Here is a 144,179-nt window from a genome sequence, read left to right as displayed (position 1 = left end):
ATCACGAAGAATTGGGATCTTATAAAATCGGATCCTAACCTCAACCGTCTCTTTCCAGTCCCCCCAATGCTAGCATACAAAAGAGGACAGAATTTCAGAGATATGCTAATCAAAGCTGAAAGACCTAAAAAATCTACCCAAAGGACTTTGAAGCCATCAAGTAATGGCACTTTTCCTTGCCTTAATTGTCAACACTGCTCGAACATCATCAAAGGTAATTACATCAGACATCCGAACAATGGTAAAAAGATTTCCCTAAAAAACTTCGCTACCTGTGACTCCAAAAATGTCATCTACACCATTAGATGCCCCTGTGGGAAATACTATGTTGGGAAAACCAGTAGAAAAGCTAAAGAAAGATGGACTGAACATAAGTCTCAGATTCGCACAAAAAATGTGAAGTCACCTGTATTCCGGCATTTTAGAGACAATAAGCATAATATCTCGCAAATGAGATTTGCCATACTAGAGGTATTACACCCCCTCCAACGAGGAGGTGACCTACCCAAACTCTTGGCACAAAAAGAACTATACTGGATTCATAGACTAGATGCAATGACCCCACTTGGTCTAAATGAAGAGTACTATTTAGGTCCATTCATTTGAATAAATTTTCCCTTTCCATGCATCTCCAACAATGTCTCTTTAAAACACTTGCTATGATTGTTGGTTAGAATTTTCATAACCACATTATAAGATTGTGAACCAACCAACTTGGACAGCTAAATAGAAATGTTAAAATGTTTTCAAAGTTTATTCATATCCAAACACTTTGTTGACTCCATACTGGTCTTATTCAATCTGTACAATTGATATTCCCCTTACTAGACTGTGAATCAAACTGGTGGGCAGGATGGCATTGGTTGGTAGCATTATAAGAATGTACCTAACCATTAGTATCAACTATTTTTTACTATATCTACAACTACAGCTCCAGTTTTCTAATTGTAGTTTATTCATGACACTTTAAATGCGTGGATGTTGATCGATATGATTTTTATAAGCTTAGCCATCTGGAGTCCAGACCCTTGCACGAACTATATTAATTTCAACTATCAAGGATTATGCACATTTTGGGCATTGTCATAAACTTTAAGAACACATGATATCATTTCCTTCACCCCGTCACTAGGTTTGTTTACATGTTGCATCATGCACGCTTTTGCGTAATGACGTCACATTGTAAACACGCCGCGGTCTGTTTTTCTCTTCTCTCTCAACTGATTAAGTTCTTACAGCCGTACTTGCCCCTGTAAAGCATCCCTCCAGATGAGACTAATTAGACTTAATTGAGGCTAACTTTCATCTATCTAAGCCTAGAGCTCAGCGCACAGTATGACGCATTACACGCAAGCACGTGATTACGTCACACTACTAACTATTTGATAAACAGTGGCGGCACTTCCCATGGAGTCGGGCAACCCTTCGGCAGCTGGTCTCCATGTGTGCCACACTGGTTTACACTAGGTAAGAATTTTTAGCTTCCAATACTGGCTCACCCCGTTCTTTTACAACAAAGCTTCCGAATACCCTGTTCACTTCTTATGTCCATTACTGAGACCCTACTTACTTTTTCTCAGCGCTCCAGCCCTGAACAACTTCCATACCTTTTGTGGTCATTGCCTACCACTTCCCCTCAGCGTTCGTTGATATTGGTCAACCGCGTTACCGCTGTAAGTGACTCATTACTGGCTTAACTTATTCTATTGCAACTATGTCATACACAATGGTCTAAATAGACGCTTTTTGATATTCATCTCTACAGATAAGGACTTACCATCTAAGACCCGCTGTCTTGTTTAGACGAAGGCCTGGTTTTCCCGCCCCAGACCACCTCCGTCCTCTTGAAGCACCTCTCCCATTTTTTAAAAAAAACATAAGGTTAGACTCTTTAAATAAATTCCACAGTTGCTCACTCTATCTTATTTAAACTCCAATGTATTGACTTTCAGAAGTTATTCTCTATATATTTTTTCTATATATTTCCTCATTCGATCTTAGCAGTGAAGATACTATTTACCTAGTGAATTGTCCATTAGTTTCTACAGTTATTAATGAAGGATAGGTTGTCCCCTTGAGGGTTAGTATATACTCAGTATATCCAAAAATGTCAAACGTCCTGTTACATAGGTAATCCCTGCATGCCATGGGTTATTGTGATACATATCCTGATCTATAATGAGTTATTTGGAAATGTTGTTTAAAAATTTTGTCAGTGTAAATATATTCCTAATGTACATATTATATATATATTTTTTCCTAGAAACCCTTGTTATTGCCCCTGATGAAGAGTGTTGTAGCACTCGAAACGCTTTGGGCCTTCCACAGCTTCAACATCAAGAATAAACAATCAAGAATGTTTCTTGTAACCTTACCTGATTCAAAGTCATTGTTTTGAACAAATTACCGCTTTTTATGCATTACCATTTACAGACTTTCTTGAATTTATTAAGAAAAATCAATTGTTAAATATATCGACTTGTTGGTCTGGTATTCCAGATATTAGATAGTGTGCAGGGGACGTAAGTTCCCGGTTTGGGAACTTAAATTCTCTTCGGAGTTTCTTTGTTAACAGAGCAGGGTTTTGCTAGAGTGGTAGGTTTTAAAAGTTTTAGTTGCTCTTCTAGCAGGGACAGCTTTAAGTCCTGAGAGTCTCTGTAGTTATTTTCTCTTTGGTCCAGAGCAGTGATGAATCCCTCAATGAAAAGCAACTTAGTATGCATTATTGCTGTTACTGTGATGCTGTCTTTTAGAGCGTCACTGATGTTTTCATATAGCTTCCCAAAAGGCGATAGGGCTATTGTTATAGCCGACATGATAGTTGTGAGGTCTGTTTTTTTTACCGGTAGGTCCTTTGTGCTTGGGGAGGCAATTTCACTTAGCCTCCTATTTTTTGGGGGAGATCAACCTCTTGGTGTAAGAGGCATCACTGGCACTTTCAGTGTGGAAGTTTCATCAGTTTGGGTAAGTTCTTTGGTTGGGGTAAAGTGTAGTCTGGTTCGAGTTGACTCCTAGACAAGCCACCTTCGGTAGAATGACGTCTAGAAGATGGTACAGGAAATAGTTTGATTCTGGTAGGCGACTTTTCTTTAAGGATAGTTTCAAAGTCGCGTGAGTGTGCACACCAATTTAGGTCATGGTCGTTAGATGATGTGATTTTGTTGTTTTTTTCCGTATGTGCTGTATTTACAGGGAGGCTCATTTGGAGCGGCGTTGTTTAAAAAGTTGTGTTTTGTTGGCACGCTGAGGGGGTTTGCAATGGTCACGTTTTGTTCTTCCATGAAGGATGGAGCATCTGTGGACGCAATATTTTTTTCCGATGTTGCTTTGCCCAAGGATGGCAGCAGAGGTGTTCTCTTTGACGTTGGTGCCACTGTCCTTGCTTTACACACTGGGGTTGAGTCTTTGATAGCCTCTAGGATTTCAGCGTCCGAGAGTTCTTGGTCTTGATCCAGTTTTTTTTTACATTGTTTTTTGAAGAAGTCTTTAAGAGCACAGGATATGAGTGGACGGGGCAAGGATTTTTTTACTGTGGCTCTTTTTCTGTCTTTCAACGTTTGGATGTTTCGTCCAAAAGGTCTGGATTCCTTCGTTGGTTTTTGCAAAGGTGTTTTTTTGCTTTTTTCGAGGTGTATTGCTCTTTTTGAGTTTTGCTTTTTAGTAGTAAGGGTGTTCTGTTTGATGTTGTTTTTTTCTAGAGCAGAAAGCTCCATTAGTGTAGAGTCTGAAAAGACTTGTCCTGCTGGGCGTTGGTTAAGCGAAGAAGCACCAATGTTAGTTGTGGTAGCTGGAAGGGGGCCTTTAGGTGATAACTGACTTGCAGCATTTGTTTCTGCACTTCTTAGGAAATAAGGCTCAGAGGGTTGAGGTTTCCCCATAGGCGTGCTGCTATTTTTCTTTTTTTAAGAACTAGGGTTTTTCGAGCCAGCATTGCTCTGTAGTTGAAGTTTCGTTTGTTGTTCCATTGGCGCATGAATTTGGGCCGCTACTAGCGTGGGCACTAGGTTCTGTTTTGGTATGGTTTCTGCAGTACCCCCTTGCCGAGGCCCCAGCAAGCCTGCAGTCTGATTGAGAGATGACAGCGGCTGATGGAAGGGGCGGACCTCAATCGCAAGGGGGCAGCGCTCCTCCAGCGTTTCTCTGGCAGGGACCCGGTCTCCTGCACATGGCTTTTTGCTTGTCGCCGTGGTGACCGTAGTGGCCAGGGTGCCTCCCCTCCCCAGTCAGCAATGCCGGCATAGGAGTGGAGGCCAGCCGTCCTCTGACAGTCTAAACCTCCGCTCCACACGCCACCACGAGGGCCCGGCGGGAAGGCTCAGCAGGCTGAGCATGGAGCGGGGAGGAGGACAGAATCACCGACATGCAAGCGGGTCCAGGCGAGGTGAGCAGAGAAGGAGGAAAGCATTCCTCCAAGTCAGAGACCCACGCCACAGGTGAGATGGGGAAGGCGGGAGGCATATTTAAGCCATTTGTTCAGGTTTCGGTGACTGGTGAAATGATTAGATTTGTAAAAGGTGCCGATGTAGCAGTGTTTTGAACTGCAGAATTGCAAAGTTCTTTGACGTTGGCAGTCTCCAAGAGAGGGTTTATAGGATAGAGGAAAGAAGAACGCTGACAAAAGGATTTTCGAAATCAAACAGCGTTTTGACTGTTTTGTTTGTAGAGCTGTTTGAGGTAGATGGCGTAGTTGCACAAGGCCGTACCTCTTTCGTTTTTCTTGATGAAGGCTTATGTGATTGCGCTTCTGTTGGCTTATGATTGCTCCTTAGTCTCCGAGCCTCAAGGAGCTGCTCAAAGGGGGTTTTAGTGAGTCGGGTGGGGGCAGTATCGATTTCGACGGTCTCCATCCGGGACCAGCCGCAGACTGCCGTAGAATGCACAACCTCTGCACAAGCTCTGCTCACCGCTCCGCGGTAGATGCTGGGTATATGTGGGTCCTCCCACAAAAGAAATGGTAAAGAGACTGCCGTAGCCGTAAACTGCACAACCTCTGCACTAGCTCCGCTCACCGCTCTACGGTAGATGCTGGGTATATGTGGGTCCTCCAACAAAAGAAACAGTAAAGAGACTGCCGTAGCCGTAGACTGCACAACCTCTGCACAAGCTCCGCATAACATATTTTTCTTGTTGCAGATCAGTGCTAACAGAGGTAGGATTCTTCGTTTCTTACTTAGCAAGTAGTTCTTTTGCATACAAATACACCAAGGGAGTCAGGTCATGTGACAGCCCTGGAGTTCCTCTCAGTCTACTCCACCAGGTGCATTGTGCATTGTGCAGGTGCATTGTGTGCATTGGATCGCACAACAGTCTCACAATGGTCAACTTGATCTTGTTTCAGGATTGCTTTCACCCTTCTCCTGAATGTGTTGGGTCTCCCTGGTCTACATGCAGTTAACAAGCCTACCCGTTACAGGTCACACAACCAGTAATCCTTGCCTGGATTTTAATATACTGTGGTTGCTTTCCTGTAAAGCCTTCACTCTGCTTGTTAAACATAGTTTTGCCCTTTCAGTATGTTGCTCGCACTTCGCTGGCTCCCCTCGGCTGCTCATTCACAGCCTTCAGACTTTTATTCACAGCAATCCATTTTGTGGTACTTTCTTAATGTTCTATTTCAATCAGAGGTTTTCAAGAACGTGCTGACTGCTTGCGACTTCTCTGATACAATATGTTTCCTTTACTTTCATACATGCACTGTGTTTCCCCTTATTCCTCTGAAGCTCACCGGTTGCAGCATTTCTTTCCTCAGTTTCTTCGCTCAGCTACCTTCTGGCACTTGAGGTCAGAGTCTCACCACCTGCCCTTCAGATAGCCCTGGAAAGACTGGAATCCGCAAGCCATGACTAATCCCTCATCTGCTCCCTATTGTTCAACCTGGATGTTAAAAGTTAAAATTCCCTTGCATGCCCCTTTCCTGGATCCAATGAAATGACACTCGCAGTTGGCAGAGAGTCTCACCTATAGAGTTGGAGGTTCTTTCATGAAATGATAACATCTCAAATCCAAGCGCTCGTACCGATTGAGCTTCATTCAGAATAGAATCTCGGATCATCTTGGAACTTATGTATGTTACTTCCGGGTGAGTCCGATAAAGATCAAAGAAGTCATCCGGATCCAGATCTCTAGAGGCAATGCGTCTTATCTAGAATACGCAAGATGTTGGCTCTATTCAGGACCAAATGCTTGTTATCCGGAAGGACACTTTTGATCAGAACCTTTCATTCTGACTCCTTGCTGATTTGTTGGAGCGAGCGGTATCCATTTAAAGTCACCAAATTGCATATCGCTTCCGGGCCAACAGGAGCATAAAATGAATCAACCTCCTTAGAGCCTTTTAAGGCACTGTAAATCTGGTTCTGTTGTTTTCAAGGTCCACCTTTCCCCTCTTGTCGTACAAAGTCAGTGTTTTGCCAGGAGAAAATTGATGGATTGCTTACACGAGAAGTTTTATTGCCCATTGTTGATACTTTTGAGATGCAAACGCAAGCCTGTTGGAGCCAGGAAGCGAGGAAATTCTCCTGGAATTGAAAGCCACACTCAGCGAACCCAATGCAATCTCAGTTATCCCTGGCTGGATTAAAGCAGGACAGGACTGCTCAACTCTTGACGGAGCGAATCATTTGATGCTGAGCTGGGGTAAGCTGAGTGTCTACTGATGGCCTACGGATCACATCAATGATTATACAATCTGAAGTCGAAGACTTAAATTCCGGTGCCTTGACCACATTGGCCCCCACCACAACGATCACCTCTGCCACTTTTTCCAAGATTGCTTTTACCGAGGGTTGCTTTAACTAGGAGTTAACAAACTTCCTGGCAGCCTGTTTGTTTGAGTTCCGTGAGGGCTTGTTCTTTGTTTTCTTGGCCTGTTTACAAGGTTTTCCTTAAGTTATTTGTCATTGGGTGACCAGTAGACGCGTTAGAGGCAAGATAGACAGAAGGTGAATCATCTGATCCACTAGCGGCAGTGGAAAAATGGACCTGGAAGGGAGAAGAGTGAATTAACGTATTCCCATCCTCCACAAAAACAACTTCAGTAGATGGTAGTACCCGTAGCATGTACCTACTGCTGCTACACTTCCGACTTAATCTTCAAGTGCTCGTGTTAGCCCCTGGAGGGGGACCCCATTCTTGTATTGTAGCAGGCTTGATCCAAGGAATTCTACTGTTCGTCCCTCAGAAGCCCTTCATGCCAGAGAGGGGTGACACAGACCTCCATTTTATCTGGCACCTCACAGATAAGATTCTGTGCTGCGGTATTCCACTGATTAAAACAAAAGTCTCTCGCATTTGCGTGAACCTTGATGTTTTCAAATTTAAACAATATGGACTCCAACGAGGTGGATTGAATTTTGGTTTCAGTTTTAATTCCTTCATACAGTGATACCAGGATGAAAAACACCTGATTATTTTTTGTGAGTATGTCCTCCTGACCACTTATCCCTTGTCCATCTGCCTGAGATGAGCAGATAATCTCCTCTGGGGGACTTGGGTCGGGGTCGACATAAAAGAAGAGAACAAAGAGTCAGACTCCAAAGGGGCTATCAACAATGTCAGTGTTAGGGATAATTCTCCAGAATGGCTAATTTCTCTTTCCTACTGAGTACCTCAACAGCTTTGCTGGATTTCTAGGATTTCTCTTTTTCATCTGGTAAGAGTGTGAGCCTTTTCTCCCACTCTTACATGTGTTTTGCTGTGTTTTTTACATTTTTGTGTTCATAGACTGTGGAAACTCACCTACTCCATAGGCATCATCTTTTTACTGTGTGTCACACATCACCTTTAGTGCAGTGACCCAGGGTTGTCTTTTTCAGACTCCCCACTTTAAACTCCATATTCTGGGTCTAACTACTGTCTCCCAGAACATGTAAAGTTGCCATTGACTGTATTAGTATTTTAAATTCACAGACCCAGTATAAACTATCTTACATAGAGTAATGGAAAGGATTAATAGTTATCCCTTTTTGTCTTTCTCTCATGGAACATTATTTCGTTCCCCTTTCTTTAAGATTTGGCTGGTGGCAGTGGTATCTACCATATTTTTCCTACCACGGTCTATGAAAATAGTCTTGGCACTGTTTTAGGCTATGTTAGTAGCCTCGAACTTTAACCCGCTGGACCCCATTTACTTTTATTTGGTTCCGGCTGTCTTTATTCACCATTTCTTTTTGTAAAGGTGTTTTTCGTGTTTTACTCTGAGCGTCAAACTTGGGTTGGTTCCTTTGTTCGCCGTCCTTTGGCGGGCTTCTGCACAGAAGCCATCCTTAGATGCCTAAGAGTCTGATTGGACAGGATGTGAGGGAGGGCTTTTAGGCCCCCCGCACAGGGTCTCCTTGGAAACCCAAGTCGCCCTCTTGTTTGATTGGCTAGGTGACTGTCCTGCCAGGACAGCCACCCAGCTGTGTGATTGAGAGCCAGGCTGTGTGAATGAGGGAAAACTGCATAAAAAGGAGGTCTCTGGGACTTGGAAGGCATAGTCACTACTGGATCGAGAGAACCGAAGAGAAGCTGAAGGAAGAGGACTGCTGCAACTACTGAACCTCCTGGCGAAGCCCTGCTGCGGGTCCGAATCTTCTTAACTTCGATGACAGAGAAGATCTGCAAGGAATCTTCTTCCCTTGAGCTGGTGGGACCGACCAGTTCGCCAAACACCAAGCAAGGCCTCCCTCCCATGGTCGAATTTTCTGTGCACTGCTGCAGTGAACCGGATAGCCAGGAGGACCGGACCCTGTTTGGGTTTTAAGGAGCGCACCTTTTATTCGTTGCTTTGCTCTGCTGCTGGTTTCTTCCCTGGGCAGTGCAGGACCCTCCAGTCTTCCTTCTTTTTGTCAGTCTGACAGTCGCTTCAGGAACCGTGATCCTGCAAGACCTGCCAGGAACGTATGCCTCAGCTGCAGCCTTCTTCTTCTTCTAATGTACTGTTCAAGCCCGGTTGTTCACTTTGTCTGACCGCGGTGAAAATGTTTTAAAACTTTCGCCAATCCAAGGGCTTGTCCTTCTCTACTCTTTTATATAGCTTTTCCTCCGACCAACTTCGTTTCAAACTCTTGGCAAAGACTTAACCGTGAACTACTCTGAACTGTGTGATTCTGTGCAAAGACTCTGAACCATTAACATTGTCCCAGGCCTATTGATTTGAATCCCAGTTATAGTAAGCCCTTTCTAGATTGCCCTGCCTACTTACTTGTTTGATTTTGAATAACTGTCTTTCCCTCCCTTTTTAAATTGCTGGAGTGCCATTTTGCTCACACTTCATTTTGAGCTTAACTTGTCCAGAATTGATTGGGTGTTGTGTAGTACATTAAGATTGTGATTTTCTGCTGCTTTATAATAGTGACTTGTTTTATAACTGATGGTGTAAATAAATGTATATTCTTTTACTCAGACCCCTTGAGTCAATGTTTTTTTGAACCATAGCAATTGCTGTCCTTTGTGTAACTTCTGATACTGCTCACTTTACTCTTGAGATAAGTCTGGCTGCTCAGCCATCGTTACTACTTTACTGTGTAGTACAGGCTTGTACCAAAGGCAAATTTGTACTTGCACTTGTAACCTTAATTGTGTGTGGTGTTCCCAAAGGGTACTGCATATGATTCTGCCTAACAGACAGGAGGGGTGTCGGGCATGCATAAGTTATGTCCTGAATCCACTGAAGTGTTTGGAGGCCATGACACAGACCACTCACTGGGTTCAATTGAAAAAAAGTGTCCTTAAAAAAATTATGACTCACTGAGCCATCAATAGGCAATGTCGTTGCTACCAACTGTGAAGAAGTAGATTCCAGTAGCGCCGTTGTGATATTTGCTGAAAGTGAAGACCCCCACCAGTAGTAAGAAAAAAGGCTGTTATTTTTCCTAGTTGGAAAGTATGCACCTATGTCTTGCTTTTAATGTTACTGCACGTGGCCTTTTTGGGAGCAGAAATCATGGGAAAATCAAGTGCTGAAGGTTCATCACAAGCACTGCACACAATCCCCGGCCGTTCTAAAACGGAGGACCCTTCCCCTGGAGATGGAGGTAGTGGAGAGTAACGGCAAATAACATTTCTTGGTCGGAACTTGGTCCATAAAATGATGCCTAATCTGGCATGTCTACACTCCTTGAGTTGCTCCTGAGAAAGTACGTATACAGAATTCTGATGAAATGGTCTCGCAAAGGATATTTGTCCACTAATTACATGCAGTCATATTGGGAAAACACAAACAGAAGACCTTTAATTGGAGCCTTGAACACTTACCACCACTGTTATATATTCACCAGTAACAAATCTCTCCCCAAAGTTGCACAAGCTATTCCGCTGTCTCACCACGTACCATTTACTTGTGCGCAAATGGGTCAATATACGAAACATCTCGGAAATAGCCTTAGGAGGCTGCCCTTGCTCCTACATTTACTTATCCTCCCTCTCCCAGCCTCCCAGCCCACTTGAATACCACTGAGGCAGGGGCCAAGCAGAGGCAAAATAATAGCTTTGAGCAGGTAAGAAGGCAAGGTTGTGGAAGGCAGGTACTGATAGGTGCAAGTCAAGCAGTAAGCAGCGGGTATGAAAATGAAAATAAAAAACAGGAACATGTACAGCCACAGCCACTGCTCTCAAAGTTAATCCCAGTATAGTGTAGTTTCAGTCCCAAGCAATTCGATGTCGCACCGGGATGTGGCTCTGCCCTGTTCGACTCTTTTCTCACGCTCTGTGCACTCCATACGAAGTGCTAGGCGAAATAACCATTATGCGTGAAAGAGCGGCAAGTCACACTCTGCCGTGTGACGGCATACCGCACAGGCCGCTTCCGACAGTCCTCACTCATTGAGTGCTTTTTGGAACCCGTCAGTATGATTAGATGACATGTTTCCCGAATAATGAAGTTTCATGTTTGGTTAATGGTAATGTTCTTCAGTGAGCTGCAGCAAGTATGCCACTCTCCCGATGATCCTCAACAGAGCACCGCCCTGCAAGGGATAAAGCACTGATGGTGTTGGGAGAGGACACATGTATGTGGGATTGCATTTCAAAGCTACTATGACCAGCCTGGGAGCAGGCTTCATTGCAACCTGTACTCTGTGCCATGTGCCTTTTTATCAGTTGTGGAAAACTGGTGCAGATTCACTTTGGATCCCCATGGTAAACATGCTGTGCTTGAAGCCCCACAGTGTAGAATTGTGTTTTTATCCTTCCCCCACTACTGTCTCAGAAGCTTTGGCTGTCAGTATTCATGATGGCTCTCAACACTTCGGTGAACCTTGCTGATATCATGTCATCACAGTGCGTGGCACACACACGCCCCTAGAGCATCTGTTTGACACACATGTGCCATAGAGCCTAACATGGTAAGAAATCTACTGAATAATTGTGCAGCAAAGTGGTTGCCATAGCCATAATCAAATACTTCCCGGCCATATCTGGTGCTAAAAATCACTTCAGCAACGCATTGCATGAGCTTTCATTACATCAAAGTTATTCCCACATGTACAGGGACACTCCTCCAGTCTCCTAAAAATGTAAAGCAACAAGAAAGCCAAATACCACAAAACCAGTTCCTCTCTGTTCCAGCTGGACTTATGAAATCTGAGCGAGACAGCAGGAGTTACTGGTCAGCTGTGCATCCTGGCTGCTCTGCTCTAGGGGTGTAAGGGTATTACTGTATACCGTTATAGATACTGTGAACAGCTTAATTGAACTATAATAACCATCACGTTGTTTACACCGGTATACTGTTTTAGGGCCTGCAGCTATTAAGTGAGCTTTTCAACCTGTTTTGGAAAGGCTTCAGTAAGCAACTGCCGGCATTCTGGATCTTGCACTGTGGGATGTGGCGTTTGGCAGACAAGAGCATAGGGAAAGTGAGGCCACATTAGTAAATGCAGCTTTGATGCTGTGACCGCTCTTTCTCTGTGATCAGTAGCGTTGGGTTAAAGATCAGCCAATTTGTAGTTTTCCCACCAATTTTAAAGATGGGGAACTACACATCCCAGAATTCAAAGGGGAGAATTAACTGGATGCTCTTCTGATGCATGTCCTTAAAACACGTTAGCTCTGTAGACTGAATGAACACTCGGCCTATCAGTGCTTTGTGCTAGTATATAAACTGCCCCCCACTGTCCTCTTTGTAGATTTACACATTGGCACTAGAGCTGTTGCTTCGCTTGATCCTTCATCTGCCTTCTGCACATGGCACTGGACTCAAGCAGGCAAGACAGATTCTGCATTCAATTTGAAATACCCAGAGCAATGGTCTCAGGTCTTTCCTTGATTTTTGACACCACCCATGAAGGCATTCCTCTGTCTGAACTCACATGACAAGGGTCCTAATGTGCTCAGACCTGGGGAAAATGGTAATGATGGGGATGTGGTGATGTGGTGGTCTAGGCCATATTTGTGCCGATATGTATTTTAACTTTGTCATTTTCAAAATGTTTTTGTTCTACTATCTTTAAGAAGGTAAATGAGCATGTATTGCAAGAATCAAGAAAGAAATCAACAGCACCAACTGAACACTGTCCTGTTAAGATTACATGACTCCAACATCAGACCTTTATAATACACCAGGCAGATGGTAAACAAGCTATAGTGATTTGATCATTATGCAACCTTTCGGTGAGTGTGTGTTGGCTATTTGACAAAAGAAAGACAATGACATGGGCTTTCGGACCTCACATGAGTGACCTTTCTACCTTTAATGGGATAAAGCGTTATCAAAACAAACTTTTATGACTGATCTCAGCAAGGGGTCATGATGCCCATGCCACGTGGTTCCAAAATAATGCAGGTCGAGGCCAATTTTCAAAGCGATGACCTGTGACTCATCCGCAAGCTCATTGCTCAAAATGTGCATTACAACACTTCCACTAGTCACTCTTTCATTCAAGGCGATCAACGAGTGAGCGCCATGAAAGACCAACTCTTAGATTCCTGGGGATCAGCTAAAAATGTGCAAGGACAAGTTTCAATATGCTGACAATTTATGACCATTAAGAAAATATTTGTTAAGATTAGTTAACTCCACCTGCTATATCGCGATAACCATGAGATACCGTCATTTGGCAAGAAGGCTATCATACCGCCATAAAACCAATACTGCGACACCCCTACTCTGCTCCAGCTACCCCCATCCTACATTCCCCAGTGGACAATCCTGCAGCTTGATGAAAGAGAAACCTGTCTTTCTAGACTTCAGTTCAGGTTGCCATTATGCGTTCATCCTCTACAACAGTATGTGGAAACAAACTGAAACAGGAGAAGTGTTTGCCATTTCATGTCAAACATACTTTCGCAAACTGTGTGGGGTGTTTGCATTGATGATGATTTGTAGTATAATGGAAGATGCATGGTTCGATTTCAGAATCATTGGTGTCTATGCTGAAGCGGTGGCAGCAGCTTGCACAGTTAGCAATTCATAGATTAGCTTTTAGTTTTCAGATAGAACATTGGGAGGATTTATCTGCATGAAAGGTAGAAACTTGAAGTAGAATCGGCCCTTTCCTGACACTTTCACCTTTGTCGCATGACATAAAGGCACACACCTTTGCTTTTTGGATTGAGGCAAAGAGCATTGCAGAATTGTTAAGATAAAGTGAACATCAGTAGATTTCATTTTCTGGCGAAACCACATATTTGTGTCTTGCACAGAAACGCCTTATGATTGTTTGGAGGCAGGAGAAGGTTGTATACAACGGTTGTAATTCAGTGCACCACATGTTTGTGGCCACACCAAGTTCGAAGTTTTTTTATGGAGTCTTGCCATTTGCTTGAGGTAGGAGGAAATTATATTAATCTTTCTAAAATCCAATGCACAATCTTTTTTCATCTAGAGCAAATAATTGTTAATTGAGACAAACATTCTTATGATGCTTTGCCAGCTGGAGAAGATTATTGTTTGTAACTCAGTGCACCATCATTTTCTGCCCAGATCATTATGTTTTGGGATTGCTCATAAAGGAGTCCAAGAAGAATCTATATGAAAAAGTAGTTTTAGAAAGAATTTCCTTTTATGCCTGTAACTGAGTGAGTCCTATATTTGTGACCATACCAAATATATTTTGCTTGCACAATAATGTCATAGAATTATTTGGCAGTAGGAGGTGATTACATTCAGTGGCAGTATCTTAGTGTGCCATCTTTATGTGGCCAGATCAAACACTTGTTCCTTGCAATGATCTAAATATAAAGTCTACATTTTACAAATTAAAAATGTAATCTTTTATTTTGGGCATGAAAGTGCATTCACTTTCTATACCTTAGTATGCCAGTTTTTGTCGGCATACTATCTACATTAAAAGTCTTATCAAGATGCCTGTTAGTCTTGCAACAAAATAGGGGTCTAATTATCTGTGCAATTTATGCAAATTGTGCAATTAGTGCAAACCCTACAAATAATGTATGATTATGCTTCATACTGAATACTGTATGATAAGAATGTGAGATAAGATTGTAACCCTCACTTCCGTACTGTATCCTGCCTGCGTAACCTTTCATTGATTACGCTGAAATTCATGTCTGTAACCAATCTCGTAAGATTTAGATTAATAAATAAACTCCTTAGTTGTAAGAAGAGATTAAATTCAATGGCTAAAATTGAACATTCCATTTCTTTGGGCCAGATCAAATACGTGTTGCTTGTGAAGATGCCTGTAAATTGTCTTGGAATTCTTTAGAGGGTGATTTGGAAGCTAACAGCTCATGGTTAATGATGCTTGGTATCTCTATAGAGGCCTGACTTAGGATAAAGAATTCTAAGATGGCTAAAATGTGGCTTCCACTTATTTCTTGATAACAGTCAGTTCTTAAAGCTAAAGCTTTATGTCAATGGTTTTCAACATCAAACCGAATTACCACTGTTTGAATGAAGATTGCAAAAACTGTTGCATAGTCCTGCATAAAAAGTAACAGAGATTGGGAACTGCCCAGCTGTGATTGACTTATAAACTGATAGCCTCAACAACATGATATGGTAAGCATTTAACAGACAACAATACTTGTGACTTTTTATTTTCCTCTGTATATTAGTGATTTGCTAAAAGAAATACGGGATGCAGTTTAACTTTTCTATTAAGCACATCAAAGGCAATGTAACGTGAATTCCTAGTCAGCATCCAGCTCAAGTTGCACCGTTGTTGTAATAGTTCTCACACTCTCTCTTTCTCCCTCTCTCTCGCTCTTTCATTCTCCAGGATTTAGCACCCCTCTAGACTGTGGTAATCCTATTATAAAGATACAGCGCTCAGCTCGCTTTATGTCCAGTGTTCCATGATTCATGTGTTATATCTCACTTGTGCTATACTGCTTGGTGGTTCATGTTTCTTTGAAATATAGCTCCTTACTCATTGAGAGACCAGTCCTTCGTGGGATATATTACCTTGCTCTCTCTGGCCAGTGTATCAAGCCCCCTAGGGTTGCAGCTCACTGCTCTGTCTGAAAGATGAATCCAGCACTCTAGGGTGAAAGGTACTTGTTCACTCCTCCAGGTGGATCTGGTCTTGTACGGATATAGCACTCTGCTTGCTTCACCAAGGGGATCGCCTGCTCAGGGATGTAGCACCATTTTCTCTGCAGGTGGAACAGACTTTCTATGAATATAGTGGCTATGTCTCTCTGCTGGGTGGGGCAGTTTCTGCAGAGACTGACACCCTGCTAGGTCTACTAACAGGGGCATCAGGCCCTCTAGGGATATAGCACCCTATCTGGTATGCTAACAAGATCAGGCCCTGTAGTGATATATCATTCTGCTTGATCTGTCAGGTAGATTAGGCACTCGACGAATTGAGTACCCTGCTCACTCTGCCAGTGGTTTTAGGCCACTTATATATATATAGCGCTCATTTCACTGTGCAAGGTGGATGAGGCCCTTATGGGATATAGTGCCTGGCTCACGCCGCCTGATGAGTGCATCCCTCTTGGGATATAGCAGCCTGCGTACTCTGACAGGTGGATCAGGACAGCTTTTGAAGTAGCTTCCTGCTCTCTCTGAAAGGTGGATCAGGACCTCTTGGTGTCAAGAATAGCGGCTACCATCTATGTCGAGACCTGGCAATTTTTCTCCCTTCATCCTATTCTTCATCGCTGAGAGGATGGCCATTTTCCTGGCACCTGGGTACCAGGAACACATCTCCCAAGATTCTCTACAGTCCTCACCTGTGGCCTTGGAGGAAACAGAATATTGAATCACAACCTGCAAGTCTCACAATCACATGGCCACTCAGCTCAGAGTTCAGTGGCCATTGATGCTCCCACAAAAGATGATTGTCTTACAAGTAACTTGCAGGATGAAATTCGAGACTCAGTTGAGGCTTATCTGACACGAAATTCCAGTACCAATTTACAGACAAAGCATGTCCATCCACTTCAGGCTTCCGCTCCTGCCTCTGCTTCTAACCTGGCTCAAGTTTCCTGACAAGATCTACGGGAAGAAATCAAAGCCTCTATTGAAGCCTTTATTCACCAGTCAAATGAGACTAATCTGCAGAAAATGACAGAAAAAGGGTTTCCCTCACTTAAGCCACTACTGCATGCAGGGGCCTCAAGCAACTGTTGCCACTTATCAAGATAGGAGGGCTCGTTCCCCAGTAAGGTTACCGATCCTGCCAAGAGATCGAGTTGCTCAGACTAAGGCAAAACAAGAGCTATCTCATCATCGTTTCATAATCAAATGTCAAGATACAACATTTAAGTCCTATGATCTGAATCGGTCCAGTGTTCTTAACATCTGTGCAGAAATTCCTGCTCTATCAGCCATTTCATCATTGGATATTGAGCAAATTGAGTTTATAAATCATACTGATCTATCAGTAGCACGTTTGTATATTCGATCATCATTGGTAGCTGCGATCCTGTGGCAGGCCCGAATGGTGTTATTTGACTTAGGGTTTAGTCTAACACAAGAATCTCTGCCCTGTTCCACCACACCACAGGGCCATATGTCACGTATATTCACATCAGCTTGTAATACTGCCTCCTACCAAGAACTAACGGATCAGACCAGGTCTGCATAACTATGCCCTGATGTCAAAGTCTTGAGTATGATTTCTTGGAACACACAAGGGCACAACCACCTCAATTCTATAACAGTTGGGGATTTGGTTGACATTGATGTTGTTGCCGTCCAGGAAACCTGGCTCGTGCTGCCACCGATTTGGGACTCACACACTATACTGTTTACACCAGCAGAAAAAGGTGTCCTTGGTAGACCCAAAGGTGGGCTCTTGGTAGCAGTAAAAAAGAACTGTGGCCCGGAAACGACCATTTGTAAGTCTCCCTCCCTATCATTTCAAGTGGTAAAACTATTTAACATCCATCAAAAAATAGCTAATGTCAATGTTTATTGGTGTATTAACACATTGAAATCAGAAGATTTTTTCAAGCAATTTGTAGAAATATTAGATGCATTGGCCCTCGAGGTTGGTCTAACATATATTCTAATATTGGGCGATCTTAACTTGCATCTTATTTCAAAGGGGGACTCGGCCCTAACAGGAGATGAAATGAAATGGTCTTCAATTATGGCTGAGCGCAACTTCCTGATGTTAAATGGAAATGTGAGGGGCGATTGCCCCGCCCAGGCCACCTGGCGAAGAGGTGCCCAACATGCCATAATTGATTATATCTATATTAATGCTAGAGCTTTTAATTCTGTCCAAAAGTTAGAGGTCATTCACACAGATTTAACCGATCATCATAAATTAAAATTGTCATTACAGATTGGTCACACCAATATGATACAATGGTCGAACACAAATGTAACTGATACTGTTGTGAATAATGGGAGAAACAGATTGTCTTGGGATAGAGAGAAATTAAGAAACCTACATAACAATCTAAAGAACATGTATCAGAGCCATAATCTTTTGGCTAAAGATTATACAACTGCCTTAAAGATGTTTTCTCGAGTTGTTAGTGGTAATGGGCTAATTAAACAACGCCATACTCATGCCTGTGATTCGGAAATAAAATATCAAAAATATGATCTGAGACAAGAAATTCGACAATTGCGGAAGTAAAAAGAAATTGACATGGCTGAAAAAATTAAATCGGCAAAGCTACAAAAAATGGCTCAGAATAAGAAGAGCCAAGCTGTGTGAACTGGAGGGGACCTCCATGCTTAAACAACTGATATCGAAATCTACAGCTGGCATATGGGCATTGCTTAATCATACATCGGAGACTCCCCAAATTGTAGCCCAGATAAACTCGATATCAGCCCAGACATGGCAGATGTATTTTCATAAACTATATCTCTTTCCCTTCTCTGACATGCGATTATGTCTCCATTCACTCACAGCATCAAGAGAATTTTCATTTGACATTGACGACATCAAACTCTGCATTATTAAATTGAGTTCCTCTCGTGCAGTAGGTCCGGATGGTCTGCATAATGTTATGTTAAAAATGCACGTTGATGAATGGGCAGGCATTCTCCATCGTATCCTTAATCAGGTGTTGAAGTCCGGCATTATTCCCGAGACCTGGAGAAAATCCATCATTCTCCCAATCTTCAAAAAAGGCAATCGAGAGAATCCCAGATCTTATAGGCCAATAGCGCTCTTGGACTGCCCAGGTAAACTATTTGCCAGGCTGCTCCTACAAAAGTTAAATACTTGGTTGCAGGATAGCAACCTGCGAGATCCATTTCAAACAGGTTTTTTGCAAGGGATAGGCACTGGTGTAAATATCATTACTTTATCAAGCCTTATTCGGAAAGCCTATCAACGAAAACAGCCCCTATATCTCGCTTTTATTGATTTTCAAATGGCATTTGATGCTGTGCCAAGAGAGCTTTTATACAAGAAATTGGCTGATGCTAATTGTCCATGGCAGATCTTAAAATGGATAATTCAATTACACACTAATACTGTTACGCTCACCTGGACCCCACAGCGGTGTCGATCGGACCCGGACATCTGCGGTCTCCGTCAACGTGATGCGTAGTGCAGAGATGACTGTCTGGACTGGCCCACCTAGTCTTGTCTGCTGGACCCGAAGAAGTATTTTCCTGCAAGTGGAGACAGGGATTAACCACCTGTGGGTTTTAGTGATGGCCTCCCAACTGTTCTCGCTTTCCCCCACTAATCACCTCCGATATCCCCTTAGTAACCTCACCTTATGTTTGTAAAAGATGAGCTCTCCATCCTGCGTGTCTTGCAGGGGCACGTAGATACCAGTTACTTCACTGGTTTGAAGGCTTTGGGAGAGTTCCGGTAAGCACTGACTCTGAAGTCCCAGGCGGGATTGGTAAGTATCAAGTTCAAAGAGTTCAATGTGCCCGATGTTCACTCTTGTCCCCTTCCTTCCTTAAGTTGCAACTGAGTTCGTGAGAAGAAGGTCTTGTAGCTGCTGCTGGCGTTCAGGTAAGAGTCTGTCTTACCCAACGCTGTCCGGTAACTATTGCATGCATTAACGTGTTGTTTTTCTCCCTCTTTACAGATGCGGCATATGAAGATATGGAGAATAATACCGCCGGTGGTAAATCAGGTAAGTCTATGGTGGTAAGTGGTATTTGTTGATTCCCTTGGCTCACCTTGTTATTCTTGTGCCCCTAGGTGCCGGAGTACGGCGAAGAAATGATGGAGACAGTGCCGGATGGAAAGATGCTGTGAGAACTGGTGAGTATGGTGCCGTGCTGGAGCTGGCGAAGCGACCCGTGCAGGACTGATGTACTTTCCAGGTCGGGAGATGAAATGGATCCGGAATCAGGTGAGGAATTTGAAATAAGTTTATTTTCTAACCTTGTCCTTTTCTTCCTCTTTATTCTAGGAGCTCCGGATTCGAGGCGGGCATGGCAGAAGACTGGATGCTGGCTGCAGGCACGGTGAGAGTCACGCTGCTGGATGCAGAATAACACAAAGCATGTGCTGCTGTTCGGGCGTGATTTAAATAGCCTCCAAAGTAGTCCCAGGAAAGAGGTTCCCCAGGACCACACCCGAGTAAAGAATAGTCCCTGTAGTAAAATAGTCCCATCCAGGCCTCACGTTGGCTTGAATTTATTTGCAGCATGGTCTGCATGAGGTAAGTAATGTCTATGAGCCTGGCGCCTATGGCGCCAGGACTGATTTTTATTATGAGCCTGGTGCCTACAGCGCCAGGACTGAACCCAGACAGCCCCTCGCTGGGGCTGCTGGGGTTTTTGTAAATGTCTGGATGCGTGTTCCCGGGGCTGATGGGCTTGATCCGGATGCCCGGGGGTAGGTATCATGACAAATACCTCAATCCAGGTTAGACTCACTAACGGCGGTTTACTAACCTCTGCAATTCCAACTGCCAGAGGCCAAAAACAAGGCTGTTTATTAGCCTCAGCCATATTCAACTTCTTTGTCTCCGACATTCATCAAAGCTTTATCAAACTGATTTCTGACTCTCCGAAAATCATGGGAGTTCAGATACAATGGTTATTGTATGCCGATGACATGGTACTAATGTCGCATACCCCAAACGGTCTGCAACATTTATTAGGTGCCCTGGACGTATATACCAAAGCAAATGGCATATCAATTAACATTGCAAAGACAAAAGTCATTCAATTTGGTACTAGAAAACAAAGCCTTGCCCAGCTATATTGGCATCTTCAAAATTGTAAGATTACTGTCACCAACACCTATGTGTACCTGGGTATGGTCATTTCCAACCTGTGCGCTCCTGACCAGTACAACAAACAAGGACTCCATAAACTTCAAATGTGCATTTCGCAGGCCCGGATCATTAAAGCGAGATACTGTAAATTCTCTCTTTTACCGATTCTCACCTATTTTAAATTAAAAGTAGTGCCTGTTATTCCTTACGGTGCAGAGACCCGGTTTATTATGCCATACTCGTACTGGGCCATTAGGGAAGGTCGGTTTTGAACACAAGTTCTGAATTCACCAACCTCACAACCTCTACCACTCTTAAGATATGAGCTGGGCTTAATTTCTCTTTACGCAGTTTACAAATGGCACTTGTGGGCCTTGTATCGCAAATACCTTCTGAATGAAGCTACATCAGGGATACCTAACATCATATCCACATACCTAATGAGTTCTATGGATATTTTCCCGAAAGCTTGGCGTCAACACATCCAATCAATTCTAGAAAAAGCCCAGATAGATCCAACCTTGCTAATGGAAAATCCAAACAAAGCAAGATCAAAAGTCTGGGAAGTTGACAGGATATATACACGTCTTACGTGTGCCAACTATAAAAACTTTGAGGTCTTTCCATTTGAACTGAAGCGTTACAACACAGTGGCTGACTACATGGTGAGGTCCCCTAATTCTAACCATAGAAATGGCTTTATGAGATTTAGGCTAAATCTGTGGTTAACTAACGATGTGTTGAACAGACGGGGTATTGTTGAAAAATCCCTCTTCCTTGCCGGTTTTGCAAACAACAAGCAGAAACCCTTAAGCACCTGTGTACAGAATGCGATAAATTGTCGTCAATACGTTGTGTCCACTTCAAGCCTTTATTCATGGACCAACAGGTCTTGACCCCAAAAGTTGTATGAGTCTTATTATTCCATACTAATAGAAAGGCTGTAAAATATGCAATTGTGAATTATTTGCATCAGTTGAAAATACCATTGTATGCAGTGCCAAAATGTTGATTCCTTTACAGGTGTTATAATCTGTGTTGTAATTATTGCTGAATTATTTAAATGAGTGATGTTTTATTTTTATATGTAAAGATCTAATTATTTTATCTTTATTTTTGTAAATCTTTGTAATCTGGCATGTGTTTTAAATTGAAAGGTCTCAAATTTTTGTGCGTGACCAAAACAACTATAATAAAATAAAAAAATAAAAAATATTGAATCATTTGCCCGGCAAAAAGACGCCTTCAATATTAAATGTGTGCCTGCTTACTCTTGAGGTACACATTGTAGTAGGGGTATTGTATCTCTTTTGCCTTTTTTGTAAGCAGTATAATTACAAATCACACACAGTTGGGTTTAGTGGCTGTTGTATCACACGAATAGCATATGTCATCATACGTCATCATGCACAACGCAGAAAAAAGAGGCCGGCTTTGTACTCTTTTGGTCAGAGCGCAGCCAAGCCTTGTGAAGTGAATACAACCATGTCTGTCATTCTTTTTGCGCAGTGTGGCGCTTGCAAGGCCCATACTCAGAGCTCCATAACACTGGCGACGAGGAATCCGGGGCACCCACCCGCCAGTCGGTCAGGTTATCGGCACCTGGATTATCAATCCACACAGCATGCTGTCCCTCAGCCCGCCATGGGGTTGCCACGTGCTCAGTGCATGCCGGTAAGAAACCCTGTGCTCCCTGGCCATCAAATTGCTCCTCATATCATTAGACATCGGCTACTACTGAAACTTTTGTAAAAACCGAGGTGTCGCCTGACACCACATCTCACGTGGAGACGCCACTGTCAAGGGGCAAGCGCGGCTCTCACCTGAGAGTGCTTGTGCGCATGTACACCCCCACTAAATGCGGCGGGCTGAGGCTCCCCACACCGGGAGTGCCTGTGCACCCGCTGTGCCCTTGTGGGCATCCCATCACCCAGAATTGGGGTAGCGGCATCTCCTGCAGTGCCTGTGCGCCCCTAGCCTGTGCCCATGATGGACCCCTCATCCATGCACGGAAATGCTGGCTGAAGACGTTGCTGCACATTCGCAACCACAGCCACAAAGGGTAACATCGCAGCAGCGAGGGTCGTTTGCACCTCTGTGTGAATTTGATGTTAACAGGCCCCCGCCAACCTGGGACCACAATGGAAACTATGGCAAGAACACCTGGACATGTACTTTAATGCCACATGGGAGAAGGATGAACTAACAAAGAAATGTAGGCTGATATATTCAGCAGGGCCAGCGGTCCACAAGCTCTTCAAGACCCTGCTCCTCACCGACAATTCATACAATGCAGCTGTCAAATCGCTGTTGGATTGCTTTGCTCCACTGGTGAATACAGACTACGAAAAATGTGTCATGCGCACAGCCATGCAGACGAATGAGGAAGGCCTGCACAAATATCACAGTTGCCTGAGACAGCTGGCTGCAACCTGTCCTTGGGAAAATGAGGAGGAAGAGGTGAGATTCTGAACCATTATTGGCCGCCACACTGTCAAACTACGGAGGCAAATCCTTGGTGAACCAAGAATCACGCTTCCCAGAATCCTTGAGTTGGGACGCTCTCACAATCTGGCTGACTTTCAGGGTATCAGAGATGGAGTCCGCGCTGAAGCCAGTCAAACTTGAGGAAGTGTACTCAATGGCGAAACAACCTTCAAAAGCCCAAGGAACTAGATTCACAACACATGTCGGCTTCTACAGATATAAGAGGCTGAACTTTGGCATCTCGTCGCTACCAGGGTCTTTCAGAACGTTATACGTGGAGCTCTGGAGGCGCTGCGTGGAATTCTGAATTTATGTGATGATATCTTGATGCACATCAAGTCGGAGAGCGAGCAGCTGGAGTATCTAGAGAGGGTAAAGTCAAGGATACAGACACTAGAGCTAACTCTTCATTGGGAAAATACAAATTTCTCAAGAACAAGATCGAGTTCTTGAGCTTCATCTTTGAAGAAGGAGGGTTGTCCACCGATCCAGCTAAGGTCAGAGACATCCAAGAGGCCAAAGCCCTGCAATCCGTGTCAGAAGTCAGGAGTTTTCTGGGGATGGTCACCTACTGTGGCCGATTTGTCGAGAACCTGGCCACCCCATCCTAGCCCCTGAGAATCCTCACAAAGCAATCCACAGTGGAGATGTACAGCCTTGGAAAAAACCTTGTTTGAAAACCTCAAAAAGGCACTGTCAGATGAAAGCATCCTGGCATTCTTTGACCGACCAAAAGACACAGAGATCATTGTTGACGCAAGCCCATTTGGCCTTGGTGCCATCCTTACATAGATGAACAAGGACAGCACTCCGTGAACTGTTGCATATGCCAGCCGAGTCCTCTTTCCAACCGAGCAGAGGTATTCCCAGATTGAGCACGAAGCTCTTGCCATGCTGTGGGGATGTCATCATTTCCATGTGTATATTTATGGGAAGCCTGTGAAAGTGGTCACGGACCACAAACCCCTTTTGCCTATAATGATGGGTGGTTCAGCCAAGCCACCACCACGTATCAAAAAGTGGTTATTTGTGCTCCAAGAATATGATGTCGACCTTAAGTACAGGCCCAGACAAAATAATGCTGCGGATTACGTGTCCCACCACCCGAAAGAGACAAACACAGGCCCCCCTCCCAATGAAGTTGCTGAAGCAGATGAGTACCTAAGACTAATTGTGGAAAGCTCAGTTCCCAAATCAATGGACGTTGCAGAGCCCAAAGCTGCACCACGACATGACATGGGCTTCCAAATCCTGCATGACGCAGTGGAGTCAGGGCAGTGGAAATCAGCTCTTGAGAATTTAGGAACCAGAACCCAAGAAGCGAAATAAACCCTATAACAGCTATGGAAAGTTAGAGGATCCCACATGGTGATCCCACCTGAGTTGACAGACAGAGTGATTGCCCTTTCACATCACGGACACCAGGGCGCTGCAAAAACAAATAGTCACCTCAGGCTCAAGGTCAGGTTCCCGCACTCAAATCGAAGGTGGATGAATTCATTTGTGCTGCAAATGGTGCCAACCTGCTGCTCCGAAAGGCAAAGAACCGTCCATCCAGTGCATGCCTCACAGCGGAGAGCCGTGGGAAACCATTCACATGGATTTTTGTTCCATGCGAAGGGACTCACATTTCCTGGTCATGATAGACCATTGGTCCTGGTACCCTGAAGTAGAGTTTATCCCGTCCCTATCTGTACAAGAAGTACTACAAGAAGTAATACCTGTGATAGAGAAAATATTTGCTACCCACGGATTCCCAAAGACAGTTTGTTCGGACAATGGTTCCCCGTTCTAAAGCACTAGCCGCGAAGAATTTCTAACCAAGAGAAGAATTAAACACTGGAAAATCACACCTCTATTGCCATGCGCAAATTGTGAAGCAGGGCGATTCATGCACACACACAACAAATGTTTGCGTATAGCGCATGGTCAGGGATCATGTGAAAATAGAGTTCAGTTTCACTTCCTACTTGAATATAGAACCACCCCACACTGCTCCACAGTATATAGGTGCCCACTCACGTTTCTCCCCAAACTGGACAGGAGGACTCCAGGAACAATAGCCATTGAAAGCGTGCGTGCCAGGAGGGAAATAGCTATCCACAAGGAGAATGTGAGGCCACGAGAGCATGACATAGCAGTAGGTGACATGGTATTAGTGAGAGCTCACCACCGAGCAGGAACATCTCCTCTCCCCCATGAGCCATCACCCCTCAAAGTGGTGGGAGTACAAGGGTCGCAAGTAACAGCTGCAGATGATCGCAGACTGGTGACAAGGAATTCCACTTTCTTTCGGAGGCTCTCAGGTCCATCCCAACTGCAAGATGACTGGTACGAGCAGAGTGTGGACAATGCAAACCTCTCCCCCCCCCCAATGTGAGTGACACTGAGGATGACAACCTGAGGGAGCTACACTCGTGAACTAAGGTCGGCCCCTGGTGCGACTGAGGGACTATGATCTGGGTACCTGAACTTGAACACTTAAGGAATATAAAGCCCCAGTGAATTGCCCCAGCCCAGGGTAACCGTGAGTCTTCAGCATGTTGCTTTTTGTGCCCCTTTCAATAGGCTTCTTACTATTGGTTGTGACACATTTTACAAGTGAAAGTTTTCTGTTATAAAATGGGGAGGAGTGCTGTATCACATGAACAGCGTGATGACGCCATACGTCATCATGCGCGCGGCAGAATAAAGAGGCCGGCTTCATTCTCTTTTGGTCAGAGTGGAGCCGGGCCTTGTGAAGTGAACACAGTCATGTTTGTCATTGTTTGTGCGCATCATCGCGCTCGCGAGGCCCATGCTCAGAGCTCCATAACAGTGGCTAGGAGTGCACTCTTCTTTGAGAGACAGTAAAGAAGGACACTTCAAGCCCTTGTTGGTGGGTCTCCATGTGGTGCTGTCAATGACTGTCACCCATCCACCGCAGTAGTCCCTGGCACATTTCCAAAAAAGTCTCAACTCGGCAGGAGCCACGATGCCACTATTAACACAGGGGCATCTACTTAACTCACTGAAAGAATTTCAGGCTCAGCAGGTGTTCTCCCCAAACATTGAGAGGTGTGCCTGTGTGCTGCTAATGCACCTGAGACACCTGTGCTGTTCTCAAATGGGGAACATGGCCAGTGTTCACCCAACGCAACATCTGTGCTCAATGCCTGTAATACACCATGGTCAGTAATTATCCAGGTGTACAGGATATTCAAAACTCTGATCTGTCTTATAGTGGCTTTATCCATTTAACCTGTTGTGATCCCCTTCCCTGATGTATTGTCTTTTTTTGCCAAGATGGATGTAACAGGTCTGAAACAGCGCCTTGATGCTCTCGAGCCTGGCGCCTTACAAATCGAAATAAATAAATAAAATATGTTTTCATTATTTTTTTTCAAGATATAGTTACAGTGAAAAGAGATATGTGCATGTTAAGCACCATATTCAATGATTTACGCTGTGTATGATTTAGAAATATAAGACCTGCTTTCGGAGTGGAAAATGGCAGGCACTTAAATTTGCATCAGTCAAATGAGTGCTTTCCTCAAGATAAAATATAAATTCTGGCAGAACACAGACACTTCAGGAGAGGCAGAAACACAGGCAACCTCTGTCGAAAGCAATTGCACACTTGTTATTAAAAGAAGAAGCCGTGATGTCAGCTCCTGCGACCTCATCCTCTCCAGCCTTGTGCTCACCAACCCTGGTCAAATAGGTTTTTCCGTTGCCTTTAACACTGGCACACTCTCTCTGAAACATACGTACACCAGAAGTTTGCCTTTGCATGTCTTTTTTTCTTGCGCTGCTCCAACCTCTGGTGCGCCACCTGGTTCTGCTCTTACTGTTGCATGAAGATTGTGACTTTTACTCATCCATTCCTAATCCGATCGAGGACCGTATTCATGGAGAAGGTTCCCTGGCTGCTTCTGGGATCTGCGCTGCTTTCCCTGGCAACATCCCTTCCTGGAACTTCTAATAGTGGGATCCAAATACAAGGCAACATTCTATCTAATTTTTCTAATAGCTCAACCTCCAATGTCACAGTCAATGGGACAATAACTGGTTATACGGGTTGGAGGATTCCAAGGATGCGCAACCTTCCATATCTGCTTCATATGCATATAATCATGGCAGTATTCATCGTCTCCGCTGTGGCAATCCTCATCACCATCTGTAGACACATGAAGCGGATGGGACAGAATGCAGAGAACTTCAGGAACCCACGCCAGGAGGCTCATTGGGGTGCTGTGAAGACTGTGGCTTCCCTCCTCATCTTGTATGCCTTCGTCTGTCTGGGGCACAACATCAACGTATTTCATGATGTGTCACCAATAAGCCCAGGGCATTGTGCCTGGGAGCTCTGGATGGGGTACTTTCCAACCCTAACCTCCATCATTGTAATCCTGCGGATCAGCAATCTGAAGAAGGCACTGGTCGGCATCTTTTCTCCTGCTGCCTGTGCTGGGAGAGGTGGAGCCTGAGGAATCCTGCGGATCAGCAATCTGAAGAAGGCACTGGTCGGCATCTTTTCTCCTGCTGCCTGTGCTGGGAGAGGTGGAGCCTGAGGAATCCTGCGGATCAGCAATCTGAAGAAGGCTCTGGTCGGCATCTTTTCTCCTGCTGCCTGTGCTGGGAGAGGTGGAGCCTGAGGAATCCTGCGGATCAGCAATCTGAAGAAGGCTCTGGTCAGCATCTTTTCTCCTGCTGCCTGTGCTGGGAGAGGTGGAGCCTGAGGAATCCTGCGTATCAGTAATCTGAAGAAGGCTCTGGTCGGCATCTTTTCTCCTGCTGCCTGTGCTGGGAGAGGTGGAGCCTGAGGAATCCTGCGGATCAGTAATCTGAAGAAGGCTCTGGTCGGCATCTTTTCTCCTGCTGCCTGTGATGGGAGAGGTGGAGCCTGAGGAATCCTGCGGACTAGCAATCTGAAGAAGGCTCTGGTCAGCATCTTTTCTCCTGCTGCCTGTGCTGGGAGATGTGGAACCTGAGGAATCCTGCGGATCAGCAATCTGAAGAAGTCTCTGGTCGGCATCTTTTCTCCTGCTGCCTGTGCTGGGAGAGGTGGAGCCTGAGGAATCCTGCGGATCAGCAATCTGAAGAAGGCACTGGTCGGCATCTTTTCTCCTGCTGCCTTTGGTGGGAGAGTTGGAGCCTGAGGAATCCTGCGGAGCAGCAATCTGAAGAAGGCACTGGTCGGTATCTTTTCTCCTGCTGCCTGTGATGGGAGAGGTGGAGCCTGAGGAATCCTGGGGATCAGCAATCTGAAGAAGGCTCTGGTCGGTATCTTTTCTCCTGCTGCCTGTGCTAGGAGAGGTGGAGCCTGAGGAATCCTGCGGATCAGCAATCTGAAGAAGGCAATGGTCGGCATCTTTTCTCCTGCTGCCTGTGCTGGGAGAGGTGGTGCCAGAGGATCCTGCAGATCAGCAATCTGAAGAAGGCTCTGGTCAGCATCTTTTCTCCTGCTGCCTGTGCTGGGAGATGTGGAGCCTGAGGAATCCTGCGGATCAGCAATCTGAAGAAGGCTCTGGTCGGTATCTTTTCTCCTGCTGCCTGTGATGGGAGAGGTGGAGCCTGAGGAATCCTGCGGATCAGCAATCTGAAGAAGGCTCTGGTCGGCATCTTTTCTCCTGCTGCCTGTGCTGGGAGAGGTGGAGCCTGAGGAATCCTGCGGATCAGCAATCTGAAGAAGGCTCTGGTCGGTATCTTTTCTCCTGCTGCCTGTGCTGGGAGAGCTGGAGCCTGAGGAATCCTGCGCATCAGCAATCTGAAGAAGGCACTGGTCGGTATCTTTTCTCCTGCTGCCTGTGCTGGGAGAGGTGGAGCCTGAGGAATCCTGCGAATCAGCAATCTGAAGAAGGCACTGGTCGGTATCTGTTCTCCTGCTGCCTGTGCTGGGAGAGGTGGAGCCTGAGGAATCCTGCGGATCAGTAATCTGAAGAAGGCACTGGTCGGCATCTTTTCTCCTGCTGCCTGTGATGGGAGAGTTGGAGCCTGAGGAATCCTGCGGATCAGCAATCTGAAGAAGGCTTTGGTCGGCATCTTTTCTCCTGCTGCCTTTGGTGGGAGAGGTGGAGCCTGAGGAATCCTGCGGATCAGCAATCTGAAGAAGGCTCTGGTCGGCATCTTTTCTCCTGCTGCCTGTGCTGGGAGAGGTGGAGCCTGAGGAATCCTGCGGATCAGCAATCTGAAGAAGGCACTGGTCGGCATCTTTTCTCCTGCTGCCTGTGCTGGGAGAGGTGGAGCCTGAGGAATCCTGCGGATCAGCAATCTGAAGAAGGCTCTGGTGGGCATCTTTTCTCCTGCTGCCTGTGCTGGGAGAGGTGGAGCCTGAGGAATCCTGCGGATCAGCAATCTGAAGAAGGCTCTGGTGGGCATCTTTTCTCCTGCTGCCTGTGCTGGGAGAGGTGGAGCCTGAGGAATCCTGCGGATCAGCGTTCTGAAGAAGGCACTGGTGGGCATCTTTTCTCCTGCTGCCTGTGCTGGGAGATGTGGAGCCTGAGGAATCCTGCGGATCAGCAATCTGAAGAAGGCACTGGTCGGTATCTTTTCTCCTGCTGCCTGTGCTGGGAGAGGTGGAGCCTGAGGAATCCTGCAGATCAGCAATCTGAAGAAGGCACTGGTCGGTATCTTTTCTCCTGCTGCCTGTGCTGGGAGAGGTGGAGCCTGAGGATCCTGCAGAACAGCAATCTGAAGAAGGCAATGGTCGGCATCTTTTCTCCTGCTGCCTGTGATGGGAGAGGTGGAGCCTGAGGATCCTGCAGAACAGCAATCTGAAGAAGGCAATGGTCGGCATCTTTTCTCCTGCTGCCTGTGATGGGAGAGGTGGAGCCTGAGGAATCCTGCAGATCAGCAATCTGAAGAAGGCACTGGTCGGTATCTTTTCTCCTGCTGCCTGTGCTGGGAGAGGTGGAGCCTGAGGATCCTGCAGAACAGCAATCTGAAGAAGGCTCTGGTCGGTGTCTTTTCTCCTGCTGCCTGTGCTGGGAGAGGTGGAGCCTGAGGAATCCTGCGGATCAGCAATCTGAAGAAGGCAGTGGTCGGCGTCTTTTCTCCTGCTGCCTGTGCTGGGAGAGGTGGAGCCTGAGGATCCTGCAGAACAGCAATCTGAAGAAGGCTCTGGTCGGCGTCTTTTCTCCTGCTGCCTGTGCTGGGAGAGGTGGAGCCTGAGGAATCCTGCGTATCAGCAATCTGAAGAAGGCTCTGGTCGGCATCTTTTCTCCTGCTGCCTGTGGTGGGAGAGGTGGAGCCTGAGGAATCCTGCGGATCAGCAATCTGAAGAAGGCTCTGGTCGGCATCTTTTCTCCTGCTGCCTGTGCTGGGAGAGGTGGAGCCTGAGGAATCCTGCGGATCAGCAATCTGAAGAAGGCTCTGGTCGGCATCTTTTCTCCTGCTGCCTGTGCTGGGAGAGGTGGAGCCTGAGGAATCCTGCGGATCAGCAATCTGATGAAGGCTCTGGTCGGCATCTTTTCTCCTGCTGCCTGTGCTGGGAGAGGTGGAGCCTGAGGATCCTGCAGAACAGCAATCTGAAGAAGGCTCTGGTCGGTGTCTTTTCTCCTGCTGCCTGTGCTGGGAGAGGTGGAGCCTGAGGATCCTGCAGAACAGCAATCTGAAGAAGGCTCTGGTCTGTGTCTTTTCTCCTGCTGCCTGTGCTGGGAGAGCTGGTGCCTGAGGCCATTGTTACTCTGCAGCCTCCTGTTCATGAGATACCTGTATTACTGGCATTAGTACAGGGCAAACTGAATGTTTTGAGATGTCACTTTCATAAGGAGGATGATGCCTCTTCCATGCGTGCAGAGCAGGGGCGTTGCTAGGGGGGGCTAAGTGGGCTATAGCCCCTGATCTTTTGGTTGTAGCCCCGGATAGAATCTCAGGAGCTACAGCCAAAAGACTAGCTAGCCCCCAGTCCCAACAGTTCCGACATCAGCTTAGCCCCGGGTCTTTTCCAGACCTAGCAACACCCCTGGTGCAGAGCCTGCTATATGTATGTGGGTAGGCAATCAAACATGCATTCATCAGCTTTTTCGATGGCTTATTATGTAAAGATTGTAATTATTCCAGAATATGGCACTTTGCATTTTGTGAAGTTGTGAAGTTGTGTGTACAATCACCATTACAAATTAAACATTTCCTACAACGTGTGTTACAGTGAACTTTGCATTTGGCAAACGCGTAGAGAAATAGCATTGTTTGGATCATGGGGAGCAGTTCTCACTAAGCTAGGCTTGTGTATTACTTATGCTGCAGGTAATTGTGCTCACACAAAAAGCACACAGAGATATAGGTCCAGCGGTAGCCCTAGGGTTCCTCTCAGGGTACTTCACCGGGTGCATTGTGGGATTTTTGAAATATGATGAGGCGACTTGTTTTCTGACTAATGAAGTTTAATGCCAAATATCCTCTGTGAGCTGCAATCAGAATGCCACATTCCCATCATCCTACAGAAAGCAGAGCCCAGGCAGGACATCAGCACTGATGGTGTTGGGGGAGGGCTCGATTCTGTGTGATTGCATTTCAAAGCTACTCTGACTAGCCTGGATGCAGACTACATTAAATGCTGTGCTCCTTGCCATATGCCTCTTCGTCAGCTGTGGAGAATGAGTCCTCCTTCAGCTTTGATCTCTGTGGTAAACATTCCATGCCCCATGCCCCTCTGTGTGGTGCGGTATATTTATGCTGTCTCTGCACTACTGTTTTAGGAGCACTCACTCTCCATGTTCATGATGGCACTTGGCACTTCGGTAAACCCTCTATATATACCGTCTTCACAGAGTACGTGCCCTCAGACCCATTAGAGGATCGATTTAACACGTGTGGCATTGTGGCATGTGTCCTTATAATTCAGCACCTACATAATGAGGAAACTTCCTGATAGAGGAAGCTGGACTCACTGGTCAGATTTTCATCCTGGCTGCACTGCTGCTGCAATAGCTCTCCTGCGCCCCCCAGTGGACACTCTCTGCATGTTTGATGAAAGAGAAGTGCTTTTTCTAAACTTCAGCACAGGTTGGCACACTGTCGTTAATCCTCTACAAATGCATATGGACACAAACCGAACCACCAGAATTCTAACCACTTCACATCAAATGGACTGTTATTACTCCACATTATAAATGGGATATACATGGCTTGGTTTCAGAATCGTGTGTGTGTGCTGCTTAGTTGGAAAGTCAATATTATTCGTTCTTTACCGCAGGTTTTCAGGGCAGGCCCCCCTCTGCATGCGCATAGAAATCCTCTCTGTCTCTCAGCTTCCATGTACATCAAAGCACCCCGGGTGTAGACTATGTTCATGTTACATTTTGCGGTTTTTATATTGTATCTTTCTACGTGTGTGTAAAATTAATATGTGTCAATTCTAGACAAACATAACTCTAAAAGTAACATGTCCCGTCCATAATTAACTACACTTGATACATATGACATTGCAACATTGCACCCAGTTCACTGCCACCCCAGTCATCAATATGGTGTGTGCAACATGCACCTATCCCCCAGGGTTCTATCCTATCACTGCTCCTGCGGAACTTAACCATACCACGCTACATGGAGCGACAAGCCGGACTACGTTAGTGGCTACTTGGTGAGTAGCAGGGCAAGCACATGGTAGTGTGATTGGTGGGGGGGGGATATACATACTCCAACTGCGTGTGATTGCGGGGGGGAGAAATACATACTCCAACTGCGTGTGATTGGGGGGGAGAGATAGATACTCCAACTGGGTGTGATTGGGGGGGAGAGATACATACTCCAACTGGGTGTGATTGGGGGGGAGAGATGCATACTCCAACTGGGTGTGATTGGGGGGGGAGAGATACATACTCCAACTGGGTGTGATTGGGGGGAAGAGAAACATACTCCGACTGGGTGTGATAGGGGGGGAGAGATACAAACTCCAACTGGGTGTGATTGGGGGGGAGAGATACATACTCCAACTGGGTGTGATTGGGGGGAGATACATACTCCAACTGGGTGTGATTGGGGGGGGGAGATACATACTCCAACTGGGTATGATTGGGGGGGGAGAGATACATACTCCAACTGGGTGTGATTGGGGGGGAAAGATACATACTCCAACTGGGTGTGATTGGGGGGGAAAGATACATACTCCAACTGGGTGTGATTGGGGGTGAGAGATACATACTCTAACTGGGTGTAGCCTGTCGTCCGTAGGACAAATGGACATACAGATGTACACCAATGTCCATCAGGGAAGGCCGCAATGTACTTGAGAAGAACCCGCATGCAATTATAAGCTACACAACATAGAGAACAATCCAGGTCTACGAATATTACACATCCATCCACATCCACATTGCACATTATGCCACACCACATAATACACGATTCAGCAACATGGCGTCAAGATGGTAATACAGTATCAGCGCAGCACACCATCAATACATAAATGTGCCCTTGAATGCATGCAAAGGGATCACCCCTAGCATAGCATTGAACCACACACCTATAGCACCAGTGAAGTGATGCTACACAGCATGGCAACATCAATGTCGGAATGGCAGTACACTAGCAGTGTGGTACCAAATATGCCTGGGCTCAGGGACACCTAAAACCTGGCCTCACCCAGGACATGTCAATTGCTGTTGGAAGCATGATTCGGGCATGTCCACTTGCAGGGTCAAGTATCCCTTTGCACATTGCAGTCACACAGATCGTCTGCATGCATGTTGGTAGTCGTGGATCACAATCAGTATGCATAGTTGATTTGTGTGACATGTACATGCCACTCCATAGTTGAACAGTAACAGGTCCCCATTCTTCCCCCCATACAGACGATGCCGGCTATCCCATGAAGAGGTGGCTCCTTACCCCTGTACGGAACCCACATAACTGGCACGAAGAGGACTACAATCGTGCACATATCCGTACCCGTGTCGTGATTGAGCAGCCATTTGGCCTTTTGAAGACACGGTTTAAAGTACACATACACAATGAAGAAGTCCAAGCCTGTATTTTGATTAATCACCAGTGTATTAAGGAATTTAAAGATGTATAAGTGCATGTCCCCAACCATCTCACCACCCTTCCCCCCTCCCCCCACAAGAGTCACGAAACACCCTTCCCTCCTCCCCCCACAACAGTCCCGAAACACCCTTCCCCCCACAACAGTCCCAAAACACCCTTCCCCCCTCCCTCCACAACAGTCCTGAAACACCCTTCCCCCCTCCCCCCACAACAGTCCCTTATGTGTCTGGCACAATGTAGTTGTCCGGATGCACGCATGGAAGGTTCACCCTGAAGTCCCTATTCCCCATTGCCACCACTAGCATTAGGAGGCTGGGTTGACGTGCGCCTGGTGGTGCGCGTGGAGCGGCTGAGGGGGCTTGTCTGCCGCGTACTAGCGGATGATGATGTGGCTGTCTGTCCGGGTGGTGGTGGTGGGAACTGGCGGTCCATCGCGTCCGCTATCCGCGTGAGGACCTGCCTGAGTTGGCCAATCTCCACACACAGCCTGTTGGTACAGGCCTCATTCGCCTCCCTTGAGTGCCTGGCAGTCTCCGTTATCTCCCCCCTGAGACGGGCAGCCTCCTCCACATGCTGCCCAACCAGCACAGTTATGTCCTCTTGGCGCTGCCTGATGCTGGCCAGGTCAAGGGCACTGTGGCATTGTGGTGGTGTGGCTGCTGCTCCTACCTCTACTACGAGGACATCTGGTGAAGCCACTGGTGGGCTACTGAACCCTCCCATGTTGTCCTCGCCAGACTGGCCATGGACACTGGACCCAGGTGTTTTCTGTGGAGTTGCCTCTGGGATTCCTGGGGGGGTTGGGGTGTGAATTTCCATGGGGAACTCCATTGGGTCCTCCACATCTGAGAGCGGCGCTGTGGCTGCCGCCTTTCCTGTGGAACTTGTTGCAGCAGAGGGTGGGCCCTCCGTGGCTGGAATCTGTGATGGGGGGGTTCACTTCAGAAGGTGGGGCAGTTGTTGCTGGTGTGGACAATTGTATGTTAGCAGTGGCGCTCCGCCGATGTTTGGCACTCTGCATGGGGACTCTTCTCCCTTTGTCCCTTGATGTCGTGGGGGTGTCCCCAGTGTCCTGTGGCCTTGGTTATTTTGTGGCAGGGGGTGCCTGAGTTGCAGTGCCAGGATCTTCACTGTCTGTATGTGAGCCTGTCGGTGACAAAGAGGGGGATGGCATTGGTAACGGTTCTATGTACTTCATGCAGAATACGTCAATCATGCTGTTGTGAGCATTTGGACTTCATTGGTAGGGCTGCAGGTGATGTGTCAGTTGAGTGGCTCATCCATGCATGGTTGTGTGTGGCACTTGTCTCTGGTGATGTGTGCATGTGTGTGTGTTTGGGTTTGACACTGACATGGCCAGGGTTGTATGCATGTATGGATGTTTGCGCATCCATGAGGTGATTCTGGGCTCATGTGTACACTCACCTCCATCTGATGTTGTTGCCACACCATGCTCCATGGACCCGACTCCCTCAATCGATTCTACTCCAATCATGTTGGCGCAGGTCTCTTCCCACTCCTTTAATTTTATCGGCGAATCAGATCCACCTGCTGTGGCTCGCAGACAGGATGCTTCTGACCCGGAGGCGGAGATCATCCCACCGCTTTCTGCACTCCTGCACAGTGCGGGTGGTGGTGACCACTGCACTCACTTTCAGGGCAACCTCTGCCAAGATTGCCTTCTTGCGGATAAGGCTCTCCCGACGCATGTCGCTCGCAAATACCACGTCGGCATTCGCTGCAAGGGTCTCTGAGCATTGTTAGCTCCTCGGTGGTAAACTTCTCCTTGCGCTGGGGGTCGGTTGTTTTTTTAATAGCCTCAGGCATGGCAAGGGTGTCCTTGTGGCTTTCCAATAGCAAAGTACTCAAAACAGGTCCAGAGGGCAGAGGATGGCAATGGATTGTGTTTTTAAAGATGGCCGCCGTGCTCCTTCCCATTCCTGTGCAAAGACGCTATTTCCAGTTCTGATATTTAACGGTGACCGCTAATTGCGATGGCCGTTATTAGCGGTGACCACTATTTGCATGTTGCGGGAGGTCAGAAGTGCTATCAGCGCTTTCATTGGTGCCGCTAAGGGTATTTTTGGGGTCTTTAGCGGCATGGCGGTAGGGTCATTACCGGCATGGCGCTTGCTCGTGTCCGCGTACTCGTAATGATATGCTATTAGCGGCCTCTTGCCAAGGCGGACACGTTAATAGCGCCGGTAAATTGCGATTTTTACCGCACCACGTGTAATGAGGCCCATAGTCTTACATCCTACGTGGACATTGTGCATAACCTTGCAAACACTAGCTAATCCCTGCAGCACCGTGGCAGTCAGGTGAGTGGAACAATGCCGGCGTCGGTTCGAGGATTTAACTAGTTGGCAAGCCCCATTGGAAAGCTGTTTAACCTAAGGTGCAGCGGCCAGCACACTAACCTAGCAATGCAAGTTCCACCCATCACCCTATCTCGTGCTCACCCAGCGTGTAGCCAAATACCATCAGACCAGTAACATCGCTGCACCTAACCAGCAGGGACCCCTTCCATAAAACTCAAAAAATGCACTGTTGCACCCCTATAAAAAATCCCACGCAACTCAATGCAAACGCTTTGGGCGTTGCTAACCAGCAACACTATATAGGGGTAGCTTCTGCTACCCCCAACTTCCACTTTGGTGCCACTGGCATTTCACCAATGTGTTTATATTTCCATATAAATATATTTATAACGCGCCTTGAAACACTTGTGTATAGGCGTTTTATAAATGCCATATCATATCATACATTTTTGAAGCATTTGTGTGCATGTGGCTGTAAAACGCAAGAACCTCCAATTGTATTGGATGAGACAACCTTGCATCAGTTCACATATTGATTTAATAGTATTAAAAGATAACGTGCGTACTTACCGAAGCACTGCAAGTTAATGATGCCTGCTGCAGCATGCCGTGTGTCCTCGCTCTGCCTGGAAGTTATGTGCACATGTAATAGGAATGGAAAGGAAATTCATTGCAAGTCAGTCCCATCCGTGCTTGATTAAATGGCTCTTTTGTGAATATCTAACTTGCTACATGCTCAGAGGAGTTTAATGAGCCGCGCACCTCCCCTCTCAGGAGTTTTAATTGTTGCAGGGTCACGGAAGGGCAGGTGTTTACTCAATCAGTGGCACCAGCTCGGCAGCCGCAGTCCGACACTTTCAGACACAGCTTTTGTGAAATTGGAAAAACGAGAACGACCACGCGGGATTATAGGCATTTTCTTCCTTTTTCCTCGTGATGATGAAGAAAGGGCAGCCTGCAGTGCCTTCGCCGTATCACGGAAATATCCGAGTGAAGGCGGCAACTGGCACTTCCAGCCAGCAGTGAAAAGGAGTTGGAGCTTCCGTCCGTAGCAACCTCTGGCGACCCCCAAATGCCGTCCCTGGGGGTTATCCCGCCAGGATAACCACTCCGCTGTGTGAGTGACAGCTAGGTTGTATGAATGGGTTTTTTTCTGCATAAAAGCAGGGATCTGAGGACTGGAGGACAAGACGTCGCCACTGGACCTGAGAAATCCGAAGAGGAGAGAAGCCGAAGACATCTGTAATGACTGAACCACCGGTGAAGCCCTGCTGCAGATCCTCACCACTTTTCTCCAATGACAAGAGAAGATCTTCACCTGCAAGAGCCTTTTTCCCTTGAGCTGGTGGGGCCAACCAGTTCCTCAAATCGCCTTCCAGGACCTGCCTTGGTCGAATCGCCACTGCCAAGCACTAGGAGACCGGATAGCCAGGCACCCATCCACCACGACCGCAGTTTAAAGGAGCGTACCTTTTATTCCGTTTTAGAATCACCGCGGCCGGCTTCTTCCCTGGGCAGTGCAGTGACTCAAACCTTCCTCCACAACGAGAGCCTCTCTTCCTCTGCTGGATCTCCCAAACTGCAGGAACTGCAAGGAACTACCGCCACTGCAGGAGCCTCATCCACTTTTAAGGTACATTGTTCCGCCAGGCCTCCCTTTTAGTTGGGTACTGCTAAAGGTGTTTTAAGTCCTTTACTTACCTTCTGGGCTAGCTGCCCCTATCGTCTAACATTGTCTTTTGACTTTCTGCACCCTCCTTTTTGAACCGTTAAACAAAAACTTGACTTCAGCTACTAGAACCGTTTGAACCTGAGCACTTTGCCTTGAACCACTGACACTTGCACAGGCCTATTGACTCTGGCTAATTCTTTTACAACTACCTTCTCTTGATTGCTTTTCATCCAGAAATGTGTTGGTGTACCTAAACTCTTATAACTACCTTTCCTTCCCCTTTATATACTGTTGAATTGCCATTTTGCTCCGTTTTCACCTAAGTATTTCTTATGCTAAAGTACTACCTTGCCTAACTTGTTCACAATCCAATTGGGAGGTGTTGCTGGTGTGTTTAGGAGTCTAACCCTGTATAACTTGACCTTTCCCTCCGTCTGAAGAAATTGTTAGAGTGCCATTTCTGCTTGGTTTACACTGTGCCATTTTGCTCAGTTTTCACTCTTGCTCAAACTTGTCTACAATTTAAATAGGGAGTGTGTACACTTTTCTTGACTGTTTTAACTTGATTTAATGTTAGTGATTTGTGTGTTGAGTTAACAGTGTGAAAAATAAATATATATTATTTTTGATGAAAAGCTTTGACTAGTATTTCCTTATTCCATAGTATTGTAGTCCTATTGTGTAAACCCTGAATACTGCTCATCTCCCTCTTGAGATAAGTCTGACTGCTCAGCCACAGCTACCAACTAAATCTGTGTGGTACTGTGGGATGTTTTTACCCATGCATCCAAGCCCTACCATAAAACTGTGCAGTACTGGCATGGAAAACATCATGATGGCCAGAACTTCCCAGAGAGTGCACAGGGAAATCATGAAGAATAGGCTGCCACCCATTTTTGCCTATGTTGTGAGCACAGGAGGGCACCGCCTAAAACCACCATTGGGCTACACACACAGTAGCCTGAAACCATTGGGAATGGCAATGCTGATTGCCAAAAGCAACCCAGAACTGTGGGGAATTAATTTTCTTAATAACAAAAATGGATGCAGTACCGGTGCTCACCACTATCAGAAAGCCAGCGTTTTAAAACCACCAGACTTTTGTGTAAAACTGAACAAATGAACCGAAACCAGGCCAAGGAAAGACTTGCTAAGAGGTGGATATAATGTAAAACTATATTCTGAAATGACTTGAAGGAAGTAATTATTTAATGTATATATAAAGAATAGCTGCATGTAAGTTGGATTTGAATGTAGAAAACTGGGAACTAAAGTGACATTTAGCTGAATTCTGCCTGACAACTACCCCCGACAGGAGTTGAACTGGCTCAACAACTCTTCCCAGGCCTGGCTGCATCCTGCTGGCCCCACCAAAAGGAGATCACATGGCCCTGTTGATTGAAAGGGGAGTGGCAGCTTGGGACTGCAGGGAACTGAACAATGGGCCTTCTTTGGCTCAGGCAAATGTTATATTGGGGGGTCGTAAAATGGCTTCCTCTTGGGAGAAACTGGGAGGGGCAGTGCCTGTGAGAGCCAGCTGAGCTTGGGGGGAAGTGGATAAACCAGTTATTCCACCCTGTGATGTGGGAAGCCACACCCCTTTTTGACCAGGGCATAATTTAAAAAAGATAGATAACTCAGAGTGCGGACTGGTCAAAATTATATAAATAATACCATTATTCCTGGGATTTTTCCGTGCACATGTTAAGAGGTGTTAGGACCCTGTGGGATGTTCATGGGGATAGTAGCAGAGAAAAGGTTGTTACTCCAAATGTATGCATGTTAAAAATCTGACACTTTGTCATCTGTAACCCATATCCCTGGTGCACATTTGTGTAAAATCTGGAAAGGTTTAGAGGTCGTTATCTGGATGAAAAGGGGAGAATTCTGTCATCAGTGGACACGACATCGTACAAAGACAGGGATCGGATGGTTTGGTGCTACAGAAAATATGTTAACTGGACCTATAATATGAGAAAAATGGTACATAGATAAATATGTATTTGGATCAGAAATAGATTGTGTGCAATTTGACAAGGGGAGGTTCCTCTGACCATAAAACCGACAGCATCACTCTGACACTCCATTTCTTCCCGCCAAGCATGGAAGAGGGGAGAATTGGGCCAATGCAAGTGAGAGGGGCAGGCTTAGCTAGGCCCAGGCACACACCCATTTTCAAAACACATAAAAAGGGCCACTGAAACCCAGGTAGGGGATTCACTTTCCACTTTCTTGCGGGACGCTTTGCCGGGAGACTCCAGACTTCAAATCTATCAACCTCCAGAGACCAGAGAGACCAGAGATCCAGAGAGACCAGAGATCCAGGGAGACTAGAGATCCAGAGAGACCAGAACTGTGCAGTGCTGAGAGCAGAACCAGAGACCAGACCGCTGTTCAGAACCACCCGCTGGAAGTCCCGTCCAACCTGACCAGACCTTGACGGCTTATTTCAAAAATATAGTGTGAGTACTCACTGTGCCAAAACCAATCTCTTAGCTTAAAATAATCTAATCCAAACTATTTTAACCTAAGTAGAACTGCCTCCTAGTAATCCTGTCATATGTCATTCTAAAGCTGCAAGCAGTCATCTGTCATTCTAAAGCTGCAAACTGTCACCTGTCATTTTGAGTTTTACTTTAAATCCAAAAAACTACCTTCACTAAATCGTCTGTATCTCTGGAACCGTTTGTCCCAGGTTCTTTCATTTAAAAGCTAATATTCTAGGCTTTCCAACTAACCTAAAATTTACTCCTTATACTTTTGCCATAATCACGATTCACGCACTCGCGAATTTTACCGCGATTTGCGATTTGGGCTGATTTCTTCTCCAATCAAAAGTCAGCAGCTCCTTGCTTTCCTTTGCTAAAATTCGTTTAACCTGCTAGTTTTTCATAGAGCATTGCTAAAGTGAGCCTGAACTAATATAAAGTAGCCATCACCTACCCCGAACCTCTAGAGGGAATTAAAAGCAATTTTAGCACCTTTTCACTTCCTTGCAAACCACATTAAAGTAATTTGCCTGTGTTTCAAACTTCTACCTGTTTTCCTCTAAGCTTGCTGGGGGGGAACTGAATTTCGTATTGTATTTGATTGCATTCCTGAGAACTGTGTGCTCCTCCTTCCATTTCTTACATTGCATAGGGGCGGGGGGTGAATTGCCAGAGAAAAAGTGATTATATTATCTTTTGCTAAAATCATATCAAGTTATTTCTGTACTGCATTTCATTCCTCATTGCTTTTCCCTTGAAACCATAAAAGTATTTTCGCTGCCTTATCCATCCTATACCAACTCCTCATTGATTGTAAAGAGGTGCGCTCGTGTCAGATTACCCATTGTTGATCAACATTATATTAATAAGTGTGATATCAATTATTAATTTATTATAAAAGTGTGATATATATATATATATATATATATATATATATATATATATATATATATTGTTTAAATTTTCAAATAAACCTTTTAATTTGCAAAACAAACCTACTTCTTGGCTCAGTGGGGTCAGGGGGATTATAAGAGGGGGGTGTTATACAAGGGCTGTCATCCAGAGTACTGAACTGGACATAAAAATACATCAATAAGGGTTTTCCTCAGCATCCCAGACTAGGCATTGACTTAGCTGTAGTGTTGATTGAATACCGCTTACAGTACAGACTGATACCAAAGGGGATTTATTGCCTATACTGGTAGTCCTAATCTTCTGTAGTGCTCCCTAAGGGAACTGCAAAGGATTCTGCCTAACAATCACCATTGAGGCTGAAGAGGACGAGGATGATGAGAACGTTTTCTTCATTTACAGCCTTAATGTGCTTAAATCAAAAGCCTGACGACAACCAAAGTGCACTGTACACCTGGACGGTTCACGGGTGCTGGTATTGGTGGACACTGATGCCTCAGTGAACGTGATGGCCAAGGTACAGTACAAGGCAATGGCTGAGTCTGCACCTCTGCGTCAGATGAGAGAACACATTTTTAAGTTTGGGGGAGAACAAACAGGTGGGAGCCTTCATTGTCAAAGTTGAGCATGGTGGCAGTTCAATCAGGGCCTGCTTCTACATCACAGATGAGAGCCAGAACACGCTGTTAGGCTGTGTTGTTACAGAATCCCTAGGGATTGTTAGTTTCACCTATGGGGTATAGGTTGAATATCTGCAAGACATACTCCAGAAGTGTGAGCAACTGTTCGAGGGGATTGGCCAGATGGTCGGTGAGCCGGTGAGGCTGCACATCAATGAGTCGTACCAACGTTGGCCCTGAAGCACTGAGGGATTCCATTTCATTTACGCGACCTGGTAGCCCAAGGACTGGAGAACCTAGTGAGGTTGGACAACATTGAGAAAGTAGATGGTCCGACACCCTAGGTATCTCCCTTAGTGGTTGCCCGCAAACCCAAGCAGCCTGACCCGTGCAGGATCTGCAAGGACATGAGAGTACTGAACAAGATCATTAAAAGGGGGAGGCATCTTACACCAACAATAGATGACATCATAACAGAGCTACAGGGTGCCAGGTTCTTTTCCAAACTGGACCTGAGCGTGGGGTACCACCAGGTCGTATTACACCCACACTCCGGACACATTACGACGTTCACCAAGCACTGTGGGCTGTATTGGTACGAATGCAAACTCGGGTATCATCATCAGCAGCAGAGGTCTTTCAAAATCTGATATGTTGAGCCCTGGTGGATTTGGATGGAGTCCTAAACATCAGTGACAACATCCTGGTGTGCGCCAAGTCAGAAACGGAACACAGGTCACGCCTCATGAAGACCCTCGAGCAAATTCAGGCATTGGGCCTAACACTGTACCAAGAGAAATGCGAGTTCCTGTGAACAAGCCTTGAATTCTTTGGATTCGTCTTCAAGGACGGCAGTCACCGGACCCCAGGAAGGTCAAAGATATCGTGGAGGCGAAGCCCCTGGAGAATGTGAGGTCCACAGCTTCCTGGGCATGGTCACATACTGTGGCCGCTTCATTAGGAACCTGCCCACGAGGTCGGAACCCCTCAGGCGCCTCACACCAAAAGGATTCCACCTGGCAATGGGGCCCTCTGGAACAAGCCGCGTTCGAGGATGTGAAGGGGGCACTCACAGCTGAGGACACCATGGCATTCTTTGACCCCTCCCTAACGTCCGAGGTAGTGGTGGATGCTAGCCCGTTTGGACTGGGAATAATTCTGATGCAGAAGGACAACTGATGGGAGCACCAGGCCCATAGCGTATGCCAGTCTGGCATTGTCAGAGACATAGCAACGATATTCCAGCTAGAACGGGAAGCTTCCGCATTTATGTACTTGGAAGGCCAGTGACGGTAGTGATGGACCATAAGCTCCTACTGCATTTCATGGCAGGATTGTCCTCCAAGTCGCCAGCGTGGATTGAACATTGGATGCTGGCCTTGTTGAAGTATGGGGTGTCACTCATCCTCCGGCCACAGACCACAATGCAGCTGGCTATCTATTGTGGCATGCCCGGGCCGGAAGGGGCAAAGACGACGATACAAGTGTCAGGGAGGCCGACAAATACATCCAACTCCTGGTGGCGTCTGCCACCCTGAACTCCATGTCCATTCAAGAGCTAGAGAATTCGTCCTAGGGTGACAAATGCTTTCAGATCCTAAGAGATGTACTCCGACGAGGGGAGTGGAAATCAGTACTGCAACACTTAGGAAAAAGCACTCAGAAAGCTCGAATGACCCTAGAGCACCTCTGGAGACTGCCGGGGGAACTGACATGTGTGGAATCCCACCTACTGTTGTGGGTAGACCAGATGGTCGTGCCAGCTGGCAGAATACACCAGGTGATTGAGCTGGCGCACCAGGGACAGCAAGGGATGGCCAAGACCAAAGTCAGGCTCCGACTTAAGGTGTGGTGACCTCCTGACCTGGAGAGGCGATCGGAGGAGTTTGTGGCATCGTATGTGTGGTGCTAGGCTGCCTCACAGGTGCAGAGAGAGCCCCAAATTGAGAGTATGCCTCGGGGAACACGTCTGTCGGAGACCGTGCATGCCAATTTTGGATCCACAGAGAGGGGCATTCACTTCTCAGTGATGGTAGACCAATGGTCAAGGTACCCCAAAGTGGAGTTTCTGGACTCTATGGCATTTGATGATGTGGCGGTCACCATTGAGAAAATATTTGCAACCCATGGGTTGCCACACAACCTGTGCTCAGACAATAGCCCGCCGTTCCAAGGAGGGAGCTTTGCCCAACTAATGTAAGAGTATGGAATACATCACTGCAAAGTCACACTAGTGTGGCCATGAGCTAATGGCAAAACAGAAAGGTTTATGAGGACTTTAAGCAAGGTCTTCAGGATTAGACCATTGCATTATATTACTAGCATTATTTAAAACAAGGTCAGAGGGATAAAAGTCACAAATGTGACTGACCACCTCATAGGGCCAAGACCATGTCAGATGCAATTGCTTGTGATCGCTCTGATTCAAGTCAATTACACTAAAGGTTTGCACTAGATTAAAAAATAAAAATAGGATCTGTGTATATGTAATCCAAGAAGGCAGTTTGCGGACCCCAGGCCCATGTGCATTGTGCCGGGAGATCGCCCTGGATGCAACCATTCAGCATAAAAAAGTTTCTATCTGCCATCATTTGGACCCAAGTGAGTACTTCTGGTGATTTGTCGATCATGGTATTCCCCAGGATATGCATGTTCAAATCATCCATGATTAATGTATATAAGAGCATTGCATCTACCATGAGATCATCCAAGATGTTCTGTACATCCTCAAAGAATACATTAGCAGGCAAATTCTGCCTGACCCAATAGATGTTAAAAATCGCAAACTTGAATTGACCATAAGTGATTTTGACAACCTGGATATAATTAGTAGCAGATATCTGCTCCGCGACCCTAAAACCTTTTGTCTTTTTAGTGGCAATTAATAAGCCCGACATCGGACAGGCGTTTATTACCAGCAATAGCTGGAACTATAAAGATGTTATACAAATCCCATACAGGGATCTTGGTGAGCCATGTTTCTTGGAACACTAGGATGGCATGAGCCAATAGGCTTTTGGAGTTTGCCACCACTGGCTCAACCTTTGCACTTACACCTGTGAGGCAGATATCCCCAGAATCATCCCCCCTACCCAACATCTTGCCCATGCACTCTGCAGTCCCACTTGTTATCTCGCCATGCCCTCCAGTGGCACTGTCTCGAAGACACAGAATCCATACATGAGGATGATGAGGTGCATGGAGACCAGGCGCCTGCCTTAGAGGGAAGGAACCTCCATCTATCCCCCAAGCCAGTGCAAGAACACACCCTCAATGCCATCTTGTAGAGGATCACCCAGATTGAGTAGTGCCAGGAGACGATGCAGGGGAGGGCTCAGGAGCAACTGGGCCATTCACAGGCAATGCGTGATGTGCTGCTGGGTGCCTCCACGTGGGTGACCACTGCCCTGGACCTTTTGTGTGGTGCCATGCTGCTGACATCACTGCAAGCAAATCCCTCACAAGCCAAAGGGTGCAGAAGTTGACAGAGCATATGTCAGCCACCCATGAGACCATATCCAGGGCCATTACCTTCACCATGCATCACATCCTGGGGTAGGGAACCGGACAATTCCGTGTTAGCTACCCAAACTGAGGGATCTGTGGTTAGCATTCCCACAAAGCGCTGACAGACCCGCAACAGTTGTGCTACCCCACCAACAAGGAAAGAGGACAAGAGGAGGAGGTAGTGGACACATTTATGTGACAAACTGTAGACCATAAGGGTGGGGAGGGTGTTGGAGTTGAGAGTGTGGGGAGTTTGTTGGTGTTGAGATGACGGTGTGGGGAGGGTGTTGGGGATGAGGGTGTGGGCAGGGCATTGGTGTTTGGGATGAAGGTTATAGGGAGGGTTTTGAGGATGTATGTCTGGGGAGGGCATAGGTGTTGGGGATGATGGTGTTGGGGAAGAGGGTGTAGGGTGCGCATTGGTGTTGGAGATGATGGTGTTGGGGATGAGGGTGTGGGGAGGGCCTTGGTGTTGAGGATGAAGGTTATGGTGAGGGTTTTAGGGATACATGTGTGGGGTGTTGGTGATGATGGTGTTGGGGATGAGGATGTAGGGAGGGTATTGGTGTTGGGGATGAATGTGTGGATGTGTGGGGAGGGCATTGGTCTTGGGGATGGTGGTGTTGGGGTTGAGCATGTAGGGACGGCATTGGTGTTGGGATGATGGTGTGGGGAGTGCATTGGTGTTGGAGCTGCAGTTTATGGGGAGGGTTTTGGGGATGCATGTGTGGGGAGGCCAATGGCCTTGGGGATGATGGTGTTGGGGATGAGGGTGTGGGGAGGGTATTGTGTTGGGGATGATGGTGTTGGGGTTGAGCATGTAGGGCGGGCATTGGTGATGGGGTTGAAGGTTATGGGGAGGGTTTTGGGGATGAATGTGTGGGGAGGGTATTGGTGTTGGGGATGATGGTGTTTGGGATGAGGGTGTGGGCAGGGCATTGGTGTTGGGGATGAAGGTTATGGGGAGGGTTCGTGGGATGCATGTGTGGGCAGGGCATTGATGTTGGGATGATGGTGTTGGGGATGAGGGTGTGGGGAAGGTGTTAGTGTTGAGCATGTGGGGAGGGCATTGATGTTGGGATGTCGGTGTGGGCAGGGTGTTGGGGTTGAAAGTGTGGGGTGGTCTTTGGTGTTGGGGGTGAAGGTTATGGGGAGGGTTTGAGGGATTAATGTGTGGGGGTGCATTGGTGTTGGGGATGATGGTGTTGGGGTTGAGCATGTGTGTAGGTCATTGGTGTTGGGATGATGGTGGGGGAAGGCATTGGTGTTGGGGATGAGGTTATAGGGAGGGTTTGGAGATGCATGTGTGGGGAGGGCATTGGTGTTGGGGATGATGGTGTTGGGATGAGGGTGTGTGGAAGGTGTTGGAGATGAGCATGTTAGCAGGGCATTGATGTTGGGATGATGGTGTGGGGGGGGGGTTGGGGTGGAGAGTATGGGGTGGTCATTGGTGTTGGTGTGAAGGTTATGGGGACGGTTTGGGGGATGAATGTGTGGATGTGTGGGGAGGGCATTGGTGTTGGGGATGATGTTGTTGGGGTTAAGCATGTGGGTAGGGAATTGGTGTTGGGATGATGGTTTGGGGGGCATTGGTGTTGTGGATGAAGGTTATGGGGAGGGTTTTGGGGATGCATCTGTGGGGAGGGCATTGGTGTTGGGGATGACGGTGTTGGCGTTAAGGTTGTCGGGAGGGTATTGGTGTTGGGATGACGGTGTTGGATGGGCATTGGTGTTGGGGTTGGGGTTGACCATGGGGGAGGGCATTGGTCTTAGGATGATGGTATGGGGAGGGTGTTGGTGTGGGGGATGAAGGTGTGGGGGGCATTGATGTTGAGGATGAAGGTTATGGGGAGGGTTTTGGGGATGAATGTGTGGGCAGGGCATTGGTGTTGGGGATGATGGTGTGGGGCCATTGATGTTGAGGATGAAGGTTATGGGGAGGGTTTTGGGGATGCATCTGTGGGGAGGGCGTTGGTGTTGGGGATGAGGGTGTGGGGAGGATATTGGTGCTGCAGTTAGGTGCACATATGTTAAATACATCACTTTGTGCTACAGCCAGTATCTCCAGTGCTCATTTCGTTACAGTGATGCATGTAAGTACAGTGGTAGTTCAATGTTCAGTGACAGGGGTTGATCTGAGCTATCAGAAATAGTTGTCCATTATCTGCTGCCTGACAATACATTCTTCTCTCAATTCCTCATGTCTATTGTGAGGTGCCCTGTCGCCACCTGCATATTCTTCATCATGTGAGTCAGGGCATGGGCATATGCCACTGTATGTGCATGTTGTGTAGCACAGCGCAAGTGACGACAAAGTTCCCCACTTTACCTGGCGTGTACATTAGTGCCCCACCTGTCTGGGGGATGCTCATGAGCCTTCCCTTTAGTAGTCCAATCATGTGTTCTATGCCTGTCCTGATCCTCGTGTGTGCCTCATTGTAGGTTGCCTCCTGCATTGTGCCAGGATTCCTCACCTCTATCAACAATCACGGTAGCACCGGATATCCTGAGTCACCTACAACAGGTAGGAAGGAGAGCGTTCGACATCACTGTTTTGCTTCAGAATGCTCGTTTCAACTTCTAGTGTGCTGGTAGCCTTTGTGTGTTCACATGTGTTTAAGGCTGGTACCCCTGTACTTCATGGGTATTGGAGAAGTTGTAGTGGCTATCAGTAGGCACAGGCATGAAAATGCAGTATGTTCTCAAGTGTATCTGTGGTCAACGTAAGTAGGATTATGTGCCATGGGCTATTTTTTGCCATCTTGAATATGGTTTATGGTACTTGTAGTTCCTCACATATGATTTGATACCTCTGTTCTACATCATCATCAGATTGTATGCCTACCCAAGAGGCATGTATGCTGCTCTCTGTGTATGTCCATATATGCAGGGAGGGTGCTGTTTGACAGGATCATGGAATGATGTGTGGAACCTGGGAATCGTGCACAGCAGTGACTGATGGTCAGATCCACATCATAGGTCATCTGGATGTTCATGGAATGATATTGTTTACAATTCTGGAATGCAGGCTCCACTGCCCGGGTGTTTGGGGGGGACAATGCCACATGTGTGCAGTCAGGTGCTACAATGCCATTAGGGAAATGGACGATGGCATGGAATCTTGCCTTTGCTCCATGCAACTGGGCATGTCTCATGAGTGCATTCAACTCCTGCTCCAGCACTTTTGAGAATGTCGGCTGGGACATGCCATGCTGCATACCAACAGTCTGCTGAAATGCGTCTGTGGCGTAGAAGTGGAGGACGGACACCAACTTCACCAGGTGTGGGACGGCAGTTCTGATGTGTATGGCGCTCTGGAGATCTGCCTCTATCAGGGTCAGCAGATCTGCTATTGTGTCCTGGTCGTAGCGCTACAGCAAGACCAACTGTCCATCAGTCAGTGGGCAAGGGGGCAGAAGGACATGTGGTACGGTCGGCCTCTGCAACACGTGCCTCCTCTCTCTTTGTACTGCCTGTATCCTTCCATGCAGTGGGCTTGCATGCTGCCGGAGCTCAATGAACCGTAACAGGTTGTGGATGCCGAAGTTCATGTGTGGTTGTGGTGGCATGTTGCTTGGTGCAGTGTTTGGAGAGGGTGTGGGCCTTAAATACACTTTTGGAGGCTATTATTGGCACCTGTTAATTGATTCCCATCTCCTGGGTGCTTTTGCCTCCGACTTTCAGCTGGAAGTAACTGCACTGCATCTTTGGCTGAATTACTGCCTTTTTGGCAATATGTTGGTGGCATTTGCACTTGTAATATGGCATATTTAGCATTTGTGTTTTTGGAGGTGCATTTCTCCAATCAATGTGTGTGTTTATATGCTAGAAAGCTAAATGATGTTCCTATAAAGGAAGGTCTGGATGAACATGTAATACCTAACTTGGAAGGGACCCCCAAGCCATGTCCACAGTGCAGTCACACTGGGTCTTATTTCACTCAGCACAGTCCATCTGTGTCGTTCACCATGGGATTTGATTGGCCAGATAAAGGTCTTAACCATCATTAGCACCCTGGGCAGGGGAGCCAGCCAATCAGGTGGCTAGGAACATGGCCGACACTACCAGTGAAAGCCTGCATTCCAGGCCGCCTGATGACCGGCTCTCCCGCCCGCCATCTTCCTCTGCCAACCCTGTTTTTTGTTTTGGTTCCCTCTCCCTCCCCCATCCCACTTACCTGATTGTGGCGGCGGGGCTCCATATGGATCCCCAGCTACCAATTCCCTTGCGGCCATGTTTGTATAGTATTTGCGCGCCAAGAACAAGACGCAACGAAGCGTTCCGTTCACAGAGAGAAAACACTTTTTTTAAACCATTTAGCACCCGTGTAGTGCACTACACGGGTGCTAATGGTGATATTCCCCTCAGTGGCTGGCCCACCCTGTGTGTAACGGCCCGCCAGCCTCGTTAAGGGACACTCGCTTCGATCGGGCCCTTAACTTGGGTGGCGAGCCATTACCCACAGGGTGGGTCTGCAACCTCGGGCCATATTGCCTCAGTCTTAAGTCTTTAACTCTACTAAGAACCTTTACAGTCAGATAACCAGAGCAAGCTGTGAAAGCAGGTCTTCATATCTAAGTAGCACAGAGTTGCTGGTATGTATGAGTGGTTCATTTGATGGCGATCTGCTCCATTGCCCGCTGTGATGCACAGGGGAAATGAGGCTCTGCAGCCCTAATAGCCAATATGAACCCTGTGCCACATGCCATATCCTGCACACATATGTAATATCCGTCAAACCTTCTGGAATCATTATATTATCCTCAGCACATATTGATGACCACTAAAACTATTGGTTTCTGGTTCACATTCAGAACATGTCACCTGCTACAGACTCCAGTTTCTCCCCTAAAGCCACCTTCAGCTGTTGGTCCCTTTGCTGATTCATTCATTTGAGAATACATGTATGTTCGGTTGGAGTGGGGGTTAATGTTAGAAATGATATCATTGTTGTATAATGCAGGGCGCTGACTGCTATTCCATTTGCTTGGTCAGGCTTGTTTGATGAATCGTTTACCGTAAACCAAAGTGGTAGGCTGGGATGGAGAGGGATTCAACCACTTGGGGCCAGATTACAGAAATTTTGCACCGGTGCAAGTGAAAAGTTGCACGGTATTTGCACTAGGGCAAATGTTGACCTAGTGCAAAAAAAACAAAGGGGCCATTTAAAAAATCTTTGCCCCATGACAAGTGTAATGTTGCACGGTATAAGTACTAGGTCAAATATTACCCTGGTGCAATACACGTTTGCTCTAGTGCTAATACAAAATGGTATTAGCACTAGGGCACATTATTCCCTAGTGGAAAACATTGCCCTATTGTAAAAAAACATGCACTTTCAATGCATTGGCCACGTTTGCCCTAGTGATATTACAGAGGTTTCTTAGCATTAGGGCAAACTTTGCCCTTGTGCAAAAATGCTTTGAAAGTGCATGTTTTTGCTCTAGTGCAATTTTTACTTTAGTGCAAAATTGCACTTTTCATAGTGCAAAGGTTTTTAATATGGCACCAAAGTTGTTTGCATGAGGGCAAAGTTTGCCCTAGTGCTAATACCATGCAACTTTGCACTTGCACCGCTGCAAGGTTTCTCAGCATCCACATCAGCTTTATTTGGTAAAAAACCATCTAAGCATATATCAAAAAACAACAATTCATAAAACTATTAGAATTAAAATTGGAAGCCATAAAATAAATGTGAATTTTCTCCTAAAAGTCAAAACAGTTAAACCAATGGACATCATGCAACAGAGTAAAGTGCAGCATATGAAAGATCAAATATCATTCTAGCAAATCATTAAGTATGTAATGATTAATGAAACATTTTAAGACACGCAATTTCATAAGGGACACACCGAATTGACTAGGTCATTAAAGAAATATATGGTCGCTAGTCAGATTCAACCACTGAGGGAAAGCTCATTGTTTTGATCAGTCTGGTCCTCTTTAGCCATGCTCGGTGAAGAAATGGGGCTACAAATGTGGCAGCTCTAGGTTGAGGTCTCTAGAATGTTTCCAAAAGTCCATTGTGTCCTCTCTCCGGCAAATATTCGCCCGCCTGAAAGAAGGAAATACATATCTGGCTCTCGGGTCCGTATGGCCTCGACACTAGAGCAGCATTTAACGGACAGATGACTCAACGTGAGCCCCACAGACCGGGTAAGCCGTGCAAAGTTTATTTTATCGGGCCCTAGGTTGGCAATTATAATCATACCATATTTTGCTCCAAGAACACCATTGTGAAGGTGTCTGCCCTCAGAAAGAATGGCACAAAAGGAGATGAATTCATGCTTTGATAACATGGTTAGGTTGAAGATACAGTGGATTGGTATCCTCCCTCACACGCTCTGCGCAGGAGCTGCCAGAGCATAGAGGACACGTCTACCAGCCTGAACTAATAATATGACTTCTGTTTTAAACTAGTGCCATCGGTTTCTATTGGATTCCTAATTGCCTAATTAAGTGCTTCTCAATCTTTGGACCTTCCATGTACGAAAACATTGTCTTGTGTTGTAAGGTAGGCTCAAAAACCTGAATTATATAAAAGTAATTCAACTGGGCCGATAAATGGCACGAGATGGAAGAAAAACAAAGGTTTATTAAACACAACCTTCAAAAATCATTCAACATTACATCATTAAATGGTGGTTCATATAGTGACAAGTGGAGTTGATTTTTACACTTTGTCTCTCGGTGCATGTGAATTCACATTCTCTGATTGGAAAGCAGTTGCTGCGCTGTAGGTGAATCTATACAATAGCTAGCCCTTTTGGCGCATCCTTTCCCTCGTGACCATGGTAATGACTTCTTCTTGACAATGATCTAATAACAGGGTCATCTAGTTTCTCCATGTTTGATTGGACAGTAGACAGGTTAACATGCTGCAACGTATAACTCAGTTGATCATTGGTTGTTCCGTCTCAAGTGTTCCTGGGTGGGTCACTGCCACCCCAACTGACCAATCACTTTGTGAGGTGTAAACAGTGTGACAACAAAATAAACACTGACAAGAATACTTCATCTGTGTTCTCGTGGGACCTAAAGATTGACACCAGCTTATCGTTCTCACCCATGTGACTGTTCAACTTCTCGTTGGAAACATGTTGCCCTTCTCAACCCATTCCTTTCCTTTCCCATGGTGTGCCTGCATGACGTCATGGGGTGCGCCTCTTGGCCTTTTGCTTCAGGACCATGTGTTCATCTATACTGTGTTTGTATGTGTGGGTGGGTGTGAGTGGTCCTATTACTTATGAAAACACATATAATCTAACGGGTGACAGGTCATCTTTGCTCAGGCCTGTCACTCTGGGTCTGGGCATTACCTGACACACCAATGCCCCTTTGGCTCCCAGCTTGGGGCTTATTGCTTAATTATTTGCCTGTGCCATTATTCTTGATCGGCCGTACTCTTAATGTGTGTGTATGTGTCTGCTGTATGCTGCTGTCTACATTTCTTCATGGGAGGCTCTCAGAAATGTATCTATCCTTTCGCCTAAGGCCAATTGTGCATATTGACTGGGAGTCTTGTGTTATAGGGACTTCTGTAAAATGTATTTCCTCTTGCGTTTGTGACATGGGCGTTCATCCCAACAGATTCTAAAGTGTGAAACACAGTGTGAACACAGCCTTCAGCAGCATGATCTTAACTCAGTAACCTGTCAGACCTGGAGGTGGACCAGACACTTGTTTGGGATGATGGGTACAGGGGAGAGGTTTTTCAGACATGGAAAGTCACAGTGGGTATTTCAGTCAAGCTCTTAACATCTCATAGTATTGGTTTCTGCCTTTATGCCTACTGAAGGAGCCCCAGTCTGATGGGGAACGGACGAGAAGGGATGGGTGATCACAAACTGTGATTCTGCACTCAACTAGGAAGGAGCCGGGTGTGAATACTTGGAACCTGCAGGTACGTGCCGTCAAATTGCCAGTGCACAGTACCAGAGGAATAGACTTAGAATGATGGGTAATGTAGCATCCTATTCCATGAATTCCAGCACTGCACACTCTTATGATAAGCAGAATCTGCCCAATCAGAGAATCCGGCAGTGTTCAAGGCCTGCAAACATGACATCCAGTTAAGAGGCCAGAACACTTTCACCGCCTGATTGTTTGACCGAAATGCTTGCATGCCTGGCACTTGATTAGCGCAGAATTAGGGAGTGGTATTTATATGACTTACCCTCCACTGCGGAGCGGAATCCAGGGGAAGGTTATGCCGATTGAATTCTGCCATTAGAATTTCACATTTCCCGAGCTTTGCGCCAGTTGAGCGTTATCTTGCTTGAGTTAATGGACAAATGATCCCTGATGGTGAAACTGCAGCTCATTACAAGAACAATATTTATGCTTTGATCTTCTAGCTTCTGAACTTATAAAATAACTTTTCTATTAAAAATTAAAATAATATTTGAGAAATACATGTCCCAGAGTGCAATCATTCGTCCTATTCACCTCAAATAATCTCACAGAGACAGGAATGTTGCTAAGGAGATTTTTCATTTCATGTGCCGATTCCACTCGACCTGAGAGGCCCCAGTACTTTAGCTGGACGGTATTGTTTTTACTTTTAATGGAGTCATGCTTTTCTCCATGGATTTGAATACCGGCATCTGTAATAAATTGTTGCAGCACAAAGCACACTATGTGCAGTGTTGCTGGGGAGTCATTTGGGCTTCCCTTCCTATTCTTTATTACTTTTTCTTTAGTAGTTCTATTTTGGCCCTTCTTCTAAGATTTTAGGTGGGTGTGGGTCCTCTTTGAGTTTTCTCCTTGGTGGGATCCCTTTGTGATGCCCACCAAGGCTCCAGTGTGTCTGCTGAGGCCGGAAGTGAGAGAGGAACCCGAACATTCTCTGGCCTTTTTCTGAATGTATGCCTGACTGGAACCAATTTGAACTGGGTGGCTGGCTGTCCTGTAAGGAAAGACAGCCCCAGGGAAATTGGCAGGTCCATAGGACTGAATGAATGGATTCCTGCATGCAAGGTAAGGCTTTTGGGACAAAAGGCTAAGTTGACCACTGGAACTGAAGCTCTGAAGAAGAAGACAACCAGAGACACCTGCAGCACCTCCATTAACCGTAGGGGCACCGCTGAAGTACTGCTGCTGACCTGTCCCTGTTTTTTAATTGAGGGGGAAGCTCGACCAAGTATGACTTCCTCTTCTGGGATGGTGGGCATTACCAGACTCAAGAAACTCTTCAATGTGAGCTATCCCCTGCTGTCCTGCAATCTTCCGGGCTGCAGAATCCCAATGCCCGGGGTACCTCAACCACCTTGGAGTGCATCATCTTGCCATTGATGAATCTCATTGGACATTCAGTGGCATCCGTGTGGACCTTCAGAAGCACAAATCCTCTCCTCCGAGGGCCTTCACCCAAGTGCAGGACCGACAAAAGACGAATATTCTATCTGGCGGTGATTGTTCGCTACTGGTGCTTGGAAAACAGCACCAAAACCATGGACTGATGTGGGAGTAAGAAGATATTGTTACAGGTGGGTCCCTCTCTCGACTCCTGCTGCAGGAATCCATCCAGTGTCCCCCTTTTCCACACCACGGCCAAGGATCAGTATACTGGGTTTGCGACCATGCATCCAGAAGGCGTCCAGGTTGATCAGCTTCTTCACTCTCAAGGTACTGTGGGGCTGTGAGTAATGTTACCTGAAGCCACATGTGATGCTCCCTTGTTTTTGGAGCACTGTTTCTACTGTTTGGATGTTCACCCATTTCAGTCGCCCAGGCCTAGCAGCCTCTACCCCTCCAGGAAGGCTTCCCCTAAGCCCCTCAACTTTTACAAAGGCCACCTAACTTGTTACTTACTTGTGCTAAGAAGATTTGCATCAGAACTGTCACATTCCTATTGACTTGCTGGTTTCTTAACAGTAAATCCTCTGAACGCCATGGCTTGGGCATTGCTTGTTTCCATCCAAAAAACATGAACTGAAGAACTCCTTTCTTGTTAGGGAAAAGACTATGTTAACCTTGTAAGAGTTGCTACACGTATTGCTTACCTGTGATAGTGGCTCTTTACAGTCTTGAACTTACCAATACCTGAATAATGCAGAGTAAAAAATAAGTCATTTTACTGATGTGGGATAAATTAATCCACTCAGCTGTGCTTTACTACATCACTTTGCTGCAGTGGTGCAAGAAACAGCAAAATAGCCACGCTAACTCCTGTGCGCGGCAGAATCTATAAACTGCGTTTTTGCAACAACCAGAAAATGGCTGCACCACCCTGCCACCCACATTTCTGGTGGGGTGGAACAGAGTACTCACTGCAGGAATGTACCAGTGTGCTCTATAACATTTAACATGGAGTGAAATGAAAGAGGCAGCATTACTTTGCTGAAAACCCCAAATGCCTCTTTAACATGACACCTTTTTCAACCTTTAAAAGTGGTGCTTGGCTCTAAACTCATCCAGTCCTTATGAACCTCTGTGATTCAAAAGGCCCTGCAATGCCCAGGATCATCCATTGTGTCTCAGCAGAACCAGGCCTAATTCTTGAATGACAGCTCCTGTCAAAAGTATGTTTGAAAAAATCAACCAGGGGCTTTGTTTTCATTTTGCATGGGAAACGTGTCTATTTGCTTTCAAAAGTATCTAAAAATCAGCTGTTCAGAGAACGACTCTAAATAGATGCCTGTTTAAATGTATCCCTGCTGCAAACAACTTCAGCATTCAAGAAAAGAACTATAGCTGCATAAAGTGTGTATTTGCTGGAGATGAAAACCGAATTTAAAGAAATAGTAAAATGTGGTTTTTCAGATTAAAGAGGGAAAATCACCTATTTAAAAGTAAATTGTTGTGTGAAGGCATGCTTACTTAGCAATGTTAAATGATTAGTTGCTGGTAAAAGTATACCAATAAATTGTTTGGATTCCATAGGTTTTTTTAAGTCAAGACTTAAAATGAGGGAATGAAGGCTAACACTCATAGGCTAAGCTGCCAATTGCTAGCCATGAGAAAGGGTGACGCCTCATAAACTTCTGGGACAGGAAAGTGCTAATTGCCAGCTTGGAAGACTTTGAATGCACCAGGACAAAGAAACTTCACAAGCTCATCAGACATTCGTCTTTGCTCCAGGATGGGACAATAGCAGGCTGGGACACTCACCGAAGGGTCAATAAAAACTTCAATTAAGACTGGAAATTCCACTTTGCCTTGCAGGAAGTGACAATTGACAGCAGTTAGGGGGAAATAAAAAAAAATGGTCAAGTGACAATGTGCTTCCTTTTGGTTTTAAAGGCTATTTTGTAACTGAACTTTAAAGACGTTTAACTTTGCAGCAAGAATTAGGAATAATATGAAAAGTTTGTAGTTCTAAATCTAATTTTATGCTCTTTCTTTGAAAACTTGGTAGAACACATTACTGCATAAGGAGCAGAAGTTACAACAAATGACAGATTATGGGGAAAGTATTGATGTTGCGAACATAAAATTTTGTACATACCTCCCTGGGGATAATGCACATCTGTGTACACAATTGGGGAATTTTAGGCCAAATATTTCATGTTTAAAATTACCAGAATGAGTCAGAAAGGTGAAAGCAGCTCCCACAGACTTGGGGTTTGGATTGAAATATGACACACAAAATATGTAACCTGGGTATCTGATTTGATCAGAGGTTGCAATTGCATAAATATGTGTTTGTGACAAAATTAGATTTTGGTTCCAGTAGCTAAGGGAGGTTTCTAAACACTGTAAAAATCACCCCATAAACATGACATCCTTTTTCTGTGATCCAATCAGCTGTGGGCAAGGCAGAAACTATGCTCTTGCCTAATCCTAGTATTAGGGGCGTGGGTAGTAAGCCTGCCCCTGCCATATACTGTAGTGATATCATCTGGCATGATAAATAAGGGCTCCTGACAGCACACATGGTACACACTGATTCCTGACTTTCTTCCTGAATTCCTGCATAGCATCCGGTTCCTGATTTCTACATCCTGTTTAATTCTGATTCCAGATTTACATTACAAAGCCAAGGCCTATGCATTGCTGACCCCATTTTCAGATAGGCCTCAAATTCTAAAACAAATCCCAAAAACCCAAGGGAAGCATCCTGAATTTACCTAGCTTGCTGCCACTCACTGCTATCCTGCTATCTTGCTACCCTGATGATCTGTAGTATCCAGCAACCAAAGTGCTACCCGGTATCCAGTCCATGCCCACTGATTTTGTCACGCTGTCCTGTGTTAGACCAGATCTGTGTGGTGATCCAGAGAGCTGACTGTCCAAAATCCAAATTAACAGTGGACTGTGAGTATCAATAGGAACCACAGAACCATAGTATAACTTGCCTTGCCTTGTCCTATCCCAATCTCTAAACCATCCTATCCTTACCTGAATAACTTGTAACATTGTCAGAATCCTTATTGCAATCCTGTCCTTAATTTATCTTGCTAAGCGGCATTTCTTTAGCCATTTTTATCTTGTGTAAATCCTAAACTATCAATCCTATTTCGAGTGATCAGACTGGTTCTGCCAGGGCGGGCGCTGGGGATCTGGGGTTGAAGTCATCAATCAACTCTAGAGCTTACTGTGTCCCTCTTTGGTATTCTAGTCTGAATTCTCTAATATAGAGTAAAACTTAGAGCAAAACTATTCTTGTCCACACTGAGTTTCTTTTCTGTTTTCACTACCCAATTTTTCTAAAAATGCCTCTTATTCTACATTGCATATCTCCCTCAGTTTAATAGCTAGAGAACTCATTTCAATTCTTGATTATACCTAAGACCTACAGCTACACCCCAACCCAAAAAACGCACTTTTTATTAAAAACCGTTTGGTTAATTTTAGGCGGGAATCAACTTTTGGCAAAGATTTACATGTGTTATTTTTATTCTAAATTATTTTCAACCTTCCATTCAAATTCAAATTGTTTGCTTTTGCTCAATCTATTGCTTATGATTGCTTGTAACTTTCCAGTGCTGCTCCCGTAAAGAATTGTACTTATTATGAGTGTCACTTTAACATTGCAAAGTTTCCAATTCGTTTTTCTCTCTTGTTTGGGGAGGGAAGGTTGGATTCAAATTCTGCTTCTTATTCCTCATGCCTGATTACCTGCTGCTTCCTTGTATCTATTTAGAGTTGCTTATTTGTGGGTTGAGGAATATTGCAGGGGGAAATCCTAACTTAAGTGCTATCTTTCCAAACAAGCCAAAAGTGTTCTATTCTCTGATGTTTTCCATCTGTGTTGCTAAAGGGTTAATTGAAGGGCACTGTTCACATTCCTATCTGTTATTGTCAACACATTGGTGATTGCTGCTCCCTATTAAAAGGTATATGTTTGATTTGAATTTTAAATAAATAAATAAATAAATATTACCTTTACCAACCAGCCTGATTCCTGGTCCATCGTGACCCAGTGTAAATGAAAAAGGGAGTGATATGAGAGGGGTATCTCTCAAATATTGAACCTACATATATAACAAAATAAGCATTTTGGTTGTGCGCTGCATACTAGGCTGAGACCAGGGTGCTATCGCCTGATGGAAATTCTTAACACTGACCTGAACTGGAATCACTCTGCGTGTGGATAAGAGAAGTATCTAACAATGTACTGACATGCTGTATTCTTCCTTTCTATTCTAAATCTATGTTTGATGTTGCTAGTTGCTACAATATTCCTTTAGTTTATATCTGCCTAGTGTATATATAAAATAGATCACTGTTTTTCATATAACGGCAAGTGTGTAAGTGTTTCCTTGGATCTATGTATGTTCTGGTTTCTTTGTACTGATTTACAGCTCACATTCCCCCTCCTAAAATAAGCCTGGCTGCTCTGCCACTCTACCAACCTTGGGCAGTGCAGGCCTATGTTACAAGTCGGGGCCCTGCAACCAATGGATAAATCATGTAGAGTCCAATAACAATTGGACTTTAGAAACATGTACCTAACAAATATAATACGTATTGTATTCATTTGACCAGATAATGCTAAAGTGTGCAGAAGACAGAATTTGCTACATCTAAGCATAACGTTTCCCTTTAAAACCTTGACCTGATGCTCTGAGTGGCCATTGGGAAAAGCCATCCATCTGTGAGATCTGCCAAACGCACCTGAGGTCATTGGGTTTGTTTCTTTATTTGGCTTTTTCGTGCATATACTATGTCATAGCAGGTTTCTGAGTTATCTTTTAAAAGCAGATGTTATGTCTTGAAGGACCCTGTACTGTGCCAGCTTTGTCAAGTCTCAGCCAATCAGACAGATCAATCGAACACCTTAGTAGCTTAACAGTTACCCATCCAACCGCAAAGCTGGATAGAAACAGAGCTATTGTTAATGGCCTGTATCATTAACCCATTCATAGCTTTCCAATGTAATGAGTGTCAATGACTCAGACTCAGAACACCAAAAAGACCTGAGCAAGTTTCTAAACAAAAATGATGTATTTTCTTCTCAAAAATCAACATAGATTGGAATTAGAATAACACAGGCAAACGGGTCTTCATTTTACTTGAAAATCGTCATTTCATTTGACTTGGCACTTTCCTCTCTAATGCCCGCTTCTTCGCCCTCCCACATTATCCTCTCATAATCACTGTTCCCTCAATTCACCCTGTCACGTGCTGCAATTGACTTTTGTATGTGTGATCGATTTTCTAGTTCCCCTTAACTTCGCCTCTCTCTTTTTTCGTTTTCATGGCCTTTCCCTTTCTCAATCTCTTTCCCTTCTCCTCTGCTCTTTCCTTTTCCACCCTGTCTTTGTCCTTTCCTCTTTCCCTCCTCCTCTTTGCTCTTGGCCCTTTCTTTTCCTCGTTTCCAGCCTCTGACTCTCCCTCAGCTTGTTCCCCACTCGATTCTTCCGCATCTTTGCCGACATGTCTTTTCACTCTTCGCCTCTGCGCTGCAGTTTTCGTTTGTGCCTTGTCAGAATCAACAGCTTCCTTTGCTAAAAGAAAAGACAAATAGAAATCATTGAATATCACGAAACATTGTGCATTTTAGGAACATTTCAGCACACTGGGCACACATCCAGAACAATGAATGACTCGAGGCTATGTGGTTATAGAAGCCACCAACACCCCAACCTTCTTACTGGTGATGCCACCTGCGCCGAGGGGCATGAACAAATAGAAAAGTGTTCTTCCTTGAAGGATGAACACTTTTCTACATTGCACCAGATTCACTTGGAAAATAAAAGTAGCGGGTTGCAATCGAATCCGCCTCTTTAGTTCTCCAATCCACGCCCTCACTTTATGGCTTGGCAACGGTCCTAGTGACCGCCCCACACGCGGAGCAGCTTGGGGTGTACTTATTCTCCTTACACAGGACCACATTAGCACCTACAAAACAGGTGCTATACTAAGTTGCATAAAAAACGACGTTTGAATGAGACTATCTTAAAAAGATATTACACTAAAAAGCCACGAGATGGCAGGCTGTGCACGTAGTAAGTAAGCCAGATTTTACTGGAAAGTTTCGAAGGCGCCGATTTAAAGCTTGGTGAACTGTGAAATCCACCAGCCTGTTTTGGATCAGAATAGGTGCAAATACCAGGCGATTCGGGGGGACCTGACCCCCTCCTCAAAATATGAACGGTGGGTGCCCAGCGGTCCTCCTCAACGTTTACAGCACCCCTTCCTTCACAGATGCATAACTGGCAGCACTTTGAGCAGTTTCCTTTTAACATACATTTTTACTTTTATTTTACATACATGCACCGATTAAGTGCATCACCCGACACCCACCGCCCCCCCCCTCTCCGCTTTCCTCGGTGTCAATTTAAGAGGCACCTGCCTGGTTGGAGGGGCGCTCAACTCTCCCTATTTCCATTAGGCTTGTGTTGTGTTGTGCTTGTGGTAGGCTTGTGTTGTGTTGTGCTTGTGGTAGGCTTGTGTTGTCAGAGGCTTTTCGTGTGAAGTATCAACTGCAGAGGTTCACGTTGTTAAGGCTGTGATGGGACATCGGCACTTTTAAACACATTCCTTAACGCCAGGAACTGCATTCATCTGGTTGTGTAAGAAAAGGTGAATTTAAGACTTTTAGCTGTTTTCTTGATGCACAAAAAATAGTGTGACTTTTTCTGCAGCACTGCAACATTGTTTCACACATTCTCTACCAAAAAGTGGCATCGCTGTTTTAAGTAACAGTAATGATATATAAACACACACAGAGTGGCTCCATATGCCAGCCATAGAAGCTACATAGCCTCAGAGGGACCCAGCCCATGGCACGCACTTGGTGTGGGGTGTGAAAGGCGGAGCGCGTACAGCATTGCGTCCAGAGCTACAGTGCAGTGCCTAGTTTGCTGGACGACCTACGGACCACAGCCACACTATAGCAATACGGGGGCGCGGAGAGACAAAGGCGCGTGAGCCTGCCTCCCGCTGCACTATGCTACTGCAGCCCCTGCAGGAATGGAAAAGTGGGGGGGGGGAAATAAAAAAAAACAATGCAATGAGGAAACAAACGCTGAGCCCCACCTCGGAGTGACAGAAACAGGGAGCTCGATCCCTGGGGAAGACAGGACAGCGGGTAATAAGCCTGCATATGATACAGAACACCCACGGGGCACATCTTTGAACAGACATTGGCTGTGGGCGAGCAGAGGCCAGGCCACACTGTGACACACTGGGCCCAGGCAATAAGAGCGCCAGACGCGCAGTAAAGGACCACACAGGAAGTTATTACAGGGCACAGAGGCAAGCCCAGCCGAAGCACCTGAAGCTGCACCACAACCATGGACATCCCAAGAAGGCAGTGAGGCACCACCCCACTTCGGGGGGAAGGCAAGGAGAAGAACTCGCCGAGAAATACCACAGCATCCACAGCACCGCCCGAGGCACCCCCACAGGTGCCTTGCTGTACAAGACTGTAGCCAGGCGTAAGGAGTGGTGCAGGAATGCGCAATGCAAGCTGAGGCTGCCCCAGGCGAGGTGTAGAAACAGGACAAACCAATCCTGGCAGCACCACAAAGAATTAGCCCAAAGAAGACTACAGCCTGTGGTACAGACAACGGAGCTGGAACACCTGCTCACCTGGAATTGCTAAAGACATGGCAACTAAGCTGAATAAAACAAAAGGGAAGCCATCTACGATGGAGGACTTCACAAAAACCCCACAATCAACGGAAGGATCTAGAACAAAGACAGAAGCGCCCAGCTGGACGCATCCCCAGTGCGAGGAGACCGACAAATCCTGGAAGCCATTGCTGACCTGAAAGTGGCATGGGAAACGAAACTGGAAGCGGCTGTCATGATCTCTGCTTCCAAAAGGTCAGGGTTTTCCCAACTCCCTTGGAAACAGATCCATAACCCAGGTTCCGAGTGCCAACCAGTCCCAATTGGGACCTTTTGGACCCAGTCCTGGCGCCAGTGGCACCAGGCTCATAAATATGCCCAGTCCCAGCACTGGAAGCGCCGGGCTCATAATGCTTGGGTGGACTTACCTGCAGCAGACCATGCTGCTTACTTGCCTGCCAGTTGAGCCTCTGATCCTCTTCTGTTTGGAACTACTTTTCCTGTTGGGTGGGGCAGGAGCCACTCCCTAGATTCAGAACACTGGAACTCTTCTGGAAAGCAGGAACTCTTTTCTTACCTAGGCGTGGCTGTGGAAGGAGACACCTAAGCACTACAGGAGGCTATTTAAACCACACCCGGTGGATGAATCTTGCTTTGCGTTATTCTGCATCCTCTGCAGCAGAACGCTCATCGTGTCTTCTGCATCGAATCCTGGGCCTAAGGAAAAAGGCTTACCATCCTGAATCCAGTCTTCAGCAACACCTATAAAGACAAGAAAGAACAGGTTAGCATTCCGGCATCTGAAAGACAAAGGCTTACCTACTCTTCGTGCGCTCCGGAGGTCTTCACACTGCATTCCGGCATCTGAAAGTCAAAAGCTTACCAACTCTTCGCACGCTCCGGAGGCCTTCGGCGCTGCATCCCGCATCTGAAAGACAAAACAAGGTGCGTTTAAAGACATTGGGGAACTTTAATACTCACGCGCCATTACTCCTTTCCACATCTAACCCAGTGGGTATTCCGGCACCCTGCAGCCGCTCCGAACTTGTACCTGCAAAATAAAAAGACAGTTAGAGCGCATCGTGAAGCAGGCAACAAGCGCTTACTTACGTGCTTCCAGGCGCTTCTATTCATCACACGGGCTCCATCTTCAACTCACTTCAGCCCGTCATCCGCCATTGCCGGAACCCTGCAAAACAAGAGACATCATTACTAAAGACTTTAAAGACAATAGAATTACTCGAAACTTACCGTTCGTGCAGTAAACGACGGACAGCAGTCCTCTGAAGTCAAGAGGCCTGCGTTACCTATCCAGTGAAGAAACTGGTTACAGCACCCTGCCCCGAGGCAGATGGAGAGCTCGGCTTTCACTTACATAAGGTGAGAGCGTTAACCTTTGGGGGTCTACAGGAAAGGAGAAAGGAAAGAGATAGGGACACCCCAATAACCCCAGTTCATTAATCCCATATTTTCTATCTGCAGACATCTTACTCTTCAAGTCAGGCATACAGTGCACAGAGGTCCAGCCCAAAGAGCCAACCGGGTGCTACACATCACCTTTGAAGATACGGTAGTCGCCCAGTCAAGACCGGCGCCTCTGCGAGAATCAGGTGAGCGTTACAGAACGCAAAGCCTACCGCAAAACTCTCGCCCAGGCGCTATGGAAACCTCGGATACTGACCACCTAGCCCGGTTACTTGGGGAACTAAGGGCAGAAGTGCATGCAGCTCGTCAGGAAACGAATGCTCTAAGAAGGGAACTAATTATTTCCAAGGAGAGAACAGACGATCTTGCTAGACAATTGTTACAGTCACAAGCCGGACAGACCCCGTTACCCGCATCAGGGGCAAACCTTCCTTCAACATCCTCTATGAATCCAGTGCAGATCAACCTACCTGGGAATGTACCTCTGGCTCCGCCCGAACGATTTTCTGGTGACCCAAAGAGGTTTGCAGTATTTATCAATCAGTGCCGGTTGCACTTCTTATGCCGGCCAGCAGCCTTTCCAACGGATCAAGCTAAAGTAGCTTTTGTACTTTCGTACCTTAGTGGCAATGCGGCAGACTGGTCGATCCCTTTAGTTAATCAAGATGATCCGGTTCTCCATGATTTTCAAGCCTTTCAGCTTAGTATGGAAAAACTCTTCGCAAGACATTCACAGGGGCAGGCCCTGGACAATGAGCTTCTTTCGTTGCGACAGGGTAATCAAGACCTTTTGGCTTATATTGCATCTTTCAATAGACTAATAGTGGAAACTCAATGGCCTGAGGACAAAAGGATTACGCTGTTTTATAGAGGTCTACGTGGAGAGCTCAAAGACGTTTTAGCCCAAGTAGTGAATCCCCCACAAGACTGTTTGGATTATATAGACTTGGTCGTTCAAATAGATCACAGACTGCAGAACAGGAAGGCCGATCGTTCCAAGTTTGATGCTCGAGTATTTTCCAAACCGCCAACTCCTTCCAAAGGAGTAGACTCCGGGGAACCCATGCAAATAGGGGGTCTGAAAGGTCCTCTAACACAAAAGGAGCGGGAAAGGAGAAAACAGTTGCAATTATGCCTATATTGCGGAAACTCAGGGCACTTTCTTCGAGACTGTCCGGTGAAACCTGCCAAGAAGGCAGTAGGAGCTGCAGTTACCAAAGTTACAAACTCTGAGCAGGGAAACGACCTCGCCCGACAAGAATAGAGGTCCTCTTGCCGAGCGTGAAAACCAGTTCCGTGACCTCGCATTTCGTGATACCTATGGTCCTCATTAGCCCTGATAATCCGGATCGATTACATGCAATTGAAGCTTACGTCGACAGCGGTGCCATCGGCAATTATGTGGATCATGAAATGGTTTTGAGGATGAATCTAACTCTTTGTCCCAAGGCTGTAAAGGACGTCATTACTACGGTGGATGGTACGGAGATAGCCTCCGGGCCAGTAACGCATACCACTCAAGAGGTGACGCTAGTAAGTCAAGATGGACACCATGAGAAGATCGTGTTCGATGTGATCAAGGCCCCTCAGTTCCAGATTATTCTAGGAATACCTTGGTTAGAGAAACACAATCCTCTGATCGATTGGCGAGCAAGAACGGTCCAGTTTCCAGAATGTGTCTCTACTTGTCACCCTCCACCTGGTGTTGCACTGGCAGCAATTTCTTCAGAGACTCCCCAGTTACCTCCCGAATACCTAGAATACCAAGATGTTTTCCGGAAGGATCAGGCTAACTCTCTACCTCCTCATAGGTCTTATGACTGCCAGATAGACCTGATACCTGGATCTACTCCTCCTTGTAGTAGAATTTATGCCCTCACCGAGCCTGAGAACCTTCACCTTCGACAATACCTGGATCAATACCTGGCAAATGGGTTTATTCGTCCTTCCAAGTCCCCTGCTTCTTCAGCTTTGTTCTTCGTTCCAAAAAAGGAAGGAGACCTTAGAACTTGTATCGATTATCGCTCCCTGAACCAGATCACCGTTAAGAATAGATATCCGTTACCTTTGATCCCTGAACTCCTGGACCAAGTCAGAAAAGCATGCATATATACAAAGCTGGATCTTAGAGGAGCTTACCACTTGGTACGAGTAAAAGAGGGCGATGAATGGAAGACGGCCTTCCGCACCAAGTATGGGCTATTTGAATATCAGGTCATGCCCTTCGGACTTTGCAATGCCCCGGCCGCCTTTCAATATTTTATGAACGATATCCTCAGAGAGCTCATAGATGTGTGTGTTGTTGTTTACATTGACGACATCCTCGTTTATTCTTCATCGGAATCTGAACATCGTAAACACGTGAAAATGGTCCTCGAAAGATTGCGTCAACACAAACTTTTCGCTAAGTTGGAAAAATGTGTTTTCAACGTGACTGAAGTTGAATTCTTGGGATTCATATTATCACCTGGCGGAGTACGCATGGATTCAAAGAAGGTCGATGCAGTTCTCAAATGGCCATCACCATCCTCCGTAAAAGGTGTGCAAAGCATGTTAGGCTTCGCTAACTTTTACCGCAGGTTTATCCCCGAATTCTCTCGAATAGTCCAGCCCATCACTGCCTTGTTAAAGAAAAACAAACGTTTTGAATGGTCTACCGAGGCGGAACAAGCTTTCCAGGATTTGAAGACTAAATTTATCTCTGCACCAATCTTAAAACACCCTCGCCCCGAACTCCCCTACATCGTGGAAACTGATGCTTCAAGCCTTGCCATGGGGGCAGTTCTATCACAAAAGGACCCGGTAACCAATCAGTTGCATCCCGTGGCATTTTGGTCCCGCAAATTCTCGCCTCCTGAAATCAATTACACGATTACTGACAAGGAACTTCTGGCTATCAAGTCTGCCTTTAAGGCTTGGCGGCATTATCTGCTGGGGGCCCGACACACCGTTACTGTGATTACGGATCACCGAAACCTGCAATATTTGAAAACCGCAAAAGCCCAATCCTCTAGACAACTCTGTTGGGCATTATTCTTTGCCGAGTTTGACTTCATAATTACCTATCGACCTGGTACAAAGAACGGTAAAGCTGATGCCCTTTCTCGGATGGGAGTGGAAGAACACTTGATCAACCCTAAACCTGTACCAATCATTCCCGAACAAAGAATTCTGGGTGTAATCGCCACAGAATCCATAGAGGAAGTTAAGGATAAAGCCAGGCAACTTGTAACTCCAGCAGACATACAGAATTGGCATCTGCAGGGAAAGGACTTTGCAGTAAAGGACAACTTATTGTATTTCCAAGAACGATTATACCTACCCAGCACAGATTTACAGAAAAAAGTAATCTCTTGTTATCACGATTCTTTAATGGAAGGTCATCCCGGTATGGCCAAGACCTCAGAAAAGATCAAGCGCTACTTCTGGTGGCCGTCTTGGAAAAAAGATATCAGAGACTTTATAATGTCCTGTGGAGTATGCGCCCAAAACAAGAGTCAAAAGGAAAGACCAGCAGGCCTCTTACGCCCTATTGACATCCCACCTCGCCCTTGGCATACGCTTTCTATGGACTTCATCACCGATCTACCTCCATGCTCCGGATACAATACGATTCTAGTAATCGTGGACTTATTCTCCAAGATGGCGCATTTCATTCCGCTCAAAGGCTTGCCAACAGCAGCAACTCTGGCCCGAGAATTTCTCGAAAACATCGTCCGACTACACGGTTTTCCTTCGGTTCTAATTTCGGATCGAGGTAGTCAATTTATTTCTCATTTTTGGCGAAATTGCTGTCGGTCGGCTCAAATCGATGTGAGACTATCGACCAGTCACCACCCTCAGACCGACGGACAAACTGAGAGGACCAATCAAACTCTGGAACAGTATTTACGCTGCATGCTGCAACAAACTGAAAAAACTTGGAAAGACATCCTTTGGATAGCCGAATATGCCTACAATAACTCTGTCCATTCGGGAACTGGGAAAACCCCGTTCTTTCTTTTGTACGGCAGTCACCCTCGAACCTCGGAGTTGGATCCCCTCCAAGATCTTGAAACACCAGCAGTAGACTACCTGCATTCTACAATCACCCAAGCCTTTAAGGAAGCTGTTTCTCACCTTCAAAGGGCTAAAGAACAATACAAGAAAGGAGCAGATCAACATCGGAAGGAAGCCCCTCAATATCAAGTAGGGGATCAAGTCTGGTTATCCACCAAATATCTACCTCTAAAAGGGCGACGCACATTCAACCCAAGATACCTTGGTCCCTATTCCATCACTACCATAGTAAACCCAGTAGCGGTCAAGTTGGACTTGCCCCCGCACATGAAGATACATTCGGTCTTCCACGTCTCTCTATTAAAACCCATGCAACCTCAAACCCGACTAACTAAATCTCCAAAACCTATCCTAGTTGATGGAGAACTCGAGTTTGAAGTCAAAAGCATTCTGGACTCCAAGATCTCCAAATCTAAACTATTTTACCTAATTGACTGGAAAGGCTACGGCCCCCAAGAGAGATCCTGGGAACCTGCTGAATATGTCCACGCTCCTCGCCTAATCAAAAGATTTCACCGAACATTTCCTGACAAGCCAAAACCCCCGGAGAAGCCCGGTTTGGGAGGGGCCTTGAGGGGGGGTACTGTCATGATCTCTGCTTCCAAAAGGTCAGGGTTTTCCCAACTCCCTTGGAAACAGATCCATAACCCAGGTTCCGAGTGCCAACCAGTCCCAATTGGGACCTTTTGGACCCAGTCCTGGCGCCAGTGGCACCAGGCTCATAAATATGCCCAGTCCCAGCGCTGGAAGCGCCGGGCTCATAATGCTTGGGTGGACTTACCTGCAGCAGACCATGCTGCTTACTTGCCTGCCAGTTGAGCCTCTGATCCTCTTCTGTTTGGAACTACTTTTCCTGTTGGGTGAGGCAGGAGCCACTCCCTAGATTCAGAACACTGGAACTCTTCTGGAAAGCAGGAACTCTTTTCTTACCTAGGCGTGGCTGTGGAAGGAGACACCTAAGCACTACAGGAGGCTATTTAAACCACACCCGGTGGATGAATCTTGCTTTGCGTTATTCTGCATCCTCTGCAGCAGAACGCTCATCGTGTCTTCTGCATCGGATCCTGGGCCTAAGGAAAAAGGATTACCATCCTGAATCCAGTCTTCAGCAACACCTATAAAGACAAGAAAGAACAGGTTAGCATTCCGGCATCTGAAAGACAAAGGCTTACCTACTCTTCGTGCGCTCCGGAGGTCTTCACACTGCATTCCGGCATCTGAAAGTCAAAAGCTTACCAACTATTCGCACGCTCCGGAGGCCTTCGGCGCTGCATCCCGCATCTGAAAGACAAAACAAGGTGCGTTTAAAGACATTGGGGAACTTTAATACTCACGCGCCATTACTCCTTTCCACATCTAACCCAGTGGGTATTCCGGCACCCTGCAGCCGCTCCGAACTTGTACCTGCAAAATAAAAAGACAGTTAGAGCGCATCGTGAAGCAGGCAACAAGCGCTTACTTACGTGCTTCCAGGCGCTTCTATTCATCACACGGGCTCCATCTTCAACTCACTTCAGCCCGTCATCCGCCATCGCCGGAACCCTGCAAAACAAGAGACATCATTACTAAAGACTTTAAAGACAATAGAATTACTTGAAACTTACCGTTCGTGCAGTAAACGACGGACAGCAGTCCTCTGAAGTCAAGAGGCCTGCGCTACCTATCCAGTGAATAAACTGGTTACAGCACCCTGCCCCGAGGCAGATGGAGAGCTCGGCTTTCACTTACCTAAGGTGAGAGCGTTAACCTTTGGGGGTCTACAGGAGAGGAGAAAGGAAAGAGATAGGGACACCCCAATAACCCCAGTTCATTAATCCCATATTTTCTATCTGCAGACATCTTACTCTTCAAGTCAGGCATACAGTGCACAGAGGTCCAGCCCAAAGAGCCAACCGGGTGCTAAACATCACCTTTGAAGATACGGTAGTCGCCCAGTCAAGACCGGCGCCTCTGCGAGAATCAGGTGAGCGTTACAGCGGCCATGGCCACACTGAAAGTTGCACTGGAATCTAAAATTGACGCAGTGCAAATAGACCAAAATCTCCTGAGACAAGATGTAAGAGCAATTGCGGACCGCACAGGAGAGTTAGAAAAAGAAGTGGAGGCCAACACAACGGCCTGTGCCACGCATGCCTCACAGATCCAAATGCTACGCCAGCAGGTGGGCAACCTGGAGAGCAGGGCCAAAGAGTCTGAAGGACGGACACGCAGGAACAATATACGTATTGTGGTGCTCCCGGAGGGAGAAGAGGGATCGAACCCCACGGAGTACATTGAATCTATGCTGCTGCTAGAAATAGAAGGGGGTCACTTACCCAGGGATTTGCAGTGGAGAGAGCGCAAAGAGCCTTGGCAAGGAGGCCCCTCCCAGGAGCACCCCCGAGACCCATCATAGCCAAAATACTAAATTACTGCGACAGGGAAAGGGTCCTAGAATACCTTCGCAAGGGAGGCACGATCCGAAGGTCATCCGCCTCAATCACAGCATATCCTGACTATACACTCCAGGTGCAACGGCGGCGACTCAATTTCGGAACAGTAAAGAGGAGGCTGCGGGAAGTGGGCCACAGATACATGCTCATGCATGTATCCGGCGAGGCTGAAGGTGTTCCAGAAGAATAGGACACTGTTTTTTGACACCCCAGAGGAGGCATCGAATTGGCTGGATGCATAAAATTGCCCGGAAGGGAAGGGCGGCCAGAAGGAAAGCGGCACAGAGAAATGATGCAGAGACTTCGGAGAATGAGGTTCTGTATAAGACGAGAAAATGGGACTTGAATATAGTCGTGTTATACAAAGGGAAAGCAAGAGAAATGTGGCACACAACAGGGGGATACAGAGCACCCGATCTCACACTCCCTTAGATAGGTCAGTTGAGTTACCAGTAGAGCGGTAACCTCCTGCTGGTTCCCTGGTACTGGCCTAGCTGGACGGGACCAAATGCGGGATCGCCTGAGATCCAGGGATGGAGCTGGGCAACAGTTGGGGTTGGAATGGGAGGGTGGAGGAGAGGGAGTTCGGGAGTTAGTAGTGATAGTTGTTAGGGAACGAGCATGCACCCACGTGCCTCTGCGTATGACCCACGTTAAGTATTCTCGGGTTGAAGGATATGGAAGGAGGGACGGGGAAGGGGATCTAAAGGATAATGGGTGACCTCAGAATAATAACCTAGAACGTCAGGGGACTTAACACCTATTTGAAGAGAAATAAGGTGATGATGTACTTGATAAGGCAAAACGTAGACATAGCTCTGTTGCAGGAAACTCACCTCACTAAGGAGAAACAAGAGGTAATTAAAAAGAAATGGAGAGGTACCACTATAGGAGCAACTTATTCAGCATACGCTAGGTGGGGTGATCATTTGGATGGCACGACAGGTGTCTCTCCAGATACTACAGACCACGGTGGAACCCGATGGGAGGATGGTAGCGCTCTGGGGGCTCTTGGAGAACAGAGCACTAAGTATTATAAACACATATCCCCCCAACCAGGACACAGCAACCTACTATAAAATGTTATATAGAAAGATCAACCCCCTCACAGGAGGAGTGATCATATGGAGAGGGGATTTCAACTGTACGCTAGACCCCAAATTAGATAGATCTGATACGAAACTAGATAAGCCCACCCCCGCAGCGAGAGCGCTATGAGCCCTGTTAAAAGATTTTGGGCTGGAGGACATTTGGAGGCGGCAGCATCCCACAGGAGGACATTACTCACACTATGCGGCCCCACATAATCTGTGCATGAGGCTGGATTACGTGTTCGCCACCCCCGAAGTAGCGGGGGAAGTGGTGAGTTCAGAATACAAAGCGAGAATACTATCAGACCACTCGCCTTTGGTTCTGGAGGGGTGACACCAGCCCCCTAGAGCCAGAATCGCAATGTGGAGGCTTCGGGTCGAGGCACTGAGGGATACCACATTCCGAGAGGACCTACAGGAAGAGATAATCAGCTATTTCGAGAACAACACTGGAAGTGTGAAATCAGAGGGAACTCTGTGGGAGGCCTTTGGCAGAAGATAGAGAGAACTTGGAAGCCCCAGTTACACTGGAAGAACTGGAAACAGTGGTGCTGCACCTACCCTCGTGCAAAGCCCCAGGCACGGATGGGCACCCCAGAGAGTTTTACAAAGCATACAGGCAAGAGATTCTACCCACGCTACTGGCAATGCTGAATGAGGCATACGAGAAAGGGAGACTGCTGGTAAAACCAGGCATCCTTATCGGGTCCCGGGAGGGGACCAGGGAGCTAACAACAGCCAGTCGTAATCGGCCCGTTGTTAGATCCCTGCACCCATTCCCATTAAGCCCTATGGGGGCTCAAATGGGAATGGGGAAGGTCCGGGCCCGGGTTCCCTGAAGGAGGAATTACCGGGCCCTCCAAACTTGGAATGGCCCAGTAATTCCCCATTCAGCGAACCCAGACCCGGTTTTGGTGGCAGCCATGCCCTTATTAAGGGCTTGGCTACCGCCAAAGTCGTAATGAGGCCCATTATCTCAAATCTAGGATTCTTTTAAATAAAAGAGCAAACGGTCAGTCATATCCCTCTAGGAGGATCCAATACAAGGTCCTACATCCATGCTAGACATCCATGGTTGACTGACACGTGAACTCCTTCCCCAAAAATTTCCTTTGGGGAACAGAGGAGTGAAAGGACATATAAATGTCCTTTGGGGAACAGGGGAATGAAAGGACATATAAAGAACCCAGCCTCTTGGATGCCAAACGGAAAACATGACAACCGCAGGCAGCAAAGGATCATTGTGGATAACTGGCTCACCACTACATCTGTCGCAGGAGTGTCCGTTGGCATAGGTCAACATGCACAGGCAATAGTGGAACGTTGTGGATAACTATGAACACTACTTAATCTGCAGCAGAAGGCTCCCTTGGCATGGTGGTGAGGCTTCTTCCGGCGGTCACATCAGACTCAAGCAGGTACCGCTGGCATTGGGGTGGACATCTCGATTCAGATTCTCATGATACCAAGCGTAGCAGATTGGAGGAGCAGTAACAGATGCCCTAGAGAATTTCCGCACACACTGTACAGAGGGAAGATTGGATTTAGGTTTCAGGCAAGCTTTTCTCAGTGGTGAAGAACAGCAGCAACATGGCGGTGAGGACCCCCACCATGCAGAGAAGATGCTTGCAAGGTTTTTATCCCAGGCCTCTACAGTGTCAATGCAGAGAGGCAATCGTGTCCACAAAGTATGCAGGCCAATGGCAGACCCATTGATTTTTCTGGGCTCTGAGAGGGGAGGACAGCAGAAAAGACCTCCGGGCCACGTTTTCCCTTATGTCTACGGGAGAGAGGCACATCCTGCACATCTCTCCTGTTGATGAATTGGCAGACTTTTGCAATGAGGTGACTGGTTTGGACAATGCAGTTTGGCAGAAGAAGTATTAATGTATCCCTCTGTTTATCCTTCAGCAATGAATACTTGTCTCCGAGTATTGACACATTGAATGGCTGTAGATCCTATCATTGTATTCAAAGATTCTCCACTAGTAGAGGACCTAGCAACATTGAACCTGAGAGCAGCCGATCATTGACGCACACTCAGCATGCCCACAGCTGTGCAGCAACAGTGACCTCACTCTGGCTGTAATGTATAGTGGGTCAGCCACCCCTCTATCCAGTTGTGGCCAGTTCAGACACCCTGGGCTTTCTATGAACTTCTACTAGAAATCTGCATAAGTGCATGGCCTTATATGGCCATTTACTACCTGAAAAGTGTGAAAGACAATGAAAAAAGACTATGCACCCAGGAACAAGGCTTAAAGCATGAGAGGTAGCCATTTTGAGTATATGGTCTCCAAATGGGGATCATCAACTGGTCACCACCATTGGCACTTTTGAAACCCTTTCCTGACACTTCACACTCTCCCCACCAGACCCAGTCTCTTTTCACCTCATTTACAGAACAACCAAGCCTAACACCTCCTTCATCAAAGATTTAATGGACTTGATCACCACCATGTCGCTCATGCATGCCAACAACATGGACCTCAGTGACTTCAACATCTATGGCAACAGAGAAACAAAGTAAATGAAGGAATGTCTGCACTGTCTACCTGGCACTCTATACCTCACACAACACACGAAAGGCCCAACTCACAAGAAAGTGAATAGCCTCAACCTCATCATCACTACCCTGCCCACCCTCCATCAGAGCTCTGCAATCCCGCTCGACTGTTCAGACCATCTGGCAATCCCCTATGACATTATTCCTGTCACACGAGTCAAGCAAACCCATTGGAAACCCAGCAAACAAGCCTTCAGATCATTCACATAATTCCCAGTGGACACTCTAATGGAAGGCCTCGCCAAACTACAACTCACATGGGCTTATCTATCTCTGACGAACGAGTGCCACTCACTTATCCAAGAACCCAACATCACCCTCACAACTAACATCAACCACCATGCCCCAGTGAAACAATGCACCCTCAAGCCTAAATATTCAGCACCCTCGTACACCCTCAAACTCAACTTCAAAAAAACAAACCATCAAAAAACAAGAAAAGACATGATGAAAATGCAGCAGCACATCCAACCTTTCCCTGCTCAAGGCACTCTATGCTACACCAGATGACTGATAATCACTGCAAGGGCAACTACTACTAAAACGCCATAGCCAAGACCAACAATGAAAGCATCCACCTCTTCAAAACCATTGAGCATTGCATCAACCCTTTGCCAGACCCACCCCTATTGCACTCAGTATAAAACACTGTTATCAACTCCTTCTTCTTTTCAAGTTCAGCATGATCCACCAACAAATAGAAACCAACACCACAACTGACAGTCAGGGGCGTAATTTCATCAAAACGCTAGGGTTAGCGGAATTGACATTGCATGACCCTTGACCTCTGATAACATCACAGGAAGTGGTTTCATTTTACCCCACCCCTAGTGACATCACAGGAAGCGATTGCATGCAACCTTTCACCCCTTGACAAAACAGGAAGTGGCATCACTTAGTTTATTTATTTATCTATATATTGCTCCAATTGGCCTGGAGGCATTCCGGCACATAACAAACAAACAAGAAACAAATACCACCCACAAAAAAACAACGGAGCATATAAACAGAAACAGATCAAACAAGCAACTTAAACCAATTAGCATGAGACAGAAAAGTCAGCAATTAACTTCAAGTTTGAAACTCTCTCCAGGTCATTACACATGGACAGGAAGGATTGCAGGTTACTTGTAACACAATCCACCAGAATACAGTCCCTGTCATTCCGAGTACATCACTGGTGAATCTTAATCCTTCGTATTATTTTGAGATCTGACATTCTTTCGAAACCTGGCCTGGTCTGATGTCGCAGCCATGACAGTACTTTGAGATCTGACATTCTTGCAACACCTGGCCCGGTCTGATGCCGCAGCCATGCCAGCACTTTGTTGCTCAGGGCATCCCTAGGCTCATGGCCCACAGAAGGCTCCACATTATTGATAATAACATTTCTGTAATCCATAAAAGTCCTCTTCAGAAGGTTATCTCCATTGGAGGCATGGACGTGTTACCAATGTGCAGATGTATAGGGATACAGTACTTTGAGTTAGTAATATTATGTTGGGTTGGTATTGAAGGGACTTGGGCAACCTCCTCTTCGTTCCGCAACATTAATAAAGGTGGTTGCACTTGCTTTCCTTCAGGGATAGGCATATCAGAAACCCGAAACCTGCGGATTATATAATACTTTCCTCTGTTTCACACGTTTTCTATCCCATGGTTGCTTAGTATCCTCCCGCTCTACATTTGTCTGACAGGAGTTATCCATCGTGTTAATACTCTTCCCATCCGTTGAGGGTTGATTATTCCCCAAGGAGCCAATAACAGCTTGCGATATCTGGTCTTCCTTATCTGTAGACTGATCCTGTGGGCATGATGTGTTCACACTCATTGGCTGGAATTGCACTGCCAGCTTATCCATCACATCTATCCAATAGCAGAAGTCTGTAACATTTGTGTATAGATTAAGCCCTCCAATTAGCCTGTCCCGAATTTACAGCCATTGTATCGGACTGGTCGGGTCAAATTGACTGGTATGTTCATCTCTTCCCTCAGACAAATCAGGAGAGGCTTGCACAGGAGATTTCCTAATATAGATGGGTTACTGGATGGTTTGTCAGTAGATGTCAGAGATGGCGTAATACTATCAGACCCTTCGATAGTGTCCTTTTTAGGGAAACCCATCCTCTGTTCCATATCAGTAGTCACCTCAATAAATGAGGGGACCTGCAAACAGCCAATGTCGTCCACATCTGCAGACAAAGCTTGGGCTCACACCCTGCAATCTTTGCTTCCTTCGGGCAATCAATGCCACAACTTCTGCTATAAGTTTATTCTTGAGCGGGAGAGTCACACTTTATTGGTATTAGTTCGTATAATGAACATATTAGGCAAACAGTCCACATATGTAGATACTGGTGGGATGGGGGCTTTACATGTTTTACTAACTTTAGCTCTTGAAATAGACATTTTCAAAGATATTAAAATTGTAAAGAGCAAAAATTGTCTTTCTGAAATATACGAAGATAAACAGCCCTCCAACCCAATCATTTATACTCTTTGGCGTAATGGAAATCTCCCCAAACTCACCGAAGGAGTAACAGTACAGGGAAGCCACGCCAAGTCTGCTGAGCTATCAGTTCGCCAGTGCACAGATTCCAGAAGCTCCGGCAGGGAGCCAGCCAGTAATCCAAAATGGCACTCTGTTCAAACCGCTGCATCTGGACAGCCCCACTCTCACCCCCTTTCAGGCTTTAGTGTACAAACCATAAATCCTCAGTACACTAAGAAAAATATGGGTCCCAGGGGAGAAAGGATAGCTCAGGGGCAACACATTTGTCTTGGAAGAAAGGCAACGCTGCGCAACACAGGTTTGAATCCCCATCCAGCGCTTAGAAACTACCTGCAGGTATTAAGTGCGTTACAAATGAACAATAAAATAAAATAAATATTATTGTTATATGATATACATTTCATACAAGAATGTATCACCATATGTAGCTTTAATATCAGTGTGCATAGGTCCATATTACCAAATTACTGTGAATGTAAGCAGACGTCCAACACAACAACCTGGATTATTGTACATCACTCTGGCTAAACTGTAGGCAGACAAAGCATCTCAAAAAGGTCTGAACCCCAAAGTGCAAACATCCAGTGCGTGCCATGTGTCTGGCCACAGACTGGAAACAGCAACTGACCAACATAAGTCCAACTAGAAAAACGATGCCCAGAGCGGTGCCAGTGGTTATGAATGATTTGAAACCTTCCAGCCACCACCTTTCTGTTTTGTGTATTTGGCAAGTAACCCACATTTCTTTTTGTTAGATGGGAGATAGAAGGGACATGTTTGAGGATGTGTTGCAGGTCACAGTAAGTTCAGGGTTTTTAATCTTAAAATGTAAGCCTACATGGCCTATAGGCCTTGGCTATGCCTCACATGATGCCCAATGAGGCTGGAACTTGTCGGGGGATGCATGCGGTCTTGTACAGAAGGGATGTTTTCTAGCATTTCCAGCTGGACTAAGCATGATTTTCAAATGCTCTTTCCCCTTCTGTAGTGACATGGCAGGCAGCTTTCTTTTGTTATATGGGATACAGAGGGGACAGATGTGTGCAGGTCACAGTAATTGCAGGTTTTGTTTTAATTTTAAAATGTAAACAGCAGCAGAGGCTCCATGCCATCACCCCTAGAAAAGGCCCATTTTATTATTTTCTATGGTCCTTTATATCTTGCTTAGTGCCAGCCTCCTCCAGCTTCTAAGCACTGGAACAGGAACTGAACCCATGTTGCACTTCATCCTCTTGTACCCAAAGCAGGTTTGTTGCCACTGAGCAATCCTTCCAAATATATTTATTTTTTGCTTGAGGAAGCAGCAGATGGTTTATTTCAAAGGTTGAGGGCAACTTCATGTAAATAAATGATCTCACCTTGCGTCTATCTACAGCGTGCCTTTGATACAGGCCTGGCAGATCTGGGTCAGGTCACACAGTGCCCAGGCAGGATTGGTGGCTGAAGCCACTGGGGCACCCCCCTCTCATCACAGGCCCAGTGGCTCAATAGATGTGCAAAGCAGACAATGGGAAACATTGATGAGATTTGCGTTCATGCTGTGCTGTCACCGAGTACTGCAGGCTGCTCTTACCCATTGCCAGCTAGCTAGACCTAGCCCCCATACCCATCCTGTTGCTACAGTACTGGGCAAGAGCTGCTGCACAGACAGCCCCATCTCTGAACGGAACCGTTCAGGCATTCTTCACTAATGGACTGCCAACCTGCTAGCAATGTCAGCTTCATGGCTTTTCCTGCATCACTGTTATTTGTCCAGCTAACGAGATCGAGATTCCAGTTGAGAAAATCTGTGGCACATTTAGCTGCATTAACAACTGTCTTTTTTAGAAGGCACTGCCTCTTTTTTCCTGTGGTCTTGGGGTAGCAAGGGCAGGTCTGGAGTTAACAGAGGGGGAGCCAAGGGTAGCACTTGCTACCCCTGCTCACCCCCAAATAACATCCCTGCTGCCGACAATACACTTCCCTGCCTACCTCGCAAAACCACCTGGACAACTTTCAAGACACTCACTATGGAAGAACTCACTGCCACACTAACATCCCTCAAGGCCACATTATACAATGACAACATCCTCCCTTCTTTCGTACTTAAGACCCTTCTGTCTGAAGCCATCCTCCCTTAACCAACAATCATCAAAAGATTGGCAGATCAAAGAACCTCAACTCTCAAAAACAGGCAAGTCATTCTGCTTCTCAAAAAAACAACACTTGGCTGTGACGACCATGGCAACTACTGCCCCATCACCCATCTTCCTTTCTTAGGTAATATCTTTTAGAAAGCAGTAGCCACGCAACTCCTGGAAACACATTGAAGCCAACAACCTTCATCAGTCCTACCAATCTGGCTTCAGACCCAGATGCAGTACAGAAATGCCACCCATCAAGGTGATCGATGATGCCCTTAAATTTCTCGATGAAGGCCATCCTTGCCTCCTTTTTCTCCTTAAACCCTGAAGGCATTCGACACAGTAGATCACCAGACACTCAATGAAAGTTTGTATCACTGCATTGGGATCAGCAAGATCGTCATCAGCAAGTTCATATTCTACCTTGCTAATTGCCACCAGTTCATACACATGGATTCCTCCAGATCACCAACTCTACCAATCATCTCTGGAGTCCCGCAAGGATCTATCCTCTCCCCCGAGATCTTCAATCTTGACATGGAACCGCCCGAACCCTCACAACACAACACCCACATCCACCAATATGCAGATGATACACATATCGCATAATATCTTTCATTGACGACATCCACAGACTTAAGACACTGCCTCAACACTGATCCAGTTGTGGATGTCCAGTGTTTACCTGAAACTCAACCCCCCCAAGACTGGAGTCCTACTGCTGACCAAAAATGCTGAACAGCCTGACATTCAGACCTGGCTCTCTGCCATGAACCTCAAGGGCCTCCGATGCCAAGTTCCTTGCGTTCAACATCAACCGACTCCTCTTCTTTAAACAGTACGTAGCAAGGAAGGCACAAATGACTTGGTACCAACTTTCTCTCCTGTAGAAAAGCAAGCCCTTAATTCCAGAAAACAGATTCCGATCTGCTGACCGAGACTTGGCCCTCTCTCACCTGAATCATGGCAATGCTCTTTTGAAGGCCTTCTGGTGAATACCTTGGCACATCTAAGATGTGTCCTGCATGCTGAAGCATGAATCAACAAAGTACTCAGCAAATTCAACCCCATCACTCCAACCCTCAATGAACATTTCTGCTCCCAATGCTTCAAATCCTGTTGCATCATCTACAAGCCTCTCAGCCTGAAGTTGCCAAGTTACCTCAGCATCTCTGAAGGCCTTTGATCCACCAGAAGTAATGACGTGTGCAGACATGAACTGTGTCGATGCAGAAAGGAAGGAACAGGAAGACAGGCCTCTATGCCTGTCCCCCAAGACTCTGCAATCTCCCCTCTGACAACATCAGACTTGTTTGCTTGCTTTTATAGTTCAAGGAGGTGCTCAATACCCTCCTCTTTAAGGAATGGCACCTAAGTCCAAATACTGTCAACTCTCCACCGTACCTGAGACCCAGTGATTTGCTCCCCACTGTTTCCTCCCCTGGTTGCATGTAGATCTCTTGTTGCCAAAATGCCCACCCTCCCCTTGCGCTGTTGTCAGCTCCTCTCCCCATGTTTCTCTGCTACCGTCACTGGGTTCTTCCCCCCATTATTGCAAAGCACTCTGTGGCTTCCCAAAGCTAGGTTTGTGTTCCATAAATACCTTAATAGAACAGTAAAAACATGCATTTTTGTAAACATAGGACATGGTAGGATAACTTTAAAGAGCATAATAATGGTAACACTATCACCAGCCTGTTTAGAGTACACATAATAGGTAACAAAAAGTCAGTTAAAGAGAATGAAAAGGGGATACAAGGTGTGTGAGTATTTGTCATCTGGTCAGGGTTTAAAAGACCCATTTTGTTTGGTTCTTATAAAGTGATACGATGCTGCAGGTACTTCCATCTCATAAAGGGTGGTCTGCTAGTCAGACCCCCTGTCAGTAAACTCCATGTCACATGCATAGTGTACACATGTGCCCTGCTGCATAAGCGCCCTTATCTACAGCCCCAGCTCCACAGATCAGGTTCAGAGGTCCCAGGAGCTCTATTTGACTGCTGTTGTGATTGCTAAGCAACTGCAGTAAAGAGGTTGCATTTAAGTGTATGCCTCTGTTTCAAAAGCAACATAATTATTATAAACCATCGCCTGGTGGCAGGATAATCTGGAAATATAAGCCATACCCAGGTTCTACTATGGCTGATGATGGTTCATAAAATTATTACAAGCCACATCTGATTTGCAGCATACATGTCACAAGGAAAGGGATTGGACCACTGAAAACCGGCTTCCTTTTATCAAATCCCCTGCAGCCTTGTATCTATAAGGGTTTGCCCTCTCCTTCTTTGTTTCACTGTTGGACCTTCAATGACATCATGAAGAATGAATCTGGACCTAGGTTCTGATATGGCTGATGATGGTTCATAAAATTATTACAAGCCACATCTGATTTGCAGCATACATGTCACAAGAAAAGGGATTGGACCACCGAAAACCAGCCTCCTTTTATCAAATCCCCTACAGCCTTGTATCTATAAGGGGTCTCCGTCTCCTTCTTTGTTTCACTTTTGGACCTTCAATGACATCATGAAGAATTCATCTGGACCACAGGTTCTGGTATGGCTGATGACGGTTCACATAATTATTACAAGCCACATCTGATTTGCAGCATACACGTGTCAACCTTATGAGTTCAGATCAGACCAGCTTCAAGAGTTGATGAAGATTATAGGCCCCTGGCTGTCTGCATTCCAGTGAATGGGGCAAAGTACAGGATGCCTGCCTCTGTTGTCCCTCGGGGAGTAAGGCCTACTTCTCCTTGAAAGGCCCAGTAGCTCACAACAGGAGACTTGCTGGGAACCTGTCTTCAAAGAGTCAATTCCACATGAAAACTCTGCCTCACGCTCCGGGCTGAATACCAGAGAGCCTTTGAAGAGAAGGTGGCAGAGTCATGGCAATCAGAGAGCAGGGTGGGCCTGAGGATGGGTTCCCCATATATATTTTCTATGGGCTTCTCTCGCCTTCCTGTCATCTCCACTTTCTGCAGAACATGGCTTTCCGTGTTTGACATCAAGAGGTAAGGGTCACTTGTCCCAAGGAAAGGGATTGGACCACTGAAAATATGCTTCCTTTTATCAATTCCCCTGCAGTCTTGTATCTATAAAAAGAGGAGGGTCTCCCTCTCCTTGTTTCACTTCTGGACCTTCAATAACATCATGAAGAATTCTTCTGGACTGTGTTGGGCAAGCAGTCCTTACCAACACCCTCTGCCTGAGGTGCAGACGGGTGTTCCAAGGAAAAGTAAAGCTCTGCTCCTTACCCATCCCCAGGGCACATTGGGTTATGTTGGCTGAGGACCAAATCCTGCCACTCTGCTAGCAAACCTCCCTGGGCTGACCTTGACATAGAGCTGTCTGCAGTGGGACTCATATCAACCAGAGGGCCAAACCAGCCCGGTCCCAAGCAAAGCCCCATTGCCTCTCCAGCTCGAGCATGAGTGCACCCTGCAGATGACTTTGAACTGCTGCATCAAACCAAACATTGTACCACATTGCTTCGCTCATTGAACCAAACCAGTGGTACTCATCATTTGGAACCATGCTCATTCATCAATCCGCACAGAGCACCAAACAAACTGACTGGATGCCAACTTGCAGCCTCTGATAAATGCAACTTGCTGCACCTGAACCTAGTGTGACCTGTATCTTCAGTCTTTCATAGCATAGTTGAACCCCATCAAACTGCCTAAGAATTGGAATCAGGTACTACTGCGGGCCCCTCTCCCCTTGGTCCAATTACGGGGCACCCTAGTGACTGGTTAAAGCCCATGTGGACGTTTTCCTTCAAGAAAGATAGTGTTTTGAGGGACATTACTGCAATTCTTTTAATTTTCCTCTCTGCAGTATAATCCAAAAAGCCAAAAAACGTTTGGTCTGCATTTCGTGTCTTCCTTTACAGGGGTGAGCTCTTATAGTGTATTGTGTTTAATAGCTAGTGGTAACATTGATTTGTTTAATTAAGGTATATTTATTTATAGAACTTTGATTGGACATTCTGTTATTTTGGAACGTGTGTACTGTTGCTTTTTGGGTTGCTACTGGATCGCATTCACAACCTTTCTACAAGTATAGCCTCGCCTTGGCCCACATCATCATATAAGGTGAAGGAGGTACATCTCTAGGCTGTGCCTGTTTTGCCTTTATGATTGATATCACTGTTGGTTTGTTGAAGTGTGAGCGCCAAGTAAGAGGTTTGGCCAATGGGTCATTTTGTCAGAAGTTGTGTCTGCAGTATCCCACTTTATGAGGGTAGTACAGCTACACAAACAGAAAGATGGTCAAATAATGAGAGATGCACTCCTTGTACTAGTGGTCTTAACGGCTGACCAGTGTATTAAAAATGATGTGGGTTGACTAAAGGAGGAAACTAAAAAGACCTCACTCACCCAAAAATCAACCAGGATCCAAATCATACATCACATGTGCTAGGGGTCCTTTGATGTCAATGAAGGGGAGGATTTATTTTCTATAAGCAGTTTTTCTATCTACGATGGATCTTCCTACGTTCACGTCATCAACCAGGCCAAGAAGCGCTTTGGATGGCCCAGAAAGTGACATTTAGCATTGCACTAAACCCCAAAATAAAGAGTACACGTATTGTGACACTCAATCCAACATACAAACCTTAATGCCCAAAGGGAAACTTCAAATGAACATTGGTATGTTTACATGACTCCCCTTTTGGACCTAAAACCCCACTGATGCCCAGTTAACAGAGTAAGGGAAAGAAGGGGAGAGAAAGCTGCATTATGTACTTTGCTGGAGGGCCATTGCTGGAGCTAGAGACGGGGCTGGAGCTAGAGACGAGGCTGGAGCTAGACACAGGGCTTGAGAGCCATTTCTGGAGATCGAGACAGGGCTGGAGCTAGACACAGGCCTGAAGGGCAATTGCTGGGGCTAGAGACGGGGCTGGTGCCAGAGACGAGGCTGGAGCTAGACACTGGCATTGAGGGTCATTGCTATAGCTCAAGACAGGGCTGGAGCTAGACACAGGGCTGGAGGGCCATTGCTGGAGCTAGAGATGGAGCTGGAGCTAGTGACGAGGCTGGAGCTAGACACAGGGCTTGAGGGCCATTGCTGGAGCTAGAGACATGGCTGGAGCTAGAGACAGGGCTGGAGGGCCATTGCTGGAGCTAGAGACAGGGCTGGAGCTAGAGACAGGGCTGGAGCTAGAGACGGGGCTGGAGCTAGAGACAGGGCTGGAGGGCCATTGCTGGAGCTAGAGACAGGGCTGGAGCTAGAGACAGGTCTGTAGCTAGAGATGGGGCTGGAGGGCCATTGCTGGAGCTAGAGATGGAGCTGGAGCTAGTGACGAGGCTGGAGCTAGACACAGGGCTTGAGGGCCATTGCTGGAGCTAGAGACAGGGCTGGAGCTAGAGACAGGGCTGGAGCTAGAGATGGGGCTGGAGGGTCATTGCTGGAGCTAGAGACGGGGCTGGAGCTAGAGACGATGCTGGAGCTAGAGGCGAGGCTTGGGCCGTTTCTGAAGCTCGAGACAGGGCTGGAGGTAGACACAGGGCTGGAGGTTTATTGCTGAAGCTAGAGTCAGCGCTGGAGCTAGAGACCGGGCTGGAGTCAGAGACAGGGCTGGAGGGCCGTTGCTGGAGCTAGACACAGGTCTGGAGGGCCATTGTTGGTGGTAGAGACAGGGCTGGAGCTAGAGACAAGGCTGGAGCTAGACACACTGCTTGAGGGCCATTGCTGGAGCTCGAGACAGGGCTGGAGCTAGAGACAGGGCTGGAGCTAGAGATGGGGCTGGAGGGTCATTGCTGGAGCTAGAGAAAGGGCTGGAGCTAGAGACGGGGCTGGAGCTAGAGACAGGGCTTGAGGGCCATTGCTGGAGCTCGAGACAGGGCTGGAGCTCGAGACAGGGCTGGAGCAAGAGACGGGGCTGGAGGGCCACTGCTGGAGCTAGAGACAGGGCTGGAGCTAGAGATAGGGTTGAAGCTAGAGACAGGGCTGGAGGGCCATTGCTGGAGCTAGAGACAGGCCTGGAGCTAGAGACAGGGCTGCTCGGCCATTGCTGGAGCTAGAGACAGGACTGGCTGGCCACTGCTGAAGCTAAGACAGGGCTGGAGCTAGAAACGGGGCTAGAGCTAGAGAAAGGGCTGGAGCTAGAGACAGGACTGGAGCTAGAGATAGGGTTGGAGCTAGAGGCAGGGCTGGAGCTAGAGACAGAGCTGGCATGTCATTGCTGGAGCTAGAGACAGGGCTGCAGCTAGAGACAGGGCTGGAGTGCCCCTGCCGCAGCTAAAAACAGGGCTGGAGCTAAGATAGGGCTGGAGCTAGAGACAGGGCTGCTTTGCCACTGCTGGAAATAGAGAAAGGGCTGGAGCTAGAGACAGGGCTGGAGCTAGAGACGGGGCTGGAGCTAGAGACAGGGCTGGAGCTAGAGATAGGGTTGAAGCTAGAGACATGGCTGGAGGGCCATTGCTGGAGCTAGAGACAGGACTGGCTGGCCACTGCTGAAGCTAAGACAGGGCTGGAGCTAGAAACGGGGCTAGAGCTAGAGAAAGGGCTGGAGCTAGAGACAGGACTGGAGCTAGAGATAGGGTTGGAGCTAGAGGCAGGGCTGGAGCTAGAGACAGAGCTGGCATGTCATTGCTGGAGCTAGAGACAGGGCTGCAGCTAGAGACAGGGCTGGAGTGCCCCTGCCGCAGCTAAAAACAGGGCTGGAGCTAAGATAGGGCTGGAGCTAGAGACAGGGCTGCTTGGCCACTGCTGGAAATAGAGAAAGGACTGGAGCTAGAGACAGGGCTGGAGCTAGAGACGGGGCTGGAGCACCATTGCTGAAGCTAAACACAGGGCCGGAGGGCCATTGCTGGAGCTAGAGACAGGGCTGGAGCTAGAGACAGGGCTGGAGCCAGAGACGGGGGTGGAGGACCATTGCTGGAGATAAACACAGGGATGGCAGGCCACTGCTGGAGCTAGAGACAGGGCTTCAGCTAGAGACAGGGCTGGAGCTAGAGATATGGTTGGAGCTAGAGACAGGGCTGGAGGGCCATTGCTGTAGCTTGAGACAGGGCTGGAGCTAGAGACAGGGCTGCTCGGCCATTGCTCGAGCTAGATACAGGACTGGCTGGCCACTGCTGGAGCTAGAGTTAGGGTTGGAGCTAGAGACAGTGCTGGAGCTAGAGAAAGGGCTGGAGCTAGAGACCGGGCTGGAGCTAGAGAAAGGGTTGGAGCGAGAGGCAGGGCTGGAGCTAGAGGCAGGGCTGGCAGGTCATTGCTGGAGCTAGAGAGAGGGCTGGAGCTAGAGAGAGGGCTAGAGATAGGGTTGGAGCTAGAGACAGGGCTGGCAGGCCACTGCGGGAGCTAGAGACAGGGCTGCTTGGCCACTGCTGGAGCTAGAGATGGGGCTGGAGCTAGAGAAAGGGCTGGAGCTAGAGACAGGGCTGGAGCTAGAGACGGGGCTGGAGCTAGAGACAGGGCTGGCAGGTCATTGCTGGAGCTAGAGAGAGGGCCGGAGCTATAGACAAAGCTGGTTGGCCATTGCTGGAGCTAAAGACAGGGCTGGAGCTAGAGAGAGGGCTAGAGATAGGGCTGGAGCTTGAGACAGGGCTGGCAGGCCACTGCGGGAGCTAGAGACTGGGCTGCTTGGCCACTGCTGGAGCTAGAGACGGGGATGGAGCTAGAGAAAGGGCTGGAGCTAGAGACTGGGCTGATCTATCAGTCTGCAGTTTGAAGAGTGGTCTGATTTTTGGCTTCTCTTTGCAGAGAAAAGGAGGCAGCACACAAAAGGAGGAGGATTGCTGGGCTGTGGCAATCTGTGCAAGACTCAGTGAGTGGCCATTCCAAGGGACTGAACCATTGTGCCACTGAAGCAGACTTAGGGAGAGCAGAAACGCAGCATGACCCAGTGGCATTGAGTACTCCAAAACACGACAAAGAAGGTACTATATTTTAAATGTTTAGGTTCATGTTTACCATGATATTTTCCATGTTTCCTCAAATATATTTTTTATAGACTTCACTGCTCTTTGAATACTAATAGGTATCTGTAACGTCCTCTCTCTATTCTCATCTTGAAGGACAAGCACCACCTCTACCCTTTCGGTTGTTGTTTGTTGTGGGTTGCATCCTACTGAAGGATGAAGGCGGGGTTACCGCCTTCGCGCCAATTCCACGTTGAAGATTAGAGAGAGTGCATCTACAATACCTGTCTCCCGTGTTTTAATCTCTGCGCCCTCATTGTACGAGTCATTTGTATCGAATCCGCAAGCGCGGATTCAACAGTATGGATTCTATTTTTCCACGTGATAGGCATTGGCCCGCTGCTGACACAGGTGCCCACGCAGACAGGTATGAATTAGCAGCCGGCCAGATTGACTTGTTAAAACATGGCAAAAACTCAACGCAGTGAATCTGTACAAATGTATGTATTTCTGTGCTGTCAATAAAGCTAGCCCTGATGATGGACGACCAGTCCAAAATGCATCCACTTTTGACTCTTCAGTTGTAAAGAAGGCACGGCAGACATAATTACGGGAATGTCATCAAGAGGCCGAAAGAATGTTCCTTGATTTTGCCCTTACATGTGATTTTATTCAATCCAAAATAACTAATCCCTTTACAACTAATACCAACATAACAAATTCCCTTTTCGTTGTTTTTGAGGGGTTCTCCCCCCAAAAAAAACCTTTTTTGTTCCTAATACATTTCTCCCACGCCCAAAACCACTATTCCCACTCCCAGCCCCCCCACCCCCTATCTTTTTAAATGTGTTATTTTGGCATTCATTATTTTCGATTCGTTATAATTCAGTTAGTAATTTTGTGATTCGTTATAATCACTGCATTCCGATTTTGTTATTAGGTTTATTTGAAATGCAGTAGTATATACGGATCTGTGTGATTACTGCACATGGTTTACTGCGCATCCTGAAAATGATGAATTTCTTTTTCCGAATGTTTGCACTTTTTGCACAAATAAATGTGGGGCGAGACACCCCACAGCGCCTCCCCCACAGGCCCAAGGCCTAATTAATACCCCTACCCTACTTACCATGTTTATTTGCGAGTTTGCAGTGGTGGGATTCAGCATTTGCGTCTTATCCCGGATATACTGCAAAGGATGTTACCAGATGTCATGATGAATGCCATCGCTTTAGTTCCACCTGCTTATAGAACCTGCCACTAAGCTTGCAGGATGGTATTAACTCTCAGTTACCCCATGTATTCTTCACCCCATACACTGACACTGACTCTCAGAAGTTGTGAGAAGCATTAAACCCTGACCACCTCCACCCTACACTAGGCCACTAGCCGCCGGGCACATGAGATTGTACATATTCGTTAGTCTTCAATCAATGCTGGCACACAACAGGTCCTGCCCCACACCATCACAAGCCTTATATACACCCATAAGTGTCTGTTCGCATAACATTGTAAGGGTACTTGTTTCCCTGTGGAACAGCATGCACAGTGCCTTCATGTGCTGTCTGAGGACAGCATGGCAGTTACATCACATGTCCTCTCTGTATATGTATGGCATTAGAGGTCTGGAGTGGAACATATCTAGAGGGGCTGGATAGAGGTGGTAAGCTTTGTGAGGTTAAGTGACTAATGGGAATGGCTGATGGGAAGACACTGCTTTATCCTGGTGCACAATCCCATATCAGACCACTCTCGAGGAAACCCCTCTTGCCATGAGGCGCTTGCCTTATCTCCAGTCCGCAACCCTTGACCTCAGTTTCCATAGCGGTGGCTCTTTACATGATATTCCAGCTGACCCTTGCCACCCCTGGAAATCATTGAACACGTTGATGATATGGAATTCTACATATTCCTTAAGAAAACACTCTCTTAATTTTGTGCCATCTTTTGCTGGCTATCAATTTCCTGAGACTCCCTTTGTCTCATTCTGCAAGCTAACATCACCTCAGTCTGCACACTTCCCCAATACTGACCCTCTTAGCCATCACTGTTCTGAGCCCATGTGCTGCCCACTTTCAGAGCTTGTGACTAACTCTGATCAAACACCAGTGAATTTCCTCCAATTTATGGCTTTAAGCACCTCCTTCAGAACTTGGGAAGTTCCACTGTCTTCAGACTCTGAACGGATCCCTTCCTGAGCCTGTGTGCTGCTCTCTTTTTGAGCCTTCACTTGTTCTTGATCCATGAGAGGACCCCAATCCAGAGTCTAGAACTCAGCCCCTTTCGGGGGGTGTGCATTGCAATGTCTGGATATTGTGATGGGAACATCCATATCCTGAGCCAGTCAAGTAGTACTATCCTGAGCTATGAGCTACCTCTGCCCCAAGCCTGCAAGCTGCCCCTCATCTCAGCCTGTAATCTGGCCTTATTGTGTTGGTTATTTATTATTGTATTCATATCTTACATAGCGCGGCCACTGTCCCAGGGGCTTAAGGGCGCTGAACAAACAGGACATAGACAATAGATAGCCTTGCAAGGTGACATAACAATATGTCAGAGGGATCAGAAGTCTGAGCAATGACATTAGCAATGTCATGTCCTGGGCTGCAGGCTTACCAGAGCCTGTGAGTGGTCTGTGGTCAGAGTCAGGTGCTGACTGCTCCCCTGAGCCAGTGGGGTGCCAACACCTGAGCCTGTGTGCTGCCTCACATGTGTACCTATACACTAGCCTATATTATGATCTCTGAAATGTATGACCCCCTTCTGGGAGAAAGGGCACAACCAGAATACTATTCGTCTGCTCTTTGTTTTTATGTTTTATTCCTGTCCCTGCACAACCGTGCTGATGCCCTGTTTCCAAGCCTGTAGGATGCAGCAGGTTCCCTGGAAGTTGAGCCTCTCTTCAAATGATTTGAATTCTCTTGTGAAGTATGGTACACTGGTCCCCTGCTGACAACAATGTTCATATTAAGCCCACAGTGTCCTTGCAAAACCCTAAGGACTTTCCCCTAGAAGTGGACCTGCAGATGGTGTGAGGGGTGGCATCTGCCAAGGGAAAGCAGAAGCACAACACAATTGCTTGCACTGCTGTGGTAGCCAGCACCGTGACACTAGGGTGAAGCAATCTACCGGTCTCTCGCCCACACAGAACCCCATGGGGGACAGATACAGGAATCCGGTGAAGGGAGAGAGCATGAGGGCCAGCGATGCATGGACTGACAGTTGGATCTCCAGTAAGGCTTTACTTCCCCAGCTCAGAATATGCACTGATAGAGTGCTTACACCAAACCCTCCAACTGGGGAAACCTCAAGACCATTGAAGGGTACTTCTTCAGCGTGTCCTGCATTGTATTTGTGAGCCTCCAGGGGGCAGTCTTCCTAGCTTCCTGAATAGTTTGCTAATATCCCTTGCTGCCTATTCTGGGAATCATTACCTTGAGTTCCTGATGCTCCATGAGCACGTGTATTCCCCCACCTCTGACGCTTGTATTCCTGACCCTCCTTTCACCGAAGAGGACCCTTCAGACTCAGAAAAGTCACTCATGGTGCACTGCTTTGCATCCGCAGAACTGCAGGATAGTATGCTCCAGCACGTGATCCAGCACGTGATCACGCACAGCTATGCTGCCAGACCACAAGTCCCTGCAGAGGCCCCGAAAGCCAGTGTTGCTGTGTTTCACAATTCATGCTGGATAGCACTATTACTTTCATTATCAAAATATTACCGTGTATGGCCCACCGCTACTTTTCCATTTATTATCCAAAATATTGCTCCTGTGTTTGACAAATCCACTACATTTCCATTCACTACACAAAATATTACTATTGCGTTTGACACAGCTGATGCCTTTTCATTCACAACCCAAAATATTACAATTGTGTTTGACAAAAGCACTGCCCTTGAATTCACAACTCAAAATATTTTTGACACAACTGCTAATCTTCCATTCACTACCCGAAGTATTACTACTGTGTTCAGGGTCTGACTGGGGCATAATATTGTCTCGGGCAATAATGAAAAATTTGCAAATGGCAATTCATTACTTTTGTGACAGACAGACTATTAATTCAGCAACACTGGTCAAAACTACTAGACCCATACTGAAATAAGTCATCAAACTGGCATATATTGGCTAATAAAAGTAGCCAATTCTTACCCAAAAAATTGGCCCACACCAGCATTTTGCGTTTTTTATTCGGGCATTGCTCTATTGCCCCACAGGCCAGTCCGAGCCTGACTGTATTTGACAAAACCACTACCTTCCCATTCACTATACAAAATGTTCCATTCATAAGCCGAAATGACCCTACTGTGTTTGACAAAACCACTACTTTGCCATTCACAAACCAAAACATTGCTAGTGTGTTTGATAAAACCACTACTTTTCTATTCACAACCCAGAATCTTGCTGCTGTGTTTGACCAAACCACTACTTTATCGATCACAACACATAATATTGCTATTTTGTGTGACAAAACCACTACATTTCCACTCACTATCCAAAATATCCCTACTGTGTTTGACACAACTGCTACATTTCCATTCACAGCCCAAAATATTCCTACTGTGTTTGGCAAAATTACTACTTTTCCATTCACAACCCAAGCGGCTACATTCCTTGCATAGATGAAATATTGTTTGTAATTTTTCCTTTTAAGCTGCTAACACATTTATTTTGACATGGTGTTTGCATTTGTGTCCGTGTGATATTCATGAGTCGCAAGCCTCGCTGCGAAGCAAGAGAGCGATGTACATAGGGGAAGCACCCAGGGCGGTACCAAGTAGGTGAAGGGCGTGAGGGAGCTGAGGAGCTGAAATTAGGAGTGTTATCAGGGAAGATCCCCCTGGGTAACACTGTCAGTTTGAACATCTGCCCCGGAAGTGGTTTCATCACTATGGGCAATTGAGAGAAGCAGGGACTTGTTCATCTGTCGCCCACCCGAAGAAAGCAGCTGCACTATCACAATGCAATGATACTTGACCAGCAGGAACACATTCAAAACCATTGTTACCAATGGAATCGACGTGGAGTAATCGGTTGCAGGATTTGGCTATTTACGTTTCTCTCTGGTGAACCCCAAAAGGCGCAAGGAACCTGCACCACTTCATATTTATGGTATTTTATTTTCCAATCCGAATTCTCCTCCTCCACCCCCCTCTAAGAAACACACCTAAGCAAGGACTAGAGGTCCTGACTGTGCTAAGCCTTTATGCGTTGTGGCAGCAGCATGTATAGCAGGGCTCTGCAACCTTTGTATTCCCAGATGTTTTGTACTACAGTTCCCATCAGCCCTAGCCAGCTTCGTCAATGGGGATGGATCATGGGAGTGTTAGTCTAAAACCTCTGGAGAGCAGCAGGTGGTAGACCAATGAGGGGTCCAGAATCAGCGCGGTTCAGTGAGGAGCAATTGAACAGTTGGTCCATTTCATCAGTGCGTTAAAGGATCGGTGCATCCGGTGTCCTAGCAACTGGACCAAGCGTAGATACAAAGGTTGTGGGGCCCCAGAATCCAGCACCTGATCTCTAAAGAGTGGGCCTGACCTGCCTTACAAGCTGATGCTCAAATCTGGTTCATGGTAAAAGTAATCAATGGGCCTCATTATGAGGTATGCCGGTAGCCATGCCGCTATTGGCGGCATGGCTGCCGGCAAAACCGCATCCGTGTCTGTGTCCTCGGAATGAGGACTTATCGGACCATTCCGAGTTCGGATGGCCCGGTAATTCCGCACTCGAGGACACGGACACGGTTCGTCCCCATTCCCATTTCAGCCCCCATAGGGCTGGATGGAAATGGGAGAGGGAGTAAACAATGGGCCATTACGAGATGGGACGTTGTTTGCTCCCTCTTCCCCTCGCGGGACCCGGTATGCACGCCTGGTTTTCCCAGGCGTGCTTAACGTGTCCCGCGAGGGGACCTCGTAATGTGGCGGAACGGGTTGAACGGCGCCGCAGCCTTTTACGGTGCCGTTTAACCCGTTCCGCCAGGGTCGTCATGAGGCCCAATGTCACTAATGGGGACATTCCCATATGTATCCCTTAAAAGAGGTGACTGGACTAGACCACTGATTCCCATGATAATGCAGAGATGAGTAATGGGTGCTGCTTACCAGATGTGGGCAGGCTGCACATCAAGGTAGACTTGTAATCGCAACATCTCTCTGCCATCAGACAGTCCTTGAGTATAGGGCAGGTCCTCAGCGTTTGCAATTCTGACTTCTGGCATAGCTGGTTGGTCATGTCAACTGGACCTTCATCTTCTTTCGCCCTAGGGGATCTCTTTATTTGGTTGGCCAGGAAATTCACCGCCATCTTCTCAACCTCCTCCTTGTGAGTCTCAAGGTAGTCTGTCATTGCGTCCGATAGCAAATCCCCGATGTTTGACAACCAATGAGCTGTGAAGGAAAGTAGAGGGAAGAGTGTTGGTTTACTGAAACTGCCTTGCGTCATTACCTGAGACAGATTCTCACATTTGGAAAGAACACACTTGTTGCAATGTTCAAGGTACTCGAGTTTCAACAACGTGCTCATATTAAACAAAGAAAAATAGATCCTTCAAAGAAAAGATGCAGGCAATGTCAAGTCGCTGCAGAACACAGGGACGATGGAAACATTGGGAAAATAGTAATGCACTGTTCAGGTGCGGCAGAAAATAAATGCAACACAAGGGAAAATGAGGGATTGATCTACCATAAAGTATTTGCGCATGTAAATCGCTATTGGCCAGCATTCAGCCAATCAGAATGCTTAGAGTGCGGTCAATCACTACTGATATTGACTGCAGTTTCGAACATTCTGGAGTTCGTTTTGCTCCGTGGGGAAACATGATTGAGTGGTGTACAGGCTTTTCCACCTTTCATTCACGGCATGCCACATTTTCGTCCATTGGTATGGTGGAGACGAGGGGCAGAATGCAAGTTGCGTTTCTGCCACCTCCTTTCCTCTACGCCATACACATGCCCCAGCATTTGCAGCGGCATTCATTTTCAAACAGGCACAAATGCTGAGGATCCTTATTGGACCCGCCATATTTATTCGCCAGCACTGCCTGTCATGCTCACATGGCAGACAACATGTACAATTGAACGCTGCCTACCATGCTCGCATGGCAGGCAGCGTTTACAATTAAAATGAAATACTTACATGCTGCCTGCCATGTAAGAACGGCAGGAAGTGTTTCCTCATTTGCACAGCAGAGTATGACAAATTTTGACCTGCACATTTGAATTCCTCCATGCAAATAACTAAAATGTATGTCTACAGGTTATTACGCAATGGAGCAAAATCAGCTCTGCTGTCTTCAGAAGCAGACAGGGAAACAGCAGTGCAATTTCCATGCAAGGTTTATTTCAGCAAGACACTTCCTCTCTGGCAGGACCTTTTTTTGCTACAGCATAATATTTAACATTCGAAAGAGAAAGCAAATACATTGGAACATGCTTGGTGGCGGGTCATTACTCAATGATAATGACCCCTTCCTCAGTCTATTAGGCTATACTATGACCCTGCCCACAGTTAACTAATATCCTAATACAGATTTCTCAGATCCGGTGTAACCATGGCAGGACATTTAAATCTTCACAGGCCAAGATAAATGAACTGATCACAAGTGCCAAAAATCCAACCCGTGGTGGCGTAGGAGGAGGGTTCCATGTAATTTCATCGCGGGATGTTTTTCCGCAGGGTTTTTTACTGCAAATCTTTTTCCAAAAAAGCATTGCATTTTTTATTTTTTTATTTTTGGGGGGTACCCCCCAAGCGCCCCATTCCCTTTAAATGTTTAGGTATTGCCTTACACCCACACCCCATATATATAATTTTCTAAATCCACCCTAAATAATTTGATGCGTTTTTCATTAAAAAATCATGGTAAAAACATTGCGAAAAAAAATCCAGCGATTAAAGGATGCTGTACCAGGAGGAGTGTAGATAGAGATAGAAGTTGTACCCGAAAGGGTGCCAGCGTGTTTGTGCAATCTTTTAAATTCTTGCATGAGACATCCTACCATTAGCGAATCCTGGAAAGATAGCTTGACCCGTCCATTATTCTAAAATAACGCCTCTAGACCATTGTACCAAAGCACCAGTTAATATCTGACTTGGATGCATGTGGGGAGTACATTGACAGGTTGGCAGGTTCATCCTGGCCCATCTAGAAGCTTGGCCAACGGATGCAAAACTGTCGGCTGACTCCCGGGAGCAGTCTGCAAAGAAGCTCAACCTCTTCACTGCCCAATGCATTAACATTTCTGCCTCTCAGAATAAGGGGCATCTAAAAATAGAGCAGAGGATGTGCTTTTTCTAGAGGACAATTTTTAGGGGAAATGCTTAGGTCAGCTAATTGACACAGGTGAATTGTGCATGCCCTGTGGGCTCTGTGTTTTTATTGCCCCTTCTGAGCATCACATTGAAGGGGAGAGAAAGACAGCATCAGAGAGGTTCACTTTTACCCCCACTGTGGGCGCCCATTTATATAGGGAAAGGATGCATTGCTATGTCCCTATACAACCAGAATCATGTGCAAACCCTTCCAGGACCATTACAATTTGTATCCACAACACTTGGGTTGAGGTAAAAGTTGGAGGTATTACAGGTAGTAATGCACCTTGTAATCGGGTGACATTTACTGCCAGTAGCATTACCTTACCCCCAATTTGGCAATGCTTTGGGCTGTAAAACAGGCAGTATTTATGCACTCATTCTTGTTTTATCCTTACCACCACAGCGGTCTTAAGGCACTGAGTCCATTGGAAGCAGCAGAGGGGGGACGGTATAGCTGGTAACCCTATGCCTTCATATCTCATCTGTAAGTATTAATGCATTTGCCTTTATTTGGTTATAGATTAGAATCCAACAAGAAGCTGTATAAATAAGCGTCTATGGCAGACTGGCCGTCCCATGACTTGGTGGCTTACATTAGAAAATGAGCTGCAAGAACAGGTGCATTGAAGTGGGTAGTAGGGAACCACTTGGACAGCAAGATGGGACATCACTCCCCTAGAAGGATTACAGGCAAATATACAGCACAGTGCAAATGGGGAGTAAGTACATGCACTACAAGAGTGACATCTGCAGTAATTACAGCCATGTACTGGTAATAGTGCGGGGGAGGGGCTCTTCAGAGTGGATGCAAACATTGTGTGCTTATTCCACCGAAAATAATGAAGGGTAGGATGGAGTGGTCCATGGGGAAGGGTCCATTGATGTGGGTAAACAGTGAAGAGAGGAGGAGAAAAGGATGAGACTCAGTGAGTTGCCCAGAATGTGGGTAAACTGGTGTTGGAGTGCGACTCAGTGTTTGGAGAGGTAGGAGTGAAGTTGAAGATGGTGAGCCATAGTAGAGAAGTTGACGTCCCCCCCTTGAGTATGGGTGGCATTTCATAGAACAGAGATTCCAACATAAAATGTAAGTCTTAGTACAATATTATGACCACACCAGGAACCTATTAGAGGATAAATAGATTAGAGGAGTAAGGGAAATGTCTTCAAGTCCAATATGTTAAAAAAGAAGAGATGCATTTTGAAGGAGATGAATGAGGACTGCTTAGTGATCAGGAAATCCACCCGCCTTGTGTTGATTTGTATATGGCTGCTAGTGTAACTTTTACCTGGATGATTATCAGTGTTAGACATTGGCCATTACAAGTGAGGTTGTGAAGGTGTCAAAATGTTCTGTCTATTTGTGGAGACTGGCAGCGTGGTGGTCAATGAGCCTCCATGAGCTTGCGGATTATGGAGCGAGAGAGAAAATACACTGCATGCCCCCAAAAATCCCATAGGGTCCCCACATTAAGACAAGGAGCAGTCCAAGGAGAACTCCTCCACCCACAAACACAGATGATAACAAGAGTAAAGCAGGTTGGATAAAAACCCTTCGAGGGTAATCCTAATGATAATATGGGACTACTAAACAGCTATGCCACACCCAAAAACTCTGCGTATCAGTTGATGCCTTTCCCTTGCGGAACAGAGTTGTAACATTCTGAATTAACCATCTCAAGAAATTAGATGTGTGTTATCTGCACACGAGATAGAAAACAAACACTGTTGTTCTTCTCCTGCCAGCATCACAGAGATTCCAGAGAGGCAATTCTCCTATGATGAAAGCATTGCATTCCTTCTGACATTTGATTCACACACTGTGAACACAGAGGGATTCATATGAGAGCAGGCAGTGCCAGCAGGATTCCAAAGTAGATGGAAGAAGGCTTCATAGAAATTAGGGCAATTTGAAATTCAAGAGGTTTGGAGGCCTTGCAATAAATCCCTTTCAGCTCACATTACCACAAGTGCATGGCCAAACAATGAACCTACTCTGCTAACACTGTTAGCTAACACAACTTTAGCTAACACTGAAGGTGTGGTGTATGCCCTTGAGTACCAAACCATGGGAAGAGAGACCAGATAATAAAAGCCAGCTTATTCAGTAAAATAGGATGGGGTATTCAAGAAGGAGATGGATGCAGGTGTTTGGAGGAGATTAGCAAGCTACAGGACCAATGAGAGAAGAGATAGGAGGGGATTGTTGGAGGTTAAAGGAAGGAAGTTACATCGTAGAAGAATAATTACCATCTGGACAGATAATTATTATGAGAGTTTTAAGAAGGCTGGATAAAGAATTTGTGCCATCTGGAAAGAGAACCATTGAGGACATTGGAGTGACCGTTGTTTGGAGAGAGAATTATTGATTGAGGATGCTGGGTAGTGCATTGGTACCATCTAGAAGGACAGTTGTTGAGGAGGTTAGAGGGAGAGTTATTGAAGAGGTTGGAGGGAGAATTATTGATGAGGCTTGATCAGGAATTGGTACCCTGTGGAGGGAAAAGTAATGTAGACGTTGGAGGGAGAATGATTGTGGAGGTTGGAAGGAGAACTGGTCCCATCTGGAAAGGGAGTGTTTAAGAAGATTACAGGGAGTGCTGTTTGGGGCAGAGGATTCAAAGAAGGTTGAGAAGGAGAGGATGTAGAAAATCTAGAGGGAGAGGTAGAATTGCAAGACCTGAGGATGTGGGGGCAGAACACCCCATTTATGAACATGGATACCAGGGAGATTCCAGTAGACTGGCTTGATCCAGAGCAGACTTGAGACAGCAAGAGGAGTTAAGAGCAATCTTGAGAGGGGATGGGGGGCTACAACAGTGGTACCAAAGAGGAGGGAATGCTATGGGGACAAGGACCCTTGATCAGGGAAGTGGTCAGGTGCGTACTAACCAAACCTGTGTGTAAAACCATAGGACCGAAAACTGGTCTAGTGAACAATCCACCTGTATCTAAGACATACTTGAGACTATGCCAAGCCTTTCTTTAGAGGACCCTTACTATAGACACTCTGGAAGTGGGTTTGAGAATTTAAAACACCTGCAACCTGAAGACAAAAACTAAGGTGCTCCAGTAGACATTGGAGAGGGGCCCAGGCACGCCCAAGTCAGGAACGTTGGACGAGGTCTTTTCTTAGCTCACTGTGCATTTTTGTAGCTTTCTCATTTTACTTACTTCTTTCAAACTATTTGGAGAAACCTTTTCCTCAACACACCTTTTTAGATTCAGCACCTCCTATTGGATTGTATTTGCTCTTCAAATGCAAGATCATATAAGCCTGATAAAACAATGACTCAATTGAATTCTACTTTTAGATGAATTTTCCCTCACCTTCCCGGTTATCCTTTTGTTCCTCACCTTCTCCTAACTCAACCACATTATTCTTCAATTAACTACTAAAACACTTGGGATATTCTGATCAACTTGGTAGCTAGTCTCAGAGACCAAACAAACCCTGACCTCTTTGCCGTAGCAACAAACGCTACCGCATGTCCCAGGCCTGGGAGCTTGAAATCTTATGCCAACCAGCAGAAGGCAAACAATCAGGTTCCAGCAGCAGAGCAACATCTGCCTGCAGCAGTTGGGCCTGGTCAGACAAAGAAGGTCCTCGAGAGTTCAGTCTCAGCCCAAGACCAGGCCACTGTGCTAAACCTGGAATGCTGAATCCTGAAGAAGCCAGAGTCAGAAATAAGTTTCAGTTTCACCCCAGGAGATTTGGGTTTCAAAGGAGATGCAAGGATGACAGAAGAGGCCATTGTTGCCAACACGTATCCAGAGCGACTTACACTCACAATGATACTTCCCAGTTTGGTCTCTGGGAACATAACTTTTACAGACCAAATAGAAGGGTGAGTCTCAACAACACCAATGACCTTACAACAGCGAGATGCGGCCAGAGAGAAGATCCAGAGGTGTACTTTACATTTGCAAACACATAGTCACTGCGCGCAGTGGGACAAGAACTTCTAACCACATTTCATTGCCGAGCTACTGAACAGATAACCTGTGAGCTCAAGGTGGCCTACCAAATAACTAAATGCAGATGGGCAAATGTCATATGGCCTACGATGACCTAGGTTTAGGCATCAGAGAGTCTTGGAAGAGACGAAGATTTCTATAAAATATCAAGCGTGGTATAAACCAGAAGAGATATCTCATCAGCTATCATACCAAGCAAATGTGTAATAGAAGAAGGTTTAGGGCAGACATTCACTGTGGTTATGAAGGAAGCACATTGACAAGCTCCCTGATGCCCTATTTGTAGTGGCTAGTTTGACACATTCACAAGCCAAATTTGGAAATGGCCATTTGCATGGTATAAGAGTGCCGATGGCCCACCAATGAGGACCAATGGCTGGAGAAGGACCGACCCAATGAACTCCCACTTCATTCATCCAGATGAGTCAACCAATCAGGGGACTGACACCTTTTAAGAGAGAACTAGAGAAGGTGAAGAAACCAAGAGACTGTGGAAGAACCACCAAGACCCTTCAATTCACTATGACTATTCCCAGAACCACATCACTGAAGATGTGAAAAGCATTGCTTTGATCACCAGGTCAAGCTAACATCTGATGATATGCCTGCAGAAAACAATACACTTAGCATGTTTATATCCTATCTGTCCCACTCCAGAATCCATGAATACATTTTATTTTGTTTCAAGGGATGTGGATGAGGATGAACAGCCATGTTGGCTGGATCCAGAGTACTAAGCAAAAGGAGCTACAGAGAATGAGAGGACAAGTTTCATATAAACCCATAGAGATCAAGGGCGAAGAAGTGTGGACCTTATTAGACTTGGAAATCAGGCATTCTGCAATTCAGGCAGACATGTTGTACCTTGAAAGGTCAATCCACAAATGGTGGCCCCCATCATCTGCATCCATGATGTGTCTATCCCAAGGCCTGATTCCACTTTTAGGCTCCCGATGGAGCGCACACCTGAGAACCAGAGTCATTAATTCTCAACACATTTTCTACAATTTCACCTCTGGTCCAAAGCACAAATAGGGAGGATCCCAGAAAGATGAATGTAATCCTTTTTTGTCATATAGTAGACTATCTGCAGACTTGGGAATGGCTTGAGGACTGTATGAGCCAGGATAAATGAATGCCTTTCCTGTGGAAACACAATAATGGAGGCACATGCTATCCTTCCCAGCTATATCATCAATTGCCAGACAATAGTAAATGATGTGTGTACAGGTTGGTTTGTAGGTCCCTATGAGATCCCTTGATTCACAAAACAGGCCAGGTAAAACCAAGCCGGCCAAGAGAAGAGTTTGGGATGGTAGGGACTACATTTTTTCAGATCCCAATAGCCAGGGAGGGGCTTATAAATAAATGGAGAATATATGTGAAAAAGTCCCTTGCCTCCTCCAGTAGGCCAACACTGGGTTGATTAAATTGGCCGGTGGGCACTTGAAACATGTGGATGCTGGACCAATATTGTATTTATTTTTACATTTATAATGCGCACTTGACCCTTCGGCATCTATCGTTCAGTATATCCCATATATGAGGAAAACCTGAGACAATGCAACTGGGCCCCTGTGCTTATGCCAGAGGCAGTCATAGGAGCATTTCCTCACCCAGAAACACCCATGATAACCAGGGTCAGATGGTCCGGTAGAAACCTGTTGAGCATAACCCTAATTAAAGTAGGGTAGAGCTATTCCAAACGTCTACCCAGACACAAACACCTGTGTATGAATAAATGCATTCCCCACTTACGGTGATGGGGTTTCAAGATTGAAAGCAGCACTTGACAAGCAAACATGAAATTAAAGGAATGGTGCGGTCAGACATATTATTTTCCCTATTGTTCGGCCATGTGTTTTTAACCATAAGTCGATCGATCGTACAAACATTTCCTATGCACCTTACCCGAGTTTTCGTCTCAAGCGAAATCAGGCAGCAGGGCGCGGCCATCTTTTCATAATCTAATCACTTGCCACATTGCCCTGGTTGACCTGCGCTTGCGGCACTAAATCATATCCCCCACCCCTGAGCCTGACATCACTAGACGCGTACCGCCAATTTCACAATGCCAAAGCACGTCCCTTGTCAACTTTCTCTGCGCTTCAGCTACTGACGTGTCGCCATGGAAATGGCAGGATGTCTCTTTCCTCAACAAGTATAAACAGACCGTTTCACAACACACAACATCAGATTTTCTATTCCATTCCTCACATTGTATTTCTTTGAGTATTCTGTGAATCGGTTCTGTGCTCTGGTCAGCTACCTTCTTTGCTTGTAGCCCGTGTGAACACATACTAGTACCACCGCTATAAATTATTTTCGTTTGTTTACCACACAATGGCAACAATAATGCCCGAGTATTCCGAGGAGGAATTACTGAAAAGAGAAAGACGCGGAAACGATGGGGCTTCGGATGACAGTTGGGAGGACGATTCAACAGATGAAGAGCCTGGGCCTAGTCGCATGGACGTGTTTCCATCATTGTCATATCAGCTTAGTCTTGCAATTCTCTAGAAATAGCCGCATAAAAGTCGTTCAATATTGTGCAGTGTCTAGTTAGCATTTGTCCTGGGAAAAATGCCATTGGATACAAGAATTGTCATTGACAAATAAGGTTTAGTAGACTTATATTGGTCATTGAAAAACAGTTTCTAACTTTCTTTTTCACAGGTGGTACCGGCTGGTGGCCTATCGTTCGTTTACATGGTGGCTTCTTGGGAGGCTTGGACACCACGTTCGACGAGTAATACCTGCTGTGTCGTTGGTGCCATTAGAGAAACTTTCCCCAGTGACAGCGGTCAGTACAGGGGATTTTCCCTCACTGTGCTGAAACCAGACATTTACAACGTGTAGTAGTTTTGTGCCCTCAAAATAAGATACCAAATAAAACACAACATATTTTTTATCAATGGTTGTTTCAGTTTTTAAGTGAATCAAGTGTGTTTCCATTCAGCAGTGTTCCGGTGCCTTGTCTGCATGCCCCAGGCCCATCCATCCCCCCTCTACTATCAAAGGCAGTTCACACCAGTGGATGCTCTGCCAAGGGGTGCTGTCAGAGGCACGAACGGCCAAGGTGCCAAACACCATGTACACTCCAAAGCTATCTTTCGCGCAGGGGTCATTGTTCACATGGCCTCCTCAGACCCTGTGTCTCCAGGCAGGCTCCCCTTGAAGCAGGCCGCAGCCCTGCAATACACATAATACCACGGTATATACACGTCATTCATTCACAAACACACCCCTTTTGTAATTCTTTATAAACCACTTGATATGTATCATGAGAACATCTTTGAGCACTGCAAGTCAACTCGTGAACGTGCTACTAGAGAAGCCCGGTGACCGATGCTAATCTGCTCTTCGTCGTGTTATCTGTGAACTTCTGTGACTGCTTCGAGTGAACTCGTCATTGTGCTACCTGTGAACATCTCCCTGTTCTCCTGCCACTAACTACTCTGATTGCGGAATCTAACTGTTTGTTTGTCAAGGTAAGGGCATATATCCTAATCATATCTCCTTCATTTGTAAATTTATATCTATTTCTAAATAACGTACTCATTAGTGCTATATTAATTTGTCTCATTGCTATTGACTTGAGTTTTTTTTGTTATGTTATCGATATATCAATTTTTATCAGTGTCAATTGGCATCGAATTGCATCCTTCGCGGACCGTGTCTATAGTATAAGCATGTTTCCTTTTCATTCACGATAGAACATTCAAGGGACGAGTAACATGTTCTGATTTTCAACACATCAATGAATTGTTTGTTAAAGTTATCCTATAATACAGCCACCCACGCTGCACTGATTTTGCTGTGTTGCCCAAAAGGGGCAGAAAAAATAGCAATCACCTGGGGATGCAAAGTCGATGATATCAGCATCCCATTCGTCTGTGACAACTTCAGTGAGCAATATTCTAAGTATAGGAATACCAGGGGACACGCACATCTCACCAAATCTGAGAGCCATGATCTCAGCTGTTATGACATCATATGCTTGCAAGAGACTTGGCTGCGTGAAAAACCGGCACTCGATGGCTATTGTATCGAAATATCCGCGGCCCATAAGGGACCACTTGACCGCCCTTCATCAGGTCTACTCACAGCGATCCGGACTGGTTCCGGGGTAGCAATCATAAAGGTCATAAAGCGGAAATCCTGGCAGTTTTAACTACATGGAATCCAAGAACTCTCAAGACTAAGTTTGGAACACAAGATGTTGTAGCAATAATACATGTCTATTGGAATCCCCAAAAGACTTCAACTGAGAACATGTGCAAAGAAGTAACCAACACAATTGATGAAATTGCTACTAACTACAAATCCTTTAATATCATGATCTGTGGTGACTTAAACTCCAACAGCGCAACGTCCAGCCCGAATCAAAGAAAACTATCTACAAATTCGACCTCGTTAAAGAGGGGTTTGGCTTGGAACATAATCATGAAATCTCGTAACCTTCATAATTCGTCCTCAGTAACAGATTCAGATACCTTGCTACCAACTTGGGAACGTGATGCATCATCGGCCACTCTTGAATACATCTTTGTCTCTGATTCCCTACATCGCAATATAGTCTCCTTCAATGTCGTCAAAACAAAACACAGCGACCATAACTTACTAAATCTCAAATGTAAACACAAGGGGACTGTATCGCAATTCTATTTTCCAGAAATTGAGACAAACTCACAACAAACTCGTCTACGGATGATTGCATCAGATGTCTGCAAACTTAAAGACCAGTTTACAACCTTAATCTCTGATCCAACACTGCAAGATGGTGTGGCTAGATCGAGCTACATTCCTCTCCTCCTGGCCTTCAAGAAGCCTAGAAATAACTTGAATAGGCAGTCGACCCAGCACATCCATGAATGCAATGCAACTTTGGTCATAAAACGCATAGCACTAAGAAAACTAAGAAGAGAAGCAAGAAGCTGGCATTTACCATCACTTTGGGAAACTCTCAAAGTAGAAACTAGATGCTATAATCAATGGCTGAAAAATTCATGGAGCCTTTTATATGAAGCGCACGCTGAGCAGATGCTGAAGGCACTAGCCAACAAAAAATCCTGTGACTTTTGGTCTGTGATAAACAAACCTAATAAGATCTCAAACTCGCACATGATAAACCCAGTTCCAGAAGAAAACTGGAGTATGCACTTCTCAAATCTTTTCCAACAACCAGAAGAAAACAAGGAGGCGTTTATTAGAGCTCCGGACTCACCATGGGTGGATTTGACAGATGTAAGTGACATCAAATTCACAATAATGAAACTGAACTCATCAAGAGCAGCCGGACCGGATGGCTTAGCAAATTGCAATTTAAAACAACATCCAGATGAGTGGTCTAATCTCATAAGTGCAATCTTCAAACTCTGCAGAGAAAAAAGAACAGTACCGGAATCATGGTCAAAAGCTTTGATCGTCCCAATTTTCAAAAAAGGTTCCAGAGACGACCCTGTGAACTATCAGCTGATAGCACTTCTGGATGTTATTGGGAAGATCTTCGCTCCATCCTTCTGTCTCATTTTTGGAAATGGACGGTCTCAGCAAACTGCTTTGATCCTCTACAAACAGGTTTTCAGAAAAACGCAAGCACCAGCGCAAACATTATGTGTCTGACCATACTCAAAGAAAGAGTCCTGACAGGTGGCCCTCGAATCTTTCTTGCTTTTGTTGACTTATCTCAAGCTTTCGACCGAGTGGACAGGCAGAAACTGTGGGCGAAACTGAAGACATGGGACTGTCCAAATTCAATCTTGGAGCCCATAATCAGTCTACATAGTGACACTTGCATAAGAGTCCACCTAAACAACGCAGGCCTCACATCAAACCCATCCAAACATGTTGCTGGGTAAAGCAAGGCTGCCCCTTGGCCCCGGCACTGTTTATATCATTTTTGGGAGACTTCAAGGAGAGCCAAAGCAAGATCAGAACATTCCCACATAAAATAGGTTCAACAACAATCCCGAGACTGTTGTACGCGGACGTCTTAATTCTACTCGACCTTACCCAGGTGGGCCTCCAACGTCAACTGGATAATTTGTCATCGTACATACAGGAAAACAACCTGGAGATTAACAAATCCAAAACAAAGATAATGATTTTTCACAAAAACTGCCATCAAAAAAAAGGAGCGGTTTCAGTGGCATCTCAACAAGACCCAAATTGAAGTGGAGGACTCCTTCAAATATTTGGGAGTACAGTTGGACAGCTCGAAGAAATCTGGCAGCATGCAAGCTATCTTATGGTCGAAAACCAAAAATCTGACAGCACAGCTGAGATTGGTTGACCGAAAATACGGAAAGTTCTCACTCCAACCAGCTATAAACTACTACAAAGCTAAAATTGTGCCGTCACTGACTTATGGCATGGACGCCTTACTTTCAATCCCTCCCTTACTCTGGCAAAAACTGGAAGGTCATATTTGGAGAGCCGTCCTGGGTCTACCTAACTTGACCCCGATCGCTCCGATCAGGCGAGAACTTGGCCTTCTGTCTCTAAAGGTAGTAGTGGACCAAAGCTCTCTTCAGCTATACAGGAAAATTATTCACCCTGACAGTCTCGAAATCTATCAAATAATGGCAACAGAACTGGAAAAAGGTTTCAATCGGACTATGAACCAGTGGGCTGCGGACCAAAAACAAAAATTACAGCTAATAGTGTGTACCGAAGAAGAACTGAAGGAAAACCCAACTAGGATAAAAACAAAACTAGAATGCTGGGACTGGATCAACACGACTAATTTAGCATCATCGTACAAACTTCTAGCACACCTTCCAATGAACACTAACAAATTGAAAGAACCGATGGTGTACTGCAAAAAATACCCTGACAAACTACTGATGAGAACTCTTCTAAAAGCTCGCCTAAATGTTTTACCGACCAGAGAAATCTTAGCTATCAGAGGAGGCTTGGAGAAAAGAACTTGTAGACTCTGTGCAAATCCCGAGGAGATTGAATCGATAAAACATCTACTGATGCGTTGTCCGGCTCTTCAGCAAGCCAGGATCGCCTATTTCTCCACTTTGACGGCCACCTCCTTCGCGGGGAATGAAGATATCTGGTGGAAGCGCCTGATAACAGGAGAAAAGTCTCAATGGCACAAGGCTGCTGCAAAACCTCTGAACCTGGCCTTGGAAAGAATAAAAGCGACACCGGAAGCTGGGGTCTGATCGCACCATCAATGAATCTAATTGTAACGCTCGCATCACTTATCAAACAAAATATGAAAGGACTTCATTCAGATTGGAATGTGCTCTTGTAAAAATCTTTTTATGATTAAATACAAGTAAATAAAAAAAAAATAATAATAATAATACAGCCGCCCACGCTGCACTGATTTTTCTGTGGTGCCCAAAAGAAAGCGTGCAATGAAAAATGTATAGTCCAATTCCTTCTTTGTCACATTTTTATGCAAAATAACTTTCGAATAATGTTGACCTTTATTTTGCAGGATTTACAACAATGCCTGCATGTTCTATTTTCGGTTGCCCATCGAAGACCCATGACAAATCTGAAGGCATTACAATGCATGTATTCCCTAGGACTGTTGATCGAATAAGAGAATGGGTCAGATATTGCGGATATTCACCGGAACAGCTTGAAAGTAGAGTCAAACAAGTCTTGGAGGACAAGAGGGGTCATCGATACCGCATCTGCAGCCTGCACTTTACCCCAAATATGTACGACACATCCTTGTACACAAAGAGGAATCAACTGAGAACAACTCGAAAATTGCTCCCAAACGCTATTCAGACTTTATTGTGAAAATGCCGCCACAGGTGAGTCACGCTCCGGATTTAGCTTTACGCCTGTATTTTCGGTGTAAATGTCACTTGTAATACTTTCGATATTTATATGATTGAATAGCTGTTTAAATAATGACTATTTTGGTAAACATCAGTCCTTGTTTTTGAGAACCCTCATAGAAAATTGATTTATGGGCACAGATAACTATGCTATATTATACATTTACATAAGCCTACTTTTCTCGTATTGAGTTTCCTTACATGTCACATTTTACTGTTGGCATTTCTAAATAGAATAATACTTTCCCTTTACAACTCCATGACTATCCTCCGCGTATGAAGCAACAAGATTGTAACAATCCTCGCCCAAAACCCCTTCTGGCAAACCCATTGGCCAGATGGAGTCAGGACCCGGGCCTCTAGAGCCTGGCATCCTCTTCAAAAGCCCTCATGGGGCCAGTCCTGGCGCCTATGGCGCCAGGCTCATACACCATGAAAAACAGTGTGCTTGGTAACTACTTTATTGTATTGTCAGCCAACATGGAGGCATCCACTAGTGTTTTGGGTGTGGTAGCCTAGGGATTACTTTACCTGGACTATTTTGTTGGGGCTATTTAAACCACACATGAGCAAGCCAACACGCTTCGCGTTACTTTGCAGCTTGCAACGTGACGCTCACCGTGTCCAGCTATTCCCTCGAACCTCGGAGAAGCAGAACCTGCAAGGAAACAGAAGGAACATCATTAGCAGCAGCACCTCACCTGCAGTCTTCATCTTTAAACACTTGCAGCTACTGAGAACAGCTTCCTCGAATCTGCACGCCTCCCGGACAGAACGACCTGAAAGAGGAAGATAGAGGCAACATTAAAGAAAGCAGTAGAGACATTTACAAATTACGAACTGCTCAAAAGGCTTACCTGGCTGGTCGCCTCTCGGCTGGCACCACTCCGGTCATTCCACTCGTGCTGAAGAACACTGCGAACTACAAGGAAGGAAAACACAGGTTAGCAAAGGCAAGACTTCGCAGCGCTGCGCATAGCGCTTACTTACCGCATCATAGTGCTCTTAATGTGCCATCATTTACCAGCGGGGCTCAACCAAGCCAGTTCGCCGTGTACATACCTAAGGGAGAAAAAAGAGACATTTTAAACAAAGAAAGGCATGCAGGATAGCAACAAAACTAAAGAACAGCAATAAGACCTACCTGAACAATATCAAAGGGGTCGGCGTCAGTGAAGTAACTGGACCGCACTCGCCCCATGAAAGACAACGCGCCCCTGCAAAGAAGGCAGGACGGAGAGCACGCCTAATTCTACCACAAGGCAGAATCTTCCCCGCAGACCAAATCAGGGAAAAGCTGTAAAGCATACCAGTGAGTAACCCGGCTGGGTGGCTTCCCTGTGGATATCAGGTGAGCGTAACAAAGATTCAACATCCATGTCTTGCCTGGAGTCAGCAACCACTTTGAGCGTGTATCAGGTAATCTTACCTAGCTATTCTGTTCCAGACTGATTTTATGCACAGAATTTTAGATAATGTGATCATATTTTTGCAACGTATAATTGCTTTACACAATGTTTATCGTGGTTTTATATCGATATGTACCTTTGTCCAAGTCCCAATGTGTGCATTCAATTTCCAATATTTTCATCCTTACTAATGCAAGTACTGTGTAATAGGGAGATGCTGAAGCATCCACTACAATTAGAACATCCCTCTTAGTAGATCCGGATCCAGAGGTATGGGTCTTGACAGTTCAATTGAACGAGATAATCTGATCAGATTTACATATCGTGGAATTGTTTTGCACGTTTCATTCATACTTTGCTATTGATATGTACCTTTGTCGTCTTTCCAAATTGTGTGTCCGTTTTCCAATATTTTAATCCATACTAATGCAAGTAGTGTGTTTCAGGGAGATGCTGGAGCATCCTCTACAATTACATTATACCTTGTATTTGTTCCAGAACCAGACCTTGTAGTTGTTCCGGAACCAGACCTTGTAGTTGATCCGGAGCCAGAGGAATGCGTACTGACAGTACCCTCTAATGAAAGAAAGTCGGGCTAATTATATGTGTAATGCAAATGACATATTTTAAATGGATACTCTTTTTTGTAGAGCTGTATACAAGATCCGTATATTGAACGGGAGGCACGTGGATCTGAGTCTGTGCGCCAGCTTGCTGATGGTGATGTTAGAGTAAAGAAGGTTTCAAAGAAAAGAAAGAAAAATATGGTTAGTTATAAACAGTTTATATGTTTGTCAATTGTTTTGTGCTGAGGCCTTCATTACATGCTTTTTTTAATGTAAATTGTACAACACTGTATGTTGGATTTACACTGAACATCCCTTTTCCTATCTGTCCTGTAGTTGCCCGATGGAGAACGGACTATGCAGACACAGACAGCGATACAAATGACAGATGCTGCTTGCCAAACTGTTTTCACCATGGAGGAACTATTAATTGAGGCGCAGCGTGTTCACACTTGAGATGCCTATGTCCAATGGACAGAAAATGAATTTATTGTGACCGGCGAATCCAGCAAAGTGTTTTTGGACCATTGCTACAATGCGCCTGCTCCGCCAGTTGAAGATGAAATTGAATTTATAGAAGATAGTTTTACATTACTTGAAGAGCACTTGACACAATGGACACCCGCCAAAAAAATGGCCCCCAAAAAACAGTCGACATTGATGTTTTCTCCTATCCATGGTCAAGTAACAGAGCTTGAAATGACAGAGACTGAATCATCAACACTACTGACAGACGAACTAGACAAAGATAGCAACTATAGTATCTCCAGTTTGGCTGATATGTTGTAACGCTCACCTGGTATCCACGGGGACGTCACTCAGCCTGTTCTGACCTCTTACGACCTCAAACCCTTCCCTGGAGTCTACTCGACTGGAGACTGGGCCTGAAACACAGGATTGGTAGAGTTTAACTCCCTATTGTCTCTGTGTGCTTGAACCTCTTCTTCCCCACAGCTCACCTTGTTTTCTTGGAAAGTGTGCTCTCCATCCTGCTTTCAGCGCAGGGGCACGTTGATTGATGCAGGCTCGTTGCTGCCTAGTTACTTCACTGGCAAAAGTCTGACAGGTAAGTATAATGAGTCTTTTGAACAGTTCTCTAACTTCGTTCCTTTCCTTCCTTAGATGATGGCCGGCATCCGGGGATGGCGATGTGCTGCTGAGATGAGTAACGCTGAAGGTGAGTGAAAGCGCGATGCGGCCCTTTCGTATTTGTATTGAACTGAGTTCTTTTTCTGTGTCTTTTAGGTGCCGCGACGTTTTCAGCGTGGATGCCAGTTATGAAGAAGAAATGCGGCGAGTAAGCGCGGTATGCGGCGCCTCTAGATGTTTCCACGCTAACCTGGAGTGTCTTTTCCCTCTTGCAGATGGATGAGAAGTTCCGGAGACCGAGTTCCCCCAGAGCAGCTGGGATTCAGGTAAGCGTTTGAAGCTCGTACAGTCTTCAAAAATAAGGGAAGATTTGCTGAATGCTTACTAATGCCTTTTTTCTGTTCTTTTCCCTTTTCCTTAGGAAGCAGCGTGCCGGGATGGGAATGACACCTCCGAAGATGCCCGCTGAACAGAAGGAGCGATGAATGATGGGCAGAAGCGCCACAAGGTAAGGCTGTTCCTAACGGTGTTCTTGTTCTTGCAGGAGCTGAGCGCAGAAGTAAGATTCAGGCCTACTGGAGACCGATCCGAACACGGTGAGTGTCACGCTGCAGGTTCGGAAAACACAAAGCATGTTTCTCAGCCTGGGCGTGGCTTAAATAGTCTCTGGGTATCCCAGGTGTCTCTGGGCTGAACCACACCCAAAAGACTAGACTGCACATGCAGTTCTGGGAACCGAAATAGGTGGCGGCATCCATCTTGTCCCCATCAATGCATACAAGTCCAATCCCCAATGTTATCCTATGGGAGTGAGTGAGTCTGATGCTACAAGCGCCAAGTCTGACTCCAAGTGGGTCTTTGGAGGGATGGAGAGGCCCTTGAGGGCCATGTAGGTGATCGTGGCCTGGCTCCAGCCTGACATCTTGGAGGGTGGGGACATGATGGGCAGGAATCATGACATCTGTCCACAACGGTTCAGTCCAAAACAACAGTGTTGCCGGATGACCGTCTAATAAAAGAGGCCAAATACATAGTATTCGACAGCAGCTTGATGGAGATTATAAAGATGCTGAAATGTGTGCATTCAGTGGGAGGGGAAGTATGTGGGAAGCCATTGGTGAACGTGACTCGCCTAACACAAGGCAGTAACCTCAAAATACATGCCACTGTGTGAAAAGTTACATAAAACATTTTCATGGTCCGCTCAACCGAAGCTGAGGAAAAGGACAGCTGGCAATCTACTGTGTGCAGCAGCTTTACTATTCAGTGGCTCTAGTTCACGAAGTTATCCAGTTTCTTTCAGTTTGTGGAACTCCATTTCTTTTCGAAAACGCAATACTACAAATACCAACGTGATTATCTATTCCCTGCCATTAGCGAAGCTTGGAAAATTGAACAATTGGCTTTTCAAAGTACATTCTCCGAAAAACGGTTCAGGCTAGCCGGTGATGGACAGTGTGACATCCCCAGATTTTCTGCTAAGTACTGCACTTACCATTTTCAGGATATGGAAAGTACGAAAATTGTGAGTTCGGTGGTCGTGCAGGTGTCCCAATGTAAATCCTCAGTGGCCATGGAGAAACTTGGATCTACAATCGAGGGGAATGCAAATTGACCTCATAGCCACGGACAGACACGTTTCAATAGCCAAGACAATGAGAGAGCAGTATCCAAATATTAAACATCAATTTGATGTATGGCATGCTGCCAAATCAATCAATAAAAAAATATTGGCTGCAGGGAAAAAAAAAAGGTTTGGAAACTGTTTCACAATGGCCCCAGTCTTTCAGCAACCATCTTTGGTGGAGCTCCAAAACATGTGATGGGTCTTTGGAAATTCTACCGGAAAAATGGCGGTCACTAATGCACCACTGTTCCAACGTTTACCACTGGACAGAAAACCAACATTTCCACCAATGTGAACATGGCCCTTTGTCCCCAGAGCAGGCACGGAAGAAGAAGTGGTTGATTCCATCTTCGCCTCCACACAAAGCACTTGAGAAGATTGTGTTTGATAAAACTCTATCAAGAGATCTGAAGGGACTCACAGAATTCTGTCACACAGGAGATTTGGAGGTGTTCCACAATATGTGCCTAAAGTACAGGCCAAAGAGATTGCATTTCAGCATCCAAGGGATGAAATCTAGGACTTTACTAGCGGTATTAGCGCATAACGAGAATGTAGGCCGTGAACAATCTAGGACTGCAGGAAACTTGGGGATGCTTCGCTACAATATGGCCTTTACGAAAATAAGCAAAAAATTGGTTCTCAAACCAGTATATGAAGGAATGGAATTTGATTTTGTGAAATATCTTGTTATTAATGTCGTAGAGATGCATACTCATGGAATTGCGCAGAAATCTGTTGAGAGCAGACATACATTGCCACAAAACATTTCCAACGTGCCCTGTCCACCAAAAGCAGAGCTGGTTGAAAAGTTCAAATCCCGGTACAAATGATTACCATCTGTTTTTATTTTTGCCAACATTTTTTTTATAAAGTGCCCAAATAAAGTATGCAATTTCTCTTTTGAAATCTATCCTCTTAGTCCGTTTTTTAAACAAATAGTACACTTATTACGATTGCTTTCACATTTCACAGTTTAGTCGAGCTACTGTGGGACCTTCGTTTTTCGTGTTAATGACCAATGGATGACAGTGTGTTTGAATCTTTGGGTTTTGGCAGTTGCCTTTCCATAAAGTTCCACAAACAGCTGAATATCTGCTCGTCACACAAAAGGGGTTAGACCTAGGCTACATAACATACTAGGCACGCAAGAAGTACTGACTGTAAAAACATGCCACGGGATAGGAGGCCATGAGATAAGCAGAGGTGGGCCTATCACTAGACACACTTTGACTCAGTTTTTGTGTTACATCGACTATAATTTTGGAGTAGGGGGCATTCTGTCATTGGCAAGTTTCCCCTACCACTCAGCAGCGCTACGAACAATGAGCAGTGACAGCGCCCAATTTTTTCCTCCAGGGCCTGTGCTTCAAAATTCATGTTCTCATGGATGCGTTGACACGGGATGTTGCAAAGTAAGAATGTATGTTCATTGTGAGTGAAAGTCAACAGCTTTGAATTTTTGCTTGGGAGCTGGGAAGCCCACGCGTCCTGCACACAGTATAAGGTTCTATTGTTTTTTTACCTTGAGAGACAGGGACCATTCCGAAAAGGATTTAATTGAAGGTGGGGTGTAATAACGTATGATATGATAAGGTTGTCCATTCCAAAACTGGACCTAGTTACATGTAAATTCAGTTTATATGAAAAATCGTTGACATGAATGGAGGAGTCTGCATTACGGTCTGCATTACGTCAAGAGAATGGAAATGCCGAATATAATGTAAGTTTCTCTTTATACGATTTTATACCAGAAATAGTTGTAATACAAATAGCTGATAGTTATTGCTGGTTTACATTGTACTTGTTTGTTCTGTGTGGCATATTGCAATGAAGTACTAGTACAAACTTTGTGTGCTGGGCTATCTACCAGGCACATGTACACCACAACTGGATTCCCCCTGGTTCTACACTAATAAATCATTACATTGTGCGTGCACCTTGAATTGTTGCCTCAGTTTACACATTACCTTTAGAGCTCAAAATACTCCATTGCACTATCCTTGGAAGCAAATAGCGGAGTACTTTGATATTCCACGTTGTATTCTCTCGGTTCACATTGTGTCACCTTTGCGATAATAAATAAAATGATGAATAAGAATAAAGATAGGCTACTGTGACACATTTCTATTTTTATGTTTTGCAAACAGGTACATCGTGCCATTCTGCGATTGTCATCTATTCCAGACCCCGACTGATGGATTCTTCAATCGCCAGCTGCAGCTACATATCAATCACTGGATTTACTTGACCATTTTTTGGGACAACAGACAATGGCCGATATGCACCTATGCAGTACCAGCGATTAGGAGCAACATAACAACATTTACGGTGGTCTAGAGCCAAGTTGATGCACCAGCCTTGCAATTCACTGTGCGACCAAAGTGCTTCATTTAGCCAAAACGAACACCCTGTGTACCAAAAAGGAACAGCGCGTGACTCACGATAAACATTTGCAGATTTGCGGATCGAGAGCAAAGAAAAATGTCCCATTTTGATTGAATATGTCAGACGCCGAATGTTATTGAATGTGAAATAAATATACTTTACCAATTGTACAGTCTTGCTGTTTCCTTTTAAAGTACAGTTTAATATTCCTAATAGTGACGCGCTGCGCTGTGAGACGATGTGTGTTGTTTTCCGGGTTCTGCATCATGTCACGTAGGTGACAACTGGGCACGTTTGGCTACGCTGCCCAGTAACGTCATGGAGAGAGGCGGAGAATATCAATGATTTGGTGATGTCAGGCTCAGGTACGGGGGATATGATTAAGTGCTGCAAATGCATGTTAGCCAGGGCGATGCGGCAAGTGATAAGATTATGACAAGATGGCACCCTGCTGCCTGATTTCGCTTGTGCTCAAGAGACGAAAACTCAGGTAAGGTGCATAGGAAATGTTTGTACGATCGATCGACTTATGGTTAAAAACACATGGCCGAACCATAGGGACAATAATATTTCTGACCGCACCATTCCTTTAAACATATGCATGTTAGCCACGTGAGCTATAAAATACAGTTCGCCCACTCCTGCTAGTGTCACAAAGATTGCAAAATGTCCCTATGAGAAAAGCAATACATTCACACAAGAGGGAGCCCCTTGCTTAACAAAGGTGTTTCTGACTTTTGAATTAAAAGCTGTGAAAGCTGAATGAGCCATTCACAGAAGACAATGTCAGCGAACAGCGAACTCCAAAGGGGAGAGAAGGAGACAACAGACAGGATCAGGGCAATTTTAAAATCTTGGCTGGCAGCAGGCCTTGATATAAGCTCATGCCAACCCCCGTTCAGTCTACATGACCACAAGCCTATGGCAGAATCATTGATAAGCCCACACTGGACAGGTGCACTCTATGCCCCTAAGGACCACCTAAGTTACTGTTTGAAAAGAAGCTTCGGGAAGGTGTTGTAAGGGTAATGGTGAGTGTAAGAGAGGCCAATTGAGAGGAGAGCTTGGAGGCAAGAGTTAACACTTGGCTGGAGGAAGTTTATTTGGATGAGGATTGTTACCATCTGGAGAGAGTGTTATTGTGGAGATTGCAGGTAGAATATTAAAAAAGATTAGAAGGAGAATTGGCACTATCTGAAAAGATAGTTGTTGAGGAGGATGGAGGGAGAGCTATCGAGAAAGTTTGAGATCTATAATTAGGGAGGTTGACAGAAAATCAGTATCATATGGAAGCAGAGTTATTGAGGAGGTTAGAGGGAGAATTGTTCATGAGTTTAGAAGAGGAATTGGTACCCTCTAGAAAGAGTTTCTGAGGATAGTCTCTGTCATAAAGTTCAACTCGGAAGTCTGTCTTTGTCCAAAACCTATAATTGTCATCACAGCTATAGATATACAATGTGTAGGGATGTTAGCAACTAAAGAAACGGTGTTCAAAAATACATTTCTGAGCTTTTTCCAGCTCCTGGTTTGCGTTTCAGCTTCCCCTTCCCCAAGTTCAACGCAGTGCCACAAAATACCTCAGTGGTTACCTTCGCCAAGTTCAACACAGTTCACAAAGGCCTCTGCGTACCCTTCCCCAAGTTCAACACAGTTCCAAAGTCCTGGGGTTCCCTTTCCCATGAAGACAGCTTTTCTGCCTTCCAAAGTCACAGTCAATTCAACAGCTGAGCTTTCAATAATGATTACAAATTGACTTTGTATCTTTTCTTGCTTTTCAACAGTTCACATAACGTGTTAATTACTTTAATACATGTTAGACTCAACAGCTCCTGCATCTTGGCTTCCTTGGGTTCTTTCCAAGTAAGGATCACTCGGTCTAGGCGCAGTGGTCGGACCACACAGTCCACCCATTAAAGGTCACGCAACCGATAAACCTTGGCACTGTGAGTGCTACTGTGGCTAGGGGCATGAACAGACTTGTTAATATGAGAGCTCGGTGCTCGCTACCTTTGGCAAAGGATCAATTGTTTCGCTTATTTTGGGGTTTGGGCAGTGAAACTCAAAATGTTTACTTGCCATTCTTGACGCCTGTTGGGAATTTGTAAGATCGATCTGGATTGGTATTTGAGATGCTATGCCTGATTCCCCGAATCCTGGTAGTCTGCATGCACTCGCTTTACGATCTTGTTCATTGTTTAAGACATTCAGGGCTTGTTTTGTGACTTCGGCAAACAAGCATTTAACTTCAGCATTACATTTTAGAGCTTCTTTCAAAATGGATATTGATAGGTGCATTATTCGATTCTGAGAAGCCATTTCTGATATATCTCCTTCCAGTTTTATCATTTTTGCATTAAGTAATGCGATCAAGGTATTTTGCTCTTTGCAGGAATCGTTTAGCTGCTCATATGATTTTGGTAGAGGCGCCACTGCGATCGTTGTTGCTGACATTAAGATTGTTCTTAAGCTATCCACCACTTTTTCAGTCACGGTAACACCTGTTTCTACCTTTTCACAAGCTTTGTGTAGCTGGCGATAGGAGACTTTCTCCTTCCTTTTGCGTGAAGTTAAGCTCTCGGATTCGGGTTCAGTAGTAGTAGAGCTTGAAGTTATCTTGGACTGGGGGTATCTCGATACTTCGGCCTGTAATTTATAGCAGGCTTTAATAACTTGATTCCTCACAGACTCAGCACGTTTGGAGTGCTTTTGCGAGTGGCTGAACTCACTCTCAGAACTGGCATCCTTTCGTATCTTTTTCGAAAAGTCATGTTCTCGCGATTCTTGGTATCTCTGCATCACTTGGTTCTCAATAGGGATATTTGTGCTTCTCACTCGGTTCAAAACCATTAGCATATTCGCATGAGGTACTGGTTGCGATGTTTTGTCCGACCTCGTAAATGCCAGCTTTGCATTCATCTGTGACAGTTCAAAAATCACTTGATCTGCTATTGCAATAGAATTTCATCGCAATTGTGTTGTACTGTTATCAGTCTTATTTCGTTGGAAGTCCAAGGATGCAGCCGTCACCCACTGACCATCCATTGCTTTTTCATTTAACAATACATCATGCAAGCAGCTCACATCACAGTCCAAAAACATGTTTCTTTTTTCACCATCACTTTGTTCTTTCTCTTGTGATAATTGTTCTGATGTCTCAGACCTAATGAGATGAGCCAGATTGCCTTCCAACCTATTAACAGTACCCAGTGGTGAAGGGGTCGGACTTTGTGTTTTGTCGTGCGATTCGTCTTGTGCCACCAAACCCTTCGCACCAGTTGACCCTGTGGTCGCTTGGCATTTTATTACGTCACAGTCCTGAAGCTTGTGGGGTAGGGACAGCAGGGCAGGCAGGTGAATGCTACACTCCTTCAGCCTGGGGAGAGAGCTCCCAACTTCACCTCTTTGCTGTTTTTGCGAAGCCAAAGTTGCAGATACAGAAGCAATTTTCCCAGTTTTTTCAATGATCTTCCATTCCATCAATTTCAGCGTATTTATTTTCTCCTTAGGTTGCACAGCCAGCTGATTCATATTGTGCTGTGGGATATTTTCTGTGCTTTTAGAAACATCCTGTACTGTCAAGTATTTATCCTTATCCTTTGTACATAGCACGGGTTTCTAGAGTGCACTGGCAACATTTGACATTGGTTCACTTAATATATTTGATGGCCGGGGCCTCGGGTTTCTATCATCGTGTGCCTCATACCCTGCCCCTGTCCCTGTATTCTGCCCATTATCATTGAGAGTATTGGCCCCACCTACGAGTGTAATAGGACCTTTTGTCCATATCATTAAGGGCATATCCTCACTTGTGTCATCACTTGTGGTAGATGATTTGGCAGAGCCTAACACGTGATCCCTGCTTCTTTGAGCTCCGTGATCATTAACATTTTCATTCTCGTTTTCGGATTGTGAGGCACAGAGGCATGATGTACTGCAGTGCCCAGGCTGTAGGAGACACCCTTCTTTATTCAAGCTCAGGGCTTGAGGTTGGTGTTCGTGAGTGTTTGTGTGCACGTCCACAGCTTCCTCGTGGGCTACTTCCCATCCGAGTCCAAGACCGAGTTCAAAGCCGTGAACAGAAGGAGACGCAGCGCTCCCTTGCATTGCATTACAGTGGCTGCTAGCAGGCGTTGAGCTGGCTCCTTCTCCTTCTCCTTCTGCCCCCACCCTCACTCCTTCTCCTTCAGCCCCCACCCTCGCAGTATTCACATTGCCCGCATGACTCGTCGTGCTTTTACTTACTTCGGGGTTCTGAATCAGTTTGGTGCAGGCAGAGTCGGCATCCTGGGCAAGACGGGAGGAAGCAGCAGGGGAAAAAGCAGAACTCGCTTCGCTGAGGAGTGGGCGGAGCCTTTTCCCAGCCATAGTCTCCGAGCTCTCTGCTCGTCGTAATTGCGCTCTAGTTAGTGGGATACCAGTCTTTCCCACCATGTCCAAGGTTCCTTCCTCAGCGCCTACCACGACTCCACGGCACCCAAGGAACACAAGAAACACACTCCTGCCACACTCCGCGATGCTCCGCGTCTGGCAGGGGTTTTTGGCAAAAATGCACCGCCTTTCTCAATGGAGCTGGAAAAAACACTGAAGTCGTGTAGAGGTCTGCACAAGAAACACACTCCTGCCACACACCACAACGCTCTTCATCTGGCAGGAGTTTTTGGCAAAAATGCTCCGCCTTTCTCAATGGAGCTGGAAAAAACACTGAAGTCGTGTAGAGGTCTGCAAAAGAAACACACTCCTGCCACACTCCGCGACGCGCTGCGTCTGGCAGGGGTTTTTGGCAAAAATGCTGCGCCTTTCTCAATGGAGCTGGAAAAAACAGTGAAGTTGTGTAGAGGTCTGCACAAGAAACACACTCCTGCCACACTCCGACATTTATAGTGAGTCATACTCTCACAGAGTTGGCCACTTTAATCCACAATCTGCATACCACAAAAATCCACTTCTTCATATCCAATAGTAGCAGAGATGCCACAAAATTCAGTATAAACCAATGAATGGCTCCAAGAATCTCCCACCATCTACACACTCTGCTTCTTCATAGCCATAGCCATCTTCACTACACACAACAAAGAAACGACTTGATATCCTGTCTTCCTGTACACTTCAACTCCTCCTCCACAACCAGAAAATCTGATTGGCTAGACCCCAATTGTCTCTTTCTATACCAGACATCCAAAAAGACCTGGATGGCAGGTTCTGGTCCACAGACTACTGCAGTGCCGCAGACTCGTCGGCACCTGCACATCTTTTTATTACCTATAAAAACAGCTCCATATCAACTTTATTCCACCCCTCTTTCCAGGCCCTCTTTAGTCCACCAAGTAATCCCAAATGTGTTTTCCACACTTTTTCCTCACTGAGTTATCCGGGGACACCAGCGGCTGTCTCCGGAACCATCATGGCGACCGTTCCAAAAAATATGATGCAGCTCATGTTTTTGAACATCCAATCAGTGGGCGCGCACGATGTCAGCGAACATCATGCCCCCCATGATTGGTCCAGAGTTGTCTGTGGACCTCGAATCAGGAATTTCTTTTGACCTACTTGTTGACAGTTTTTTTTAAAACTACGGACAGATTTACACCAAATGTATAAAAGCACACTTTCGGGACCAAGCCCCCGCTCCTAGCACACATTAAAATTCCATGGCATCTGTGTGGATTTCTACACATTTTCTGACCCCCCCCTATAACTTTGCCCCTCCCCCCCTTGAACGAAACTGCACCAAACTTTACAAAATCATTCACAGGGGGCCATATGCTTTATTTGCAAAGTTTGGTGGGGATTCCTCTGGGGTGGGGGTACATTTATAAGCAGTCCAAAATGTGCTATTTCTATGAGTTGAGAAACATAACCATAACTACAGGGCCACTACTGCAGGAGGGGCAAAGTTATTAGGGGGGTCTCAGGCCCTGTAATGTCTTTCTCGTTTTGCACTATCAACGACACCATAGAAGGGGATGGACCCATACTTGGATGCTTTACGCAAACAAAAGAGGTGATGACTGGAAGGTTTGAAATTTATCCTAACTTCCTGCATTGCTCTTGGCATTCCTCCAAACCATCGTTCTTCACCTGCCAAGCTATTACAAAAGGGGAAATACCATATAAAAATCAGGCTTCGTAGTACCACAAAAGGAAAAGTCTAGCCCAAACTGCTTGGTCACATCCACAAACATGTTTCGGCCTTGTTGGGCCTCATCAGTGAGGGGTAGTTTGGGTCGCTAGGCCCAACAGGCACGGGACCCACATCTGGGAATACCTATCCCACTTGGGGTGTCGTATGCAAAACAAAAGAGGTGATGGCGGGAAGGTTTGTAATTAATCCAAATCTCTGGCAATGCTCTCGGCAACCCTCCGGACCATCGTTCTTCACTTGCCAAGCCATTACAGACGGGGAAAGACTATCTGCAAATCAGGCTTGGTCTAGCCCAAATTGCTTGGTCACGTTCCTGCTGCATAAGACCACAAACAGGTTTCACCCTTGTTGGGCCTCATCAGTGAGGAGTAGCTTTGGTCTTTAGGCCCAGCAGGCATGGGACGCATGTCTGAACATAACCGTCCAACTCGGGGTGACTTACGCAAAACAAAAGAGGTGATTGCGGGAAGGTTTGGAATTAATCCTAACCTCTGGCATTGCTTGGGGCAACCCTCCAGACCATCGTTGAACCAGGAATCAGGACCACTGTGTGAACCAAAGCTGTGCATTTGCTGCCCTATCCCTTTCTATCTGGAGGACCTTCACTGAACAGTCAGATCACAGGAGACTTGTGTGCCATCTCTAGAATGAACCACCTCAGTGATATTCTGGACCTGCGGACAGAGTACAAAGGGGTCTCTACTCACACCTTTGAGCTTGCGTTTGTTTAGGAACATCATAGGGTGAAACTAAAGTAGACACTGTAGTGAGGACTGTACCCAGGCTGACGCCATGCTTGATGGCACTGAGACTGACCCCTAACATTTACTTTTCTGCAGCTGTGTAGGTCCCTGGGATAACTTTTCCAATTGCCAGACCTTTGATACCACAGACCTCCACAAGCCCCACATTTTCTGTCTATATTCCTGCTCTCAATTTTTTATTAGATTTTTTGTTGAGAAGCAGAAGGAGGGTGATGTTGAAGCATGGACAGGAGCAGAGTGTGGAGAGATCTTGTACCATGTCCAAAAGCATCACCAACACCACTGCCATCTCCTTTCCGAAACACGCTCAGGTTTCACCAGCTCCTTTCGCCTTCACCATCCCTTTGGAACCAATTGTGACCATCCCTTTCCCTGCTTGATCTCACACAACATCTATCCCCGCCATGTAGCTACCAGAAACATTAATGTTGCTTCCCTTGCCTGATTACATGCAAAGATTTCAAAAGAGAATGAGGAAGTGATTAATAATATTGGTATGCACTGCCCACGCGATATGCTCCATATGCTGTTTGACCACTGTGGACATACCCAGTGATATTCATCTCACTGCAAATTTGCACCAATTTAAATCATGCTTAAAAGACCATTGTCTGTCTTTAGCTTTCCCTTTTGATCATTAGATCTGTCTCTTCTTGAAGAACAGTAACTGGTAAGTGATATTTGATGGTTTAGGCAAAAGGTCAGGCCTTCCTATTTATCTACGACCCACCATTCTTGCCTTTGTGTACACATGATTTGAGTGGGAGCACACCCAAATGTGTGCAAATACAATACATTTATTATTTTGAATGCAAAGGGGGAACAGGGCCTACCCCACTGCACTCCTACATAGTGCCCTAGAACAATGTCTGGTCCAGCAGCAGTTGTCAAACCCTCTGTGCCCCATACACCAATCCCCTTTTAGCGCTGCAGGCAAGTGGCCGGTCCTCTGGAAGTCTGCAGCCTTTCCCTCTACCCCCACAACCCTTTTCCACTTGGTCCCCCAGACCAGTGGCTGGTCCTCTGGCAGCCATGAATCTTCCCCTCTTCGGCTCACTCCTTCAGTTTCACTGTACATTAGGTAACTCTAGGTGCATCTACTTCATAGACGTTCCCGTAATGTGCAGCATTTGTTACAGCTCCTACAATAAAGCGTCTGACAACAGTTATAGTAGACTCTTCCTAATTATGTGTGTAGTAAAAATATTGAGTAACATAAACTAACATAATGGTAAAAGCATTCTGAGGAGGGAAATATTGATAGCTGTGCTATTGCACTTCACAACCACGGGCAGCACTTTCTAATTCTGTTTTCCATCATTGCACTTGGTTCTGGGGTCAGAATCTTCACATTCAGGACAGCACAGGGTCAGAATAGCACACTCTTCACCTCCTCTGGAGTCCTTTGGACTGGTTTTCCTCCTCCACATTCAGTTTCTGTATCAGGGCCATGCCTCTCACTTCCAGCACACCAGGAAGAGTCCAGGAAAGTGTTGACTCACAAATCAAGCAGTCTCTGGAGGATAGCTCAGGGGCAATGTGCTTGCCCCCGAAAGCAAGACGACACAGAGCAAGACAGATTCGATCCCTGGGTCCGGGTTTAGAAACCTCTGGGTATTACCCATGTTATAAATAACCTATCATATCATATCATCTGTAGGGTGGAAGAGTGTTGCACATCAGCCAGGTCTACACAACAATGACCTCTACTGTAAACTGAACGTATCGACATAGCAGCAAGACACTGGGGCAGCAGATCCAATAATTCTTCTTGATCTTTGACTGTTTGCCTCTATGAAACTCAGGGGGAATCACATGCATCTCTGTATATAACTCAACCCAAGCACCCTGAAACTGACCTCTGGGCACATACCACTTCACAGCATATGAGATCTGTCTGAGGCTTTCCAACTAGAATTTTAGAGCAACATATGCAACTCATGATTCTAGCAGAGTTAACCCAACCAGCGGGATGACTTTAGAGATGGCCCTCACTCTAGGGAATTTATGGCAGAGTAAGTTATGGGGTTAAGAGGCATAGCAGCCAGCTTCCAGCAAAATGCCCTGCATGTGTTCCCCTTTTAGAACTTGCATCATCTGATAAGTGCTTCACACAGTGACCGATTGTTTCGCAGTAACATTTCTCAGATATGTGGAAGATTATTCTGATTTTTTTGATGGAGTGGGTACCTGCAGAATAGTAAGGTACTAACAAGTTGCTACACTATTTACCATTTAAGCAATAAGCCCCGAGCAGGAAGGGCATTACCACTTCAGGTAATTTGCTGGGGCCCATAGTTACAAGCCTGAGTGAAGCAAGGGCCTTAATGAAGTTCCCAGGGCATTACCTGAAGTGGTAATTCCCCCCTGCGATGGGCTTATTGCTATTTGTAACCCGGCCCATAAGACTGGGGTACTTAAAGCATTTTTTTTCTGTTGTGAAAAGGTCCAGCGTTTCACAACAGAACATTTTTAAAAAGTTACAAAAATGGCCCCCCGGGAAGCGATACCAAAGTCACTTCTCCCTTTCCATAGCAGACATTCAAAAATAAGGAAAATGTAAACAGAAAATATGGCCCCCATGGAAAGTATAGAAGGGACTACACATAGTCCCTTTTTCCTTTCCATGGTGGCCTGTCGCAGATCGGGAGCGTTGGAGAGAGAAGTATTTTCAGCATGTCCGCTCCCGAAAAGCAGGTAAGTGTGGGGGGAAGGGAGGGAGGGAATGGGAATGTGGGAAGAGAGGGAAGAGGGGAGGGTGAAGATGGTGGCCGCCAGCCACGAGGAGGCTCAGGGCAGCGGGATTACCGTTTGGTAATGTCTGTTTGCTGAGCCTCCCCATTGGCTGTGAGGCTGCCACACCCCCTCGCCAGGTACTAATGACTTTTGGGGCCAATGCTTTGTGTTTGACACTTTGCATGTATTTTTAATATGTTACATGTACCACTCCCTGGTGAGACACAGGGATAGTGCTTAGAAGACAGAAGAAATTGAACATGTATTTATACAGCTATTTTGTCTGAAAGGAAAGAATGTGGAGTAAAGACAAACATATTGGAATGTAACCCAGGTAAAGACGGTAAGCAAGCCATGTAAATATGAGTTGGTGTATAAACTATTTGATAGTTAAAATAATGAAATAATTTCAAAGTGAATTGTTTGCTTATACATTCATAATAGATTTGCAGTTTTCCTGCATGTGGTACTGGTTTGAGTGGAGGCACTTGATGTGCGGCCTTTAAAAAGTCGAACTATCACATAGAACTAAGTAGAGACATGACTTTCGGGAAAGTCAGATTTTGGTTGAGTGGAACTCTTAATCAAGCCCTTTGTGTATAGTTTTATGTATACAAGAAAACACATGTGAAGGGTCAAACGCAAAGTTATAATAAGTTTAGGGTCAACCATCTACCACCTGCGCATTACCCACAGCTCAATATTGTCATTTAACAGGTGAAGTGCTTCTGCTAATTCATTCTCCTTTAGATCTTGTGTGTTTAAAGGTTGCTATCGCCATGGCCCATGGTAATGAGCGAGGCTGTTTGGTCTCCTCCTTGGGGGTGATTTCTGGTTTCACCTCATGCTGATACGTTCAGAGGCTGTCTTTTGGGCTTGCTGCTTTGGCGTCCCAGAAAATGTCTGAGTTCACTGTACAGAGGCAAAGGACTTACTTTCTGAAGCTTCGTCGTCGGCCACTGCCCAAGCCACGAGGGTGAGGAAGAGCAGGATCTTCATGTCGATGGATGACCCGGCACAGGCTCTGTGTCTATATCTGCCACGCAGAGGAACTCAGCTCCTTCCACTCGTGGTGAGGACCATACCTCCCACTACTTATAGGACTCCGGTGAAAGCGAGACGATAAAGGAGTAGGGCAAGGCACGCACATCGATTATTGGGATTATTGCAGGCCGGCCAATCTAAACAGCAAGCAAAGTGTGCTCATTGTTCATGGTGGTGCCCGTGACCTTTGCATCAGATACTGTAGTGGAGGCCGCATCAGATACAAACACAATCTTTCATTGTGGAATCTTTTCATATGTGTTTTACTTCGACATTTCTGCTTACAATAGGGCATTGAAGCTAGTTTGTTCTTGCAAAATGTGGGTAGTTACACCAAATCATTTCAAATAATATTTAGTGACTCTGAATCTATAAATCAACTAGAAAAGAAAAAGAAAACCCATTAAAAAGAATACATTACCTAGAAACCCAGCATCTCTAGGTGTACACATAAATCAAGGAATCTGAAATGTGTAACCATGGGTCTGCCAACTTTCGATCCCCAGATGTTTTGCACTACAACTCCTATCAGCCCCAGTCAGTATAGTCCAAGGCTCTGCAACCTGCAGCCATTCAGATGTTCTGGACTACAACTCCCATGATCTGTAAACATGAATTATGCTGGCTAGGGCTGATAGGAGTTGTAGTCCAAATCATCTGGAGAGCCACAGGTTGCAGACACCAACTTAACCCACAATTAGACAGAATGTGCTCATTCAGATTACCCTTTCCCCCCTTTGCGCATTTGCGCACATAAGGGTGCATTTCTGCACATTTAAATGTGCATAATGGATTCACAAATGGGAGGCGCTGTCAAATGCAAAGAAATGATGGTCATACGCTTACGACTGTTGACTTTGAGGTTATGTGGTTACTGGGAGCAGCCGGTCATGAAAATAGTGTCATGAGTGCTTTCCCTATAGTAATGTATTCAAGGGTGTTGGACAGTGCATCTTTGGGCTATTGTCCAGCCGCTCCTGAAAGAGACAGGTCAGCTTTGAGCACAAATGTAAATAGCACATTCTCTGGCTTTTTTAAATTTGTGATCATTTTTTGAGACTTTGCAGCTATGTGACACTTCCTGCACAAACACAGCCACTTTGACATCCATTTGTGCACATTCCTCTTCTTATTGTAATGAGTAACTTGAAGCTGGACCAGCAGGGACAGGATTTTTAGATAAGGGGAGAAAAATAATTCTCAAAGAGTTGCAGGCACCTGTGTAAGTTACAGTTTGCTGGGTGTTCATCAATACATTGCCCCCACCCTCCGCCCCCGGAACCAGTCCTAAACACTGGACGTGGTCTATATATTAGCCACCACAATTTGACAGACCGCGATACCGCAGCAAAAAAAGAAAATACATAATCGGGGGCTCTAAGAGTGTTCCTGTTAGGGAAAATAAGGATGGGGTTGATGGAGTGTCCCCCTTGAAAGAGCACCCCCTGCAACCTCATACCAAAGCACACAATGGACAGTTCCATTTAAGCCAGAAAGTCAGCTTGCACAGGAGAAATGCAAAACAAAAGTAAAGGGGGGGGCATCAGAGATGGTGAGTGACAGAAAAGGCCCTGAGGGTAGGAAGCTGACAGTCAGAAGGGAAGGGGCAGGTGGGAGAAGAAGCAGGGAGCTGGGGATCATTTTCTGCCGAAAAGCATTCCACAGAAACATGGCCCAGATACTGAAAAACAAAACACCTTATGGATCGCGCAGTTTTGCAGATTTGGTAATAATGTGACATGGTTGCTTCAATACACACACACCTACACATGTCCTACATATGTAACTTATTTTATGAATGTTGATGATCTAACGAGATGTGTGAATGATAGCACCCTGTGAATGTGTGGGCCATAGCTTTTTGCCAGGGATAAGTCTATGGGCCTCAGCCGGTCCGGAAAGAAGGGTGGTGGTAAATCCGCCACCACCGTTCTTTCCGGACCGGCTGATTAGGAGTCCTGCAGGTGGGAGGTGTCACTCCCACCTGGTCTGACCTGGCGGGTTTAACACCACCCGCCTGCAGGCGGACATGGAAACACTGACTCTGTCATAGACGTGGCCAGTGTGTACATGGTCCCGATTCCCATAGAGTCCTATGGGGCTCCATGGGAATGGGGATTTACACAATGCTGCCTCCGGAATTCCTAGGTCACTGGGGTCGTAATGCCCTGGGAATCATGGAGGCAGAATGGTAATACGAGTTTGGCAGTAACCTGCCGGTTTTTCCGGCTCGGTTACCGTCGGACTCCTAATGAGGCCCAATGTGTCTTTTGGTGAACGTTATCTGATTTAATAGCTTGGAGTATATGTTTTTGGGTACTTTGAGACAGTTACCCAACCATGAGCTGAAGTTGGAGATTGCTTTTAGAGTTTGGCTTATGGGATTGGCCGGGGGGGTCCATTGGAGGAAGCAATAACGAATCTCCATATCTTTGAGGGCAATTCTCAAGCATTCTCAAGACTTGCAGAACTTCTATCTTTTCATTTCGACCAACATTGCATGGTTGGACACCTAAAACCATTTTGAATGGATTGTGTCCTCCCACGTATTCCTTATCTTTGATATCTTAGTCCCAGCTTGCTGGCCTCTGAATTGTTTTTTCAGTAGAGGGCGCTGCGCGTCAATGCCCTCGAGTCGATGTCCCTCGACGGCCACCATATCGGCGCCAACGTCATCATGGGTATATATAGTCGTGCGCAATGTCCGTTGCTCAGTTTTGTTTTTCCGCGCTTCGTAAGCCTCAGAGACGCAACGCTCGGTTCCTCAGAGAATTAGAAAAACTTTCAATTTTCGACAAGAAAACATCGAAATCCTTGACTTATGTGGCATCTTTGTCGGCTCCATCAACAGCCCGATCAGGTTTTAAAAAATGCTGTTATTGCGGGATTAAGATGTCCCTGACTGAACCTCACAGGGTCGGTCTATGGAGCCTGGGCTCAGAGCACCCATGTTCAGAATATGAGGAATGCCTGTCTATGATGACGAAAGCCTTGAGGGAGCGCAGGGAGAAGCTGTAAAGAGGTAAGGCAGTTAAATCTGTTACCCCTTCTAAATTAACATCTGATGAGTCGAGACCGTCGTCTCCTCTTGAAAGAGGAAGCACTCCCGTTCGAGGTCTCAGAGTGGATCTCACCACTCCTCCGCTTTGAGGCGCAATAAGAAGCGGTGCCAAAGATGGCCGTCATCTTCGGGCTCTAGCTCTCCTGAAAACATTTCTTGCCCCACCAAATACAGCTCTCAGGCTGAGTTGGTGGATTTAAGACTAAAAATGCTTAGGGTCTTTGAGAATGCGGCCTTGCCCCCCTCAGAGACGCCTAGAGGCAATGCCCAGGGTAGAAAGCCTGATAGGCACAAAAGCCATGAGTCATCGACCTCGGCGAAGCATACTCCTCGAGAGCGTCATGTACCCTCGAGTAGAGAGAAAGCCTCTGCGACGCATAAGGCGTCGACGCCCCCTTCGAAGTCAAAGACTGCGTCATCGACGCCTTCAACAACTTCGTCGAGGGAAAGTCTATCGAAGCCTCGAACATCCACTTCTTCAACGCTTGCACCCGAGGTGTCGAAGTCTCCTTCGAAATCTTTTAAACCGGTGTCGACTCCAACGGCGACATCAAAGAAAATTCACAATCTCTAGACAACATCAACATCGACCTCCAGTATTTCGATGGCTTTCACTATTAGGTCGAGACCTTTCACATCTACCTCGACGACTTTGAGTTTTTCTCGACCAGTGATGACTAGTGTAGCTCCCACGTCACATGAAAGAAGTTACATACCTCTCCCATGCTCTGATCATTTCAGATCCTTATATTCAATATATGAAGAAGGTGAGGATTCAGATGCAGAGAGACCTTCTGGTCTAGAACCCACAAGACCTTCTCTACCTTACGAGTTTGTACCAGAGGAAGTCAGATTAAAGGATCTACATAATTCCATGCAGAATGCCAGTTGTATTGACACCTCTCCAGAGGTAGATTTCAGTAAACCAGAGCCTGGTGACCATGCAGAAGGAGGCTACAGTCTCCTCATGAACAGGGTAATGGAATATATGGGGTGGGCAAGACCCACACCCACTTTTGATCAAGATGACTTAATGGACATCTTAGAGAATGGACCTCAGTAAGACCCTGTAGCACCCTTCCATGTGGCATTACAAACAAAGGTATCCACAAATTGTGAGACTCCAGAAGTATTTCCTGCAGTCAACAAAAACACTCTCTGCAAAATAAAGGGCATCGGCAGCAGACCCTCCTTACTTATCTAAATAACTGACTCCAGAGAGTCTAGTAGTACAAGCTGCAACCTCATCAGGCAGACAATCAGCATGAACTACAATTCAACAGGATAGGGATGACAAAGAATTGGACACCATGGCCAAGAAGGTTTTCTCGGCATGCAGCATGGCTCTTAAGTCGGCTAATGCCACATGCACGCTGGCAAGATTCACCCACACCCTTTGGGAGTGCGCTTCTATGGCGGCTGATCACCTCCCTGAAGGGGAGGAGAGATAAGGTTTCCTGAATATTATCAAGGACGGGAGAGATGCGATGTGTGAGTCTCTCCAAACTGGTCTCAACTCTGTTGACTGCATCAGCAGAGCCATGACGGAGAGTATTACAATCCACAGATTTGCGTGGTTGCAGAAATCTGGTTTTGCTCCTGACGTGCAATCCAGACTTCTGAATATGCTCTTTGACGGCACCCATTTATTCGGAAAGAAAGCCGATGATAGTTTGGAGAAGTTGCAAACTTCAAAAGCAGCAGCCAAATCCCTTGGAGCTGTGATTCGACATACTCCAAACCGCCCCAAAGACATGCCCTGGAGGGGTAAGTCCTTTCACATTTACTCTGCATTCGGAAAAGGCAGAGGACAGCCAGCTCAAAGGGGCCAGAGATGATTCATCCGTGGTGGACGGAGCAAAGGTACCAAGTCTGCATCAGCAGGAGCTGCTTAACCCTCAGCCTCTGCTTCAGCCTCCTCAAAACCCTTCTGAGGTCCTACTTCACAAGACACCAGTAGGGGGGAGGTTGACTCAGCATCTGACAGAATGACAGGCTATTACTTCAGATGCTTGGGCACTGGAAACAATTGTTGAAGGTTAATGCCTGCCTTTCCTACACATACCTCAGAGTCATCCACCAGGGAACAACTCTTTGATGTTTCCAGACCCGCTCCTTATTCAGGAGATTATGGACCTGCTAAAGAAAGGTGCTATAGAACTGCTACCTGCAGTGAAGAGGAACAGGGTTGGTATTCCCCATATTTCCTAATTCTGAAAAAGGACGGAGGAATGAGACCCATCTTGTATTTAAGAGAATTAAACAAATTCCTCAGGAAGGACAAGTTCAAGATGGTAACCCTTTCTCAGATCCTTCAGGCCCTCCAACTTCAGGATTGGTTGGTATCTCTGGACCTTCAGGATGCTTACTTTCATGTGCCAATCCATCACAAGCACAGAAAGTACCTGAGGTTCACCGTTGGCAGCTCTCACTATCAGTTTTGGGTTCTGCCATTTGGGCTGACCTCTCCGCCCCAAGGGTTTTCACCAAGCTAATGGCGATCGTGGCAGAAAGTCTCAGGAGGGGAGGGATTCATGTCTACCCCTACCTAGACGACTGCTTGATCAGTGCAATTTCCACAGAACAGGCTCAAAATCATCTAGATTATGTTTCTGGGCTTATCCCTCAACTTCAAGAAGTCCCATATGATACCATCACAGAAACTCCAATTTATGGAGCAATCCTGGACACATCCCTGGGAAAAGCCTCACCACCAGAGTTGAGGGCTCGAGACATTCTACAGATGGTGACTAAATTTCAGTTTGACCAACATCTTCCAGCCTTCAATTTTTTGAGGTTGCTCGGCCTCATGGCATCCTGCATTTGAATCCTGAGAATGAGATCTCTCCAGTGGGCTCTCAGGGCCCAGTGGTCACAGTTCTCAGGAAGGATATCAGATCTCCTACAAGTCCCGAACAGAGTTGCACTGGACCTACGGTGGCCGGAGATAACAGTTGTGATGGACGCCTCACTCACGGGGTGGGGAGCTCATGCCAACTATTTGACCATCACTGGTCGTTGGTCTCCATCAGAGCCCAAACTACACATCAACCTTTAAGAGCTGAGAGCAATCAGGCTAGCACTGAAAGCTTTCCTGCCATCAGTACAGGGAAAGAATGTTCTGATAATGACGTACAACACAGTGGCAATGCACTACCTCAACAAAAGAGGAGGTGTGGGGTTACTGCCACTGTGCAGAAAGGCAATGCAGCTCTGGGTTTAGGCAATTAAGAAGGAACTTCTCTATCAGCAGTTCACCTAGCCTGAGAGAAGAACACGGTGGCGGATGCTCTGAGCAGGCCGACCACAGTCTCCCACGAGTGGGAGCTAGCTCAAGAAGTCCTTCAAGAGATCTTCAACCTTTGGGGAACCCCTCAAGTGGATCTGTTCGCGACCAAGGCCAACAGGAAGTGCAAACTCTACTGCTCAAGGGGAATTTCCCCCAAAAGTAGCTCTAGGAGACGCGTTTGCGGTTGACTGGAAATTTCCACTCCTCTACCCGTTTCCTCCAGTCCTTGCCATTCCTCACGTGATAAGGAGGTTGAGGAGGTTCAGGAAATACATGATCCTAATTACCCCAGATTGGGCCAGGAGAACGTGGTACCTGGACCTTCTGGACATGTTCATCTGTCCTCCAATTCATCTTACACAAAGAGAGAATCTTCTCTTGCAAGAGGAGGGTCTGCTTCTCCATCTGGATATCAGAACTCTCAGCCTTCAGGCATGTTTTCTGAAAGGCTGAGATACAATGATTGGGACCTCCCGGATGGCGTAATGGAGGTGTTGCTTTCGGCCAGAAGACCAGCAACAAAATCACTATACCGCTGCCGTTGGAACAAGTTCTGCTGCTGGTGTAGAGATAAGAATATCAACCCTCTTTCAACACCGATGGTGTTATCTTTCCTGCTACACTCAGCAAATCTAGGACTATAAGTCGGCACAATCAAGGGTTACCTCGCCGCGCTATCTATCGTGAAACGCACGGCTGAAGAACCCTCATATTTTAAGATGCCCTTAGTTATTCAATTTCTGAAAGGGTTGACTAATGTCTACCCCTGACTCCTTTTCAGGTTCCTCTGTGGGACTTAAACGTAGTTCTAACATTCCTAATGGGCACACCTTTTGAACCCCTACATTCCTGACCATTAAGATTTCTCACTCTGAAAACTGTGTTCCTAGTGGCTATAACTTCTGCCAGAAGAGTGAGCGAACATTAAGCTTTACCTTGCAAACTTCCACACACTATCTTCCACAAGGATAAGGTAGTTCTTCAAGTGAAGCCTCTTTTCCTTCCAAAGGTTGTGTCAGAGTTCCATATCACTCAAAAGATAACTTTATCTTCATTTTATCTTCCTCCTCACCCAGGGAAAGAGGAAGAAAGATTACATAGACTTGATCCTAAGCGTGCTTTGAGCGTGCTTTGAGCTTTTATATACAGACTTGCAAGACTAAGGAGAGCAGGCCAACTATGTGTAGGGTATGCAGGACACAAACTAGGCCTTGGCATCACAAAACATACCATCTCAAGATTGATTATTCTGACTATCCTGGAATGCTACAAATTGGCAGGGAAAGATCCCCCTCAAAATCTGAGGGCTCATTCCACCAGGGGTATTGCAGCCTCGTCAGCTCTCAAAAGGGGAGTTCCAATAAAGGATATCTGTGCAGCTGCCACATGGTATCTGCACATACCTTCACCAAATTCTATAGTCTGGAGTCCTCCACTTGCCAGGAGACCAAATTTGGAAAAGCTTTACTGCACTCTGTGCACATTTAAAACATAGTAATTTTTACTCCCGCCTCCTGGTCAATTTACTGCTTTTGAAGTCTATCAAAGATAAGGAATAATGTTCTTTTGACTGGATGTTCCTCCCATGTATTCCTTATCGCCCCTCCCATCCTTCCCTGCAGTAAAACGTCCCGTGTTGTTGCAGTATGCGCTCCCTCAAGGGTAGTAACCGTCTCATACTAGACAAAGCTGACACTCCAAAACGGAACTGAGCAACAGACGCTGCGAGCGACTATATATACCCGTGATGACGTTGGTGCTGATACGGACGCCATTGAGAGACATCGACTCGAGGGCATAGACGCGCAGCACCCTCTACTGAAAAAAAAATTCTTACGACAGAAAGTTGGAATGGAGATATCAAAGATAAGGAATTTGTGGGAGGAACATCCAGTTTAAAGAACGTTACATTTGGTAAGTAGCTTGTTCTTCTCATGCATTCCTCATGTGTTCATTGGAGTGAAGAGAATTTAAAATTTTAGATATTTTTCAACCACAATATCCCCGGTGTGCCATCTAAAAGCTTACCGCACTGAAGCTCCCCGGCTACCTTGCTGAGAATCTCTTTGTTTCCAGAGGACTACGATCCACCAAAAGTAAGGACATGTGCAGACTTGAACTCCACCGGTGCAAGAAGGAAAGAACCAGAAGACACGCCTTCTGAGTCTACATACCCAGAATCTTGCACCTCTTCCCTGCCAACACCCGACTCGCCCCCAAACTTCTACACTTCAGGAGGGAACTCCTCTTGAAGGAATAGCCTCTCTCTAACGCCTAGGCCCACACAACCTCCGTAACCTGACACTGGGTAATCTGCCCCCCTTGTTTCCTCCCCTGGTTGTTTGTAAATCCCTTGCTGCCAAATTGCCTGCCCCCCACCCATGGCTAGCACACCACTCTCTTTTATATCTGCTTCCCTGACCGTGCCCTTCCCCCTATGACTTGCAAGATGCTCTGTTGCCTCGAAAACCTAGATCATCACTCAGTCAATACAGTAACAATAATAATAATGATAATATTAATTGCCAAGACAGAAAAAGTCCATTAATACTATACAGTATTTTTATAATAAATATTCTTATTTAATTGATATGTAGTTATGCCGTAACCCTGGCACTCATTCTATATATAAATCCCCTGACTGGGTGCGAGTATTTTGTCCAAGCATAAAGCTTTCTTGTTCCAACAGTGTATAATAAACTCTATGGTTGCAAAGATACAGGGAATGCTGTCAAATTAAAAAGATCTTGAATAGTACTTTACCTGGTGCCAATACTGTAGGTGCCAATACCAGGTTTTCCCGGGACAGTCTGTGTAGGCAAGGAGTCTGCACCTCAAATAAGTGTAATGCTGGTCTCCCAAGAGACCTCTATCGGCTGTGATGGCAATGTCTGCATTCGTTTTGAATTAGTGGGAGTAGAGCTCCGCTTTTCCCAGTACTGTGGTACTGGCAGCAGGTCAACCATATTACTCCCACACATAAGTAGAGCATGCAGTGCTAATGGAGAAATAGTAAACCTGGTGGTGAACCAGGCATAGGTCCATTAGGAACCCTGGTAGACATTTCTTATCTACACAAAGAGGAAATAATCAAAACAAGGTTTTAAGTTACTTTCCCAAAGCCTGGCTTTATAAAGGGATATATAAAACCCTAATCAGTTGCCTTCCAAGCCTCTTAATCTCGACATGAAGCGATTCACCACTTTAACTGCACTGCCAATGAGGGCATGTTATGTGAAAGGTAGCTTGTAACCTTAAATCACATGTTCTCTCCAAGGGAGATCAATGCAGGTGATGCATTCTGGACTAATATTGATCAGTCTGTACTGGAGGTTGATTCGAAACTCACCAATAAAAATTATAAAAGCAATCAAAAATGAGTCTATGCCAGTCAAGAAGTAACACAATTTATTCTGGGCTCAGTTACTGCTGGGAAAGCAAAGTTCAAACAGAATTCGGAATAGAACTTCATGAAATGCGCTGTCAAAGTTACGCCCAAGATAAAAACTTGTACAATAGTCCAAACTAATTAGTATCAAAACACATTACAACATTAGGTCAATCCCCCAAATAAAGGTTATTGGCGAAGCTATGTTATTCCCCTATAGTGGGACATATATTATCCAGAAATTATTGGTTCGTGAAGATCTGACCATGACACCCTCGACCACAGCGGTGATGTCACAGTCCAACCCACGGTTCCCACATCATGGTGCCAAAACATTGAGACATTAGAAATGATCAGCAGAACTTTATTCATCTGCCGGCCGACATCTGCACAAGTTTCCCATGAGAGCGCAGTCGAACATGACACCACATGAGCCTTGAACTGTTATCACGTTGTGGACTTAATGTTGCTGCCTAGGAACTCTTTGAACCATATCCAAGGCTGTGATGTGCTGAGGGGTGATTTGAAACTACCATGGGGTATTTTGAAACTGTCAATAGACCAGTTTCCAGAACTAATATTCTGAATTATATGTTTATGACCCGGATCAGATTGATGTGTGACCAAGACTAAAAAGATGTCTTGACGCCATCCACGATTGGATGGTAGCCAACTAGCTTAAGTTAAATGGTTGGAAGACTGAGGCCTTGATTGTGGTCCCGACTGATGCAATGACAACCTGGACCTCTGAATTCTGGCTGCCTTCACTTGAACCCCTGCCATAGCCCACCATGGTGGTCTGGGACCTGGGCATCAAAATACCCACTTTGCTGACCATGGAGAACCAGATAAATTAGGTATGTGGGCTCGGCTTCCTTAAACTGAAGCAGAAAGTTCCCCCCCTTTATTCCTGAGAAATTCCATGCACAGGTAGTTGCAGCCTGCCTTAAAGGGAGCATCGACTACTGCAATGCCATTCATATGGCACAACCATTATCTCTCACTCAATGCCTTCAGGTATTGCAAAACGCTGCAGTTCGATTAGTGAAGCAGATTCCATTCAGTCAGAATGTCTCTAAGGCATGTCAATCTCTCCACTGACTCCCAGTTACAGACAGAGTCAAGTTTAAAGCCTCCTGTATAATCCACCAAGCTTTGAGTGGGAAAGGTTGTTGCGCCATTCAGAAGAAACAACAGAGCTATACCCCCTTAGATCCACTGATTGGAAAGGAGTGAATCAGTGGCAGGGCCTTCTCCATTGCAGGGCATAGTCACTGGAATTCGCTGCCACTTTGGTTGCAGTGTACCTTGTATTTCGCACTTTTCAAGCGAAATTTAAAAACCCTCCTATTCAAGTTATTCTCCACTCTCATCTCTCCGGTATCCTTCAAATGCACCATGAGGCCTTTGGTGACAGTGCACAATAGAAGGACTTGATTGATTGAATTATAAAATGGTTGTGCAATTGCTACCTTCCCATGGCACCCCTGACCACAAATGTATCGAGAGCTGTTTATTTCTTTCCAAAATAGCCTGGGAATGCATAGTTTGAAATGTGTGTAGCCTCTACCACTGCTAACTAAATTAATAAAGGAGTGCATGTGTTTTCTAGTCAACATGAGCACCCAGATCTGATAGCAATGCCTAAATCTAATTTTATATCCCATATATTTTCCTGCAGTTTAAGTCTTATTATTTATAACTTCTTTAGTTAGAACACCATCAAAAAGGGGCCTTTTCCAGCCTGATGCATAGCTCTATGCGGCCATCACTGCAGCCCGCTCCCCTTTTAGCGGGCTATTCCTGCAGCTGAAAGGTTGCACCTTTTCTCCATGCGGAACTTAAATCTCCACTACATTTGTCAACCCTTTTTATCAATTTATCAATACCTAACCCTTCCTCCCCCATCAGTCCCCATTCAGCTAATATTGTTTTGGGTATCCATACTCTTTTTAGTCTGGTCACATCACCCCATCCTCTTCCCAGTTTTCTAATGGCCCCTCTATTATTACACACCCCTGCCCATCCTATCACATGAAATCCAGAAATCTGTTTAATTTCCTAGATCCTTAGGTTGTGTTGTTACCTAATCAGTATCATAATCAGTTTTTTTGTCTTTGGTTAGAGGGTTAGTATTTTCATTTTTGTCTTCTACCCTGTCAACATTCAGGAGCAGCATGAATGTTCCTCTCTTTGGGTTAGTATAAAGTCTAAACAGGCTTTGCCAATGCAGAAGATAACGAGCATGAGGACCAATGCAGGGACAACCATTCTAAATACTCAGGAAAGTCAAGCTGGCACCCAAGTGAAAATGCCGTCCCACCAGTTATTTGATTGCACCCCACTAACTTCATTCGTCCTCTTCTAGTGGAGTGTCTGTATTTACTTATTGCCTCCTTCAAAGTACCATTTGAAGCTTCCCCATTGGGCTTGACTGTTCAGCAACTACTGCCAAACTTTGCACACACCTCTCCTTTAATAGCGGTTAAAAGGTCCAAAACAAACTTTTTTAAAGGGCCCCTAGACAAAGTGCTCTCAACTCTTCCTTTCCTGCATTCAGGGATTTAGCTTTTGAGTTGGCCATCTGCAGTAACTCGTAGCGCATCAGCTGTAGCTATACTGCGTTAGCTGCTGCCTGCCCACCCGGAATCAACAAAACTGTCGGCACTTTTCTCTTAACGGTAATTATTCAATCGTCTTTTTCTATTGAAGAGTGTTTTCACCTTGCTTTGTGGCAACCCTCTTTCCTTCAGCACAGTATACTGCTCCTTTAACAAGGGCCCCATGTTGCTGCTATTTCGGTGCACCAACCGGGCAGGGCTCTGCAGAGTGATGATTGCACAAACCCCACTCCAATCCAGTATTGCAATGTATGGGATAGTTAACTCTAACGGCTGGCTTGCCACCTCAGTGTACACAGTGACATCTGGGTCCCTATGATACGCTGCTTCTTAGGTGGCCTTGTCTGCTGCATCATTGCCCCGTGAAATAAGGTCTGTATTCTGGATGTGGGTGGTGCATTTAACCACTGCTATTAAGGAGGGGCCGGACAATGAATACATTAATCTTGCCAATGAGGCTGCATGCTGCACAAGTGTGCTATTGGACCTGCTAACCCCCTCCTTTTCCATCTGAACAATCCTGAATGTACGGTGGTGGTTATGTTTGCTGAATCAGAATAAATGGTCACCAAGCATCCCTGAGATGCTTCTAATGCTTCAATTAAGGAGTTCTGCTGCCTAAGCAGAATAATGTCTTGTGAATATTTTCAGAACAACAACCTCATATTCCACATCTATGAGGCACACTACTGCCGTGCTCATGTGTCTCTGGCCATTTACGGATAGATTGTCGATGAACCATCAATGAAAAGGACCTCCCCCTCCTCCAGTGCATCCTCCCGTGCCTGCAACAAATATCAGAACATTCATAAGTGACGCAATCATACACCTCCTCTCCTTCCTCAACAGGCATAGCAATAAACATGGCAGGGTTTACTGTGTGGCATCTTACAATGTGAATGGATGGGCTGGACAACATTATTTTATTTGTGGAGGCCCTCTCGAGTTAATGTGGATTTTGATCATTCCAGTATTGCGAATACAGCATAATCTATATATAATAACTTAGCACCCAATGGTGATTGTTGAGCTTGTCTTGACAGCAAAGGCTATAGCGGCATAAGAATGTTCACAGGTAAATTGGCCCTGCATTGCTGATTTTAGAATACCACTGTAAAATGCAAAGGACTTGTGTCCCAGGGATATTTGTTGAGCCAATACGGCAGTCATTACTTGTCCATTTGAATGTGAGAATAAACACAATTCGTTCATGTTATCAGGGGTTGTTAGTACTGGAGCATTACTTATATCATTTTACAATTCTGCAAAACTTGTCACCATGTTGCCTATCCATGTCAGTCACCCCTTCCTCTTCTGTGCTTCTTTGAGTCCGTGCAGGAGAGGTTTTCTGTTACTAGAATAGTCAAAAACCCAATCTCTACACTGGTTACAGAAAACCCAGGAATTGTTGCATGTCTTCGAATGTAGTAGGCTGTGGTGTATTTAGCACTGCAGCAGCTCTTTCTGGAGCTACTCTTTTCCCTGCTGATGGTATTATTTGTCCCAAAAACACAACCTCTTACTGGCAATATTGCATTTTCTCCTTGTCTAATTTGTATCCATTGTCTGCAAGCAATGCCAACTGTGTAATCGAATCTGCTCTGCACATATCTCCTGTGTTTCTACTTACTAGAAGATTGTCTACATACTGAATGATTGTGCTCGGTACATGTATATTGCCCAAATCCATGTGTAATACTCTGTTAAAAATACTCATGGACTCACAGTATCCCTGTGTCAAACTGGTGTGTTGAATTCTCTGCCCACAGTAGATAGATGTGGTAAAATATTGAGAATCAGAGGATAGAAAAGAATGCATTTTTCAAATCAAAGACAGTAAAATGTGTGGCCTTTTGGCATGTTGCAAAGAATTGTGGTGGGATTCAGTACAATTGGGTACTCTGCTTCCACTATGTTATTCAATGAGCGTAAATATTGTATAAACTTCCAACTTGAACCCTTTGCTTTTTTGACAGGGTATATCAACGTATTACATGGGATTCTGAGGGCTCTATAATGCCATGCCGCCATAGCGCAACAACTGTCTCGTGAATCCCTTAATCTGTTTCTCTAGACAATGGGTACTGTGGCACTCTAGATAACACTGCTCCAAACTTAATATGTACTGCTCCTATGATTTCAAGAGCCCTACATCATGAGGGTTGTCCGTCCATAAAGTGCTTGGGACCTGTAGCAGGTTTTCCTGTAAATGTGCTGCATGCTTTTAGCAATAAGTACAGAACATGGGACCTTCCTATACTGAATCATTATTTCACAGAGAACGCACATCTCCAAAATAATTTGCAATCATTGTCAGCATCTTCAAACAATTGTCCATCTGACAACCCACTCAACGGTTGAGCAGGGTCAATGCACAAAACTCTTCTCCACTCCCCCCTCTTCATCCGTCCCTATTAGCACTATTTTGTAATCCACAATCAATACCCCCTCCAAATCTAATGTGATAATAGTGATAATAGTACCTGGGATATGGTCTTGGGGCACTGCTGGTTTAAACAAAAATGCTGATAGCGCTCTGCATGGCTTGTTTTGAATGCCTGGCACCCACCTCATCAATACTGTCACAACTTACATTAACAAATGTGGGTGCATGGGTAATCCCCTAGTAGCACCATCACTGAACAATGATCTTGTTATCGCTAAGCCCCAAGCATGAAAGATTCCTGGTGTGAAACACACTACTCCTTCTTCTGAAAATGACATTTTCATGTTCAATTTGCTTAACAAATCCCTTCCCAACATATTTACCAGTGCTGCCTTTGAAAACAATAGTGGTGCCAATACCTCCTGGTTACCTACCTTAATGGGCAAGTCTTCTGTGAATGGAACCATATTTATTGCCCCAGAGAACCACTGTGGGTCATTATTTTACCTGATAAAAGGAAGCACCCTTCCTTTATGCATGATTTTGTTGCACTTGTGTCAACCATAAAAACAAATAATTTGTTTCCTATCTCCACACCTACCAGGGGTTCCTCTCCGAGTCAGCAGTGACTGACAGGACTGGGCACATCAGGGCTCTCTGTGGGCATTCCAAATCGGCATACGTGTTTGACCCTGGGAGTACAACATGGTTACCGGCCATCACACTTGCCTCTGTATATGTTTTCACTGTGCCATGCGGCAAATAATTTTTGTCCTACACTTGTGGGGCTGGCTGTTGTGTCTGCTGCTGTGCATACACTGGTGCATTATTGGACGCTGGAGGTTGCATCTGCAGGGGCACAGACACTTGATATTGATACTGGGGCTGTTGAACCTGCTGGGGCACTTGCGCAGACATTGCACCATATGAAACAATTGGAGGCATCATCACATACTACTGTTGATATGTAACTGGCACTTTCGGTCCACTAAGATACTGCTTGAATTTACAATAATTTCAATACTTTTGTTTAGTATTGAGTAGTGTCTTGGTCAAGACACAAGGCCTTTGTTTTCCTGATTTATGTGCCCATTTCCCTCTTAGCAAGTGCTGACTCCCTCTTAAACATATGCCTACAGCTTTCTACGGTCTATATTTAGAAATAGTTTTCACTCTGTTGACCATTTACGTCATAAAAGAGTCACAATTATAAACATTGAAAGCATCCAGTGTCCCTTCCAAAGATGACTGTTTCATAATCAAATCCGAATCTGAATTAAGAAACTTAATATTTGGATCCCACCACCGAATCGCATTACCTGCGCAATTAGTGGTAATTTGCTGCATGCGTGTCCCTTTACTACGTTTAATGTAAATGTGAAATCATGGTTTAAGGATACAGTGGTCACTCCAGATGTTTTTTGTAACAGTGCAGTTAGAGCAACAATCTAACAAGAAAGCATCAGCAAAAATGTAGTCTAATGTGGAAGAACTAGTGCCTCGGTGCCATGTTCATTGGGTTGTTGCCTCCCCCCACATAGCTGCATTCAAGGAGCAGACGCCTGAAGCCTCCATAGCCAAGGACCAAGTAATACCTGCTTGAGATTTGAAATCATTAGGGACGTTCAACCTGCAATTTCTCTCTTTTTGGTTCAGGATAGGATCAACCCCCTCCCAATGGTCTCCCGATGGTCTAAGTTGCAAGACTTAGTAACAGGCATACAGTGTTGTAGTTTAAATAACAAGTTCCCTTGCTTGTCTGGGGGCCAGACTGATTGTAAATCAGTATCTATGTGTTGAAGAGGGCTAGCAGATTTACGTTTTGTATAAGCACCAATCCTAGGTAGAGCGTGACTACTCAAAATAGAATTAGTTGCCAGGTTTTTTAAACCTGTTACTACATTAAGGCTCTCAAAGGATGCCAGATCTTGTAGATGGGATGGAACACTATTACAAAGCTTGTTTTTAGGAGTCATTCCTGCATCCACATATCATGTCTTCAAAGCCCTCTATGGTCTTACCCCTCTTTACCTCTCCTCCCTTCTCTCTTTCTATACTCCTTCTCATTCTCTCTGTTCTGCAGATCTCGTCCTTCTCTCTACTCCACCTCCCCCATGTGCCCTCTCCCGTTTCCGCTCCCTCCAACTTCTTGCTCCTTTCCACTGGAACCGCCTTCCTCTTCCCATCCGCTCCATCACCTCCTATCCCTTATTTCGCACTTCTCTAAAATCCTATCTCCCACCTAGCACCAATTGTTTCCTCTCTCACCAACTAACCCACCTCCACCCTCTCCTCCTACCTTCTGTCCTTCTATTAGTACTTAGCCTCATCATAAATGTAAATTGTTTGTTGTACTGTTTTCTTGTTCCTCTTGTAAAGTGCTTTGGATTAAGGCACTATATAAATTAAAATAAATACAAATAAATGCAAATGAATCAAATAAACCCACTTGAATCAAATTGAGATCCCACATCTACCTTTAGTCCAGGTTTAATCAAATAATCCCTCCCCAAAACCATCTTGGGAGCCGATGCAGGCAAAACCTTAATAGTCTGAATAGAGGAATCCATAATATCGGGTTTGTTGGAGGCCATCAACACCACCACAGGTTCCTCAATCAATGGCAACATAAGCAAGGACAGGGCGTTGTTAATATCACCCTCCTTATTCCTAGAGTTGTATAAAGGGAAAGCAGATATAGATTTCCCCGCGGGCATCAATTGTTTATGGGGCTTGTTACTGTGTGATTTTATATTGATTTCCTGAATCAATATTGATGCTGAAATACCAGGGTCACTCTCAGAATTAACCTGTCGCTTGGCTTGACCAGGCATGAAAGATAAAACCTCAACCAGCTTGCATATCTCCCTCTCCTTACTCCATTGATTCATTTCATTGCTGGCATAGGTCGCCAATCGATTGTGCATCAAGTCCACGTGGGCTGAGGGACAATCAGGGGTATCATTGCAGTCATTTGCAATGAGGGGTTGCTAATAATTATCGGATTTGTGGCAGATGATACCTTGGTCCATTTAAAATGGTGCTCTGTACTTTTAGTTCATGCCAGATGTTCCCGTACAGATTCATGAAAGAACTAAGTATCATATTAAGTGCGGACACTGTTGAACGGGTTAATCTTATTCTCTGGTCAACCTCTCTGAGAGTGTGGTGCATCGCTGCATCTTCAGAAGCCACCCCACCCTCTCAGGGAGAAGAAGGCCCCGCACTCTCATGCCTTTCATACCTCAGCACTTTAGCACCATTAACCATCAAATTTTCATTTGCAAAATTCACCATAAAATTTATCAGTTCAGTTGGAGAGCCCATAATTGATGAATCGCAAGTCTGGTGCATCACACTGAGTGGAGTATTATCATGAACCAAACTCGACTGATCTACACACACTGCAAAAGCAAATTCAATAATACTTAAAACGTGTAATTCATATTGATATTGATATTTTATTTGTAATTCCCCTGTATCAACCACGTTGTTCTTATTGCTGTTCATAATAGAATGGACTGATATTGGGACGCCTTTAACCGTAAGTACAGGTTTGTTTTGAATACTTGTTCCCAGATGCTTAGAGAAATATCAGTCTGTTATTCTTCTTCCCACAATTGGCAATTGAATGACCCCATATTTATTACTAAGCTTCTTAGGGGCAGCCCATATTGGACCCTGAATAAAATGTGTCTCATTACTCACTTCTCTGGGGGGGGGGTTGGATTACAGGATGCAAACAATAGTCACTCCGGTGTAGGATAAAAGGACTGATGTCAAACGTTCCTGATACTTCCCGACAGATTAGCTTGTTCTATCGCTGAAATGTCCACCAAAGAGAAAGTTGTCCCCAAACATTGAGGAACAAACATATTTGACTGCTCATCAGCTGCAGATTGACTCCTCAAGCCCTTCTGCATGGCTAATGATCAGAACGAAAATAACACTAGCATTCAAAATTTCCTATTTGCCAAGTTAGCGCTAACTAGGTTGCCTGGCAAGGAAAAACTCAATTTAGAGCTCAATATCCCAGCAGTAGTATGAGCTCTGAATTGCCATTGTATGAGCCGAGTCACTGGTAAGCTTCCAAGTAACCATGAGGTAACAGATTGTCTAATTCCAGCCGGAACCATTCCAGTTGGCCGAGCACGGGAATCCCAGATCAAAGGGTACTCACCCTACAGTCTCTCTGCTCCCATTATGAGCCGGGGGCCTGATCAAGTGGTCAGTTTCCAATAACCACAAGGAAGTAAAGGTAACTAGAATAGCCCAGTCAAGGAAGCCCAGATCAAAGGGTACTAGCCCAACATTCTCTCTGCTCCCGTAATGAAAAGGGACACCCTTCGCAGGCAGTTTCCAAATAACAGCTAACGTTGCAGCGAAACAACAAGTATGGTTTAAAAAATGCCTCTCACGCTGAAAGACATAATGGTCTCAAACTCACAGGTGTAGAAGACGGAAGCTGTGGAAAGCTCTGAGATATTGGAAAAAAAACGAGCTCCCATACGACCAACTGCTGCCTGATGACTGCAGACTGCTACACTTAGGACCACACTTAACGGCCTGCTTTCAGGGACGTCATTTGGGGGTCGCCAGAGGTCGCAAGAGCGACCGCTGGCGATTGGCCAGCGACCCCTGTCAATCTCTTGCGACCTCTGGCCATTGACCAATCAGAGGAGGAGGGGGCGTGGCCACAGCGTGCTGCGACGCTTGTGTTGGCCTCCATTTTATTTATTGCACGTGCGAAATCGTCTCGCTGCTGAGGCTGAGTTTGTTGTGTCCAGGCGGACCAGGCAGGCTGCAGTGCATCCACGTCGATCCATCCCTGAAGAGGAGGCCAGGCCAGTGACTTCGTTCGAGCAGGTGAGTCAGTGAGTCGAGTGGTGGTCGCCGCCGACGGCAGGCAGCACCAAATTCATTTCACTGACGTGCAAATATTTGCCGGCGGCGGCTTGCAAGCTGCCGCCGGCACATATTC

The sequence above is a fragment of the Ambystoma mexicanum genome, unplaced genomic scaffold (assembly GCF_040938575.1).
Source record: "Ambystoma mexicanum isolate Mex_15411 unplaced genomic scaffold, UKY_AmexF1_1 Mex_scaf90, whole genome shotgun sequence".
Taxonomy (NCBI): Eukaryota; Metazoa; Chordata; class Amphibia; order Caudata; family Ambystomatidae; genus Ambystoma; species Ambystoma mexicanum.
Note: the sequence above shows the minus strand (reverse complement) of the source record.